At 45.8% G+C, this 142515-nt stretch overlaps 6 protein-coding genes and 4 non-coding genes across 27 annotated transcripts in view; 6 read left to right on the plus strand and 4 right to left on the minus strand.

The window, feature by feature from the left end:
* Positions 1 to 35106: 35106 nt before the first annotated feature.
* On the minus strand, positions 35107 to 57255 carry LOC106589043 (syntaxin-12). 4 transcript variants are annotated; one of them, XM_014178707.2, is made up of 10 exons: positions 57115 to 57255; positions 50966 to 51112; positions 50752 to 50821; positions 50481 to 50580; positions 50070 to 50207; positions 49912 to 49955; positions 49668 to 49773; positions 48352 to 48424; positions 47914 to 47996; positions 35107 to 35930 (listed from the first exon to the last, which is right to left on the minus strand). In XM_014178707.2, exons 2-10 carry the CDS (start codon positions 51063 to 51065, stop codon positions 35838 to 35840), a joined length of 807 nt encoding a protein of 268 aa, XP_014034182.1. In that variant the 5' UTR covers positions 51066 to 51112; positions 57115 to 57255; the 3' UTR covers positions 35107 to 35837. The 4 variants fall into 4 exon arrangements, with proteins under 4 accessions (XP_014034182.1, XP_014034181.1, XP_014034183.1 ...); XM_014178706.2 differs by lacking the exon at positions 57115 to 57255 and adding an exon at positions 56605 to 56835; XM_014178708.2 differs by lacking the exon at positions 57115 to 57255 and having other exon boundaries at positions 50752 to 50852; positions 50966 to 52526.
* Positions 57256 to 58493: 1238 nt separating this feature from the next.
* On the minus strand, positions 58494 to 66715 carry LOC106589045 (tRNA selenocysteine 1-associated protein 1). 4 transcript variants are annotated; one of them, XM_014178711.2, is made up of 9 exons: positions 66524 to 66715; positions 66144 to 66241; positions 64192 to 64294; positions 63858 to 63910; positions 63616 to 63747; positions 62599 to 62715; positions 60671 to 60866; positions 59659 to 59692; positions 58494 to 59298 (listed from the first exon to the last, which is right to left on the minus strand). In XM_014178711.2, exons 1-9 carry the CDS (start codon positions 66659 to 66661, stop codon positions 59138 to 59140), a joined length of 1032 nt encoding a protein of 343 aa, XP_014034186.1. In that variant the 5' UTR covers positions 66662 to 66715; the 3' UTR covers positions 58494 to 59137. The 4 variants fall into 4 exon arrangements, with proteins under 4 accessions (XP_014034186.1, XP_014034187.1, XP_045565696.1 ...); XM_014178712.2 differs by having other exon boundaries at positions 64192 to 64291; positions 66524 to 66678; XM_045709740.1 differs by having other exon boundaries at positions 64192 to 64291; positions 66144 to 66237; positions 66524 to 66675.
* A 1770-nt stretch (positions 66716 to 68485) lies between these two features.
* sacm1la (SAC1 like phosphatidylinositide phosphatase a) lies at positions 68486 to 98566 on the minus strand. The gene is made up of 20 exons (XM_014178710.2): positions 98332 to 98566; positions 95207 to 95304; positions 94567 to 94641; positions 93919 to 94046; positions 86649 to 86798; positions 83918 to 83977; positions 83646 to 83679; positions 82493 to 82594; positions 82169 to 82254; positions 81952 to 82038; positions 81714 to 81782; positions 81546 to 81625; positions 80784 to 80882; positions 76876 to 77014; positions 75868 to 75937; positions 73989 to 74061; positions 71468 to 71561; positions 71100 to 71192; positions 70799 to 70856; positions 68486 to 70561 (listed from the first exon to the last, which is right to left on the minus strand). The coding sequence occupies exons 1-20, from the start codon at positions 98358 to 98360 to the stop codon at positions 70425 to 70427; spliced, it is 1761 nt and encodes a 586-aa protein (XP_014034185.1). The 5' UTR covers positions 98361 to 98566; the 3' UTR covers positions 68486 to 70424.
* A 9415-nt stretch (positions 98567 to 107981) lies between these two features.
* Positions 107982 to 125024, plus strand: cssa27h6orf47 (chromosome ssa27 C6orf47 homolog). Of its 11 annotated transcripts, none has more exons than XM_045709785.1 (16): positions 107982 to 108469; positions 108690 to 108759; positions 108966 to 109004; positions 109431 to 109494; positions 109710 to 109782; positions 110049 to 110201; positions 111402 to 111465; positions 111708 to 111760; positions 112077 to 112079; positions 112125 to 112191; positions 112408 to 112469; positions 112751 to 112817; positions 114657 to 114726; positions 114902 to 119484; positions 119763 to 121458; positions 123014 to 125024. In XM_045709785.1, exon 15 carries the CDS (start codon positions 120531 to 120533, stop codon positions 121440 to 121442), a length of 912 nt encoding a protein of 303 aa, XP_045565741.1. In that variant the 5' UTR covers positions 107982 to 108469; positions 108690 to 108759; positions 108966 to 109004; positions 109431 to 109494; positions 109710 to 109782; positions 110049 to 110201; positions 111402 to 111465; positions 111708 to 111760; positions 112077 to 112079; positions 112125 to 112191; positions 112408 to 112469; positions 112751 to 112817; positions 114657 to 114726; positions 114902 to 119484; positions 119763 to 120530; the 3' UTR covers positions 121443 to 121458; positions 123014 to 125024. The 11 variants fall into 11 exon arrangements, 10 of the variants coding, with proteins under 10 accessions (XP_045565741.1, XP_045565745.1, XP_045565736.1 ...); XM_045709789.1 differs by having other exon boundaries at positions 111402 to 111456; XM_045709780.1 differs by having other exon boundaries at positions 110049 to 110102.
* Positions 109266 to 109346, plus strand: LOC123731004 (small nucleolar RNA SNORD53/SNORD92). The gene has a single exon (XR_006762509.1). It is a non-coding gene; the product is annotated as a small nucleolar RNA SNORD53/SNORD92 (small nucleolar RNA).
* LOC123731005 (small nucleolar RNA SNORD53/SNORD92) lies at positions 111199 to 111278 on the plus strand. The gene has a single exon (XR_006762510.1). It is a non-coding gene; the product is annotated as a small nucleolar RNA SNORD53/SNORD92 (small nucleolar RNA).
* Positions 111968 to 112047, plus strand: LOC123731006 (small nucleolar RNA SNORD53/SNORD92). The gene has a single exon (XR_006762511.1). It is a non-coding gene; the product is annotated as a small nucleolar RNA SNORD53/SNORD92 (small nucleolar RNA).
* Positions 112592 to 112674, plus strand: LOC123730997 (small nucleolar RNA Z195/SNORD33/SNORD32 family). The gene has a single exon (XR_006762503.1). It is a non-coding gene; the product is annotated as a small nucleolar RNA Z195/SNORD33/SNORD32 family (small nucleolar RNA).
* A 3603-nt stretch (positions 125025 to 128627) lies between the features above and the next one.
* ppp1r11 (protein phosphatase 1, regulatory (inhibitor) subunit 11) lies at positions 128628 to 130610 on the minus strand. The gene is made up of 3 exons (XM_014178724.2): positions 130307 to 130610; positions 129824 to 129932; positions 128628 to 129637 (listed from the first exon to the last, which is right to left on the minus strand). The coding sequence occupies exons 1-3, from the start codon at positions 130382 to 130384 to the stop codon at positions 129447 to 129449; spliced, it is 378 nt and encodes a 125-aa protein (XP_014034199.1). The 5' UTR covers positions 130385 to 130610; the 3' UTR covers positions 128628 to 129446.
* Positions 130611 to 130619: 9 nt separating this feature from the next.
* vars2 (valyl-tRNA synthetase 2, mitochondrial) overlaps positions 130620 to 142515 on the plus strand; it is a 45668-nt gene continuing 33772 nt past the window's right edge. Inside the window, exons 1-8 of one of the 2 annotated variants that reach the window (XM_014178716.2) lie at positions 130620 to 130867; positions 131253 to 131444; positions 131539 to 131620; positions 132420 to 132520; positions 132691 to 132812; positions 133019 to 133085; positions 133186 to 133283; positions 134415 to 134496. In XM_014178716.2, the coding sequence (XP_014034191.1) occupies positions 131256 to 131444; positions 131539 to 131620; positions 132420 to 132520; positions 132691 to 132812; positions 133019 to 133085; positions 133186 to 133283; positions 134415 to 134496 (741 nt within the window). In that variant the 5' untranslated portion in view covers positions 130620 to 130867; positions 131253 to 131255. The remainder of the gene's footprint in view (positions 130868 to 131252; positions 131445 to 131538; positions 131621 to 132419; positions 132521 to 132690; positions 132813 to 133018; positions 133086 to 133185; positions 133284 to 134414; positions 134497 to 142515) is intronic. The other variant, XM_014178715.2, reaches the window with a different exon arrangement.

The following is a 142515-nucleotide window of genomic DNA, read 5'->3' on the forward strand; positions in this document are numbered from 1 at the left end:
CCCCTGTGTACAGTTACTCACTGACCTGTATTGGCTTGTTTGCAGTTAAAACCTATATTACCGTCCAGTGAAAAATGACATTTGAAACAACGAAGGCTATCTCCACTGGCATTAAATCTATTACTTGTGATTATTGGTTTAGATCAGATATGATCAAAGATAATGCATGGGCTCTGGTCTAAAGTAGTGCACTATATATAGGGAATAGGGCTCTGGTCTAAAGTAGTGCACTATATAGAGAATAGGGCTCTGGTCTAAAATAGTACTATATAGGGAATAGGGCTCTGGTCTAAAGTAGTGCACCATATAGGGAATAGGGCTCTGGTCTAAAGTAGTGCACTATATAGGGAATAGGGCTCTGGTCTAAAGTAGTGCACTATATAGGGAATAGGGCTCTGGTCTAAAGTAGTGCACTATATAGGGAATAGGGCTCTGGTCAAAAGTAGTGCACTATATAGGGAATAGGGCTCTGGTCTAAAGTAGTGCACTATATAGGGAATAGGGCTCCGGTCAAAAGTAGTGCACTATATAGGGAATAGGGCTCTGGTCAAAAGTAGTGCACTATATAGGGAATAGGGCTCAGTGGATGATGTAGCTGCCCAGTAGAAGTGAATGTTTCACATGTAGTAGAACCATGTAGTGGTCATTCTGCAGCCGGACGGCGCTGGGAGCAGCTACTGGTCCAGCTGCTGCAAGTCAGTGAGTTGAATCACCTGAGGAGAGGAGATACATAAACTACCTTTTCACCTGTCCCGCCCTGCCCTGGTAACAAAAATACATAGGTTTTGTGAATGTATCTTACATAAGGAGACTGGTAGCCCCCAACAGACTAAAGGCCCCCCGAGACACCTGTTATATATATATGCATGTTAGGATAAACATGCTGAAATTAGTGGCGGTTGGAGGATTGGATGCGGCAACAGTCGGACCCAACTGGCCATGGGATCTGACCCGTACCGGAGGCTAGCATAACACAGCAGAGAAGCAGGATGTAGGAGGCTGGAGGCAGGAAGTAGGAAGTAGAATGTAGTAAGTAGGAGGTAGGACGTAGGACGTAGGAGACAGAATGTAGAAAGCGGGAAGTAGGAAGTAGGAGGCAGGAAGTAGGAGGCAGGAAGCGGGAAGTAGGAGGCAAGAAGTAGGACGTAGAAGGCAGGAGGCAGGAAGTAGGAGACAGGAAGCAGGAAGTGGACTAGAGGGAAGCAGGATGTAGGAGGCAGGAAGTAGGGTATTTACTTGTGATCACTAGCTGTGTTACTGGACACAGGTCTTCACTCCTTTTATTGTCTTTTTTTTTTTTCTTGTTGAGTTAAAGGAAAAGTTCAGACTTACGTTACCGGTTTACGTAATTAAAGGAGGAGAGGAGGGGCCAGGGGAGGGCACCTGATCTTCATCTACTCACTGAGCCAGAGTGGGGCTCAGTTGGTAGAGCATGATGCTTGCAAAGCCAGGGTTGTGGGTTCAATTCTCACAGGGGACCAACATGAAAATGTATCCACTCACTACTGTAAGTTGCTCTGGGTAAGAGTGTCTGCTAAATGACAGAAATGTCAGTATCTATGAGTGTGTATGGGTTAGACCCTGAGTTAGTCTTGATGACATAAACTGACCTGGAGAATCTCCTGGCCCTAGATGTATGAGCAATGTAAACAGCAGTTACCATCATTTGGCACGATTGATTTATTACTCTGTTTATATCCAGGCTTGACTGTTGAGAAGACTGACAGGACAACTGTTCCCAGTGTGGTTTAGTTAAAGGGGAAATCTGCGTTTTGCTACATATATTTTTGAGCTTTCAAATTGATAATATATACCTATTCATTGTGAACTGCAGATTCCCCTTTTTAAACCTCTGTGTTGAATGAAGGAGGATAGTAGTGACTCTGAAACTCTATATACGCTCTATGGCCAAGTGAACACATCGTCCAATTACGGACTTTCCCTGCAGTACAGGTGGTAACCATTAAGTGTAGGCTATAGCCACTAGCTGTCGCTGAATGAGAACAAGTTCAAACCACAATTCAAAGTTACGGCAGCTGGCTTAACTCTATTAGCGATTCACCTTTCATTGTTGTTTGCCTGGGTTTGTTTTTTTATTCGAGAAGCCCAGGACTTTCTAAATGTAGCTGTTGTTGGGGGCGGCTGGTTCGTTAATAACACTCACGGTTTGTTTTTTTATTCGAGAAGCCCAGGACTTTCTAAATGTAGCTGTTGTTGGGGGCGGCTGGTTCGTTAATAACACCAGTGACGGGTCTGCACGGTGACTGTCTGTCTATCTGTCTATCTATCTGTCTATCTGTCTCCAAGCAAAATCTAGGAGTAACACAGCTGTTGTGCTCTCCCTCTCTCTCTCTCTCTTTCTCTCTCTCTCTCTCTCTCTCTCTCTCTCTCTCTCTCTCTCTCTCTCTCTCTCTCTCTCTCTCTCTCTGAAAACCTGCAGCTGTATAAATGGATTACAGAGTCAGTGTGTGTGCATGTGTACGTGTGTGTGTTTGTGTTTGCAACACTATGTGTACTGTGTGTACTGTGTGTACTGTGTGTACTGTGTGTACTGTGTGTAAAGGGACAAATGAGACATGGTAACTTTGTGGTTGTACTTCCTGTATTAGCTAGCGTTGAAATTGGCTTGTGGTTCTGGGAAAAGGGCAACCAGTAAATCAGGAACAAAGCAGGGTTTAAAGGCAGGTGTATGACAAACAGCAAACGGAAAAGGAGAGCAATCAGCTCGTTGTAAGTGGCTTCCTGTTCCTGACACTATAAAGAGCTTTGTTCAGTCTGTGGTCAGTCAGTCAGTAGCCCCATTGTGAGAGAACTTGGTTAACAGTGTCTGTCTGCCTGTATGGTTGTTACATGGCACAGGTACACATAAGCAATGGAAGGTGACGCCCGTGTGTGTGTGTGTGTGTGTGTGTGTGTGTGTGTGTGTGTGTGTGTGTGTGTGTGTGTGTGTGTGTGTGTGTGTGTGTGTGTGTGTGTGTGTGTGTGTGTGTGTGTGTGTGTGTGTGTGTGGGTGGGTGGAGGGGGTTCAGTGTGTTTGTGTGTGTGTTCAGTATATGTTTGTGTGAGCGCACATGTGTGTACTGTGTGTAAAGGGACAAATGAGACATGGTAACTTTGTGGTTGTACTTCCTGTATTAGCTAGCGTTGAAATTGGCTTGTGGTTCTGGTACTATTACCAACAGTCCAACAATTCATTCTCTTATGTCTATAAATCTACAATTAGGTATAACCTCTTGTTATTATGCCAGTGAACAAACAACAGTCATTTAAAACTATATATAAAAACATGACATAAGAGGCTAATGTTTTCTTTTCATTCAAGAAAGACAAAACTGAACTAATAAAAAGAACGAAGTTAAGACGAAGAAGAAAAAAACTACAAGACTAGGAATGTTCTTGACTTGCAGCCGTGATTCTCGTTTAGGACAGGAAGTGCCAGTCAAACCGCAGGAATGCCAAGCACTACAGCAGACATGGTTTTCCACAGGCGAAACAGGGAGAGAGAGAGAGAGAATCAGAGAAAGAGAATCAGACAGAGAGACAGACGTCATGTGTGAGAAAATCACTTGATTGGAGTCCACCTGCGGTAAATTCAATTGATTGGACATGATTTGGAAAGGCACACACCTGTCTATATAAGGTCCCACAGTTGACAGTACATGTTAGAGAAAAAAAACAAGTAATGAGGTCGAAGGAATTGTCCTTAGAGCTCCGAAACAGGATTGTTTTGAGGCACAGATCTGGGGAAGGGTACCAAAAATGTCTGCAGCAATGAAGGTCCCCAAAAACACAGTGGCCTCCATCATTCTTAAATGGAAGAAGTTTGGAACCACCAAGACCCTTCCTAGAGCTGGCCGCCCTGTCAAACTGAGCAATCGGAGGAGAAGGGCCTTGGTCAGGGAGAGCTCTATAGTTTGTTAGCAGTTGATGTTACTCTTCAATAACACAGACCCCAAAGCAAATCATGGGGAGAAAAATAGGTTTATTGAAAGAGGACAAATCATAGATGTTATGCTGAGAGATAGATGTTCATTCTCCCCTGTCCTCAGTGATTCTCTCCTCAATGATTCTCTCCACAGAACAAAGGGACATGATGTAGTTTTATAACCCAACCCTAGCCTGTGGTTGACCAATTAGAATTCCTTGCAAAAAAAACTGAGCCAATGGCCAAATAACAAGTATCCTATTTCAGACTCAATGTGTAGACAAATTCCTCCCATGTCCCTGAGCCATTGATCAGTAATTCCCTATTACAGAAAAAACACTATTTCTATTGATCGTTAATTCCCTCTTGACCTTTAGTTCTCTTGACCTTTAGTCCTCTGCGTTGTGAATTTATCTTCGAAATATTCTTACAAGTTCCTCTGTGAAGACGGGAGAACCTTCCAGATGGACAACCATCTCTGTTGTGTTCCACCAATCAGGCCTTTATGGTAGTGGCTATATGGAAGCCACTCCTCACTAAAAGGCACATGACAGCCCGCTTGGAGTTTGCCAAAAGGCACCTAAAGACATTCAGACCATGAGAAACAAGATTCTCTGGTCTGATGAAACCAACATTGAACTCTTTGGCCTGAATGCCAAGCGTCACGTCTGGAGGAAACCTGGCATCATCTCTACGGTGAAGCATGGTGGTGTTAGCATCATGCTGTGGGGATGTTTTTCAGTGGCAGGGACTGTGAGTCGGGTCAGGATTGAGGGAAAAATGAACAGAGCTAAGTACAGAGAGATCCTTGATGAAAACCTGCTCCAGAGCACTCAGGACCTCAGACTGGAGTGAAGGTTCACCTTCCAACAGGACAACGACCCTAAGCACACAGCCAAGACAATGCAGGAGTGGCTTTGGGACAAGTCTCTGAATGTCCTTGAGTGGCCCAGCCAGAGCCCGGACTTGAACCTGATCGAACATCTCTGGAGAGACTTGAAAATAGCTGTGCAGCGACGCTCCCCATCCAACCTGATAGAGCTTGAGAGGATCTGCAGAGAAGAATGGGAGAAACTCCCCAAATACAGATGTGCCAAGCTTGTAGCGTCCTACCCAAGAAGAATCGATGCTGTAATTGCTGCCTACGGTGCTTCAACAAAGTACTGAGTAAAAGGTCTGAATACTTATGTAAATGTGATATTTTACTTTTGTAAGTTTTATAAATGAGCTAAAATTTCTAAAAACCTGTTTTTGCATTGTCATTATGGGGTATTGTGTGTAGATTGATGAAGATTTTTTTTGTTAATCAATTTTAGAATAAGGCTGTAACGTAACAAAATGTGGAAAATGTCAAGGGGTCTGAATACTTTCCAATTGCACTGTATAGGTGCACACACTTTGACTCAAAGGGGCTTTCCTATAGAGTGCAGACACATCATGAATGGGGCTTTCCTATAGAGTGCAGACACATCATGAATGGGGCTTTCCTATATAGTGCAGACGCATCATGAATGGGGCTTTCCTATAGAGTGCAGATACAGTGCCTTCAGAAAGCATTCAAAGCCCTTGACTTATTCCACATTTTGTTGTGTTACAACTTACAGCTTGTTACACACAATACCCCATAATGACAAAGTAAAAACAGTTACACACAATACCCCATAATGACAAAGTAAAAACAGGTTTTTAGAAAGACTTTGTAGAAGCACCTTTGGCAGCGATTACAGCTGTGAGTGTTTCTGGGTAATTCTCTAAGAGCTTTCCAAACCTGGATTCTGCAACATTTGCCCATTTATTATTTTCAAAATTCTTCCAGCTCTGTCAAATTGGTTGTTGATCATTGCTAGACAACGATTTTCAGGTCTTGCCATAGATTTTCAAGACGATTTAAGTCAAAACTGTAACTCAGCCACAAAGGAACATTCACTGTCTTCTTGGTAAGCAACTCCAGTGTATATTTGGCCTTGTGTTTTAGGTTATTGTCCTGATGAAAGGTAATTTCATCTCCCAGTGTCTGATAGAAAGCAGACTGAACCTGGTTTTCCTCTAGGATTTTGCCTGTGTATAGCTCTATGAATTATTTTTTTATCCTGAAAAACTCCCCAGTCCTTAACAATTACAAGCATACCCATAACATGATGCAGCCACCACCATGCTTGACAATATGGAGAATGGTAATGTGTTAAACTTAATACTTTGTATTCAGGACAAAAAGTCAATTGCTTTGCCATATTTTATGCAGTATTACTTTAGTGCCTTGTTGCAAACTGGATGCATGCTGAGTTAGGAAGGACGCCTGTATCTTTGTAGTGACTGGGTGTATTGATACACCATCCAAAGTGTCATTAATAACTTCACCATGTCCAAAGGGATATTCAATGTATACTCCCTGGTCTTTGTGGATGAATCTGTGTTTGAAATTCACTGTTCGACTTAGGGACCTTACAGATCATTGTATGTCTGGGTTACAGAGATAACGTAGTCATTCAAAAATCATGTTAAACACTATTATTGCCCACAGAGTGAGTCCATGCAACTTATTATGTGACTTGTTGAGCACATTTTTACTCCTGAACTTATTTAGTCTTGACATAACAAAGGGGTTGAATACTTATTGACAATTGATAAACATGCACCAATTAAGAAATGGACTGTTAGAACAGTTGAGGCTCCATGGATTGATGAGTAATTGAAAAACTGTATGGTTGAAAGAGATGGGGCAAAAGCAGTGGCTAATAAGTCTGGCTGCACATCTGACTGATCACAATTTGAGAAATAATGTGACTAAACTCAACCAAAAGAAGATGAAACTGTATTATGAAGCCAAGATCAATGATATAAATAAAAAACCTTGGAGTACTTTAAATTAAATTATGGACAGAAAGACAAATTCAACTCCATCTTTCATTGAATCAGATGGCTTATTCATCACAAAAAACTATTTGACGTTGCCAATTATTTAAATGATTACTTCATTGGCAAAAGTGGGCAAACTTAGGCAGGAAATGTCAACAACGAACAGTGAGCCATAGAGTGAAGCTGTTTCTGTTGACTCGCTTCATATTTCACCCGATCGCTTCTCAATGCACTTCTTTCAGTTTTCACACGCAACAACTGTAGTTTAGACACTGACCACAACCCCACTCCCTTTAAGAGTGTGCTCCTAATCTCAGCTCGTTACCTGTATAAAAGACACCTGGGAGCCAGAAATCTTTCTGATTGCGAGGGGGTCAAATACTTATTTCCCTCATTAAAATGCCAATCATTTTATAACATTTTTGACATGCGTTTTTCTGGATTTTTTTGTTGTTATTCTGTCTCTCACTGTTCAAATAAACCTACCATTAAAATTGTAGACTGATAATTTCTTTGTAAGTGGGCAAACGTACAAAATCAGCAGAGGATCAAATACTTTTTTCCCCCCACTGTACTTCATTGTCTATTACAACTATGTAAAATAAAATGTCAGCTTGGATATTAAATAACAATCATATGTGTTGTTTAGCATCAGAGCATTTAAAAAGGTAGTTTCAGTTGGTCAAAGGCAAAACATTCCAACTGCAGGGGGTTAATTTCACCTGTCTGGAACGCAGCACTGCTCAGCTTAAACCTTTGGTCAAATCACATTTATTTTGGACGCCGCCAATGTTACTAAATGATTTGTCAGAAATCTGTGCTGAATGTCAGACAAGTATACTCTGTAGTCTCTGGTCTAAATATAGCTCACAGAGAGAGGAAGGAAAGAGAGAAAGGAAGGACACAGAGAGAGGAAGGAAACAGAGAGATGGGAAGGAAACAGAGAGAGGAAGGAAACAGAGAGAGGAAGGAAACAGAGGGAGGAAGGAAACAGAGAGAGGAAGGAAACAGAGAGAGGAAGGAAACAGAGGGAGGAAGGAAACAGATAGAGGAAGGAAACAGAGAGATGGGAAGGAAAAAGAGAGGAAGGAAACGGAAAGAGGAAGGAAACAGAGGGTGGAAGGAAACAGATGGAGGAAGGAAACATACAGAGGAAGGAAACAGAGGGAGGAAGGAAACAGAGAGAGGAAGGAAACAGAAAGAGGAAGGAAACAGAGGGTGGAAGGAAACAGATGGAGGAAGGAAACATACAGAGGAAGGAAACAGAGGGAGGAAGGAAACAGAGAGAGGAAGGAAACAGAGAGAGGAAGGAAACAGAGAGAGGAAGGAAACATACAGAGGAAGGAAACAGAGGGAGGAAGGAAACAGAGAGAGGAAGGAAACAGAGAGAGGAAGGAAACAGAGGGAGGAAGGAAACAGACAGAGGAAGGAAACAGAGAGAGGAAGGAAACAGAGGGAGGAAGGAAACAGAGAGAGGAAGGAAACAGATAGAGGAAGGAAACAGAGAGAGGAAGGAAACAGAGGGAGGAAGGAAACAGAGAGAGGAAGGAAACAGAGGGAGGAAGGAAACAGAGAGAGGAAGGAAACAGAGGGAGGAAGGAAACAGAGAGAGGAAGGAAACAGAGAGAGGAAGGAAACAGAGAGAGGAAGGAAACAGAGGGAGGAAGGAAACAGAGAGAGGAAGGAAATAGAGGGAGGAAGGAAACAGAGAGAGGAAGGAAACAGAGGGAGGAAGGAAACAGAGAGAGGAAGGAAACAGAGGGAGGAAGGAAACAGAGAGAGGAAGGAAACAGAGAGAGGAAGGAAACAGAGAGAGGAAGGAAACAGAGGGAGGAAGGAAACAGAGAGAGGAAGGAAATAGAGGGAGGAAGGAAACAGAGAGAGGAAGGAAACAGAGAGAGGAAGGAAACAGACAGAGGAAGGAAACAGAGAGAGGAAGGAAACAGAGAGAGGAAGGAAACAGAGAGAGGAAGGAAACAGACAGAGGAAGGAAACAGAGAGAGGAAGGAAACAGAGGGAGGAAGGAAACAGAAGGAGGAAGGAAACAGAGTTGATCCCCACACAGAGGCAGAAGCAGCCGGGACAGACCAGACGTCTCACAGTCTGCCAAGAGTTAGGGACCTGCACTTAGAAAAAGGTTCCAAAAGGATTCTTCAGCTGTCCCCAAAGGAGACCCTGTTTGGTTCAAGGGAGAACCCTGTTTGGTTCCACGTAGAACCCTTTTCGGTTCCATGTAGAACCCTCTGTGGAAAGGTGGAGTTAAGGCAGATAGCGTGTGCTGCCTGCGATTTTACAGCCTTCAAGGGCGAAGAATGGAGATTTTTCAGACCAAATCCCACAGGTGCTTTGTGAAGGCTGGGGTGGCATAACACCCCCTCCCGTGCTCCCCTCTAAGCCATTTCATAGCCTTCTCTGAGTGCGTTCCCATACCCAGGTTTGTGTCCCAAATGGCACCCTATTCCCTACATAGTACACTTATTTTGACCAGAGCCCTATGAGGCCCTACTGCACACTATAAGGAATAGGGGGCCATTTGGGATGCATCCCAGACAGGAGAGGCCCTTGAAGGCCTTCCAGCTTCAACATTTGGCCCATCTGGAAGGAATTAAGAGAGGAAAAAGGTGGATGAGGTGGTTGGACCAATTTTCCCAGAGTCAAGGAGACACCCAAAATACTGCACCATGGTACCCAGAGTTCTCTCTCTTCTCTCCCTGCCGCAATCCCTTAGTGACACCGTTCCCTGTCCCCCCTCCTCTCTGCCTGTCTCCCTGAAACAACAGGCCATCTCCCCTTCTCGTCCTCACGCAGAAAAACTTAATTGATATTGGAAATGTACTGGACATGTTGTCCAATCCTCAAGAAGTAGCCCCAGATAACAACTAATCATCAGGTACAGTGAGTTGAATCAGTTGTGTTTGTCCGGTTCTGTGTGTCATTGTGGGAGGACCATAGGACTGGAGTTGGGAACCACTGCTCATGCCTGTCCCGAACCTCTTTACTCAGAACTCCTTACTCTCCACAGTCCACAGAGGCCTCTTCTCATTCAGAATGCATGGGTCTGTTGCTTGGTCAGACTCAGAGGCTTGCATTACAAATAGCACCCTATTCCCTCCATGGTGTAGTGCACTACTTTTGACCAGAGCCCATAGGGACCTGACCCAAAAGTAGTGTACTACATAGGGAATAGGGTGCCCTTTGAGACATAGTGCTGAGACCAAGTGGCTGTGGCTGCTGCTCCATTACCGTAAATCTTGCTCAGTCTCTAGGGCCGGTAGAGTAAGAATATCACAGAGAGAGAGAGAGGCCAGCTGGACCAGGATCACAGAGAGAGAGAGAGAGAGAGGCCAGCTGGACCAGGATCACAGAGAGAGAGAGAGAGAGAGAGAGAGAGAGAGAGAGAGAGAGAGAGAGAGAGGCCAGCTGGACCAGGATCACAGAGAGAGAGAGAGAGAGAGAGGCCAGCTGGACCAGGATCACAGAGAGAGAGAGAGAGAGAGAGAGAGAGGCCAGCTGGACCAGGATCACAGAGAGAGAGAGAGAGAGAGAGAGAGAGAGAGAGACCAGCTGGACCAGGATCACAGAGAGAGAGAGAGAGAGAGAGGCCAGCTGGACCAGGATCACAGAGAGAGAGAGAGGCCAACTGGACCAGGATCACAGAGGGAGAGAGAGAGAGAGAGGCCAGCTGGACCAGGATCACAGAGAGAGAGAGAGGCCAACTGGACCAGGATCACAGAGGGAGAGAGAGAGAGAGAGGCCAGCTGGACCAGGATCACAGAGAGAGAGAGAGAGAGAGAGAGAGAGAGAGAGAGAGAGAGAGAGAGAGAGAGGCCAGCTGGACCAGGATCACAGAGAGAGAGAGAGAGAGAGAGAGAGAGAGAGGCCAGCTGGACCAGGATCACAGAGAGAGAGAGAGAGAGAGAGAGAGAGAGAGGCCAGCTGGACCAGGATCACAGAGAGAGAGAGAGCGAGAGAGGCCAGCTGGACCAGGATCACAGAGAGAGAGAGAGAGAGAGAGGCCAGCTGGACCAGGATCACAAGAGAGAGAGAGAGAGAGAGAGAGAGAGAGAGAGAGAGAGAGAGAGAGAGAGAGGCCAGCTGGACCAGGATCACAGAGAGAGAGAGAGAGAGAGAGAGAGAGAGAGGCCAGCTGGACCAGGATCACAGAGAGAGAGAGAGCGAGAGAGAGAGAGAGAGGCCAGCTGGACCAGGATCACAGAGAGAGAGAGAGAGAGAGAGAGGCCAGCTAGACCAGGATCACAGAGAGAGAGAGAGGCCAGCTGGACCAGGATCACAGAGGGAGAGACAGAAAGGCCAGCTGGACCAGGATCAATCAGACACACTGCCAGATAAGATCAACAACATTTTATGTATGCATTTCAGCAAGAACTTTTACACTTATTTTTCTCTCTCTCTCTCTCTCTCTCTCTCTCTCTCTCTCTCTCTCTCTCTTACACACACCCTTTCCTCCTCTCTTCCTCTCTTTTTCCTCCACAATTAATCACCTCTTTTTTTGCAGAGCTCTTGTGCTTCTTGGCAGGGACCAGGAGAACTGGAGGCTTTGAGGAGGACTGCCGTGCCATCCTGTGGCGGTAATATCTGGGCGAGGCCACCACAATAGTTGACACCAGCTGTGAGTTGAGATGTTGAAGGGCTAGCGTTTTGGTTAGTGACTACTTACTGACATGAGCCCCGTTACCCGTTAGATGTTACCCATTACCCGTTACCCGTTTCCCGTTACATGTTACCCGTTACATGTTACCCGTTACCCGTTACCCGTTACATGTTACCCGTTACCCGTTACCCGTTACATGTTACCCGTTACCCGTTACCCGTTACATGTTACCCGTTACATGTTACCCGTTTCCCGTTACATGTTACCCGTTACCCGTTACCCGTTACATGTTACCCGTTTCCCGTTACCCGTTACCCGTTACATGTTACCCGTTACCCGTTTCCCGTTACCCGTTACCCGTTACCCGTTACCCGTTACATGTTACCCGTTACCCCGTTACCCGTTACATGTTACCCGTTACCCGTTACCTGTTACCCGTTACCCGTTACATGTTACCCGTTACCCCGTTACCCGTTACATGTTACCCGTTACATGTTACCCGTTACCCGTTACCCGTTACATGTTACCCGTTACCCCGTTACCCGTTACATTTTACCCGTTACCCGTTACCCGTTACCCGTTACCCGTTTCCCGTTTCCCGTTACATGTTACCCGTTACCCGTTACCCGTTACATGTTACCCGTTACCCGTTACATGTTACCCGTTTCCCGTTTCCCGTTACATGTTACCCGTTTCCCGTTACCCGTTACATGTTACCCGTTACCCGTTACCCGTTACATGTTACCCGTTACCCGTTACATGTTACCCGTTACCCGTTACATGTTACCCGTTACATGTTACCCGTTACCCGTTACCCGTTACCTGTTACATGTTACCCGTTACCCGTTTCCCGTTACCCGTTACATTTAACCCTTTACCCGTTACATGTTACCCGTTACCCGTTACATGTTACCCGTTTCCCGTTTTCCGTTTCCCGTTACCCGTTACCCGTTACCCGTTACATCTTACCCGTTACCCCGTTACCCGTTACCGTTACATGTTACATGTTACCCGTTACCCGTTACATGTTACCCGTTACCCGTTACCCGTTACCCGTTACATGTTACCCGTTACCCGTTACCCGTTACATGTTACATGTTACCCGTTACCCGTTACCCGTTACATGTTACCCGTTACCCGTTACCCGTTACCCGTTACATGTTACCCGTTACTTGTTACCCGTTACCCGTTACCGGTTACCGGTTACCCGTTACCCGTTACATGTTACCTGTTACCCGTTTCCCGTTTCCCGTTACCCGTTACCCGTTACCCATTACCGTACGATAAGTGAACACTGCTGTTGTTTGAAAAGAGAAAGCAATGTGTTTTTTTTTCCAGCCCTATCGATCTAAAGGCCCAGCGGGCCCACGTAACATCCCATAGTCTGATACAAGGTAAGGGGGCAGGGGGTTGCACATGGCTTAGGGGAAATAAGGAAACTTGTAACAAGGCCTTAGAATTCACAGAGTTGAGGACTGAACTGCAATATGTACAGAGAGGCTACCTACCCAAATGGCACCCTACTCCCTATGGGCCCTGGTTCAAAAGTGATCCACTATATAACAAATAGGGTGCTATTTGGGACACAGCCAAAGACAGAGAGGATTAATTTTACTGCTGACAACAGCATACTACTGCATTATAGATTCTGAGCACACTCAGGGAGAGATACTGTATACAGAGGAGAAGCACTGTAGTTAAAACTCTGCCAAAGAGCATGGCTGTGTCCCAAATAGCACCTTACTTCCTAGATACACAAGGACTAAAAGAAAGCCCTTATTGCTAGAGGGAGACGAGAGGGAGACGAGAGGGAGACCGAGAGGGAGACCGAGAGGGAGACCGAGAGGGAGACCGAGAGGGAGACGAGAGGGAGACCTTGAGGGAGACAAGAGGGAGACCTTGAGGGAGACGAGAGGGAGACCGAGAGGGAGACCGAGAGGGAGACCGAGAGGGAGACCTTGAGGGAGACGAGAGGGAGACGAGAGGGAGACCTTGAGGGAGACCTTGAGGTAGACCTTGAGGGAGACGAGAGGGAGACCTTGAGGGAGACCGAGAGGGAGACCGAGAGGGAGACCGAGAGGGAGACCTTGAGGGAGACGAGAGGGAGACCTTGAGGGAGACCTTGAGGGAGACCTTGAGGGAGACGAGAGGGAGACCTTGAGGGAGACCTTGAGGGAGACGAGAGGGAGACCGAGAGGGAGACGAGAGGGAGACCTTGAGGGAGACGAGAGGGAGACGAGAGGGAGACGAGAGGGAGAGAGGAAGAGACAGATAGGGAGAATCTTAAGCACGTCATCATGTAACAATGTACAAATGTGCATTGAAGACAACAGTATATATATCACGTTGTAGTGACAACAAGTATCACAACATGCCAAGGCAGTAGAGAGGGTATACTCTTTAGTTTTCCTCACTCATAGTAACCTCACTTCTAAACTGCTCTCCTGAACGTGATGAGTATTATACATGGAACTGGGGAATGGGAGTTTCTAGCCACCCCTCTCCTCAACATGTCTGGAGGAAAGTATGTTTCTACTGTTTTTTAGTCCTAATTTAACATGACTGTTCCCTTTTCTTTTCCCTGTAGTCCAGAGTGATGGATGAAGGCCGGTCCTGAGTTTCACGCTGACAATAGTGGGCCTGAGAGACATGGTGTGTGTCACGAATGGCACCCTATTCCCTACATAGTGCACTACTTTGGTGAAACGTAGTGCTCTGTGCATGGAATAGGGTGTCATTTGGGAGCTGAGGATCATGTTCTGTTCAAACACGGTTTATTCATGGATGCCAGGCTTCCCCAAGTATTTCACCAATAAAAAAATACAAATTCTAAAATAATTTATCTTTCGTCTCTCTCTGTGTTTTCATAATTTTCCATCAATTCGCAAGTGGCTTAATTGCACCGGAGAAATCATCCGAGCAAGGGAAACAGCTCCTCTCTGTCTCAGTATGTGTCCTATGTATCTGATGCTGTCTGGACCAAAAGAGTATGACATGATGCCGCCGTAGCATTTGATTGATTGAGGCCAGCAAGAATTTGGCCTCCTTTGACAACAAAAAGTATAAAATAATTAGCCCATCAGCGCTGATCTGAGCTCAACTGTGGTTTGTCCTGGTGCAACAAAAACGACCCCCAAGGGAGGCCAGTTTGATTTGGCTTCAGACCAATCAAATCACTTCCTAAGCAAAACGTAATTTTCAGAAAAACTTGTTTGTTTCTGGTCTGCTTGAGTTGATGGCCTGCAGTAGCTAGCTTGTTAAATCAGCCATGGATGGAGATGGGGATTTGGACTTCTCTGTACAGGCCAGTGATTACGGCGGGGATTCTGATCTAACCATGAATTCATCTTTTTTATTTTATTATTTTACCAGGTAAGTTGACTGAGAACACATTCTCATGTACAGCAACGACCTGGGGAATATTTACAGGGGAGAGGAGGGGGAACACTATAAACCCTATAAACACTATAAACCCTATAAACACTATAAACACTATAAACAATATAAACACTATAAACACTATAAACCCTATAAACACTATAAACACTATAAACAATATAAACACTATAAACAATATAAACACTATAAACACTATAAACACTATAAACCCTATAAACCCTATAAACCCTATAAACCCTATAAACCCTATAAACCCTATAACCCCTATAAACACTATAAACCTTATAAACCCTATAAACCTTATAACCCCTATAACCCCTATAACCCCTGTAAACCTTATAAACCCTATAAACCTTATAACCCCTATAAACCTTATAACCCCTATAACCCCTATAACCCCTATAAACCCTATAAACACTATAAACCCTATAAACACTATAAACACTATAAACACAATGCACCCTACTCACCCAACTCTGACTGCCCTAAGAAAAAGCTTTTCCAACATGAATAGTGTGGATGATATAGACTCACAGAGGGGACCCGGGCGTGTGTGCTGGGCCCACGAAGAACCACAGAGAAGTTATTATTACGTATGTACCAGCCGGCTGCACAAAAACAACAACTATCACTCCATCTCGTTCGGCTTGGGTGACACAAATGATTTAGCAGGTTGAGAAAACACACTGGTGTTACGGGATCCCAAAGCCTTCGTGTGCGTGTTTTCCCAGAAAACGAGTACAGTATAACAACAGAACGGGGCTGGGGGACAAGGGAATGAGGGACAGTTAAAGACACATGGGTGGGAGACGGGTCAGAGGTCACACAAAGATGTTATAAGAGATTACATAACAGAGCAATAATGCAGATCAGGAGGTGGAGGAGGAGGGGAGGAGGTGGAGGTGGAGGAGGAGTGGAGGTGGAGGAGGTGGAGGTGGAGGAGGTAGAGGTGGAGGGGGAGGTGGAGGAGGTAGAGGTGGAGGAGGAGGTGGAGAAGGAGGGGGAGGAGGAGGAGGTGGAGGTGGAGGAGAATGGGGAGGAGGAGGTGGAGGAGGTGGAGGAGGTGGGGGAGGTGGAGGAGGAGGGGGAGGAGGAGGTGGAGTAGGTGGAGGTGGAGGAGGAGGTGGAGGAGGAGGAGGAGGAGAATGGGGAGGTGGAGGAGGAGGGGGAGGTGGAGGAGGAGGTGGAGGAGGAGGTGGTGGAGGAGGTGGAGGTGGAGGAGGGGAGGAGATGGAGGAGGTGGAGGTGGAGGAGGTGGAGGAGGAGGTGGAGGGGGAGGAGGTGGAGGAGGAGGAGGTGGTGGGGAGGAGAGAGGAGGTGGAGGAGGAGGGGGAGGTGGTGGAGGAGGTGGAGGTGGAGGAGGGGAGGAGATGGAGGAGGTGGAGGTGGAGGAGGGGAGGAGGACGTGGTGGGGAGGAGAGGAGGAGGTGGAGGGGAGGAGGAGATGGAGGAGGAGGAGGAGGTGGTGGTGGAGGAGGTGGAGGTGGAGGAGGGGAGGAGATGGAGGAGGTGGAGGAGGTGGAGGAGGAGGTGGGGGGAGGTGGTGGAGGAGGTGGAGGGGAGGAGAGGAGGAGGTGGAGGAGGTGGAGGAGGAGGGAGAGAAGGAGGAGGAGGAGGAGGAGGGGGAGAAGGAGGAGGAGGAGGTGGAGGAGGTGGAGGAGGTGGAGGGGAGGAGGACGAGGAGGTGGTGGAGGAGTAGGTGGGGGGAGGAGGGGAGGAGATGGAGGAGGTGGAGGTGGAGAAGGAGGGGGGAGGAGGAGGAGAAGGTGGTGGAGGTGGAGGAGGTGGAGGTGGAGAAGGAGGGGAGGAGGAGGTGGTGGAGGTGGAGGAGGTGGAGGAGGAGGTGGGTGGAGGGGAGGAGGAGGTGGAGGAGGTGGAGGGGAGGAGGACGTGGTGGGGAGGAGAGGAGGAGGTGGAGGAGGAGGAGGTGTGGAGGAGGAGGTGGAGGAGGAGGTGGAGGGGAGGGGGAGTAGGAGGTGGAGGAGGTGGTGGTGGATGTGGAGGAGGAGGTGGGGGAGGAGAGGAGGAGGTGGAGGAGGTGGAAGAGGAGGAATGAAGAAAGGCCCTGTGATTCTCTAGCCTCAGCTTCCCACTCGTTTCCTCTCAGCTCTGGGTTCCCATCAGGCCCTGGCTGCCATGACAGAGACAGAGACAGACAGAGACAGACAGAGACAGACAAAGAGACAGAGAGAGAGAGAGAGAGAGAGAGAGAGAGAGAGAGAGAGAGAGAGAGAGATTTGCTTCCTCAAGGGAGAATCCTGGCATCTGGATCACGTTAGAAGGAATCTGTGTTGATCTGGCGTAGAGAACGAGGTGGAAAAAACAGGCCAACTGACTGAGCGCAAGGCGAGCTGGTGCTGATGGACCAGGGTCTGGGATGGGAGGCCACAGGGGTGAGGGGGTGGAGGGTTAGGAGGGATAACAGCGTCGGGGGAATCCGTCTCTTCTCCGTCTCTTCTGCCAATTGTTCATAAAAAGCTAGACATTGTTTCCAGGCTGGTGTGAGAAAGCGGGTTCAGGCAGGGCTTGCCAGCGGGTCAAAACAACGGCACCACCACTCCGTGTAGGAGGAGCTAGGGAAAATTGGGCCTAAGCCGGGTACAGTTGATCTCTCCCCAGAGTCACTGGAAACACTGACGAAGCTGCCGCCGGCTCGCTCCCAGGAACATGAGAGCGCCTGATAGTGGGAGATGGTGACAGATCACATTTATCATCCTCAATGTTTTGGTAACCTATTTCATCGGGTTAGCCAACGACAAAAGCTTTGTTATTACTGTTTCCATTGTTTATGTATATAAATACATAAATCAAGTTCATAAATTCACTGCCCACAATAGCATCTACATCAATGTAGGTTTGTCTTTTGTATAATTTAGCTAGCTAGTTGCTCAATATTAATCCCGGCTATGGAACCCAGACCTGTTCGCCGGACGTGCTACCTGTCCCAGACCTGCTGTTTTCAACTCTCTAGAGACAGCAGGAGAAGGAAATAGATACTCTCAATGATCGGCTATGAAAAGCCAACTGACATTTACTCCTGAGGTGCTGACCTGTTGCACCCTCGACAACCACTGTGGTTATTATTATTTGACCATGCTGGTCATTTATGAACATTTGAACATCTTGGCCATGTTCTGTTATAATCTCCACCCGGCACAGCCAGAATAGGACTGGCCACCCCTCATAGCCTGGTTCCTCTCTAGGTTTCTTCCTAGGTTTTGGCCTTTCTAGGGAGTTTTTCCTAGCCACCGTGCTTCTACACCTGCATTGCTTACTGTTTGGGGTTTTAGGCTAGGTTTCTGTACAGCACTTTGAGATATCAGCTGATGTAAGAAGGGCTATATAAATACATTTGATTTGATTTTGATTTGATTAACATTTGTCATGACCTGATTAGGTCAGGCTACCTGATTTGGTCGGGGTGCATTGTGGTTAAGCCTTACTCTGACTCTTTTCCTAACCTTAACCTAATTCTCCTAACCTGCCACGTGAATTCACCTGACCTGCTACGTTACTTACCTTAACCTGCCAATTTAGTCATCCTAACCTGTAATTCACCTAACCTGCGACTGGGGCAGACAGAACCGTTGCTAACAGTGGAGTCCAACCAAATCGGGTAGCTCGATCTGATTGGGTAGTCACACATTAATCCCTAATTCTTCCTGACTTGTGTGGAATTTTTCACTGACTCTCTGTCACATTATTCTCAGAGTAACTGTCAACTTATTTAAATACCTTATTTTCAAATACAGATGATAAGTGCACAGAGGTAATTTGTACATTTTGTTTTCTACAATCTACATACACTATCCCATAATAACGAAAACAGGTTTTAGAACATTTTGCAAATATATTAAAAATAAAAAACAGAAATACCTTATTTAGATACAGTTGAAGTCAGAGGTTTACATACACTTAGGTTGGAGTCATTAAAACCCTTTTTTCAACCACTCCACAAATTTCTTGTTAACAAACTATAGTTTTGGCAAGTCAGTTAGGACATCTACTTTTTGCATGACACAAGTAATTTTTCCAACAATTGTTTACAGACAGATTATTTCACTTATAATTCACTGTATCACAATTCCAGTGGGTCAGGAGTTTACATACACTAAGTTGATTGGGCCTTTAAACAGCTTGGGAAATTCCTGAAAATTATGTCATGGCTTTAGAAGCTTCTGATAGGCTAATTGACATCATTTGAGTCAATTGGAGGTGTACCTGTGGATGTATTTCAAGGCCTACCTTCAAACTCAGTGCCTCTTTGCTTGACATCATGGAAAAATCTAAAGAAATCAGTCAAGACCTCAGAAAAAGAATTGTAGACCTCCACAAGCCAGGTTCATCCTTGGGAGCAATTTACAAACGCCTGAAGGTACCACGTTCATCTGTACAAACAATAGTAAACACCATGGGACCACGCAGCCGTCATACTGCTCAGGAAGGAGACGCGTTCTGTCTCCTAGAGATTAACGTACTTTGGTGTGAAAAGTGCAAATCAATCCCAGAACAACAGCAAAGGACCTTGTGAAGATGCTGGAGGAAACAGGTACAAGGTATCCATATCCACAGTAAAACGAGTCCTATATCCACATAACCTGAAAGGCCCCTCAGCAAGGAAGAAGCCACTGATCCAAAACCTCCATAAAAAAGCCAGACTACGGTTTGCAACTGCACATGGGGACAAAGATTGTACTTTTTGAAGAAATGTCCTCTGGTCTGATGAAACAAAAATAGAACAGTTTGGCCATAATGACCATCGCTATGTTTGGAGGAAAAAGGGGGAGGCTTGCAAGCCGAAGAGCACCATCCCAACCGTGAAGCACGGGGGTGGCAGCATCATGTTGTGGAGGTGCTTTGCTGCAGGAGGACTGGTGCACTGCACAAAATATCATGAAGAAGGAAAATTGTGTGCATATATTGAAGCAACATCTCAATACATCAGTCAGGAAGTTAAAGCTTGGTCGCAAATGGGTTTTCCAAATGGACAATGACCCCAAGCATACATCCAAAATTGTGGCAAAATTGCCCCCTCCTGCTGTTCAAAGACCATTCACTGGCATTTTCTACAAGAAATCTGCCTCCAGAAATAAAATCTTCTTCCAAGTGGGTGTGACACACACCTAGTCCCATTGCTTGCTGCACTGCTGCTTGGATTCCACCTGGCAATCTGTTCACCGTCTGCCCTGGCCTGTCTCCCCCTGTCTGGTACAGGTACCTTCACCACACTCACCCCTCTCTGTTCACCGTCTGCCCTGGCCTGTCTCCCCCTGACTGGTACAGGTACCTCCACCACACTCACCCCTCTCTGTTCACCGTCTGCCCTGGCCTGTCTCCCCCTGACTGGTACAGGTACCTCCACCACACTCACCCCTCTCTGTTCACCGTCTGCCCTGGCCTGTCTCCTCCTGACTGGTACAGGTACCCCCACCACACTCACCCCTCTCTGTTCACCGTCTGCCCTGGCCTGTCTCCCCCTGTCTGGTACAGGTACCTCCACCACACTCACCCCTCTCTGTTCACCGTCTGCCCTGGCCTGTCTCCCCCTGTCTGGTACAGGTACCTCCACCACACTCACCCCTCTCTGTTCACCGTCTGCCCTGGCCTGTCTCCCCCTGACTGGTACAGGTACCTTCACCACACTCACCCCTCTCTCCCGAGCTTTCACTCGCCTCCAGCACGCACTCCATGTTGGGGCGAGTGAATCTGAACTTACAATGGCTAGGCCCTAGTCGTTTTATATATATATATATTTATTATTATTATTATTATTTTATTTTTTTTATTTTTTGCATTTTGCTATTTGTCTCATGACTCCTGCATACTTTGTTGACTACAAACGTTCTTTACCCAATCGTGGGACAGAATGTGTTTGTTCCCACACTCGGGACTCTGACTCTCTATAGTTACACAGACTCCTATTCTAACCACCTCTCGCCAGCTTTGTATTCATGTTACTTAAAACCTGGGTTTTCTGCATGTTAACACTAGAAGCTTATTATCTAAAATGGATCAATTGAAAATGTGGGTTCACAGCTCCAATCCAGATATCATGGTCATTACTGAGACGTGGTTAAGGAAGAGTGTTTTGAATACTGATGTTAACCTTTCTGGTTATAACCTTTTTCGACAAGACAGATCTTCCAAAGTTAGGGGAGTGGCAATCTTTACCAAGGATCACCTTCAGTGCTCGGTTGTCTCCACCAAGTCTGTCCCCAAACAATTTGATTTGCTGGTTTTTATTTATTTATTTATTTACCGTTATTTAACTAGGCAAGTCAGTTAAGAACAAATTCTTATTTTCAATGACGGCCTAGGAACAGTGGGTTAACTGCCTTGTTCAGGGGCAGAACGACAGATTTTTACCTTGTCAGCTCGGGGATTCGATCTTGCAACCTTTCGGTTACTAGTCCAACACTCTAACCACTAGGCTACCTGCTGCCCCAAATAGCTCTTTGTTGACTGTTGCTGGGTGTTATCGTCCTCCATCAGAACCGGCCTGTACCCTACCTGCCTTAAGCTCTCCTGGCCCCTTACACTAAGTCTGAATTTGTCCTGCTAGGTGACCTAAACCGGGACATGCTTAAACCCCCTGACCAAGTCCTAAAGCAATAGGACTCCCTAAATATTTCTCAGATTATTACCAATCCCACAAGGTATGACTTCAAACACCCAGAAAAGGCTACTCTCCTCGATGTTATCCTCACAAATAATCCTGATAGGTATCAGTCTGGTGTTTTCTGTAATGACCTTAGTGATCACTGTTTTACAGCCTGTGTTCATAATGGCTGCTCAGTGAAACGACCTGTCTTGATTTGTCATAGACGCTTGCTAAAAAACTTTAATGAGCAAGCCTTCCTTCCTGAACTGGCCTCTGTAAAATGGTATAGAATCAGCTTGATCCCCTCTGTTAAATGGTATAGAATCAGCTTGATCCCCTCTGTTAAATGGTATAGAATCAGCTTGATCCCCTCTGTAAAATGGTATAGAATCAGCTTGATCCCCTCTGTTAAATGGTATAGAATCAGCTTGATCCCCTCTGTAAAATGGTATAGAATCAGCTTGATCCCCTCTGTCGAAGACGCTTGGACCTTCTTTTTTTATATTTTCAGTGGTATTGTTATCAAACACTCCCCCATAAAGAAAATGAGAATTAAATACAGGTTCTGACCCTGGTTCGACCGTGATCTGGCAGAGTTACTCCACCTCAAGAATTGCATGTGGCGAAAGGCTCGGCACACGCATAGGCAAGCTGATTGGCTATCGTTCAGGCAAATGAGAAATAAGTGTACTCAGGCTATCCGGAAGGCCAAAGTTAGTTACTTTAAGGAGCAGTTCTCTCTCTGTGGGTCTAACCCCAAGAAGTTCTGGAAAACGGTTAAAGACCTGGAGAATAAACCCTCCTCCTCACAGCTGTCCATGTCCTTAATGTTGATGATGTGGTTGTTACTGACAAGAAGCACATGGCTGAGCTCTTTAATCACCACTTCATTAAGTCAGGATTCCTATTTGACTCAGCCATGCCTTCTTGCCCGTCCAACATTTCCTCATCTCCCACCCCTTTTAATGCGACTATCCCAAATGTTTCTCCCTGCAGGCAGTTACTGAGTCTGAGGTGCTAAAGGAGCTCCTTAAACTTTACCCCAAAAAACCATCTGGGTCAGATAGTTTAGACCCTTTCTTCTTTAAGGTTGCTGCCCCTATCATCGCCAAGCCTATCTCCAACCTTTTTAACCTGCCTCTCCTTTCTGGGGAGGTTCCCATTGCTTGGAAGGCAGCCATGGTTCATCCTTTATTTAAAGGGGGAGATCAAGCTGATCCTAACTGTTATAGGCCTATTTCTATTTTGCCCTGTTTATCAAAAGTGTTGGAAAAACTTGTCAATAATTAACTGACTGGCTTTCTTGATGTCTATAGTATTCTCTCTGGTCTGCAATCTGGTTTCCGCTCAGGTTATGGATGTGTCACCGCAACCTAAAGGTCCTCAATGATGTCACCAATGCCTTTGATTCTAAGCAATGTTGTGCTGCTATTTTTATTGACTTGGCCAAAGCTTTTGATACAATAGACCATTCCATTCTCATGGGCCGGCTAAGGAGTATTGGTGTCTCTGAGGGGTCTTTGGCCTGGTTTGCTAGCTACCTCTCTCAAAGAGTGCAGTGTATAAAGTCAGAAAATCTGCTGTCTCAGCCACTGCCTGTCACCAAGGGAGTACCCCAAGGCTCAATCCTAGGCCCAACGCTCTTCTCAATTTACATCAACAACATAGCTCAGGCAGTAGGAAGTTCTCTCATCCATTTATATGCAGATGATACGGTCTTATACTCAGCTGGCCCCTCCCCGGATTTTGTGTTGTAATTTTGTTGTCTCTCTTGTTATGATGTGTGTTTTGTCCTGTATTTATATTGTATTTATTTTATATATTTTTTTAATCCCAGGCCCATGTCCCCGCAGGAGGCCTTTTGCTTTTTGGTAGGCCGTCACTGTAAATAAGAATTTGTTCTTAACTGACTTGCCTAGTTAAATAAATAAAAATATTCAAAAATAACCAATAAGATATGAGGCTGTAATCACTGCCAAAGGTGCTTCAACAAAGTACTGAGTATAGAGTCTGAATACTTATGTAAATTTGACATTTGTCATTATGAGGTATTGTGTGTAGATTGATTAATATATTTTTTTAATCTATTTTTAAAAAATGTGGGAAAAGTCAAAGGGTCTGAATACTTTCCAAATGCGCTGTATGTCAATATATTACATTTCGGTATGGGAATAGCAACTTGTGATAAGTTATTTCACAAGGTTTACAGTTGAAACTTCATACTTCATAGTTGGAGGAGTTAAGTATTGATGTTGTAATTGTATGAGATTTACAGATCTGCTGATATCCCAGCTGAAAGATGCAGTGACCGTTTGGATGGAGCAGAAAAGCCAAAAAGCTGCATTGAGAAGTGACAAAGTGCTAGCTATTACAACAGTAAGGGAGTTGAGGGAAAAGAAGGGGACAAGTCTCACCGAGCTGGATGAATATCAACCCACTCTGGGTACGTCCCCAATGACACACTATAGCCTTATAGGCCCTGGACAAAAATAGTCCACTAAACAAGGAATAGGGTGCCATTTGGGACGAGGTTGATATTTATCCAGCTTTGTCAAATTTCTACTTAGACCCTGGGTGGAGCTGATGACAGAATTTCTAGCTGAACGTAAAATGAAAAATGTATCCCTTATTCCCACACAACTAAAAACTAAATCCATACTTATTGTCATCTAGAAAGTAGCCAGAGAGACTGGAGACCTATACAGAACTACCTAGGGATGGTGTTGACTGTATTATATCAGCAGTGAAGTAAAGAAAAGGAGGAGGATGTTGAGTTTAGAGTTGAGGGGGTTTTAAGGCTTGATCTGTGTCCCAAATGGCACCCTATTCCCTGTGTAGTGCATTACTTTTAAACAGAGCCTTATGCGCTCTGGTCAGAAGTAGTGCCCTATATAGGGAATAGGGTGCAATTTAGGACACACACTTCATCTGAGGTTCCAGGCGGGAACAAGAGATAGCAGAGCCAGAGTGCAGTTAACTAGTGGAGCCAGCTAGGGCGTTGTCCCATTCACTAGGGATGTGTCCTAAATGGCACCCTATTCCCTATGTAGTGCACAACTCTGTTAAGAGGTTTGAAGACAAGCATGTACTGAGACTCTTAGCCCTGACATTGGACACCCAGAGACTGAGCCAGGCTCTTAGCCTTGACATGGGACACCCAGAGACTGAACCAGGCTCTTAGCCTTGACATGGGGCCTTCAGAGACTGAACCAGGCTCTTAGCCTTGATATGGGGCATCCAGAGACTTAACCAGGCTCTTAGCCTTGACATGGGGCATCCAGAGACTGAACCAGGCTCTTAGCCTTGACATGGGGCCTTCAGAGACTGAGCCAGGCTCTTAGCCCTGACATGGAACACCCAGACTGAGCCAGGCCCTTAGCCTTGACATGGGGCCTTCAGAGACTGAGCCAGGCTCTTAGCCTTGACATGGGGCCTCAGAGACTGAACCAGGCTCTTAGCCTTGACATGGGGCCTCCAGAGACTGAACCAGGCTCTTAGCCTTGACTTGGGACACCCAGAGGCCCTAGCCGGTCTGTACGGGCCAATGCTCCTCTCCGCTCCATCATCACCAACCGTGACCGACATCTGCAACCCATTACACCCCTTAATTATCCTCAGGTGAACCTCATGGAAAATGTGACACAAGCCATTGGAATGTAAATACATAACCCAATGGAACGCCCATTGATGTTCATTCTTTTGTATATATGCAGTAGAGGCATTAGAAGCTGTTCTGGCTCTTGTTGGCCCAATGCCGTATTAAGACACTTTATGTTGGTGTTTCCTTTATTTTGGCAGTTACCTGTAGATCTTTTCAGTTGGCATGTCTCTCTGTTATTAAACATGTTTAAAGTTGACATTTTAGTCATTTAGTAGACGCTCTTATCCCAGAGAGACTTACAGTTAGTGCGTCCATCTAAACACATCTAGGTGGGACAACCACATACCACAGTCATAGTAAATACATTTTTCCTCAAAGTTTCTATCAGCAAGGTGGGGGGGGATCCAGTGTGAGTGTTAGTTCACAAAATTATTTTTTGGGGTGGCGCGAGGTGGTGTGCTGTGGGATTATCTACAATACTCTTTGAAGAGGTAGGGTTTCAGATGTTTTCAGAAGATGGACGGGGACTCTGCTGTTCTAGCTTCAGGGGGAGGTTGGTTGCACCATTGGGGTGCCAGGACAGAGAAGAGCTTGGACTGGGCTGAGCTGGAGCTCCACTCCCATAGGGGTGGGAGAGCCAAGACCAGAGGTGGCAGAACAGAGTACTCAGGTTGGGGTGTAGGGTTTCAGCATAGCCTGAAGGTAGGGAGGGGCAGTTCCTCTTGCTGCTCCGTAGGCAGGTACCATGGTCTCGCAGTAAATGCAATCTTCAACTGGAAGCTAGTGGAGTGTACGGAGGAGCGGTGTGAGATGGGAGAAGTTAGGAAAACACCTGGATTAGGACTTGCGCCGCTTCCTGTGTGAGGTAGGGTCGTACTCTACGAATGTTGTAGAGTATGAACAAGTCACTGCTTTGATGTTTTCCGTGAACAACAGGGTGATGTCCAGTGTCACACCATGGTTCTTGGCACTCTGGGAGGGGGAAAACGTGGAGTTTTCAACAATGCTGGAGAGGTTTTGGAGCGGTCAGGCCTTCCCGGTAGGAAGAGCAGCTCCGAATTGTTGAGCTGGTAGGCCAACATCCAAGCTGAGATATCTGCCAGGTACGCAGAGATTACATTTTAGTCATTTAGCAGACACTCTTATCCAGAGCAACTTACAGTAGTGAGTGCATACATTTTCATACTTTTTTTTTCATACTGGGCCCCAGTGGGACTACAAGTGTCGCCACCTGGGTGTCGTCCACATAGCAATGATAGGAGAGACCATGTGAGGATATCACGGGCAGAGTGACTTGGTGTATAGAGAGAAGAGGAGAGGGCCTAGAACCGAGCCCTGGGGGACATCAGTAGTGAGAGTACGTGGTGCAGACACAGATCCTCTCCACGTCACCTGGAGCAACCTGCCAGATAGGAAGAGATCCAAGAGTGTGCAGAGCCTGAGACGCCCACCCCTGAGAGGGTGGAGAGGAGAATCTAATGGTTCACAGGCAGCAGACAGATCTATGAGGATGAGAAAAGAAGAAAGAGAGTCAGCTTTGGTAGTGCGGAGAGCCTCCGTGACACAGTGAAGAGCAGTCTTGTTTGAGTGACCCGTCTTGAAGCCTGACTGGTTATGGTCCAGAAAATCGTTCTGAGAGAAATAGCGAGAGAGTCGGTCAGAGACAGAATGCTCAAGTGTTTAGGAAAGAAAAGAAAGAAGGGATACAGGTCTGTAGTTTTTGACGTCAGAGGAGTCGAGTGTTAGTTTCTTGAAGAGTGGAGTGACTCTGGCCATTTTGAAGTCAACTTGATTTTTGCAAGCGTCACATTTCGGTGTGTGGCGCTGCCTTGTCATGCAAAACAGACATAAGGAGCATATTCCACTCTGATTTTGTGGCCTGTTTGTTCATGGTACACCAACTGTAAAATAATAAGGCAACCACAAAAGCAAACACGTGCATGTGCACACATGGGCACAATAGCAAATTTCACCAAACCTGCAGTACAGCTGTACTGGTCTGTGTCCCAAATGGCACCCTATTCTCTGGTCAGAAGTAACACACTTGGTCTAAAGTAGTGCACTATATAGGGAATAGGATGCATTTGAACGTATCCCTGGTAATGTTGGAACATGGCACATGCCTTCCCCATTGCAAAAAAGCTACTGATTTCCAAACCACTGCCAGAATCTTCCTGGCAGCCAAAAACAAGCCATTCCACTGCCAGAATCTTCCCGGCATCCAAAACAAGCCATTCTAGAGGAATGTGCACAACACAACAATTCCAAATGCTGAAACAATTATGGTGAGTCATCAGAGCCTGCCTGTATACCCAGGCCAGTGATAAAACCTGTTCAAGCGTTCAGACAGACAGGGAAGAGAGTGTACAGTACAGTACAGTGGTGGGCCTCTGCTACACATACCAGGCACGCCAAACACAACATGTGCAAAGAGACTGGTTAAAGACTGAAGTACAGGAGGTGAACAAGTCCTAGTAAGGGCTTCCCATGATTATGGTGTAGGTCTAATGTGTAAGAGCAGAAATCTAACCAGGTAGGGGTCTGATGTGTAAGAGCAGAAATCTAACCAGGTAGGGGTCTGATGTGTAAGAGCAGAAATCTAACCAGGTGGGGGTCTGATGTGTAAGAGCAGAAATCTAACCAGGTAGGGGTCTGATGTGTAAGAGCAGAAACACAACCAGGTAGGGGTCTGATGTGTAAGAGCAGAAACACAACCAGGTAGGGGTCTGATGTGTAAGAGCAGAACCAGGTACTGTAGGTACCTGCACATTTATATAAACTACTGGTCAAAAGTTTTACAAGTTTGGACACACCTACTCATTCAAGGGTTTTTCTTTATTTTTACTCTTTTCTACATTATAGAATAATAATGAAGTCATTAAAACTAGGAAATAACACATACGGAATCATGTAGTAACCAAAAAAGTGTTAAACAAATCCAAATATATTTTAGATTTGAGATTCCATATGTGTGAAAGTGTAACAATTGTCGTCTGGAATGGAGGACCAAAACGCAGCAGGAATGTGGATGCTCATCTTGTAGTTTATTTTAAAATAAAGTGAACACCAAAATAACAAAATGAAGAACGAACGACCGATCAACAAAACAGTCTTGTCATGCTCACACACGCAAAACAAGAAACAATCTCCCACAAACACTAACCCAAACACATACCCATATATAGGACTCCCAATCAGAGGCAACGACAAAACACCTGCCTCCAATTGAGAGTCCAACCCCAATAAACCAGACATAGAAATACAAAAGACCAGAGACCACATAGAAATACAAACATAGAACATTACCCAAAAACCCGGAAATAATAAATCAAACGCCCTACTAAATAAACCACTACCCCGAACCACATAAAACAAATAACCCTTATACTGGTCAGGACGTGACAGAAAGCTTGCATGATTCCATATGTGTTATTTCATAGTTTTGATGTCTTCACTATTATTCTACAATGTAGAAAATAGTGAAAATAAATAAAAATCCTTGAATGAGTAGGTGTGTCCAAACTTTTGACTGGTACTGTAAATGTGCTCTGTTTTCACTGCCAATTAGTTTGTCTGCTGTTTGATTTGTTGTCCTATTTTCACACATTGAGTCTAACTTTCCTCTTCGTTTTCTTGGCTGACTCACAGAACAGCTGATGGCAGAACAGCTAATGGCAGAACCGCTAATGGCAGAACCGCTAATGGCAGAACCGCTAATAGCAGAACCGCTAATAGCAGAACCGCTAATAGCAGAACAGCTAATGGCAGCTTCTTATTGCTGCCAGCTTGAATCATCCATTTGTCTTTCTGCAGCAACGGGGTGCATGAGAAGGAAGATAAAAAGGGCTCGAGTGTCCTGCTGTATTTAGTCAGTGGACGTCTTGATGTGGATGTTTGTGTGCGTCTGTATGTTGTCGTTTGGATGTGGATGTTTTGTATTGTAAAGAAAAAAGGAAAAAAAAAGTCTACCAACAACATTTTCCGTGATATAGCAACGCCTGATAAACTTGGATAGCTGAAAGGCAGCGAGTGAGTTTCCCGTTTGGAGAAGTTAAGAATTTATCCTACCATTTCTAGCGGTGTAGCAGGTTGTGAATCATGCTTTGAAAAGTTTCCACTCGGAGAATGAGATGGTCAATGACTCTAATTAATACATGCATTAACAGAAATGAATCAAATCAAATTAAATTATATTTGTCACATGCTTACTTACTAGCCCTTAACCAACAATGCAGTTTTAAGAAAATACCCCCCCCAAAAAGTAAGAGATAAGAATAACAAATAATTAATGAGCAGCAGTAAATAACAATAGCGAGGCTATATACAGGGGGTACTGGTACAGAGTCAATGTGCGGGGCCACCGGTGTCAAGGTAATTGAGGTAATATGTACATGTAAGTAGATTTATTAAAGTGACTATGCATAGATCATAACAGAGAGTAATGCAAATTGTCTTGTCTGGGTAGCCATTTGATTAGCTGTTCAGGAGTCTTATGGCTTGGGGGTAGAAGCTGTTTAGAACCCTCTTGAACCTAGACTTGGCATTCCGGTGCAACTTGCCGTGCGGTAGAAGAGAGAACAATCTATGACTAGGGTGGCTGGAGTCTTTGACAATTTTTAGGGTCTTCCTCTGACGCCGCCTGGTATAGAGGTTTTGGACGGCAAGAAGCCTGGCCCCGGTGTTGTACTAGGCCGTACGCACTACCTTTGTAGTGCCTTGTGGTCGGAGGCCGAGCAGTTGCCATTCCAGGACGGTTGCTCTTGATGGTGCAGCTGTAGAACTGTTTTAGGATCTGAGGACCCATGCCAAATCTTTTCAGTCTCCTGAGGGGGAATAGATTTTGTTGTGCCCTCTTCACAACTGTCTTGGTGTGCTTGGACCATGTTAGTTAGTTGGTGATGTGGACACCAAGGAACTTGAAGCTCTCAACCTGTTCCACTACAGCCCCGTCGTTGAGAATGGGGGCGTGCTCGGTCCTCCTTTTCCTGTAGTCCACAATCATCTCCTTTGTCTTGATTACGTTGAGGGAGATGTTGTTGTCCTTGCACCACATGGTCTTGTCTCTGACCTCCTCCCTATAGTCCGTCTCATCGTTGTTGGTGATCAGGCCTACCACTGTTGTGTCATCAGCAAACTTAATGATGGTGTTGGAGTCGTGCTTGGCCGTGCAGTCATGAGTGAACAGGGAGTACAAGAGGGGACTGAGCACGCACCCCTGAGGGGCCCCCGTGTTGAAGATCAGCGTGGCGGATATGTTGTTACCTAACCTTACCACCTGGGGGCGGCCGTCAGGAAGTCCAGGATCCAGTTGCAGAGGGAGGTGTTTAGTCCCAGTGTCCTTAGTGTTTAACGCTGAGCTGTAGTCAATGAATAGCATTCTCACATAGGTGTTCCTTTTGTCCAGGTGTGAAAGGGCAGTGTGGAGTGCAATAGAGATTGTATCTTCTATGGATCTGTTGGTGCGGTATGCAAATTGGAGTGGGTCTAGGGTTTCTAGGATAATGGTGTTGATGTAAGCCATGACCAGCTTTTCAAAGCATTTCATGGCTACAGACGTGAGTGCTACGGGTCGATAGTCATTTAGGCAGGTTACCTTAGTGTTCTTGGGCACAAGGACTATGGTGGTCTTCTTGAATCATGTTGGTATTACAGAGTCAGAGGTTGAAAATGTCAGTGAAGACACTTGCCAGTTGATCAGCGCATGCTCGGGAGTACACGTCCTGGTAATCCGTCTGGCCCTGCGGCCTTGTGAATGTTGAAGTGTTTAAAGGTCAGCGTGGCAGAGGTGATGTTGCGTACCCTCACCATCTGGGTTCGGCCAATCAGGAAGTCCAGGATCTAGTCCTAAACTTGGTGACAAGCTTGGAGGAGACTAGGGTGTTGAACGCTGATCTGTAGTCAATTAACAGCATTCTCACACAGGTATTCTTCTTTTCTAGGTGGGTGTGGAATGCAATTGAAATTGCAGCATCTATGCATGTGTTGGGGCGGTATGCAAATTGGAGTGGCTCTAGAGACAGCAAGAATGGTAGAGATACTCTGAATGATTGACTATGAAAAGCCAACTGACATTTACTCCTGAGGTGCTGACCTGTTGCACCCTTTACAACCACTGTGATTATTATTATTTGACCCTGCTGGTCATCTATGAACATTTGAACATCTTGGCCATGTTCTGTTATAATCTCCACACGGCACAGCCAGAAGAGGACTGTTTCATTACCAGCCTTTCAACGCGCTTTTTGAAAAATGTTAACCTTTATTTAACAAGGCAAGTCAGTTAAGAACAAATTCTTATTTACAACGACAGCCTACCCGGACGCTGGGCCAATTGTGCACCGCCTTATGGGACTCCCAATTACCGCCGAATGTGATGCAGCCTGGATTCAAACCAGGGACTGCAGTGACGCCTCTTACACTGTGATGCAGTGCCTTAGACCACTGCGCCACTCAGGAGCCCTTAGTAGTCATTGTGGCATGAAGCCTTAGAGTTCTTAAGAACAGGAATGATGGTGGTCAGTTAAAGACGTGAGGATTACAGACTGGGACAAGGAGAGGTTGAAAACGACAGTGATCTGCGCATGCTCTGAGAACGCGCCCTGGAATTTAGTCCGCCTTGCGAGTGTTTACCTGTTTTAAGACCTTACTCATATCGGCCTCGGAGAGCGAGATCACCCAGTCCTCTGGTTCGATGGGGGCCCTCATGCATGGCACGGTATTGTTATTGTTGAAGCGTATATAAAATGCATTGAGTTTGTCTGGTAGAGAGGCATCGTTGGGCAGATCACGGCTGGGTCTTCCTTTGTAAGCCGTAATGGACTGTAGCCCTTTGCCACCATAAAGGGCAATGGGTTCTATAACCGATTCAAGTATTTTTTTGTTGTTGCCAGATCCTAATTGGGATGTCAAATGTTATGTTCCTTTTGATGGCGTAGAAGGCCCTTCTTGCCTTGTCTTTCAGATTGTTCACAGCTTCGTGGAAGTTACCTGTGGTGCTTAAGTCACCCTCAGAGTTTAGTTTAGGAACCCGTGACAACGGAAGGCCCTCTGAGCGAGTTGGTAGAGGCGAGGGGGGGGGGGGGGGTTTGGAATTCACCGCCTGTCTGGTGTTCTGTCTGGAGTGTTGGATGTAAAGGGTCTGAATGTATGGCAAGTGACTCAGCTGGAGGTTTCAGAGCCAGTAGAAGCAGATGTGAGAATCAATTACTTGGGCCATGTTCATCGTCTGTTTTAATGAAACACGCAAACGCCAGGGAATCATCCCACTCTGAAAGGACGGGATCTAACAGAACATACTTGTGACACTGTATAGACAGACTGTGAAGACTGCTTCTGCTGATACAAATGGGTGTCTTACCTACTTGTCAACTAAATGTGCCTGTGCATCCACGCGCAAGCTATAAACCACGGCATAAATTTCAACTTGTTTCACTGGTAATTAAATAATTAAACTCTACTCCATTCTTTTTGCCATTCAGTGTGAATCTACGTAGATGCAGTGCATCTGAACCAGATGGTTGAAATCAGCAGTTTGCAGCTCTTCCATGAACATTACATCTTTACCCTCAGCCTGTATTCAGAGCTGCACTGACACCTGCTGGCCACCATATTCTACCATATCCCACCTCCCACATATCCCACCTCCTACAGGACTAGTGTGTTTTGTATTTTACCTTCACCGTACAAAACAAACCAAAGGTGACGCACACACACACTGAAATGTTTGTGTTAATCTTTCATCCCCAGTAAAAAAAAAAAAAGAAGTAAAAGAAATCAATAAAAAAAACAGGTAGCTTTAAAACTGTGGTTGCATTTAACTGATTTTTTTTGTTTTACCTGGAAAACATTCAGAATGATTTATAGTCCAAGATTTTGTTATATATATACACACAGTTGAAGTCGGAAGTTTACATACACTTAGGTTGGAGTCATTAAAACTTTAACCACTCCACATATTTCTTGTTATCAAACTATAGTTCTGGCAAGTCAGTTAGGACATTTACTTTGTGCATGACACAAGTAATTTTTACAACAATTGTTTACAGATTATTTAACTTATAATTCACTGTATCACAATTCCAGTGGGTCAGAAGTTTACATACAATAAGTTGACCATGCCTTTAAACAGCTTGGAAAATTCCAGAAAATGTCATGGCTTTAGAAGCTTCTGATAGGCTAATTGACATCATTTGAGTCAATTGGAGGTGTACCTGTGGATGTATTTCAAGGCCTACCTTCAAACTCAGTGCCTCTTTGCATGACAGCATGGGAAAATCAAAAGAAATCAGCCAAGACCTCAGAAAAAATTGTAGACCTCCACAAGTCTGGTTCATCCTTGGGAGCAATTTACAAACACTTGAAGGTACCATGTTCATCTGTACAAACAATAGTACGCAAGTATAAACACCATGGGACCACGCAGCCATCATACCCCTCAGGAAGGAGATGCGTTCTGTCTCCTAGAGATGAACGTACTTTGGTGCGAAAAGTGCAAATCAATCCCAGAACAACATCAAACGCCCTTGTGAAAATGCTGGAGGAAACAGGTACAAAAGTATCTACATCCACAGTAAAACAAGTCTTATATCGACATAACCTGAAAGGCCCCTCAGCAATGAAGAAGCCACTGCTCCAAAACAGCCATAAAAAAGCCAGACTACAGTTTGCAACTGCACATGGGGACAAAGATCGTACTTTCTGGAGAAATGTCCTCTGGTCTGATGAAACAAAAATAGAACTGTTTGGCCATAATGACCATCGTTATGTTTGGAGGAAAAAGGGGGAGGCTTGCAAGCTGAAGAACACCATCCCAACCGTGAAGCACGGGGGTGGCAGCATCATGTTGTGGGGGTGCTTTGCTGCAGGAGGGACTGGTGCACTTCACAAAATAGATGGCATCATGAGGAAAGAAAATTATGTGGATATATTGAAGCAACATCTCAAGACATCAGTCAGAAAGTTAAAGCTTGGTCACAAATGGGTCTTCCAAATGGACTATGACCTCAAGCATACTTCCAAAGTTGTGGCAAAATGGCTTAAGGACAACAAAGTAAAGGTATTGGAGTGGCCATCACAAAGCCCTGACCTCAATCTCATAGAAAATTTGTGGGCAGAACTGAAAAAGCATGTGCGAGCAAGGAGGCCTACAAACCTGACTCAGTTACACCAGCTCTGTCAGGAGGAATGGGCCAAAATTCACCCAACTTATTGTGGGAAGCTTGTGGAAGGCTACCCGAAACGTTTGACCCAAGTTAAACAATTTAAAGGCAATGCTATCAAATACTAATTGACTGTATGTAAACTTCTGACCCACTGAGAATGTGATGAAAGAAATAAAAGCTGAAGTAAATAAATCTATTATTCTGACATTTCACATTCTTAAAATAAAGTGGTGATCCTAACTGACCTAAAACAGGGATTTTTTACTAGGATTAAATGTCAGGAATTGTGAAAAAATGAGTTTAAATGTATTTGGCTAAGGTGCATGTAAACTTCCGACTTCAACTGTATACACACACACACACAGAGTTGCATCATAATGAGAATATCAGTGATAAATACAGTTTAACAGCACATATACAACTATGATTATATCCAGCCCTCACCACTATAATGTCCCTGTTCCTCACCACTATAAAGTCCCTGTTCCTCACCACTATAATGTCCCTGTTCCTCACCACTATAAAGTCCCTGTTCCTCACCACTATAATGTCCCTGTTCCTCACCACTATAAAGTCCCTGTTCCTCACCACTATAATGTCCCTGTTCCTCACCACTATAAAGTCCCTGTTCCTCACCACTATAATGTCCCTGTTCCTCACCACTATAATGTCCCTGTTCTTCACCACTATAAAGTCCCTGTTCCTCACCACTATAATGTCCCTGTTCTTCACCACTATAAAGTCCCTGTTCCTCACCACTATAAAGTCCCTGTTCCTCACCACTATAAAGTCCCTGTTCCTCTAACATGTTCTTAAAGCAGGGAGGAACCATAAAGAATAAAAAGTTGCATTACATAATACTACTGCAAGGGCTCGTTGCCCTGACAAAGATTATACCTAGTCCTGTACAAAAAAATAAACATTCCGGCAACTGGTTTGCTCATGCAACAGTGTTATTGAATGTATTTATTACAACCATAGTTTGTTATCATCATCATGTATACAGTTGGATAAAACGGCGTTTCCATCAGAAAGTCATCTCACCTAAGCAATATAAGAACTATGGTGTGGTTTCCTCAACACAGATTAAGGCTAGTCCTGGACAACAACAACAAAACAAGCTCAATGGAGAATCTCCATGGAAAATATATATTTTAGTCGAGGACCAGGTTTAATGTGTGTTGGGGGAAAACCTCTCCTATAACTTCAATGGAGTGTGACACTAAACTGTTTACACACCGAAAAGGTGCCAGAAATGTACAGGTTACAAAAATCATTGACACCCCTACAATAATAACAATTATTCTGCTTTTGTAAATACAATGAATGTTCGTGTTAGTGCAGTAATATCACAAACAGATAAGAGTCTATTTTTATTAAATCCACGCTCCAATCTTACTCCAAGACTCTCCTTCATTTGTATAGAAATACTACTGCGTTTTCTCAGAGGTTAGCTGGAGGCCTTGAGCTCAGGGGGGGGGGAGGGTCAGGTAACAGGTAAGGTTATATCCCAGACCCAACCCTTTGCCCTGATGCCATGTCCCCTGACCCCTGCCAACAGTGAGCTAGCCGGGAATCCCTTTCTCAAACCACTCCAGGGATCCACCCGGGGCTAGTGTTTCAGGTTGGGGGTTAAAACAAATAAAGAAGTGAAAGAGGACGGTTGGGTGCGGTCTCTCTTCTCATTGGGTGGCTTGCCAGATGATGATGCCCAGTATGGTCAGTACTATGGACAGGACCACGGCCAAGATGCACATCTTCTTACGGGACTTTTGCTGAGGGGAGAGACAGAGCAGAGGGATGGGTGGGTTGGTGACAGTTGAGATGCAGAAACAGCATGGAAACAAAACTGTTGCTACCAGACTGTTATACTGCTCAGTTTATACACTTTCAACACCTTGCAGAGTCCATGCCCTGATGAATTGAGACTGTTCGGAGGGCAAAGGGATCAACTGCCAATCCAGTAGTCTGAAAGCTACAGTGACAGGCAGGGGCCCTGTCACTTGGTCAATCGCTCCATGATTTAACAGAATGTTCAGCTTTCCCCAACTTAAATGTAAATTCGGTTCACACTTTGTTCCCCTCGCTCTCACCTGGCTCAGTTCCCCTCCCTCGCTCTCACCTGGCTCAGTTTCCCTCCCTCCCTCCCACACTCTCCCCTGGCTCAGTTTCCCCTCCCACGCTCTCACCTGGCTCAGTTCCCCCTCCCTCCCTCGCTCTCACCTGGCTCAGTTCCCTCTCCCTCCCTCCCTCGCTCTCACCTGGCTCAGTTCCCTCTCCCTCCCTCCCTCCCTCCCTCGCTCGCTCTCACCTGGCTCAGTTCCCCTCCTCCCTCCCTCTCCTCCCTCGCTCTCACCTGGCTCAGTTCCCTCTCCTCCCTCCCTCCCCTCCCTCCTCCTCGCTCTCACCTGGCTCAGTTCCCCCCTCCCTCCCTCCCTCGCTCTCACCTGGCTCAGTTCCCACTCCCTCCCTCCTCCCTCCCTCGCTCGCTCTCACCTGGCTCAGTTCCCCCTCCCTCCCTCGCTCGCTCTCACCTGGCTCAGTTCCCCCTCCCTCCCTCCCTCCCTCTCACCTGGCTCAGTTCCCCCTCCCTCCCTCCCTCGCTCTCACCTGGCTCAGTTCCCCCTCCCTCCCTCCCTCCCTCCCTCTCACCTGGCTCAGTTCCCCCTCCCTCCCTCCCTCCCTCGCTCTCACCTGGCTCAGTTCCCTCTCCCTCCCTCCCCCCTCCCTCCCTCGCTCTCACCTGGCTCAGTTCCCCCTCCCTCCCTCGCTCTCACCTGCTCAGTTCCCCCTCCCTCCCTCGCTCGCTCTCACCTGGCTCAGTTCCCCCCTCCCTCCCTCGCTCGCTCTCACCTGGCTCAGTTCCCCTCCCTCCCTCGCTCGCTCTCACCTGGCTCAGTTCCCCCTCCCTCCCTCCCTCGCTCTCACCTGGCTCAGTTCCCCCTCCCTCCCTCCTCGCTCTCACCTGGCTCAGTTCCCCCTCCCCTCGCTCTCACCTGGCTCAGTTCCCCCTCCCTCGCTCGCTCTCACCTGGCTCAGTTCCCCTCCCTCGCTCTCACCTGGCTCAGTTCCCCCCTCCCTCGCTCGCTCTCACCTGGCTCAGTTCCCCCTCCCTCCCTCCCTCCCACACTCTCCCCTGGCTCAGTTTCCCCTCCCACGCTCTCACCTGGCTCAGTTCCCCCTCCCTCCCTCCCTCGCTCTCACCTGGCTCAGTTCCCTCTCCCTCCCTCCCTCCCTCACTCCCTCCCTCGCTCTCACCTGGCTCAGTTCCCTCTCCCTCCCTCCCTCCCTCGCTCGCTCTCACCTGGCTCAGTTCCCCCTCCCTCACTCTCACCTGGCTCAGTTCCCTCCCACGCTCTCACCTGGCTCAGTTCCCCTCCCACGCTCTCACCTGGCTCAGTTCCCCCTCCCTCCCTCCCTCCCTCCCTCCTCGCTCTCACCTGGCTCAGTTCCCTCTCCCTCCCTCCCTCCCTCGCTCGCTCTCACCTGGCTCAGTTCCCCCTCCCTCCCTCCCTCGCTCTCACCTGGCTCAGTTCCCCCTCCCTCCCCCTCCTCCTCGCTCTCACCTGGCTCAGTTCCCCTCCTCCCTCCCCTCGCTCTCCTCTCTCTCACCTGGCTCAGTTCCCCTCCCTCCCTCCCTCCCTCGCTCGCTCTCACCTGGCTCAGTTCCCCTCCTCTCACCTGGCTCAGTTCCCCCACCCTCGCTCGCTCTTACCTGGCTCAGTTCCCCCTCCCTCCCTCGCTCGCTCTCACCTGGCTCAGTTCCACCTCCCTCCCTCCCTCCCTCCTACCTGGCTCAGTTCCCCCTCCCTCCCTCGCTCTCACCTGGCTCAGTTCCCCCCTCCCTCCCTCCCTCCCTCCCTCTCACCTGGCTCAGTTCCCCCTCCCTCCCTCCCTCCCTCCCTCCCTCTCACCTGGCTCAGTTCCCCCTCCCTCCCTCCCTCGCTCTCACCTGGCTCAGTTACCCCTCCCTCCCTCGCTCTCACCTGGCTCAGTTCCCCTCCCTCCCTCGCTCTCACCTGGCTCAGTTCCCCCTCCCTCCCTCGCTCGCTCTCACCTGGCTCAGTTCCCCCTCCCTCCCTCCCTCGCTCTCACCTGGCTCAGTTCCCCCTCCCTCGCTCGCTCTCACCTGGCTCAGTTCCCCCTCCCTCCCTCGCTCGCTCTCACCTGGCTCAGTTCCCCCTCCCTCCCTCTCACCTGGCTCAGTTCCCCCTCCCTCCCTCGCTCGCTCTCACCTGGCTCAGTTCCCCCTCCCTCCCTCTCACCTGGCTCAGTTCCCCCTCCCTCCCTCCCATACTCTCCCCTGGCTCAGTTTCCCCTCCCACGCTCTCACCTGGCTCAGTTCCCCTCCCTCCCTCCCTCGCTCTCACCTGGCTCAGTTCCCTCTCCTCCCTCCCTCCCTCCCTCCCTCCCTCGCTCTCACCTGGCTCAGTTCCCTCTCCCTCCCTCCCTCCCTCCCTCGCTCGCTCTCACCTGGCTCAGTTCCCCCTCCCTCGCTCTCACCTGGCTCAGTTCCCTCTCCCTCCCTCCCCCTCCCTCCCTCGCTCTCACCTGGCTCAGTTCCCTCTCCCTCCCTCCTCGCTCTCACCTGGCTCAGTTCCCTCCCCCTCCCTCGCTCTCACCTGGCTCAGTTCCCTCCCTCCCTCCCTCGCTCTCACCTGGCTCAGTTTCCCCTCCCTCCCTCCCTCGCTCTCACCTGGCTCAGTTTCCCCCCCTCCCTCCCCCTCCTCGCTCTCACCTGGCTCAGTTCCCCTCCCTCTCACCTGGTGTTCCCCTCCCTCCTCGCTCGCTCTCACCTGGCTCAGTTCCCCTCCTCCCTCCCTCCCTCCCTCCCTCCCTCTCACCTGGCTCAGTTCCCCCTCCCTCCCTCCCTCCCTCGCTCTCACCTGGCTCAGTTCCCCCTCCCTCCTCCCTCGCTCTCACCTGGCTCAGTTCCCCTCCCTCCCTCGCTCTCACCTGGCTCAGTTCCCCCTCCCTCGCTCTAACCTGGCTCAGTTCCCCCTCCCTCCCTCCCTCCCTCTCACCTGGCTCAGTTCCCCCTCCCTCCCTCCCTCCCTCCCTCTCACCTGGCTCAGTTCCCCCCTCCCTCCCTCCCTCGCTCTCACCTGGCTCAGTTCCCCCTCCCTCCCTCGCTCTCCTCTTCACCTGGCTCAGTTCCCCCCTCCCTCCCTCGCTCTCACCTGGCTCAGTTCCCCCTCCCTCCCTCCCTCCTCCCTCTCACCTGGCTCAGTTCCCCCTCCCTCCCTCCCTCCCTCTCACCTGGCTCAGTTCCCCTCCCTCCCTCCCTCGCTCTCACCTGGCTCAGTTCCCCTCCTCCCTCCTCCCCTCCCTCGCTCTCACCTGGCTCAGTTCCCCCTCCCTCCCTCCCTCGCTCTCACCTGGCTCAGTTCCCCCTCCCTCCCTCGCTCTCACCTGGCTCAGTTCCCCCTCCCTCCCTCCCTCCCTCTCACCTGGCTCAGTTCCCCCTCCCTCCCTCCCTCCCTCCCTCCCTCTCACCTGGCTCAGTTCCCCCCTCCCTCCCTCCCTCCCTCTCACCTGGCTCAGTTCCCCCCCTCCCTCCCTCGCTCTCACCTGGCTCAGTTCCCCCCTCCCTCCCTCGCTCTCACCTGGCTCAGTTCCCCCTCCCTCCCTCCTCCTCGCTCTCACCTGGCTCAGTTCCCCCCCCTCCCTCCCTCCCTCCCTCTCACCTGGCTCAGTTCCCCCCCTCCCTCCCTCCCTCCCTCTCACCTGGCTCAGTTCCCCTCCCTCCCTCCCTCGCTCTCACCTGGCTCAGTTCCCCCCTCCCTCCCTCGCTCTCTCACCTGGCTCAGTTCCCCCCCTCCCTCCCTCGCTCTCACCTGGCTCAGTTCCCCCCTCCCTCCCTCGCTCTCACCTGGCTCAGTTCCCCTCCTCCCTCCCTCCCTCGCTCTCACCTGGCTCAGTTCCCCCTCCCTCCCTCCCTCCCTCCCTCTCACCTGGCTCAGTTCCCCCCTCCCTCCCTCCCTCCCTCGCTCTCACCTGGCTCAGTTCCCCCTCCCTCCCTCGCTCTCACCTGGCTCAGTTCCCCCTCCCTCCCTCGCTCTCACCTGGCTCAGTTCCCCTCCCTCCCTCCCTCCTCGCTCTCACCTGGCTCAGTTCCCCTCCCTCCCTCCCTCCCTCGCTCTCACCTGGCTCAGTTCCCCCTCCCTCCCTCCCTCTGCTCTCACCTGGCTCAGTTCCCCACCCTCCCTCGCTCTCACCTGGCTCAGTTCCCCTCCCTCCCTCGCTCTCACCTGGCTCAGTTCCCCCTCCCTCCCTCGCTCTCACCTGGCTCAGTTCCCCTCCCTCCCTCCCTCCCTCCCTCGCTCTCACCTGGCTCAGTTCCCCCTCCCTCCCTCCCTCCCTCTCACCTGGCTCAGTTCCCCCTCCCTCCCTCGCTCTCACCTGGCTCAGTTCCCCCTCCCTCCCTCGCTCTCACCTGGCTCAGTTCCCCCTCCCTCCCTCGCTCTCACCTGGCTCAGTTCCCCCCCCTCCCTCCCTCGCTCTCACCTGGCTCAGTTCCCCCTCCCTCCCTCGCTCTCACCTGGCTCAGTTCCCCCTCCCCTCCCTCCCTCCCTCTCACCTAGCTCAGTTCCCCCTCCCTCCCTCCCTCTCACCTGGCTCAGTTCCCCTCCCTCCCTCCCTCCCTCCCTCTCACCTGGCTCAGTTCCCCTCCCTCCCTCCCTCGCTCTCACCTGGCTCAGTTCCCCCCTCCCTCCCTCGCTCTCACCTGGCTCAGTTCCCCCCTCCCTCGCTCGCTCTCACCTGGCTCAGTTCCCCCTCCTCCCACCCTCCCTCGCTCTCACCTGGCTCAGTTCCCCCCTCGCTCTCACCTGGCTCAGTTCCCCCTCCCTCCCTCCCTCGCTCTCACCTGGCTCAGTTCCCCCTCCCTCCCTCCCTCTCACCTGGCTCAGTTCCCCCCTCCCTCTCACCTGGCTCAGTTCCCCCTCCCTCCCTCCCTCTCACCTGGCTCAGTTCCCCTCCCTCCCTCCCTCCCTCGCTCTCACCTGGCTCAGTTCCCCCTCCCTCCTCCTCGCTCTCACCTGGCTCAGTTCCCCCCTCCCTCGCTCTCACCTGGCTCAGTTCCCCCTCGCTCCTCCCTCCCTCCCTCCCTCGCTCTCACCTGGCTCAGTTCCCCCTCGCTCCCTCCCTCCCTCCCTCGCTCTCACCTGGCTCAGTTCCCCCTCCCTCCCTCCCTCCCTCGCTCTCACCTGGCTCAGTTCCCCCCCCCTCGCTCGCTCTTACCTGGCTCAGTTCCCCCTCCCTCCTCGCTCGCTCTCACCTGGCTCAGTTCCCCCTCCCTCCCTCCCTCCCTCCCTCTCACCTGGCTCAGTTCCCCCTCCCTCCCTCGCTCGCTCTCACCTGGCTCAGTTCCCCCTCCCTCCCTCCCTCCCTCTCACCTGGCTCAGTTCCCCCTCCCTCCCTCCTCCCTCCCTCTCACCTTGCTCAGTTCCCCCTCCCTCCCTCCCTCGCTCTCACCTGGCTCAGTTCCCCCTCCCTCCTCGCTCTCACCTGGCTCAGTTCCCCCTCCCTCCCTCGCTCTCACCTGGCTCAGTTCCCCCTCCCTCCCTCGCTCGCTCTCACCTGGCTCAGTTCCCCCCTCCCTCCCTCGCTCTCACCTGGCTCAGTTCCCCTCCCTCCCTCGCTCGCTCTCACCTGGCTCAGTTCCCCCTCCCTCCCTCCCTCGCTCTCACCTGGCTCAGTTCCCCCCTCCCTCGCTCGCTCTCACCTGGCTCAGTTCCCCTCCCTCCCTCCCTCGCTCGCTCTCACCTGGCTCAGTTCCCCCTCCCTCCCTCGCTCGCTCTCACCTGGCTCAGTTCCCCCTCCCTCCCTCCCTCGCTCTCACCTGGCTCAGTTCCCCCTCCCTCCCTCCCACACTCTCCCCTGGCTCAGTTTCCCCTCCCACGCTCTCACCTGGCTCAGTTCCCCCTCCCTCCCTCCCTCGCTCTCACCTGGCTCAGTTCCCTCTCCCTCCCTCCCTCCCTCCCTCCCTCGCTCTCACCTGGCTCAGTTCCCTCTCCCTCCCTCCCTCTCTCCCTCGCTCGCTCTCACCTGGCTCAGTTCCCCTCCCTCGCTCTCACCTGGCTCAGTTCCCTCTCCCTCCCTCCCCTCTCCCTCCCTCGCTCTCACCTGGCTCAGTTCCCTCCCTCCCTCCCCTCGCTCGCTCTCACCTGGCTCAGTTCCCCTCCCCTCGCTCTCACCTGGCTCAGTTCCCTCTCCCTCCCTCCCCCTCCCTCCCTCGCTCTCACCTGGCTCAGTTTCCCCTCCCTCCCTCCCTCGCTCTCACCTGGCTCAGTTTCCCCTCCCTCCCTCCCTCGCTCTCACCTGGCTCAGTTTCCCCCTCCCTCCCTCCCTCGCTCGCTCTCACCTGGCTCAGTTCCCCCACCCTCGCTCGCTCTCACCTGGCTCAGTTCCCCCTCCCTCCCTCGCTCTCACCTGGCTCAGTTCCCCCTCCCTCCCTCCCTCCCTCTCACCTGGCTCAGTTCCCCCTCCCTCCCCTCCCTCCCTCCCTCGCTCTCACCTGGCTCAGTTCCCCCTCCCTCCCTCCCTCGCTCTCACCTGGCTCAGTTCCCCCTCCCTCCCTCCCTCGCTCTCACCTGGCTCAGTTCCCCCTCCCTCCCTCCCTCCCTCTCACCTGGCTCAGTTCCCCCTCCCTCCCTCCCTCCCTCCCTCTCACCTGGCTCAGTTCCCCCTCCTCCCTCCCTCCCTCCCTCCACCTGGCTCAGTTCCCCCTCCCTCCCTCCCTCGCTCTCACCTGGCTCAGTTCCCCCTCCCTCCCTCGCTCTCACCTGGCTCAGTTCCCCCTCCCTCCCTCGCTCTCACCTGGCTCAGTTCCCCCCTCCCTCCCTCGCTCTCACCTGGCTCAGTTCCCCCTCCCTCCCTCGCTCTCACCTGGCTCAGTTCCCCCTCCCTCCCTCCCTCGCTCTCACCTGGCTCAGTTCCCCCTCCCTCCCTCGCTCTCACCTGGCTCAGTTCCCCCTCCCTCCCTCCCTCCCTCTCACCTGGCTCAGTTCCCCTCCCTCCCTCCCCTCCCTCTCACCTGGCTCAGTTCCCCCTCCCTCCCTCCCTCGCTCTCACCTGGCTCAGTTCCCCCCCTCCCTCCCTCGCTCTCACCTGGCTCAGTTCCCCCCTCCCTCCCTCCCTCCCTCTCACCTGGCTCAGTTCCCCCTCCCTCCCTCCTCGCTCTCACCTGGCTCAGTTCCCCCTCCCTCCTCCCTCCTCTCACCTGGCTCAGTTCCCCCCTCCCTCGCTCTCACCTGGCTCAGTTCCCCCTCCCTCCCTCCCTCCCTCTCACCTGGCTCAGTTCCCCCTCCCTCCCTCCCTCCCGCTCTCACCTGGCTCAGTTCCCCCTCCCTCCCTCGCTCTCACCTGGCTCAGTTCCCCCTCCCTCCCTCCCTCTCACCTGGCTCAGTTCCCCCTCCCTCCCTCCCGCTCTCACCTGGCTCAGTTCCCCCTCCCTCCCTCGCTCTCACCTGGCTCAGTTCCCCCTCCCTCCCTCGCTCTCACCTGGCTCAGTTCCCCCCCCTCCCTCGCTCTCACCTGGCTCAGTTCCCCCTCCCTCCCACCCTCCCTCTCGCTCTCACCTGGCTCAGTTCCCCCTCCCTCCCTCCCTCCCTCCCTCGCTCTCACCTGGCTCAGTTCCCCCCTCCCTCCCTCCCTCTCACCTGGCTCAGTTCCCCCTCCCTCCCTCCCTCTCACCTGGCTCAGTTCCCCCTCCCTCCCTCCCTCTCACCTGGCTCAGTTCCCCCTCCCTCCCTCCCCTCGCTCTCACCTGGCTCAGTTCCCCCCTCCCTCCCTCGCTCTCACCTGGCTCAGTTCCCCCACCCTCGCTCGCTCTCACCTGGCTCAGTTCCCCCTCCCTCCCACCCTCCCTCGCTCTCACCTGGCTCAGTTCCCCCTCCCTCCCTCCCTCCCTCCCTCTCACCTGGCTCAGTTCCCCCTCCCTCCCTCCCTCGCTCTCACCTGGCTCAGTTCCCCCTCCCTCCCTCGCTCTCACCTGGCTCAGTTCCCCCTCCCTCCCTCCCTCTCCACCTGGCTCAGTTCCCCCTCCCTCCCCTCGCTCTCCACCTGGCCAGTTCCCCCTCCCTCCCTCGCTCTCACCTGGCTCAGTTCCCCCTCCCTCCCTCGCTCTCCACCTGGCTCAGTTCCCCCCTCCCTCGCTCTCACCTGGCTCAGTTCCCCCTCCCTCCCTCCCTCGCTCTCACCTGGCTCAGTTCCCCCTCCCTCCCTCCCTCCCCTCGCTCTCACCTGGCTCAGTTCCCCCTCCCTCCCTCCCTCTCACCTGGCTCAGTTCCCCCTCCCTCCCTCCTCTCACCTGGCTCAGTTCCCCCTCCCTCCCTCCCTCTCACCTGGCTCAGTTCCCCCTCCCTCCCTCCCTCCCTCCCTCTCACCTGGCTCAGTTCCCCCCTCCCTCCTCACCTGGCTCAGTTCCCCCTCCCTCGCTCTCACCTGGCTCAGTTCCCCCTCCCTCCCTCCTCGCTCTCACCTGGCTCAGTTCCCCCCTCCCTCCCTCCCTCCTCGCTCTCACCTGGCTCAGTTCCCCCCTCCCTCCCCCCTCCCTCCCTCGCTCTCACCTGGCTCAGTTCCCCCTCCCTCCCTCCCTCGCTCTCACCTGGCTCAGTTCCCCCTCCTCCCTCCCTCCCTCGCTCTCACCTGGCTCAGTTCCCCCCTCCCTCCCTCCCTCCCTCCTCCCTCTCACCTGGCTCAGTTCCCCCTCCCTCCCTCCCTCCCTCGCTCTCACCTGGCTCAGTTCCCCCTCCCTCCCTCCCTCGCTCTCACCTGGCTCAGTTCCCCCTCCCTCCCTCCCTCTGCTCTCACCTGGCTCAGTTCCCCTCCCTCCCTCCCTCCGCTCTCACCTGGCTCAGTTCCCCCTCCCTCCCTCCCTCTGCTCTCACCTGGCTCAGTTCCCCCCTCCCTCCCTCCCTCGCTCCTCGCTCTCACCTGGCTCAGTTCCCCCTCCCTCCCCCCCTCCCTCGCTCTCACCTGGCTCAGTTCCCCCTCCCCTCCCTCCCTCGCTCTCACCTGGCTCAGTTCCCCTCCCTCCCTCCCTCGCTCTCACCTGGCTCAGTTCCCCCTCCCTCCCTCCTCGCTCGCTCTCACCTGGCTCAGTTCCCCCTCCCCCTCCCTCGCTCGCTCTCACCTGGCTCAGTTCCCCCTCCCTCCCTCCTCCCTCCCTCTCACCTGGCTCAGTTCCCCTCCCTCCCACCTGCTCGCTCCTCTCACCTGGCTCAGTTCCCCCTCCCTCCCACCTGGCTCAGTTCCCCCTCCCTCCCACCTGGCTCAGTTCCCCCTCCCTCCCACCTGGCTCGTCCTCGCTCTCACCTGGCTCAGTTCCCCCTCCCTCCCTCCCTCGCTCTCACCTGGCTCAGTTCCCCCCTCCCTCCCTCGCTCTCACCTGGCTCAGTTCCCCCTCCCTCCCTCCCTCTCACCTGGCTCAGTTCCCCCTCCCTCCCTCGCTCTTACCTGGCTCAGTTCCCCCTCCCTCCCTCCCTCTCACCTGGCTCAGTTCCCCCTCCCTCCCTCCCTCCCTCGCTCTCACCTGGCTCAGTTCCCCCTCCCTCCCTCCCTCGCTCGCTCTCACCTGGCTCAGTTCCTCCCTCCCTCGCTCGCTCTCACCTGGCTCAGTTCCCCCTCCCTCCCTCCCTCCCTCTCACCTGGCTCAGTTCCCCCTCCCTCCCTCCCTCCCTCTCACCTGGCTCAGTTCCCCTCCCTCCCTCCCTCCCTCGCTCTCACCTGGCTCAGTTCCCCCTCCCTCCCTCCCTCCCTCCCTCGCTCTCACCTGGCTCAGTTCCCCCTCCCTCCCTCCCTCCCTCGCTCTCACCTGGCTCAGTTCCCCCTCCCTCCCTCCCTCCCTCGCTCTCACCTGGCTCAGTTCCCCCTCCCTCCCTCCCTCCCTCGCTCTCACCTGGCTCAGTTCCCCCTCCCTCCCTCCCTCCCTCGCTCTCACCTGGCTCAGTTCCCCCCTCCCTCCCTCCCTCGCTTCGCTCTCACCTGGCTCAGTTCCCCCTCCCTCCCTCCCTCGCTCGCTCTCACCTGGCTCAGTTCCCCCTCCCTCCCTCCCTCGCTCGCTCTCACCTGGCTCAGTTCCCCCTCCCTCCCTCCCTCGCTCGCTCTCACCTGGCTCAGTTCCCCCTCCCTCCCTCCCCCTCGCTCTCACCTGGCTCAGTTCCCCCTCCCTCCCTCCCTCTCACCTGGCTCAGTTCCCACTCCCTCCCTCCCTCGCTCCCTCTCACCTGGCTCAGTTCCCACTCCCTCCCTCCCTCGCTCCCTCTCACCTGGCTCAGTTCCCACTCCCTCCCTCCCTCGCTCCCTCTCACCTGGCTCAGTTCCCCCTCCCTCCCTCGCTCGCTCTCACCTGGCTCAGTTCCCCCTCCCTCCCTCGCTCGCTCTCACCTGGCTCAGTTCCCCCTCCCTCCCTCGCTCGCTCTCACCTGGCTCAGTTCCCCCTCCCTCCTCGCTCGCTCTCACCTGGCTCAGTTCCCCCTCCCTCCCTCGCTCGCTCTCACCTGGCTCAGTTCCCCCTCCCTCCCTCGCTCGCTCTCACCTGGCTCAGTTCCCCCTCCCTCCCTCGCTCGCTCTCACCTGGCTCAGTTCCCCCTCCCTCCCTCGCTCGCTCCCACCTGGCTCAGTTCCCCCTCCCTCCCCCTGGCTCGTCCCCTCCCACCTGGCTCAGTTCCCCCTCCCTCCCACCTGGCTCAGTTCCCCCTCCCTCCCACCTGGCTCAGTTCCCCTCCTCCCTCCCACCTGGCTCAGTTCCCCCTCCCTCCCACCTGGCTCAGTTCCCCCTCCCTCCCACCTGGCTCAGTTCCCCTCCCTCCTCGCTCTCACCTGGCTCAGTTCCCCCTCCCTCCCTCCCTCGCTCTCCCACCTGGCTCAGTTCCCCCTCCCTCCCACCTGGCTCAGTTCCCCCTCCCTCCCACCTGGCTCAGTTCCCCCTCCCTCGCTCTCACCTGGCTCAGTTCCCCTCCCCTCCCACCTGGCTCAGTTCCCCCCCTCCCTCGCTCTCACCTGGCTCAGTTCCCCTCCCTCCCTCCCTCGCTCTCACCTGGCTCAGTTCCCCCTCCCTCCCTCCCTCGCTCTCACCTGGCTCAGTTCCCCCTCCCTCCCTCCCTCGCTCTCACCTGGCTCAGTTCCCCCTCCCTCCCTCGCTCGCTCTCACCTGGCTCAGTTCCCCCTCCCTCCCTCGCTCGCTCTCACCTGGCTCAGTTCCCCCTCCCTCCCTCGCTCGCTCTCACCTGGCTCAGTTCCCCCTCCCTCCCTCGCTCGCTCTCACCTGGCTCAGTTCCCTCCCTCGCTCTCACCTGGCTCAGTTCCCCCTCCCTCCCTCGCTCTCACCTGGCTCAGTTCCCCCTCCCTCCCTCGCTCTGACCTGGCTCAGTTCCCCCTCCCTCCCTCGCTCTCACCTGGCTCAGTTCGGCACGAGACAATCCTACTGAAAATGAATGGGATTCCTCATTTTAAAATCGTCAGCCATCACTAGCTAGCAGGGTCTTACTTGTTTATTTAAAAAAAATATTGAACCTTTATTTAACTAGGCAAGTCAGTTATGAACAAATTCTTATTTACAATGACGGCCTATCCCAGCCTAACCCGGACAACTGTGCGCCGCCCTATGGGACTCCCAATCACGGCCGGTGGCGATACAGCCTGGAATCGAACCAGAGTCTGTAGTGACACCTCAAGCACTGAGATGCAGTGCCTTCGACCGCTGCACCACTCGGGAGTAGAGTCTTACTCTGCAGCAGTGATATTTCCTCTTACCTGGAAGTAGGCGGCTCTCTGAAGCTGTTCTGTCCCTCGGTCTACGTGGACCTCGGCACTCTCCACGTTGGCCTCTATGCTGTCTGTCATGTAAACATACACAGAGAGAGAAGGGTCAGACAACCTGGCTCAGCTTGTCACTGCCTTATGGTGGGTGAGCTTCTCTTTAAAAACACATACACTACCGGTCAAAAGTTTTACAACACCTACTCATTCACATATAGTGTAGATGCATTTTCATTTCAAACAAGACAAATCAGCAGAGTTGTTCCAATAACACACGTGTTGTTGGGTCTGCTGTGTACCTGGAAGCATGTGAGTCGAGGGAAATCTAATCATAGAGAGAGTTAAAACCATGTTTTAGAGTGGTGGGTTTTTATGAAGGAAGTAACAGATTGGGGTTCTGTACTTCAGTACTACAACAGTGATGGGACTCACCAATCATCTCTCCCTGATCATGGATCATCACGGCTAGATCCTTGAAGATCTGGTTCACATCCAAGATGTCCGACTGAAATAACAACACAACAGAATGAGAAAGGTAACGCTGAAATAACAACACAACAGAATGAGAAAGGTAACGCTGAAATAACAACACAACAGAATGAGAAAGGTAACGCTGAAATAACAACACAACTGAATGAGAAAGGTAACGCTGAAATAACAACACAACAGAATGAGAAAGGTAACGCTGAAATAACAACACAACAGAATGAGAAAGGTAACGCTGAAATAACAACACAACTGAATGAGAAAGGTAACGCTGAAATAACAACACAACTGAATGAGAAAGGTAACGCTGAAATAACAACACAACTGAATGAGAAAGGTAACGGCTGAAATAACAACACAACTGAATGAGAAAGGTAACGCTGAAATAACAACACAACTGAATGAGAAAGGTAACGCTGAAATAACAACACAACTGAATGAGAAAGGTAACGCTGAAATAACAACACAACTGAATGAGAAAGGTAACGCTGAAATAACTCAAGTGAGAAAGATAATGCATTCCTGTTTATACCACGTGATGAACATAGGCATTGGTCTGGTCCCCAGGCACTGCCTGAATCCTAAAATCAGGATTTCTTTCTGGATCAAAATGGAGGTTAGGTGGTGGATGTGGCAGGGGCGTGGCCCCTTGCTGAACATTGTAGAGGCCCGCCCGTTGGTCTCAGGGACAGAGAGCTATACACTGAGTGTACAAAATATTAGGAACACCTGCTATTTCCATGACATATACTGACCAGGTGAAAGCTATGATCCCTTATTGATGTTACTTGTTAAATCCACTTCAAATCAGTGTAGATTAAGTGGAGGAGACAGGTTAAAGAATGATTTTTAAGCCTTGAGACATGGATTGTGTATGTGTTGTATTCAGAGGGTGAATGGGCAAGTCAAAATATCTAAGTGCCTTTGAACAGGGTATGGTAGTAGGTGCCAGGCGCACTGGTTTGTGTCAAGAACTGCAACGCTGCTGAGGTTTCACACTCAACAGTTTCCCTGTTTGTATCAAGAATGGTCCACCACCCAAAGGACATCCAGCCAACCTGACACAACTGTGGGAAGCATTGGAGTCAACATGGGCCAGCATCCCTGTAGAACGCTTTCAACACCTTGTAGAGTCCATGACCTGACGAATTGAGGCTGTTCTGAGGGTATAAGGGGGTGCAAGTCCATATGAGGAAGGTGCTCCTAATGTTTTAGAATACAGAGAGATACAGAGATGGAGGGAGTGTGTGAGAGAGTTTTACCTCTAGCTGTCTGATGTTGGTCTCTCTCTCCTTGATAAGCACCAAGTCCTCTTCTGTTATGGCCTCCTCTGTTGTCTGTGTGGTTGTCTGAGCCCAATCATCTTGGCTGGAGAAAAGAAAGGTGAGTGAGAAAACACATTTTGGAGAGAAGGAGATATTTAAGAGACCAGGAACCATATCCTGAAGTAGATGACTATCAAAATATACTCCTTTGAGCGAGAGAGAGAGAGAAGCTTGAACCTACTTATCAAAAGACACCAGCTGTTCCTCAGAGGCGCCATCTTCAGCCTGACAGAGAGGAGCCAGACATTACATAAGCAAAACATCCACTTGAAGGTTTGACAATAGAAAACCTGCCAATGGTAATGAAATTCAGCATTCTATCCATTTTCAGAGCCTTACTGAGAGACGGGAACCAGCTCGGGCTCTGGCTACAGACTGCTTCTCCTTCTGTGCTGCCTGGCGCTGTATGGCCTGGAAGTTGTTGAGGGCAGCGGAGAAATCATTCATCAGTCGGTCTTTCTGGATCTTCTGTTGCCTCTGTGGGTTGAGCAAAGAAGAAATGAGTCATTCAAAACGTATTGTCACGGTCAGTGAGTGGTGTAAGGTGAAGTTACCCCTAGACATTGATCTTGGGTCCGTTTTGCATTTCCCCCAGTAATGGTTAAAGTTAGGATTGAGGGGGAGAGGAAGCTGATGCTAGATCAGTATCTATGGGACACTTGAACCTGGAGCTATTCAAAACACAAAGGGTTACCCAATGTCATTGTTGAGGACTCAGTCACACACAAACTCATTGGAAAAGACACTGACCTGCTCTGACGGTGCTGAAGATGGTGAGACGGAGCCCAGGTCTTTCAGGTGCTTGTTGGTCTCCTTGGCCAGCTGGTTGGTAAAGTGCTGTATCTGCTGTCTGAATGAACATGAACCCATGTCCAAAGTCAATAAGGGAGATAGCAGACTCTCAGGGAGTAACAGAAAACACACACACACACACACACACACACACACACGGTCTGTTCTGTGTTCGGCGCATTAATACGGTTGTCAGTGTACGTACAAGCGAAACAACGAGAATACTTACAGACTGTCCCTCAGTTCGCTGGTGTCTTGTCCCGTCCCCAGCTGATTCACCATGCTCTTTATCTGGGCAGCTGGGAAGTGTGAAAACATACATCCTCTAATCTATAGGAAACATCTAACATAGATTATTACAAAGTCTTGACTTTTATGAATGAATCTTAAATGACTAAAATCTTCTACCCTTGGTTTGACCCACTCTCTGCAGCAATACTTACTGTTCTGTGTGATCTTCTGGATGTTGGAGCTGCATGTCTGGATGAGGGTGTTGGAGTCCCGTGGCTGGCTGAGATAGCGGTCTGCTTTACCAGAAGACATTGCTTCCTGTGCGGTTTGCTCGTAGGCAGGGTGAAGACTGTTGGGGGCTGGGTGGCAGGTATATTGGGAACGTATGTATACTACCGTTTAAAAGTTTGGGGTCACTTTAAAAAAATGTCCTTGTTTTCCATGAAAACATACATGAAATGAGTTGCAAAATTAATAGGAAATATAGTCAAGACTAGGGTTGCAAAGGGTCGGAAACTTTTCGGTAAATTTCCATGGGAAGTTCAGCCCTGGAATTCTGGGAATTTTGCTTAAATTCATATTTTTTTTTTTAAGTTAAGCTAACAGTGAACTTTTTTTGTGGAATACACATGAGGCAGTTCTAGGTCTTGTGGTATATTTTGGTTAAACTATCCCCAATTCAATGGAATTGTAACCCTCTGCATGCACAGTGCATTCTTCCATCACATGTACAGCTGATTCTCAAGATCTTTCACACTAATGAGATGCTATTGAGCCCACACTACTACACTGTCTGAGCCAAGGACTACATGCTTTCTGGTAAGTTTTGATTACAATACTGGGTGAGGTGAATATATTTGATATGACACACATGATTTTTTAGTTTACTAGTAAATAGTAGCCTACAGCAAAGTGTGGATAAATTATTTCTAACTTGTTAACAATTTCTGCTAGATAGTTTTAGGTTGCTTGAGCCTGCTAACTGAGGAGTGTAAATTCACCTGTTCCCATACATGTTTCATTTAAAACATTTATCTTACAAAGGAGTTGTTTAATCTGACTGCTTAACTATCTGTACATGGAATTGTATTCGTTTTTTTTTTTTTACAAATGTTATTCTAATCTCTATAGGAAAATGCCACGGGCACTATCTGATGTGTGGAGACATTTCACTGCAGCTAATGTAGAAGGAAACGCTGTGTACATTTATAAATACTGTGTCAAATCATATGTGAAGAATGCAACAAAGATCCAGAATCATCTGGCCAAGTGCATAAAGTTCCCTCAGCGCTCACAACAAGCAACCTCTGACAAAAGTCCCTCTACTTCTATTTGAGGTGAAATGATGAATCAGACACCTTATCGATAGCAACAGCGCATTGTCCTCCTGGAATCAGAAGTGTTTTTTACTCAATGGAAGAACGAACGTAATCACAGAGATGCTGATGAATGTCTTGCTCGAGCTGTGTATGCAACTGGTTCACCTCTGATGCTCACAGGCAATGTGTATTGGAAGAGATTTCTGAATGTTCTTCGCCCAGCATACACCCCTCCAACCAGACATGCTTCATCTACTAATTTGCTGGATGCAGAGTTCAACAGAGTTCAAGTGAAGGACAAGCAAATCATAGAGAAAGCAGACTGTATTGCAATCATATCTGATGGGTGGTCGAATGTTTGTGTGCAAGGAATAATTAACTACATCATCTCCACCCCTCAACCAGTATTCTACAAGAGCACAGACACGAGGGACAACAGACACACAGGTCTCTACATTGCAGATGAGCTGAAGGCAGTCATCAATGACCTTGGACCACAGAAGGTATTTGCACTGGTGACAGACAATGCTGCGAACATGAAGGCTGCTTGGTCTAAAGTGGAGGAGTCCTACCCACACATCACACCCATTGGCTGTGCTGCTCATGCATTGAATCTGCTCCTCAAGGACATCATGGCACTGAAAACAATGGACACACTCTACAAGAGAGCTAAGGAAATGGTTAGGCATGGGAAGGGTCATCAAGTTATAGCAGCAATCTACCACACCAAGCAAAGTGAGAAGAATAAGAGCACCACATTGAAGCTGCCCAGCAACACCCGTTGGGGTGGTGTTGTCATCATGTTTGACAGTCTCCTGGAGGGGAAGGAGTCTCTCCAAGAAATGGCCATATCACAGTCTGCCGATATGGACAGCCACATCAAGAGGATCGTCCTGGATGATGTATTTTGGGAGAGAGTGGTAAGCAGTCTGGAACTCCTGAAACCTATAGCAGTAGCCATTGCACGGATTGAGGGAGACAATGCCATCCTGTCTGATGTTCAGACTTGCAGATGTAAGAGAAGAAATCCGTACCGCCCTGCCCACACTGTTGCTCCAAGCAGAGGAAACTACAGTTCTGAAATATATCAAAAAGCGTGAAGACTTCTGCCTGAAGCCCATACATGCTGCAGCGTACATGTTGGACCCCAAGTACGCTGGCGAGAGCATCCTGTCTGGTGCAGATATCAACAAGGCCTATGGTGTCATCACTACCGTGTCTCGCCACCTTGGCCTGGATGAGGGCAAGGTTCTTGGCAGTCTGGTTAAGTACACTTCCAAGCAAGGGTTTTGGGATGGAGATGCAATATGGCAGTCCTACCAACATATCTCATCAGCCACCTGGTGGAAGGGACTTTGTGGATCTGAGGCTCTTTCCCCTGTTCTCTCCATCATCCTCCAAATCCCACCAACATCAGCCTCCTCAGAGCACAACTGGTCCTTGTTTGGGAACACACACACACACACACACACACACACACACACACACACACACACACACACACACACTCAGGCTGACCAATACAAGGGTTGAACAATTGGTGGCCATCCGGGCAAATTTGAGGCTTTTTGAGCCTGACAATGAGCCATCCTTAACAAGGTTGGAAAGTGACAGTGAAGATGAGGGCTCAGAGTCTGATGTTTAAGAGGTGGACATTGAGGAGGTCCAGGGAGAAGACATGGAAGCCTGAGAGGAAGACAACCAAAGCTTTAGTTTCTAGACTGTCATTTTACAGATGTGTTGAAAACGTTTTTGGGAGATGTGATGGATCATTCCAATATTACCTTTATGTTGTTGTTTAGTGAAATCATCCCATGTGAAGAGTCAACTCAGTTAAATTCGTAAAATAATTATTTTTATTTATTTTCTATTGGAAGGATTTAATCATTTGCAATTATGTCTACTTATGATAAAAGGTTTTATGTTTCTGTCTCCATATGATATAGTAAATATATCCAATGCAAAAAACATCTACATTTAAACAGTATTAATATTACATTTGCATATATTTCCGTTAATTCCCATATATTCCTGTTAATTCCCACAAAGTTTCCATCTCTGAATATTCCCCAAAATGTGCAACCCTAGTGAAGACGTTGACAAGGTTATAGATAATGATTTTTAAATGAAATAATAATTGTGTCCTTCAAACTTTGCTTTCGTCAAAGAATCCTCCATTTGCAGCAATTACAGCCTTGCAGACCTTCGGCATTCTAGTTGTCAATTTGTTGAGGTAATCTGAAGAGATTTCACCCCATGCTTCCTGAAGCACATCCCACAAGTTGGATTGGCTTGATGGGCACTTCTTACGTACCATACGGTCAAGCTGCTCCCACAACAGCTCCATAGGGTTGAGATCCGGTGACTGTTCTGGCCACTCCATTATAGACAGAATACCAGCTGACTGATTCTCCCCTAAATAGCTCTTGCATAGTTTGGAGCTGTGCTTTGGGTCATTGTCTTGTTGTAGGAGGAAATTGGCTCCAATTAAGCGCTGTCCACAGGGTATGGCATGGTGTTGCAAAATGGTGTGATAGCCTTCCTTCTTCAAGATCCCTTTTACCCTGTACAAATCTCCCACTTTACCACCACCAAAGCACCCCCAGACCATCACATTGCCTCCACCATGCTTGACAGATGGCGTCAAGCACTCCTCCTGCATCTTTTCATTTTTTCTGCGTCTCACGAATGTTCTTTGTGATCCGAACACCTCAAACTTATATTCGTCTGTCCATAACACTTTTTTCCAATCTTCCTCTGTCCAGTGTCTGTGTTCTTTTGCCCATCTTAATCTTTTATTTTTATTGGCCAGTCTGAGATATGGCTTTTTCTTTACAACTCTGCCTAGAAGGCCAGCATCCCGGAGTCGCCTCTTCACTGTTGACGTTGAGACTGGTGTTTTAAGGGTACTATTTAATGAAGCTGCCAGTTGAGGACCTGTGAGCCGTCTGTTTCTCAAACTAGACACTCTAATGTACTTGTCCTCTTGCTCAGTTGTGCACCGGGGCCTCCCACTCCTGTTTCTGTTCTGGTTTGAGCCAGTTTGCGCTGTTCTGTGAACGGAGTAGTACACAGCGTTGTACGAGATCTTCAGTTTCTTGGCAATTTCTCGCATGGAATAGCCTTCATTTCTCAGAACAAGAATAGACTGACGAGTTTCAGAAGAAAGTTCTTTGTTTCTGGCCATTTTGAGCCTGTAATCGAACCCACAAATGCTGATGCTCCAGATACTCAACTAGTCTAAAGAAGGCCAGTTTTATTGCTTCTTTAAAATCAGCACAACAGTTTTGAGCTGTGCTAACATAATTGCAAAAGTATTTTTTTATGATCAATTAGCCTTTTAAAATGATAAACTTGGATTAGCTAACACAACGTGCCATTGGAACACAGGAGTGATGGTTGCTGATAATGGGCCTATGTAGATATTCCATTAAAAAAATCTAAATCTGCCGTTTCCACCTACAATAGTCATTCACAACATTAACAATGTCTACACTGATCAATTTGATGTTATTTTAATGGACAAAAAAAAAAAACAAGGACGTTTCTAAGTGACCCCAAACTTTTGAAAACGGTCGTGTAGGTAGGTGGGTGAAAACTCTGGGGGAGGAGAAAGTATAAACTCGTTTTTTGTTTTGCTATCAATACATCACTGTGAGTACAGAGATAATGTTATCAAACAAGTTTATCCTAAAATAGGCCTAATACATATGTCACAAGTTACATAACAGCTAAATAAATGCATAATCCTAACTGGAGAGAAGTGCTGTCATAGATTCATAACGAAGTGTGTAGCATGATTTGACATTAAAATAGCATCTGTTAAAAGTAATGACTACACACACTTTTGCAATCCGTCTGGGTCACTTCAACAAAAGCTTTTCTTAGTAAGGGTATCTAGGATAACGTCAATTAGCTAGTGGTTATGTTCATCACAACCCATTAGACAGGAGAGGGGGGGTCCAAGAAACACAGACGGTGGCAGTGAAGAGCAGATACTCACTCCCAAAATATCAAGACTGCCACATGCCTCCTCAATCTCTGGCTAGCTTGCTCAAAGTGGGACACAAGCAAGAGTTAGTCCTAGTTCCTTCATAATGTAGCTAGTCTAACGTTAGGTAAATCAAATTATTTACAGTTAGCCTTATTAAAACGTTAGATAACTAACCAGATTGAACTAATATAGCAAGCTACCTAACTCAGGTTATCCATAAAACCAAATAACTGTTATGTTTATTAGCACGTAGCTAGCCATCTAAGGATGAGTGCTCTAATATATATAATTTAAATGACTGTGATTGACGACAGGCATCCGAGTCTGAAACTGCTGTAAATATCAGTTAGTTAGCATCGTTAGTTAGCATCGTTAGTTAGCACAGAAACATCAGGTGAGGAAGATAAACCCCCACAACGAATTGGTGAACGGTGTCAACAAAACTAGCCCTTTTTTTAAATTCACCATGAGCTAGCTATACATTAACGTAGTTGGCTTGAAACGGAAAATAATAATAATAATAATAATACAGTCATACTTGTTTAGCTGGCTGTAGCAAAGATCCGCTTTGCACCTTCGTCAACAAAAAACAAAAAAAGCCACCCTCACAACACCAATGATGTGTATAAACCCTGGATAACTGACAAGATAAATGTCTCTCCTCCCCAAAACAATGATGTGTATAAACCCTGGATAACTGACAACAAGATGTTGGATATATAAACTGACAAGATAAATGTCTCTCCTCCCCCAAAACAATGGGAGTCGCTGTCTAGCTCCCGCCTTTCCTTTCTCCGGATTGGTGGATACATCTCATACAGTTTTACATATTCGATCATCGTTAGACGTCGACAGCTTGTATTCAAATTAAGACGTCATGAATATGCATAGCCATCTTCAGACAACGCCCATGTGCTTTTTCCTCAAAGTTGCCCGGGTATTGTAACGTATCATACTTATCTGTTGACTCGTTGTAATTTACGCATTACGAAACTTATATTTGATCAAATAATACCTCACGTAGGAAATAAGCAATTGTTTTGTTTACCAAATGGCGAGAACTGGTTGGGAAAAAATGCCACCTGCTTGAGGGAGACAGATTTCCACCGAGTTGAATCCCCTCTTTTCCTCTCTGCTGACAGGGAACGCTTCGTTTAAAGCCACCGCGCAGCCATCTTTTTATTTATTTAACTAGGCAAGTCAGTTAAGAACACTTATTTACAATGACCCCGTCCATACCCGGACGACGCTGGGCCAATTATGCACCGCCCTATAGGACTCCCAATCACGGCCGGTTGTGATACAGCCAGGAATCGAACCAAAGATGCAGTGCCTTAGACCGCTGCGGCACTCGGGAGCCCTAAAATCTGTTTGGTACTCCGTTGTAAAACATTTTGTAAGCTGTAGAAATGCCTTTATTAATATCTACATTGGTTTTTGACACGTTTATTCTATTACACCATAATGCATACAAGTTATGAGATCAATGTAAAAAAGGTGTGTATATATATACACACACACATACACTTTTTCTTCATGTAACCTTTAACTAGGCAAGTCATTTTTTTAATCCTTCAAATATTTTTGTTGTTGAGAATAAATGTTACTGTCCCCACTACAAAAAAAAACTTCAAATACATGTAATTTTGTCCTTGAAACATTTAATTTAAATACAGTAGAATTCCATTAATTCCTATGGAGGACTTCTTCCACTGGGGAGTGCCAATATGGCCGACCGGTGTCTTCAACGCCTCTCAACTGCCAATACATAGCTTCAGTAATCCAGTGTGTAATGCAGCATTCAAGTGCCAGTCGGAACTAGGAAATGTACGACTTGCTATCTGGTTATAGTTCTACACATGCACCCAGTTACCAAGGCAGATATTTCATAGTTTCCTAGTTCTGACTAGCACATGAACACTGCATTATATACGTCATTGTCCAAAACTCATCTGTTATTGCATACAGGCCTTGGTTGTGAGGTAAGGCGTATGGTAATGAAGTAGATAGTCAATCGAATCAGTTTATAAAAAGGGTTTTAAAAAAAAGGTACCGTAATTTTGTTAAAAACAATATGTACATAGATAAGTCAAATAAAAAGGAGGAAGAAGTCTCTCACAACTGCAGAAGAGGTTTACAAAAAGGAATTCAAACTAAAAACACACAAACTCAGAGTAGACCTAATCATGCAAAATAATCTCAAATCCTGTCCAGCATGGGATTCATTCAATAGAGGTCCCTCTGGCTATGGTAGCCCATGCCTCCCCTTCAGTCACTGGGAAACCTTGCGACTGTCATGTGGTTTTCTGTTGATTGAACCGGCCATGCGGAGCCCTCTCACTCAAGAGGCCGGGGCACATTAAGCAGTGTACAATGTTTTGGAACATTGAGATACATTTTTTTTTTCTTCGAAGAATCACCTCAGTATTTCTACCTGACAACATGATACATATGTTTATTCTTACTTTACAAACACATATGGAAACAGACAGAAGGCAGTGTAACACTGCAGATTACTCAATCACTTACTCCTCAATTGGGAAGGGAAAATACAATAAAAAAAACATTTAAAAACACTGAAATGGCTCTCTAATTCCCTATATAGTGCACTACTTTTGACCAGTGACCTTCGGGCCCTGTCAAAAAAAAGCTATGCTGCACTTAATAGTGAATAGAGGGCCATTTGGGATACGGGCATCTTTGCGGTTTAACAAAGCATAAGACATGTGGTCCCGTGTGGCTCAGTTGGTAGAGCATGGTGTTTGCAACACCAGGGTTGTGGGTTCGATTCCCACGGGGGACCATTACGGGGAAAAAAAAAGAAATGCATGCATTCACTACTGTAAGTCGCTCTGGATAAGAGCATCTGCTAAATGACTAAAATGTAAATGTAAAAATGACATGAAAATGGGATGCTATTCTTCGGTACAGGACAGGCCAGGTGTCCACTGTTTACTTTAAAAAAAGAAATAAAATATGTTAATAGATGCGCAAATGTCAGTTATGGTCAAGGACTGGGGATATGTTTTTAGCCTACAGAATATAATATGAAATGGCAAGAGGATATTGCCTCAACAGTAGACAGGTTCTGGAAGGGTACTCGGGGTTCCAAAGGTTTGTTCCGAGGATTCCAAGGGTTGCCAGTGGCACTCGATAAGGGCGTCATACAATTCCTCACTGTGTTCCATAAACTTCCTGTTGGCTTCCACCACATCCAGCTCTGGGTTAGGATCTACAATGGAGGGAAAGGTTACCACAGTGATTATTTGATCCCTGCTGCTGTCACGGGTGGGATCTGAACCCTAGTCTCTCTAAAGGGGAAACCAATGCCTTTAACCATTAGATCTAGGAGGAAATTCCCCCTTGGGCCGAGGGAGACAAATGATTCTGAAGTTGCAGGCACGTCTACCTCATCACAAAAGCATGAGTCCGACTCACCTCCGCTAAATTACATGTACTGTTAAATCCTCTGAACATGCAGGATATCAATCTATGTCCATTATGAACCACCTAAAATTCCCCAAGAATCTTTTAGCTCATCGTCCACACTAGTCTGGTGAAAAACAAGTAGGGAAAACAAAACTCCACCAACCTTCCAGACCATCATCTTCAAAAGCTTCATTTTCCTGAAATGTTAAGAGTTTAATAAAATAATTACATGAAGAAAAACACAAGGCATGAAGGTGTTAATATTGTATGTCTAAGAACAAGTGACGTCGAGCTACGTAACACATCACCGGTAAAGGGGACGTCGAGCTACGTAACACATCACCGGTAAAGGGGACGTCGAGCTACGTAACACATCACCGGTAAAGGGGACGTCGAGCTACGTAACATCACCGGTAAAGGGGACGTCGAGCTACGTAACACATCACCGGTAAAGGGGACGTCGAGCTACGTAACACATCACCGGTAAAGGGGACGTCGAGCTACGTAACACATCACCGGTAAAGGGGACGTCGAGCTACGTAACACATCACCGGTAAAGGGGACGTCGAGCTACGTAACACATCACCGGTAAAGGGGACGTCGAGCTACGTAACACATCACCGGTAAAGGGGACGTCGAGCTACGTAACACATCACCGGTAAAGGGGACGTCGAGCTACGTAACACATCACCGGTAAAGGGGACGTCGAGCTACGTAACACATCACCGGTAAAGGGGACGTCGAGCTACGTAACACATCACCGGTAAAGGGGACGTCGAGCTACGTAACACATCACCGGTAAAGGGGACGTCGAGCTACGTAACACATCACCGGTAAAGGGGACGTCGAGCTACGTAACACATCACCGGTAAAGGGGACGTCGAGCTACGTAACACATCACCGGTAAAGGGGACGTCGAGCTACGTAACACATCACCGGTAAAGGGGACGTCGAGCTACGTAACACATCACCGGTAAAGGGGACGTCGAGCTACGTAACACATCACCGGTAAAGGGGACGTCGAGCTACGTAACACATCACCGGTAAAGGGGACGTCGAGCTACGTAACACATCACCGGTAAAGGGGACGTCGAGCTACGTAACATCACCGGTAAAGGGGACGTCGAGCTACGTTACACATCACCGGTAAAGGGGAAGCCAGGCAGAAATCTTACCTGTGCAGGATTCTGTGAGTAATCATACTGGCTGTAGTTGTAGCCACCGTAGTTGCCTCCATTTTGGTCGTAGCCCCAAGAGCCCCAGCCACTACCGTACGGCTGTTGATTGTGCTGATTGTATTGGTTCTGGTTGTGTCTGTAGCCTCCTCCGTGTGACCCCCAGCCCCTGTTGTCTGATTGATTATGTCGAGTTCTAAAAAGGAGAAGGAGAGCAGCAAGATGTGTGACCTGTTGCCACAAGAAAAGGGCAACCAGTGAAGAACAAACACCATTGTAAATACAACCTATAATTATATTTATTTGTACTATAACTGTTTGCACATCGTTACTACACTGTATGTAGACATAATATGACATTTGTAATGTCTTTATACTTTTGGAACTTTTGTGAGTGTAATGTTTACTGTTTATTATCTACTTCACTTGCTTTGGCAATGTTAACATATGTTTCCCCGTGACAATAAAGCCCTTAAATTGAAATTGAATTGAGAGAGAGAGCACATTATGGGTAACCCGAGGAATCGGACAATGATTAAACCCACATCTTTATGAGTTAAAAAAAAAGATACTCTGCTCAGGTCTTCTTGAGAGCTTTGCAAAAGACTGACGAGGGGAATAGTCAAACAATACGCTGGACATACATACAGACACAGCTAAGCATACACTATATAAACAAGTATGTGGACACCCCTTCAAATGAGTGGATAAAGCCATTTCAGCCACACCCGTTGCTGACAGGTGTATAAAATCTCCATAGACAAACATTGGCAGTAGAATGGTCTTACTGAAGAGCTCAGTGACTTTCAACGTGGCACCGTCATAGGATGCCACCTTTTCAACAAGTCAGTTGGTCAAATTTCTGCCCCGCTAGAGCTGCCCCGGTCAACTGTAAGAGCTGTTATTGTGAAGTGGAAACGTCTAGGAGCAACAACGGCTCAGCCACAAAGTGTTGCAACACTCACTCCCAAGTTCCAAACTGCCTCTGGAAGCAACGTCAGCACAAAAACTGTTCGTTGGGAGCGTCATGAAAATGGGTTTCCATGGCAGAGCAGCCATACACAAGCCTAAGATCACCATGTGCAAACGCCAAGTGTCGGCTGGAGTGGTGTAAAGCTCGCCACCATTGGACTCTGAAGCAGTGGAAACGTGTTCTCTGGAGTGATGAATCACACTTCAGCATCTGGCAGTCCTACAGACGAATCTGGGTTTGGCTGATGCCAGGAAAATGCACCTGCCCCAATGCATAGTGCCAACTGTAAAGTTCAGTAGAGGAGGAATAATGGTCTGGGGCTGTTCTTCATGGTTTGGGCACCTTAGTTTCAGTGAAGGGAAAGCTCAACGCTACAGCATACAACGACATTCTAGACAGTTCTGTGCTTCCAACTTTGTGGCAACAGTTTGAGGAAGGCCCTTTCCTGTTTCAGCATGACAATGTCCCAGTGCACAAAGCAAGGTCCATACTAAACTGGTTTGTTAAGATCAGTGTGGAAGAACTTGACAGCACAGAGCCCTGACCTCAACCCCATCAAGCACCTTTGAGATGGATTGGAACGCTGACTGTGAGCCAGGCCTAATTACGCCACATCAGTGCCCCACCTCACTAATGCTCTTGTGGCTGAATGGAAGCAAATCCCCGCAGCAATGTTCCAACATCTAGCAGAAAGCCTTCCCAGAAGAGTGGAGGCTGTTATAGCAGCAAAGGGTGGACCAACTCCATATTAATGCTCATGATTTTGGAATGAGATGTTTGACGAGAAGGTGTCTTATGGTCATGTAAATGGTGGTTTGGAAAACTAATGGGTTATGCTATACAACCCTGGTTTTACAAATGAAGAACGTGAGTTCTTACTACGCTACGGTATATAAACCATGTCTGGAGACGGCTTATAGAATTTTAACGCAGTAAGAAATGAAGTATAACTCACTTGTTAGCAGCTAGGCTCAGTCGTAAGGGCTTGCTCCCGAGTCCCACTGCTCCCTGACACTCCTCCAGCGCCAGCTTCTGAAGCCTCTGGTCTGGGAACTGGACAAACCCACAACCCCTGGAAACATTCAAACAAAGCAAGTAAATAACTAGAAAGCTTGAGCTGAAGACTTTTTTTGGTACATGTAGTGGAAGAACTTTAGACATTTAAACTGTTAGTGTAGAACAGGGGTGGGCAACTCCAGTCCTCGAGGGCCTGATTGGTGTCTCACTGTTTCTCCATCCCTAACAAAACACAGCCGATTAATCAAACTGCATTCTAAACTAAAGATCGTGATTAGGTGGATTATTGGAGTCAGGTGTGTTAGCTGGGGCAAAACTGTGACACCAATCAGGACCACCAAACAACTGGAACTGCCCAGGCCTGGTGTAGAAGTAGTGACCGTATTATAATATTCTTTAGTGTACTAGCAACAGTAGATGTTGTGGAAATAACCTTGTCATGCCATCTACTTGAGATTATGTATAGTCTTCTCTACCTTCTTGCCCTTTGTGCTGTCGTCTATGTCTGTACCCTGTGCTGTCGTCGTGTTGTGTTGCTACCGCGCTGTGTTGTCATGTGTTGCTGCTATGTTGTCTCTCTATGTAGTGTTGTCTCTCTATGTAGTGTTGTCTCTCTATGTAGTGTTGTCTCTCTATGTAGTGTTGTCTCTCTATGTAGTGTTGTCTCTCTATGTAGTGTTGTCTCTCTATGTAGTGTTGTCTCTCTATGTAGTGTTGTCTCTCTATGTAGTGTTGTCTTTTGTCCTATAGTTTTATTTGATTCATTTAAAAAAATAAAAAAATAAATTATCCCATTCGCCGCAGGAGGCTTTTTGGTAGGTCGTCACTGTAAATAAGAATTTGTTCTTAACAGACTTGACTAGTAAAATAAAAGGTTAAATTAAAAAAAAATTATCACATAAATCTGGATGTATGGAAACCCAGCATAGTGATTATAACATCCTGCTGGACTCACTTGGAGTTCCCCGTGCCATCCAGCACCACCTTCCCCCCACGACAGGAAGGGTAGCGGTTGTAGAAGAACTCGTACAGCATCCCGTCATCTACTTCAGGTGTGAGATCTCCAACAAACAGAGAATAGAGTGGACTGCAGCAGAGAGAAGGGGGGAAAAAAGGAGTTTTGCCGTTAATTTCCAATGTTTCTATACGGCATCTCATGACATACAGTTTGACTTACAATCAAGCTGGTTGATATACCCGCTTTCTCCTTGCTTCCCAAAGGTGGCCCGGTTTAACTTGAATCTTCTAGGCTGTTAAGTACAAAAAGGCGTCCTTTAAAAAAAAATTGCATTTACGATATGATGACAATATGCATTAACCTATTACAAAATCTAAAATGTGGCTAATTGCATACAGATCTTGTGTTTGACTCAAGTCACCAAAAGGGAGCATTAATAAACTGTTACAATTTAGGTCTGCCTCCCATTGGACTCTGGTCAAAAGTAGTGAACTATATAGGGGATAGGGTGCTTTTCGGGATGCTTACTAGAATCCATAACATCCGAGTAGCCTTGTTAAACGGTATATTTACCGGTGTGGCTCCTGGTAGTGCTTTTCCATTGACTTTACGAAGACACCTCTCAGCTGTGGCTTCATCTGTCAGCTCCACGAAGCAGTAGCCTGCTGCACCCCTACTGATGAGCAACACAGAGAAGGCATATCGGTCCAATGTTGCATTCAAAAGGATGGCTTCTTTTAGCGGGGTTTTGTGTGTAGCTATAGCCTGGGTACCAGTCGGTTTGTGCCATCGTGCCACTCCTTGTAGGGAGGTCAAACATTCAGCCTGCTGCACAGACCCGATGGACGCTCAAGTCTAGAGTACCTGGTTAAATTATGCTCAGGAGCATTTTTAAACTGTTAAAGTAGGAAGAATTAGATGTAATTGTTGTAAAAATGTGTGTGTTTCATTTACTATCATATATTGAATTACTTTGACATTTAAATTATGTTATAGTACGCTAATTTCCCTATGGCAGACAGAACGTCTAATTACATCACACAGACTAATGTTTTCACTACACAAGAATTACAGGAAATACAAATCCTTTTTACCTCAGATCGGTGATGTTAGCATAAAAGGTCATAGTGATCACGATCTCACAAAAATCGATTAGTATTAAAGCAAAGATATTAATCTGTTTATTTTGATCGGTGTTTGTTGTCCCCCCCCCCAAATACTCAATCCAGTCTGTAGTGGAACTTAAGCCTTATTCATATTACCCATAAACACTCAGTTACACAGAAATGTCATTAACCATCACAATAAAGTAAAACAGGAATGGTACTCACTTAAAGGAATGGGTCATTGTTTACAAGTTACTAGCAATCCCATAGTCAAAAACCACATCTTTTCATCTACTTCTGTAGTTTGGTAACTTCCTGTTCTCTGACAGACAGACCAGTCTGAAGAAGACTGAGTTTGGGAAAAAATTCAAAGTACGCCGCGCCAGTCTCGCAACGGAGCCTTCAATTGCAACGGAGTACTTATGGTAAGGGGGGGGGGCTGCTCCTATAAAAGTCTCTGGTCTCACATGAATTCATGGATTTGAGAGTTAAACTATCATTTCAAAGAAACCTAACCCCTGCCTCTATTTAGAAACTGATGTGAGGTGGTTATTCGTTTAAATTATCCAGTCAAAAAAAAAAATGTTGCTTTTCCTATTCCGTATTGTCCATCTACCAAAAATAATCTTCTCAGATATAGAACTTGATAAATGGCTATTACAGGTTGTCATCTATAAACAGATAGATGTAGTACACCCAAGTTCATTGCATTTAGGTCATTTAGCAGAAGCTGTTATCCAGAGCGTCTTACAGCCGACATACAAATCCTTGCTCAAGGGCACAGAGATTTTTAACCTAGTCGCCTCTGGGGTTTGAACCAGAGACCTTTCCGGTTACTGGCCCAATGCTCTTAACCGCTAGAAGAGCACAAAAAGGTACATGTTGCTGCTGTTATTGTCCCAGTTCTATTGACTTCAAGACAATATCGTTGTGAGTGACTCATTTGCATGCGCTATTGATTACAGTAGAACAAGCTAATCAATTCCAGTCTTGAGTGACCACTTCGTAAATAGTGATGGGTGTGCAGTTTAGAAGGTACAAATTTAGCAAAATACAAGTAATCTGAACAAAAAAGTGTGACGTGTGTAGGGAGGAATTGATGTATTGGTAACAATTTATTTCAGCATAGTGATTATGAATTTGTACAGCTAAACCGGTGTTTTGACACTCCGCCAGAAATCAAAAAAAGCCATGACAACAGGAAGCAGCTAAATGATCATTTTCAATGTATATTTAGCAATATAAACATTTTTTCAACAGGAATCTACTTTATCAGGTAAAAATGACTGAATGAGCCATAAACGTGCTCTCGACTAAATCAGTGAAATTGTTCAAATATGTTTGTCCTGGCTACGTCTTGTCACGTCAACAGATTGGTGTGGCTATTTACTGTATTTAACATTACTAGAAAATACTCACCCAGTCATCTTGTTGCGTATAATCCGTACACTCACCACCAACTCCCCCATGGTGCCGAAGGCTCGGGTAATGAACTTCTCGTCCATGTAGGGCTCTAACTACCACAACAAAACACAGTAAAACCTTATCATAACATAACTACCACACGTCACCTGCAAATATTATAAAAATACTGTGTTTAGCTACTAATTAGGTGTCAAAATGTACCATCTGCATCAAGCTTTAGCTTAGCACTAATAAACCAAGTCAGTTAGCTAACGTTAGCCACTTAACGTTATTTATGTAGCCACTAACGTTAGCTAGCTAACCAAATATCCTCAGTATGCTGGCAAATAAGCAGTATTACAAAAAATATCAACTGAAAATGGTTCGATACTCACGTTTCCCATCCATAGTGTGCTCATGTTTTGGATTTCAAATGATAAAAAGCTTTCTTTACATAGATTTACAGTTGTAAACCTTTTAAATGAAACACAAACCCGTTGTACGTGTCGTATCGGAATTACGTTTCTGCGCATGCGCAGAACAACTCCAGCCTGGTCCCAGATCTGGTACCATCTTCTTGTTATGCGCCCCCAAAATATATTTCAATAAATAGCAACTTCAGCACAAATCCATAAACCTCTTACGTGGAATCAAACAAGTGGGGAATAATGTGTTAGTTAACAGTTTAATTTAAATTTAGAGCAAGGTTATTACCTAGTCCTAGGACATTGGGGAAAAGTTAGCCCTTGATCATGATTCAGTTCAGTTACATTCCACATCAGGATCATTGGAGAAAAGGAGTCTTCCGTAGGGGGGAGTTAAGAACCGCGACGCTCGGTCTGAACATTAACGTGGATCACTTGCAATATGGTTTTGGAAGCATAAGGACCTTATCTTTCATATCAGCGAGAAATAATTGTCAAAACAACTAAAACGGTTGAATTGATAGCTTTACAGGATTAGGGTTCATACTGGCCATGTTACAGCTCACATATGGAAGACAGAGTGGACTGTGCTAATTAGCTATCTGCGTTTCCCAACACCTGTGTGTAAACGGAAGACAGACGCCACAAACTTGTCACTGAAAATTACTGTTTGCTGCAACTGTGTTAAAACCGGCTAAAAAACAATCTACAGTACGTGTTAATTTTAAATTTGTTTAAATGATTTTTGATGTGATATGAAAAAGTCGAGTGATTTGTTTCTACAACCGTACCGCAATTGTGAATCGATTCAGGTTTAGAGGGAGTATTTGGCTGTTTTGGCATCCATAGCCAATTCGACCTTTAAAACAGAACATGTTAGGTCCTTGAACTAAGCCTAAGGAGTGATGTTAAGCTCCTTTAGTCCAATATTGGGCTAGGGATAGGTAGGATGGCCTATTCATGATGAAATAGCACAACAGCCAATGACATTGCGAGTTAGATCTTACATCATTCACTATAGTGTTGTTTACTTCATTCAATCTGCTTGGATATAAGTATAATCATTTGACGTCAAGTTTCACAATCAAAATTACTGTAGCAAGCTACTGATCCTGTCATACCCCTAAACCACTCAGTAACATGTCCTTGCCAGTACTTGGATATTTTCATTCAATAGTCGTTTCTATGATCTTTCAGCGCACCTACCGGAAACATGGCCTTTCTGGTAAACCAATCAAGATCGAGAACTAGTTTCATAGTAAAACAGCCCACCACTTATAAAATGTAAAAGTCTACAACTAACCTCAGTCAGTTGATATAGTGGCCAGGGTCTTCGTAGCTATCCTGGGTTCCAGTCTCTCTGTGACATCATGCCAACTCCATGTCACTCATTGATTTGTCATGACAAGGAATGGCATGATGGTACAAACACATCTGAGACCAGGCTACATCACAACCCAGTTACATGTATTATGGTCATATGGGAATGTTCAGGGTTTTGAATACCAACAAAGGAATGGTGATATGGGAGGGGGGGAAAAAAATGGGTTTGAAAAAATTAAATCATCTACTATCAATGCATTCACAAAAACAACCATATTCCAAAATACATCTAATATTCTGAGAACAGTGGAAGCTGCTGAGGGGGAGGTAGGCTCATCATAATGGTTTGGAATGGAGCAAATGGAAAGGCATTAAAACACATGGAAATGTGTTTTGTACCATTACCCTCATAACAACAAGCCCGTCCTCCCTAATTAAGGTGCTACCAACCTCCAGTGTCTGAGATAAATATTCAAAACATAAGCCCAAGATTCTTTCCAAACCCCATATAAGCAAAACTATTCACAAGGCAAATCATACACCTTTAAATGTGGTTGTTGACTCACAAAAGATCACTAAGTTCTCAACCCGATAAAAACAACAAAAAAATCACTGCTTGATCTTTACATTTAGTATAGACTCTGCAAATAAGTGCTCAGCATACAATCTCATTGTAAAATATACAGTATATATAATTACAAGGATATGTTCATGGAAACCCATAACAGTCGACAAGCTTGAGTTGGTCCTCCCTCCTTTGTAGTTACCACTGCCCAGCTAGAAGAAATATTAGTTCTAGCATATTAACTAATACATTCTAATTTAGCTTTAAAATGTAGTAAATCACTGGCAGATTACGATACATTCTAAAAAGGAACAATGGAATTGTACTGATGTTATAAAATATTTTAACGCCGTGACCTCTTCTTCTGTATTTAGAATAAGTGCTCAACACTGCAAATGCAAGATGGAAATCCTTAGAACAGGAAAGTAGACACACAAAGGCATAGCAACAAACTGTCCACAAAACAAATCTACTGAATAGAGAAAAATCCTCAAAACCATTAAGACGAGAAATCATATTCACGATAACAAGGAATGGTTATGTTCACTCCCTCAAATCATGGAGAGGAGAGCAAGCTTGTAAGGCAGGTCTAAAGTGTGGTTTTAAATTCAAATTGTAATTAAATTCTGTGTATCTGGAGCATAACAATCCCAAAATACTGTGAGAGGTAAACTAGAAAACACTGACAAGTCAAGGTTATGACAGAACTATGGTATAGAGACTACCCTATAACCAACATCTCCCACCGCTCACAGAACTATGGTATAGAGACTACCCTATAACCAACATCTCCCACCGCTCACAGAACTATGGTATAGAGACTACCCTATAACCAACATCTCCCACCGCTCACATCACATACTATGTGCAACTTATTTCATGTTCACCCAAAATGCAAAACATAAGAGATGGTAAGCTTAAGCAAGAAACCCTTACTGAAAAATAGAATCAACATAAGAGATGGTAAGAGCTGGTAAGCAAGAAACCCTTACTGAAAAATAGAATCAAATATTTTTTCATGATTAATGTTCGTAGTAGGAATACATTCTCCGCCCCAATCCCCACGTCATTCGTCTCCAGGAGAACTAGCTAGTTTATGTATGTATGTATGTATGTATGTATGTATGTATGTATGTATGTATGTATGTATGTATGTATATATATATATATATATGTGTGTGTGTTTGTGTGTTCTTTAAACTAGTAGTATAGTAAGGCTTATTACATTCAAGAGAACAACCGAAACGTTATCTTTCTAAACAATGTACCCCAGTCATTCTAGTGCATGTTAAAGTGCCAACCATTTCTCTGTAGTTCCCTATAGTTTAAAAATACATTGCATTCGAATTACAGTAAACAGAAAAGTTAAACCAAAAAGAAACCATTCATTAATGTACAACAAGAATATTGAATATCGTCTTGTTTTAAAAAAAAGTTGCTTTCGTGAAAAATGAAGAATTACACTGCAATTCAATAAAGTGCCATCAAAATGTTTTCTGAGACCTCTGTAATAGCCATTACCGTGTGGTGCCTTTCAAAGTGGTTAAACCATCACCGAGGTTGACCGACTGTACACCAGCCTTGTCCAACACAGAGAAATTAAACACAAAAGAAAAAGGTCAGTATACACCATGATCTAAGGAATGTGGGATAGGAAGGAAGTAAGGAGGACAGAGTCTGATAGGAGACTGTAGAGTTCAGAGCGGCTTCAGTAGATATGCTGACTGATAAACAAGAGTTCTGGGTCAGAGTAGAAAACCCTATAGAAAAACCCCTGTAGAAACTATAGGGGCTACGTCCCAAATGGAACCCTATTCCAGTGCACTATATAGGGAATAATGTGCCATTTGGGACACACCCTAGGAGGACAGTGTGGAGTGCAGGTCAGTACAGTGTCCGAGCCTCAAGCAGCCGGGAGGAAGAAGAGTTGGATGAAGAGGTATAGGAGTACGCTGGGCCGAGCTGCTTTCCACACACACACGTTCAGTCCATCTTCTCTTTCTGCACCAGTTTGGGGGAGTCCACGAAGTCACGGCCGTTGAAGACGATGACGGCAGCGGTGACGGCAGCAGCAGTGCCCCAGAACAACACATAGGCCAGGGTCTCAGTCCACGTGTCACCTGAGAAAGAGAGAGGGACACCACTCGTCAGAGAACGACAAATATCAAGGATACAAAGATGGAGAGAGAGGGAAACTTGTCAGAGACCATAAATATATACATTTTTTTGTGACCAGAGATCACAACAAATTGTTTAGGACAGAAACAGAACTAGCATGCCCTTGTGTCCTGAGAGCTAAAAGTTAAAAGGCTAGAATGTTCTTTTAGACAAGTGGTCGTCAGATGGGGTTTTCTTACCAGCCATGAGGAGGCAGATGATACACATGGAGAATGCTACCACCATGATGATGGGCAGCTGCAAGACAAAAGACACCAAAAAGACATTACTCATAGTTTGGGGTGGAAAGCAGAACTCAGTATTAGATATTTATTTATTTATTAAAAATGGAGGAGAGGACCAGAGACGTAGTCATGTAAAGTGAATCACAAAACATGACGATCAGTCTGGACATCCTGACTGGTGGCAGGACATCCCAAAAAGGCCCCACTTCTGACCATGAAACATCCCCATTACTCCTGTGAGATGGAGGCAACTGACCGTGATGAACTTCCAGTCTTTCTGGATGCGGAGTGGAGGTGGTCCGTCTGTTTCATCAACAGCGTAGTTTCCAAGGAACAAATCAATGGAATCCTGGCGACAAGAAAACACACATTCCCTTTTATTGCTTAAAAAAGGACTGACAACAAAAACACAGCGAAATAACTACGTGTTTCTCTAAAACACATGGATGAAGAATTATGTTCAGTTTTTGTAAAATTATGATTTGACGAAAACAATATTGGTCTTAAGCAGGAAATTGATCCAACTACACAGCAGATCTGACAGTAATACATTATTCCTACCTTATGTAGTTCAAAATGTGTGATTTTTCTAGGTCTTTTAAAATTGAAAAAAATCAGACGTACTTGTCTGAAGCCGTCAGAGAAGTTATTCTTGTAGTAGCGGATGGCAGAGTTCACGCCGTCCATCACCAGACCCATCTGGGTCCTCTTCCCTGTCCTGATGAAGGACAGGAACACACACACACACACACACACACTGTCAACACATTCAACTCTCCCAACAAGGACGAGTGATACAGTCACCAACAAGCAAGTAGTCAGACTGTCTACCATCATGTCCACGTAACAATACTAATGACAGGTGAAGGAGAAATAACCCCCATTAACATCTCATGGCCATACAGACATTATCTACCAACCAGATAGTACCTAGACAGTTTACAAAGAAATTAAAGAAAAGGTGACCTCAAAATTGAAGCCACACAACCAACAGTTGACCTCCAACTAAACAAGCAGAGTCTCTGGAGACATGCAGGCCTGTATATATTTCAGCAGCACACCGACATGCAGGCCTGTATATATTTCAGCAGCACACCGACATGCAGGCCTGTATATATTTCAGCAGCACACCGACATGCAGGCCTGTATATATTCCAGATGTCAGCAGCACACCGACATGCAGGCCTGTATATATTCCAGATGTCAGCAGCACACCGACATGCAGGCCTGTATATATTCCAGATGTCAGCAGCACACCGACATGCAGGCCTGTATATATTCCAGATGTCAGCAGCACACCGACATGCAGGCCTGTATATATTCCAGATGTCAGCAGCACACCGACATGCAGGCCTGTATATATTCCAGATGTCAGCAGCACACCGACATGCAGGCCTGTATATATTCCAGATGTCAGCAGCACACCGACATGCAGGCCTGTATATATTCCAGATGTCAGCAGCCCACCGACATGCAGGCCTGTATATATTCCAGATGTCAGCAGCACACCGACATGCAGGCCTGTATATATTTCAGATGTCAGCAGCAGGCCTGTATATATTCCAGATGTCAGCAGCACACCGACATGCAGGCCTGTATATAGTGCCTTCAGAAAGTATTCATACTCCTTGACTTATTCCACATTTTGTTGCGTTACAGCCTGAATTCTGAAAGGATTAAATATATGTTTTTATCTCACCCATCTACACACACCAGCCCATAAGGACAAAGTGAAAACATGTATTTTTTTATTTATTTTTTATGTTTGCAAATGCATTGAAAATGAAATACAGAAATATCACATTTACATAAGCGTTCACACCCAAGTCAATACTTTGTAGAATCACCTTTGGCAGCAATTACAGCTGTGAGTGTTTCTGGGTAAGTCTAAGAGCTTTCCACACCTGGATTGTGCAACATTTTCTCATTATTTTCAAAATTCTTCAAGCTCTGTTAAATTGGTTGTTGATCATTGCTAGACAACCATTTTCAGGTCTTGCCATAGATTTAAGTCAAAACTGTAACTCGGCCACTCAGGAACATTCCCTGTCTTCTTGGTAAGCAACTCCAGTGTAGATTTGGCTTTGTGTTTTAGGTTATTGACCTGCTGAAAGGTGAATTCATCTCCCAGTGTCTGATAGAAAGCAGACAACCAGGTTTTGCCTGTGCTTAGCTCCATTCCATTTATTTATTATCCTGAAAAACTCCCCAGTCCTTAACGATTACAAGCATTCCCATAACATGATGCAGCCACCAATATGATTGAAAAGAATGGAGTGGTACTCTGTAATGCGTTTTATTAAATTTGCCCCAAACATAATACTTTGTATTCAGGACATAGATGATTTCTTTGCCATATTTTTTGCAGTATTACTTTAGTGCCTAGTTGCAAACAGGATGCATGTTTTGGAATATATTTTTTCTGTACAGGCTTCCTTTTCACTCTGTCAATTAGGTTATTATTGTGGAATAACTACAATGTTGATCCATCCTCAGTTCTCTCATATCACAACCATTCAACTTTGTAACTGTTTTAAATTCACCACTGGCCTCATGTTGAAATCCCTAAGCGGTTTCCTTCCTCTCCAGCAACTGAGTTAGGAAGGACGCCTGTATCTTTGTAGTGACTGGGTGTATTGATACACCATCCAAAGTGTAATTAATAACTTCACCATGCTCAAAGGGATATTCAATGTCTGCTTTTTTCTTTACACATCTACCAATTGGTGCCGAGGGATCTTACAGATAATTGTATGTGTGGGGTACAGAGATGAGGTAGTCATGAAAAAAATCATGTTAACCATTATTGCACACAGAGTGAGTCCATGCAACTTATTATGTGACTTGTTAAGAAAAATGTTGACTCCTGAACCTATTTAGGCTTGCCGTAAAAAAGGGGTTGAATACTTGACATTTCAGCTGTTCATTTTTTTTTTTTACAAATTTGTAAACATTTCAACAAAAAATCATCAATTTTGACATTATGGGTTACTGTGTGTAGGCTAGTAACACAAAATCTCAATTTAATCAATTTGAAATTCAGGCTGTAACAACAAAATGTGGAAAAAGTCAAAGGGGTGTATAAAATATCTGAAGGCACTGTATAGTTCAGAGGTCAGCAGCTCATCCACACCCATTTCTATACCTGGTGAAGTCAGTCTTCAGGGCTCCTGTACCAGCATACTGTTTGGCGCATGCGTTGGCATTGTCAGCCCAAGCTATCACAGAAAACAGACAAGACATTGTTAGTGAGCAGAGCAGTGTGACAGACTAGACAGATCAACCTCATATGACACTTAAAAGCTGCTTTCACACACTGACAATCCTCCTTAGCCCTGGGCTGAGTTTAACCCAGGGTTAGTGGTAGCCCTGGGCTGAGTTTAACCCAGGGTTAGTGGTAGCCCTGGGCAGTGTTTAACCCAGGGTTAGTGGTAGCCCTGGGCTGAGTTTAACCCAGGGTTAGTGGTAGCCCTGGGCTGAGTTTAACCCAGGGTTAGTGGTAGCCCTGGGCTGAGTTTAACCCAGGGTTAGTGGTAGCCCTGGGCTGAGTTTAACCCAGGGTTAGTGGTAGCCCTGGGCTGAGTTTAACCCAGGGTTAGTGGTAGCCCTGGGCTGAGTTTAACCCAGGGTTAGTGGTAGCCCTGGGCTGAGTTTAACCCAGGGTTAGTGGTAGCCCTGGGCTGAGTTTAACCCAGGGTTAGTGGTAGCCCTGGGCTGAGTTTAACCCAGGGTTAGTGGTAGCCCTGGGCTGAGTTTAACCCAGGGTTAGTGGTAGCCCTGGGCTGAGTTTAACCCAGGGTTAGTGGTAGCCCTGGGCTGAGTTTAACCCAGGGTTAGTGGTAGCCCTGGGCTGAATTTAACCCAGGGTTAGTGGTAGCCCTGGGCAGTGTTTAACCCAGGGTTAGTGGTAGCCCTGGGCAGTGTTTAACCCAGGGTTAGTGGTAGCCCTGGGCAGTGTTTAACCCAGGGTTAGTGGTAGCCCTGGGCAGTGTTTAACCCAGGGTTAGTGGTAGCCCTGGGCAGTGTTTAACCCACGGTTAGTGGTAGCCCTGGGCTGAGTTTAACCCAGGGTTAGTGGTAGCCCTGGGCAGTGTTTAACCCAGGGTTAGTGGTAGCCCTGGGCTGAGTTTAACCCAGGGTTAGTGGTAGCCCTGGGCTGAGTTTAACCCAGGGTTAGTGGTAGCCCTGGGCTGAGTTTAACCCAGGGTTAGTGGTAGCCCTGGGCTGAGTTTAACCCAGGGTTAGTGGTAGCCCTGGGCTGAGTTTAACCCAGGGTTAGTGGTAGCCCTGGGCTGAGTTTAACCCAGGGTTAGTGGTAGCCCTGGACTGAGTTTAACCCAGGGTTAGTGGTAGCCCTGGGCTGAATTTAACCCAGGGTTAGTGGTAGCCCTGGACTGAGTTTAACCCAGGGTTAGTGGTAGCCCTGGGCGTGATTTAACCCAGGGTTAGTGGTAGCCCTGGGCAGTGTTTAACCCAGGTTTAGTGGTAGCCCTGGGCAGTGTTTAACCCAGGGTTAGTGGTAGCCCTGGGCAGTGTTTAACCCACGGTTAGTGGTAGCCCTGGGCAGTGTTTAACCCAGGGTTAGTGGTAGCCCTGGGCAGTGTTTAACCCAGGGTTAGTGGTAGCCCTGGGCTGAGTTTAACCCAGGGTTAGTGGTAGCCCTGGGCAGTGTTTAACCCACGGTTAGTGGTAGCCCTGGACTGAGTTTAACCCAGGGTTAGTGGTAGCCCTGGACTGAGTTTAACCCAGGGTTAGTGGTAGCCCTGGGCAGTGTTTAACCCACGGTTAGTGGTAGCCCTGGACTGAGTTTAACCCAGGGTTAGTGGTAGCCCTGGGCAGTGTTTAACCCAGGGTTAGTGGTAGCCCTGGGCAGTGTTTAACCCAGGGTTAGTGGTAGCCCTGGGCAGTGTTTAACCCAGGGTTAGTGGTAGCCCTGGGCAGTGTTTAACCCAGGGTTAGTGGTAGTGTGAAAAGGCCTAAAGTAGCTGCCACTGATGGCCTATAGAGGGACGGGGACCACTTACCATTCTTGTAGATCTTCTCAAAATCGTCCTGTTCCTCAATCCGCTGGGCTACATGCAGGACACCCATCCTCTGTGGACAACCACCAAACAAGCATAGATAAGTCCATTTAGAAGGGGGTAGGGAACTAGGGTCAGGGCTCAGTCATTCAGCTTGTTCTCTAAAATAAAATAAAAACTGTCAATAGTCAAGTTATTCAACTGTGGGAAACAGTAGCTAGTTGTCTTTGTTCAACCCTTGGTTCAACTCTCTGCCTCCTACCTCTAACTTTCTTAAGTTGCTTCTCTTGTGTAACTGTCAGAATGATAACTCCCACAGTTTGAGGTACTCTGCCTGGTCGCTGAGTATCTGTCAAGTGATAATGAGTTGTGAATACTACTGCAGAGCGGTGGGCAGGTTTTTATTTTCTTCAAGTGATAATGAGTGCAACCCTCCTAGTTCCTACCTGTAGCTGGGACTGTATGGCGCGGCGGGCAAGCTCTGGAGGACTTCCTACCTGTAGCTGGGACTGTATGGAGCGGCTGGGCCAGCTCTGGAGGACTTCCTACCTGTAGCTGGGACTGTATGGAGCGGCTGGGCAAGCTCTGGAGGACTTCCTACCTGTAGCTGGGACTGTATGGAGCGGCGGGCCAGCTCTGGAGGACTTCCTACCTGTAGCTGGGACTGTATGGAGCGGCGGGCCAGCTCTGGAGGACTTCCTACCTGTAGCTGGGACTGTATGGAGCGGCTGGGCCAGCTCTGGAGGACTTCCTACCTGTAGCTGGGACTGTATGGAGCGGCGGGCCAGCTCAGGAAGACTTCCTACCTGTAGCTGGGACTGTATGGAGCGGCGGGCCAGCTCTGGAGGACTTCCTACCTGTAGCTGGGACTGTATGGAGCGGCGGGCCAGCTCTGGAGGACTTCCTACCTGTAGCTGGGACTGTATGGAGCGGCGGGCCAGCTCTGGAGGACTTCCTACCTGTAGCTGGGACTGTACGGAGCGGCTGGGCCAGCTCAGGAGGACTTCCTACCTGTAGCTGGGACTGTATGGAGCGGCGGGCCAGCATGCTCTGAATGACGTTGGTGCGGTCCAGACAGTCCATGCAGTTACTGCGGAACGTCCCCTTCTGCTGGGACAACACCTTCCCCTCCGTGTCTACCATGAAGTAGCTGCAGAGAGACAACACAGGAGTCAGGAGAACACATATCCACAGAGCCAGTAACAGCACTGTAATGTTGGGACACCACCTACCCCTCCGCTGCAGGGAGACAGAAGGTTTATCATCATAAGACAAGGTTAGGGGTGAATCCCAAATGCACTACACCGGCTCCGACGCTCGTCGGATGTGGCAGGGCTTGCAAACTATTACAGACTACAAAGGGAAGCACAGCCGCGAGCTGCCCAGTGACACAAGCTAAATTACTTCTGTGCTCGCTTCGAGGCAAGTAACGCTGAAACATGCAGGAGAGCATCAGCTGTTCCGGACGACTGTGTGATGCGAGTAAGACCTTGAAACAGGTCAACATTCACAAAGCCGCAGGGCCAGATGGATTACCAGGACGTGTGCTCCGGGCATGTGCAGACCAACTGGCAAGTGTCTTCACTGACATTTTCAACATGTCCCTGACCGAGTCTGTAATACCAACATGTTTCAAGCAGACCACCATAGTCCCTGTGCCCAAGAACATCAAGGTAACCTGCCTAAATGACTACCGACCCATATGCACTCACGTCTGTAGCCATGAAATGTTTTGAAAGGCTGGTCATGGCTCACAACACATACACCCACTCCAATTTGCATACCGCCCCAACAGATCCGATGCAATCTCTATTGCACTCGACACTGCCCTTTCCCACCTGGACAAAAGGAACACCTATGTGAGAATTCTATTCATTGACTACAGCTCAGCGTTCAACACCATAGTGCCCTCAAAGCTCATCACTTAGCTAAGGATCCTGGGACTAAACACCTCCCTCTGCAACTGGATCCTGGACTTCCTGACGGGCCGCCACCAGGTGGTAAGGGTAGGTAACAACATATCCGCCACGCTGATCCTCAACACGGGGGCCCCTCAGGGGTGCGTGCTCAGTCCCCTCCTGTACTCCCTGTTCACTCATGACTGCACAGCCAGGCATGACTCCAACACCACCAATAAGTTTGCTGATGACACAGTGGAGACCGGGCCGTGAGGTGCCAGGACAACAACCTCTCCTTCAACGTGATCAAGACAAAGGAGATGATTGTGGACTACAGGAAAAGGAGGACCGAGCACGTCCCCATTTTCAACGACGGGGCTGTAGTGGAACAGGTTGAGAGCTTCAAGTTCCTTGGTGTCCACATCACCAACTAACTAACATGGTCCAAGCACACCAAGACAGTCATGAAGAGGGCACGACAAAACCTACTACCCCTCAGGAGACTGAAAAGATTTGGCATGGGTCCTCAGATCCTCAAAAGGTTCTACAGCTGCACCATCGAGGGCATCCTGACTAGATGCATCACTGCCTGGTACGGCAACTGCTCGGCCTCCGACCACAAGGCACTACAAAGGGTAGCGTGTGCGGCCCAGTACATCACTGGGGCCAAGCTTCCTGCCATCCAGGACCTCTACACCAGGCGGTGTCAGAGGAAGGCCCTAAAAATTGTCAAAGACTCCAGCCACCCTAGTCATAGACTGTTCTCTCTGCAACCACACGGCAAGTGGTACCAGAGCGCCAAGTCTAGGTCCAAGAGACTTCTAAACAGCTTCTACCCCCAAGCCATAAGACTCATGAACATCTAATCAAATGGCTACCCAGAATATTTGCATTGCACCCCCCCCACCCCCCTTTACACTACTCTGTTATTATCTATGCATAGTCACTTTAATAATTAAAGTGGAAACATATTACCTGAATACCGGTGCCCCCGCACATTGACTCTGTAACAGTACCCCCTGTATATAGCCTCCACATTGACTCTGTACCGGTACCCCCTGTATATAGCCTCCACATTGACTTGGTACCAGTACCCCCTGTATAAAGCCTCCACATTGACTCGGTACCGGTACCCCCTGTATATAGCCTCCACATTGACCCTGTACCGGTACCCCCTGTATATAGCCTCCACATTGACTCTGTACCGGTACCCCCTGTATATAGCCTCCACATTGACTCTGTACCGGTACCCCCCTGTATATAGCCTCCACATTGACTCTGTACCGGTACCCCCCTGTATATAGCCTCCACATTGACTCTGTTCCGGTACCCCCCTGTATATAGCCTCCACATTGACTCTGTACCGGTACCCCCCTGTATATAGCCTCCACATTGACTCTGTACCGGTACCCCCTGTATATAGCCTCCACATTGACTCTGTACCGTAACACCCTGTATATAGCCTCCACATTGACTCTGTACCGTAACACCCTGTATATAGCCTCCACATTGACTCTGTACCGTAACACCCTGTATATAGCCTCCACATTGACTCTGTACCGTAACACCCTGTATATAGCCTCCACATTGACTCTGTACCGTAACACCCTGTATATAGCCTCCACATTGACTCTGTACCGTAACACCCTGTATATAGCCTCCACATTGACTCTGTACCGTAACACCCTGTATATAGCCTCCACATTGACTCTGTACCGTAACACCCTGTATATAGCCTCCACATTGACTCTGTACCGTAACACCCTGTATATAGCCTCCACATTGACTCTGTACCGTAACACCCTGTATATAGCCTCCACATTGACTCTGTACCGTAACACCCTGTATATAGCCTCCACATTGACTCTGTACCGTAACACCCTGTATATAGCCTCCACATTGACTCTGTACCGTAACACCCTGTATATAGCCTCCACATTGACTCTGTACCGTAACACCCTGTATATAGCCTCCACATTGACTCTGTACCGTAACACCCTGTATATAGCCTCCACATTGACTCTGTACCGTAACACCCTGTATATAGCCTCCACATTGACTCTGTACCGTAACACCCTGTATATAGTCTTGCTATTGTTATTTTACTGCTGCTCTTTAATTATTTGTTGCCTTTATTTCTTTTTGTGAAAGTCAGCATTTCACTGTAAGGTCTACTACACCTGTTGTAATCGGCGCATGTGACGAACACAATTTGATTTGAAATGGCACCCTATCCCTATATAGTGCACTGTCTACTTGGGCCCTGGTCAAAAGTAGTGCACCATTTGGGATGCAAACCTGAACACATTTGCCCAGAGGTTAATCCAGACGTCACTGACCGACTACTGTAATGTACTCACTGGTATTTTACCCTGAAGACAGACCAGAGATAAAAAGGGTAGAAAGGAAGCAAATTAGCCTCTCTATGTTCGTATGCCTATCCTCTTGCTAAGTGTTAGATTCTGGGTTAACCTTGGAACATTGTTATACTCAGAAGTATAGTATATGGGGTGAAAGAGACTGGTTTTTACATCAGAAGGTAATGGTTATCTGTAGGAGCCAGATGGCTTTGGAATGTGCTGGGTCGACGGGAGGAAGTCACAGGGTTGATATAGTGGAAACGGATGGACATCTGTGGATTAGGCGAATGAGGGGGTTGAGGTCAGGACAGATCCCCCGAAGGGAGAAATTATGGTTTATTCCTTTATTCCCGTCGAAACATAATGATGTAAGGATTGGAGAGGAGGAGGAGTGCCTAAATTGGAGTGAGACAGACAGACAGACAGACAGACAGACAGACAGACAGACAGACAGACAGACAGACAGACAGACAAAAACTTGTGGTGGAGGAAACATGTGACGTCTGAACGCAGCTGTATCGACCATTTGGGAAGAATTAAACGTGGTTAAGCTTATCTAGTGTCCGTTGAGTTATTTACTCTGAGAATTAGAACCTAACGTCTTGTATGGTTGTGGGTGTAGACTAGCAGCTATTCATAAAGGATATGGAGAGTAAAATACCTGTATTCATCTTGTGTCTCAGCCACATTGTCCACCAGGATACACAGACGATCCCATCTCATCCTGCTGCACTCCTTGTGGAAGTCAAATGCTACGTACCTGCAGCCAATAGAATAAACAGCATGGCTGTGTGAGTGGATGTGCTAGATCCATCTAAAAACAGGCCTGGGTCGTTCCAGTCCTCACCGGGCCTTTTTTTATGTCACCTTTATTTAACCAGGTGGCCAGTTGAGAACAAGTTCTCATTTACAACTGCAACCTGGCCACGATAAAGCAAAGCAGTTCGACACAAACAACACAGAGTTACACATGGAGTAAACAAACATACAGTCAATAATACAATAGAAAAATCTATATACAGTGTGTGCAAATGTAGTAAGATTAGGGAGGTAAGGCAATAAATAGGCCATAACGGCGAAATAATTAAAATTTAGCATTAACACTGGAGTGATAGATGTGCAGATGATAAGTATAGATACTGGGGTGCAAAAGAGCAATAAAATAAAATAACAATATGGGGTGTCACAATTTCCCCCCCCCCCATCCCTATCAAACACAGCTGATTTAAAACTAATTACATTCTAAACTGAAGATCGTGATTAGGTGATTATTGGAGTCAGGTGTGTTAACTGAGGCTGAGGCAAAACTGACATCAAATCAGGCCCCCCGAGGACTGGAATCGCCCAGGCCTGGTCTAAAAGGTATAAATCACTGAAATGATAAGCCAGACGGGTGTTCAGGAGAGGAGCGGTTAGTTCTCACTTGATCATGCCGTTCTCCATGTCAGTCACCATCTTGGCAAAGGCTTGTTCCAGTGGCTCCTCTGAACCCTTCTGGTTGACCTAGAAGAACAGCACCATCTTATATCCATCTCTCACAATGCTGTGATGTTGTAGCCATTGTGAGGTTTAAATAATGGAAGGGACCTACCAGGTTCAGAACGGTCTGCTTTCCATAGATGAGGACCTGGGAGTCAAAATGTCTCTGGAAGCCATCCATCTAGGAAGCAGTTGAGAGAACATTTTTTTTTGAATTTATTTTATTTAACAAGGCAATTGGTGATTTGGTAAACAAAAGATCCACAGAGTGGGTTTACCTGACCTTCGACCTGTTGTACTGACAATAGAACAGCAAGGTGGAAAGAGGCAGAATATGTAAAAGCCCTTACGTGATTGGTGTTGTGGCTGATCAGTGGTTTGGGCTTGTATTTCAGGTTGGGCCTCTGAGACCAGAAGAAGGGCATGGAGCCTCGCGTCTATGGAGGGAAACAGACATTTTCAGGAAAAATATATATTAAATAAATAAATAAAAAAGGCTTGCGCCTAATCAATAACGACTACTACCCTGTCCACCACCACCACCGTCTTCTCCTTTTTCAAACTCACCTGTACGAATGAAGCCCTCCCACCATTGTACAGGACTATTTGCTCCGTCTCCACAAAGTTAGCAGCGTGGCCCTCAGAATCGATACCTGAGGATAAACAAATAATGATGAGGACTACATATGTCCACTGGGCCATTAATGATTCAACATGCCAGTAATGCTGTACAGTACTAGGTCTGCATCCCAAATGGCACCCTATTCCCTATATAGTCCACTACATAGGGAATAGGGTGCCTATATAGTCCACTACATAGGGAATAGGGTGCCTATATAGTTGACTACATAGGGAATAGGGTGCCATTTGAGACGCCTGCCTGTGTCTTACCTCTGACGTAGTATCTGACCCCAGCCCTGAAGCAGCTCCTCCTGGATATGAGGATCCATTCAAAGATCTTCCCGTTGATTCGGCACGGCTTCATCACGACGACTGGATCCGGGACGTCAAGGACCTCACCTAATACACTGCTACAGCACAGGGCCAAGTAGTACCTAAGACTGTGTCCCAAATGGTACCCTAGTCCCTATTTAGAGCACTATATAAAGGACAGGGTGCCATTTCAGACGTACACTAAGTAGAGGATGTTGTTGTACTTGTCCTCTAAGTAGAGGATGTTGTTGTACTTGTCCTCTAAGTAGAGGATGTTGTTGTACTTGTCCTCTAAGTAGAGGATGTTGTTGTACTTGTCCTCTAAGTAGAGGATGTTGTTGTACTTGTCCTCTAAGTGGAGGATGTTGTTGTACTTGTCCTCTAAGTAGAGGATGTTGTTGTACTTGTCCTCTAAGTGGAGGATGTTGTTGTACTTGTCCTCTAAGTGGAGGATGTTGTTGTACTTGTCCTCTAAGTAGAGGATGTTGTTGTACTTGTCCTCTAAGTGGAGGATGTTGTTGTACTTGTCCTCTAAGTGGAGGATGTTGTTGTACTTGTCCTCTAAGTGGAGGATGTTGTTGTACTTGTCCTCTAAGTGGAGGATGTTGTTGTACTTGTCCTCTAAGTAGAGGATGTTGTTGTACTTGTCCTCTAAGTGGAGGATGTTGTTGTACTTGTCCTCTAAGTGGAGGATGTTGTTGTACTTGTCCTCTAAGTGGAGGATGTTGTTGTACTTGTCCTCTAAGTGGAGGATGTTGTTGTACTTGTCCTCTAAGTGGAGGATGTTGTTGTACTTGTCCTCTAAGTGGAGGATGTTGTTGTACTTGTCCTCTAAGTAGAGGATGTTGTTGTACTTGTCCTCTAAGTAGAGGATGTTGTTGTACTTGTCCTCTAAGTAGAGGATGTTGTTGTACTTGTACTCTAAGTGGAGGATGTTGTGATTTCTCTCCTGGTAATGACTTTCTAAAGTGTCCCTGAGGGAATGATTTCAGTTGAAATTGGTTCTTGAGAACACTCAGAGGCCCATTTAAACTCTTGTAGTGATGTTGGCCCACTGATTATTACTACACTCAGATCAGTGTGAGCAAAGCAAAACCATGAAAAAGGATACATCCATGGACAACAGGGATCGCAAACTTGTGGAGCTGAAAAGGAATACAATTATTACATTTAAAACGGGATACATTAGAACAAGAAAGAAAGAAAGAAATACTGTGGTCATCTAGTTACTGTTCAAACATAGTACATTTCTGAGGGGGGTAAGATTCATGTTATATTGTCCATATTCTAATACCTTTACCTCCGGTACATTAGATTAAGTAACAAAGAACGAAGACTGTGGACATGTGTAATGTGTTGTGATGTCATCTTCATATCACTCACCTCTGGCTGTGCAAGGAACTCTCTCAGAAGGCTTCCGTTCCACACAAACCTCTGATCTGCCTAGAAACAGGAGAACCAACCCATAAATCAAACCCTCAATCTACTGTGCCTTGGGAAAAAGTATTCACAACCCTTCTGTTGTGCTACAAAGTGGGATTAAAATTTCAATTTGTCAACGATCTACAAAACAAACAAAGTAAAACATTTTTTTTTTTTACAAAAAATAACATTGTGTAATTAATGGGGAAAAAAACCCCACTAATCTCTTGATTAGATAAGTATTCAACCGCTTGAGTCAATACATGTTAGAATCACCTTTGGCAGTGATTACAGCTGTGAGTCTTCCTGGGTAAGTCTCTAAGAGCTTTCCACACCTGGATTGTGCAACATTTGCCCATTATTCTTAAAAAAAAAAATAAATCTTCAAGCTCTGTCAAGTTGATTGTTGATCATTGCTAGACAGCCATTTCCAAGTCTTGCCATAGATATTCAAGTAGATTTATGTGGAAACTGTAACTAGGCCACTCAGGAACATTCAATGTCTTCTTGGTAAGTAACTCGTATATAATTGGCCTTGCGTTTTAGGTTGTTGTCCTGCTGGAAGGTGAAATTGTCTCCCAGTGTCTGATGGAAAGCAGACAACCAGGGTTTTCCTCTAGGATTTTGCCTGTGCTTAGCTCCATTCCGTTTCTTTTATCCTAAAGAACTCCCTAGTCCTTGCCGATGACAAGCATACCCATAACATGATGCAACCACCACCATGTTTAAAAATATGAAGAGTGGTACTCAGTGATGTGTTGGATTTGCCCCAAACATAAAGCTTTGTATTCAGGACATACAGTTCATTTCTTTGCCACATGTTCTGCAGTATTACTTTTGTGCCTTATTGCAAACAGAATGCTTGTTTTGGAATATTTTTTTATTTTGTGAAGGCTTCCTTCTGTCACTGTAAATAAGAATAAGTTCTTAACTGACTTGCCTAATTAAATAAATACAAAAATTCAAATAACAAATACAAAAACCAGCCTGCAGTAAATACATCTCCATCAGTTTGTGCAGTGGCACCCTGTTCCCTATACAGAACACTACTTTAGACCAGGGCCAATGGAATGACAGTATGGACACAGCACTACTTTAGACCAGGGCCAATGGAATGACAGTATGGACACAGCACTACTTTAGACCAGGGCCAATGGAATGACAGTATGGACACAGCACTACTTTAGACCAGGGCCAATGGAATGACAGTATGGACACAGCACTACTTTAGACCAGGGCCAATGTAATGACAGTATGGACACAGCACTACTTTAGACCAGGGCCAATGGAATGACAGTATGGACACAGCACTACTTTAGACCAGGGCCAATGGAATGACAGTATGGACAGACAGTTTTGAATTGGAACAGGCGTTAACATGTCACACGTTCTTCTCACCATTAAAACCAGTCAGACAAGGTTTCAGTACAGGAGAAAGTGAAGATATACTGTACATCATGGTACTACACACACTCAGCACTACAGAGTAATGCCTCAGAGGAGACAGCGGGCGAAAAGGTCCATCTGTTTGTGTATGTTTACATGAGTAAATGCATCTGTGTGCGTGCGTGCGTGCGTGCGTGCGTACGTACGAGGGCAAGGTGACTAGTGTGGTTTACATGAATGGCAGGAGCCCAAACACCACAGTGACACTCCTAATATAGATGAGGGATATCATCCTCATCTAATGGGATGATAATCTCTGAGCTCAGTCTTTATGGTCGACTAGCTCGGTGCGCAATAGGAGAGAACTCTGGCCCTGTCCAGAAACAACTGTTATGCTCCTAAAACCTTCACTTCATGTAGATTTGAAAGATTCCGGTTAGTTATAAGCAATATGGTGGTAGCTCCACCTTGTCCTCTGATAGAGGTAGACAGTTTGCCATACTGCTCAGATCTAATCTTTCCAGGTCTACACAAGAGCCTAGAGGGAGAGGTAGGGTCTAGGATTGGTCTTTATTACAGAGAACAATAGTCATCTCTCCCCTCCCCCACACCCAGTCTCTCCTCCTCTCTTACCCTCTTCCACAGCCCTCTCTCCCCTACCAACTCCCACACCCCCTCTATCCTACCCTCTTCCACACCCCTCTCCCCACTACCAACTCCCACACCCCCTCTCTCCTACCCTCTTCCAAACCCCTCTCCCCACTACCAACTCCCACACCCCCTCTCTCCTACCCTCTGCCAAACCCCTCTCCCCACTACCAACTCCCACACCCCCTCTCTCCTACCCTCTGCCAAACCCCTACCAACTCCCACACCCCCTCTATCCTACCCTCTTCCACACCCCTCTCTCCCCTACCAACTCCCACACCCCCTCTATCCTACCCTCTTCCAAACCCCCTCTCCCCACTACCAACTCCCACACCCCCTCTATCCTACCCTCTTCCAAACCCCTCTCCCCACTACCAACTCCCACACCCCCTCTCTCCTACCCTCTTCCAAACCCCTCTCCCACTACCAACTCCCACCCCCTCTCTCCTACCCTCTTCCAAACCCCCCCCACTACCAACTCCCACACCCCCTCTCTCCTACCCTCTGCCAAACCCCTCTCCCCACTACCAACTCTCCACACCCCCTCTATTACCTACCCTCTTCCACACCCTCTCTCTCAAATCCCTCTCCCCCTACCCTCTTCCAAACCCCTCTCTCCCCTACCAACTCCCACCACCCCCCCCCTCCTCCTCCTCACCCTCTCCAACAGGCTCATCTCCTGGAAGTCGTGGCTGACGTTGGCCAGTCTCTGGAGGGTGTGGGTCAGGTCATAGTCAGTGCAGAAGTAGAATCCATCTGTTGTCAGCACGTTGTTAATCATGGACAGGAATGTCTTGTTGTCTTGTGTCTGGAGAGAGGGAGGGGAGAAAATTGATTTTAGCTGGCTGGGCACCAATCATGACAGTGCAGTTTTGTAGTAGGAGGTTGTGTGTGTGAAATGTGAGAAAAGAGGCTGTTAAACCAGGGACTTTTCATATGAAATTAAACAGTGAATCTTACTAGGTGACCAATAAACACATTTTTTATTTAATCAGGCAAGTCAGTTAAGAACAAATTATTATTTACAATGACTGCCTACACCGGCCAAACCCGGACGACGCTGGGCCAATTGTGCGCCGCCCTATGGGACTCCCAATCATGGCCGGTTGCGATACAGCCTGGAATCGACCCAGGGTCTATAGTGACGCCTCTAGCGCTGAGATGCAGTGCCTTAGACCGTTGCGCCACTCAGGAGCCCAAAATTAAATACATCTGAATCAGATTGGCAGATGTTCTGAAGTGGTATTACAGCTTCAAGTGACTCCAGTGGTTTCAAAAATGGATGAAATCATCTCTTACATATTACAATAGCCCTCCGAGTCGATGTGTTTCATTCTAAACCTTGTCCACTTCACCTCCCTCCCAGAGTTTACTGCATATAGAGGTCGGGGTGCACAACCTCCAATGATCTGCGTCCCAAATGACAGCATCCCCTTATGATGCATTTTGGGTGTGTGAGAGAGCGAGAGAACGAGAGAAGCTGCATTTCAAACACTTAAAAAAGACACACCCTCATCCACTTATCACCTTATGCCCTTGGGGGAATGAATCCCTGTCGCCATCTTGGCAGGTGGTCCAAACTATTAGCCAAACAAGGGAAGTTCGAAACGTAAGCCCCTCAAGCCCTCGTTTTTGATCAAGTTTGCGAGTGTACAATTATGTTCAGTCCGAGGCCTGAAACTCGCCATAATTCAATTCGCGACGATTGTACATCTGCTAAGAAAAGACGAAAAACTTCAACATGGTGCAATCAAGTGTAATTAAAAACGAATGCAAATAAGTTAGAAATGTTGCTACTATGTAAAAAGTAAATATGTTTTTGTTTGGTTATCTTTTGGAAATTGTAGAAATAAAACATTTTCCTTCTACAGAAGTTCCAGCTAGGCAGGCTAACGTTAGTTAGCTAATACATTTTCTAGCTATCAAACAGTTGGCGTATATTAATAATTTATATATTTTATATAAGTAGACATGCAATCAGACTGTAGCGCATATAAAGTACCAACAAACTACAGGTGTCTGAAAACACAATCTTCACGGGATGAACGAGTGACGAGTTTCCGGCCAAGGATGGTCCATTTAAAATTCCTCCCTCCCTCCCTCCCTCCCTCTGCAAGTGTATACTCGTCAGAAGTGTCCACTTAATTTGAGGGCTGAGGGGATAGGGTGTGTCTTTTAAGTGTTTGGACCACAGCCAGAGAGAGACAAGACAGACATGAATGACTCTACGTCTATGTCCACAATTTCTCTTTAATCCTGAAGTGCGCACTTCTCAATGTGTCTTTCTGCTCATCTCTTTCACAACAGTATTGGAGGTTAAGGTTCAAGGTTCCTCCCCTCTTATGTCAGAATTTGCACAGTCTCTCTGCACATTCACACGGCCCTACACACTCACACAAACTCCATTTTCACTCACACAAACTCCATTTTCACTCACACATAATACGCAGATAATCAGTATAAATCTATCTTATATCCTGTTGCCGAGACAACTTACCCCTATACATACAGTGCATTCAGGAAAGTATTCAAACCCTTCGACTTTTTCCACATTTTGTTACGTTACAGCCCCATTCTAAAATGGATTCAAATAATTGTTTTCCTCATCAATCTACACACAATACCCCATAATGACAAAGTGAAAAAAGGTTACAAAATTTTCACGAAATGTATTCAAACTTAAAAACAGAAATACCTTACAGAGGTATTCAAGTGCATCCTGTTTCCATTGATCATCTTTGAGATGTTTCTACAACTTGGAGTCCACCTGTGGTAAATTCAATTGATTTGACATGATTTGGAAAGGCACACACCTGTCTATATAAGGTCCCACAGTTGACAGTGCATGTCAGAGCAAAAACCAAGCCATGAGGTCGAAGGAATTGTCTGTCGAGCTTCGAGACAGGATTGTGTCAAGGCACAGATCTGGGGAAGGGTACCAACACATTTATGTTGCATTTTTAGGTTCCCAAGAACACAGTGGCCTCCATCATTCTTAAATGGAAGAAGTTTGGAACATCCAAGACTCTTCCTAGAGCCTGCCGCCCGGCCAAACTGAGCAATCGGGGGAGAAGGGCTGTGGTCAGGGAGGTGACCAAGAATAAGATGGTCGCTCTGACAGAGCTCCAGAGTTCCTCTGTGGAGATGGGAGAACCTTCCAGAAGGACAACCATCTCTGCAGCATTCCAGCAAATAAGGCCTTTATGGTAGAGTGGCCAGACGGCAGCCCCCTCAATAAAAGGCACATGACAGCACGCTTGGCGTTTGCCAAAAGGCACCTAAAGGACTCTCAGACCATGAGAAACAAGATTCTCTCATCTGATGAAACCAACATTGAACTATTTGGCCTGAATGCCAAGCATCGCATCTGGAGGAAACCTGGCACCATCCCTATGGTGAAGCATGGTGGTGGCAGCATCATGCTGTGGAGATGTTTTTCAGCAGCAGGGACCGGGAGACTAGTCAGGACCGAGAGAAAGATGAACAGAGCAAAGTACAGATCCTTGATGAAAACCTGCCCCAGAGTGCTCAGGACCTCAGACTGTGGCGAAGGTTTACCTTCCGACAGGACAACGACCCTAAGCACACAGCCAAGACAACGCAGGAGTGGCTTCAGAAACTCCCCAAATACAGGTGTGCCAAGCTTGTAGTGTCATACCCAAGACGACTCGATGCTGTAATCGCTGTCAAAGGTGCCTCAACAAAGTACTGAGTAAAGGGTCTGAAAGTAAAATGTCATAATTCTGTAGTTTTTTTACAAATAAAAATGTTGCTTTATTATTATGGGCTATTGTGTGTACATTGAGGGGGAAAAAAACAATTTAACTAATTTTAGAATAAGGCTGTAACGTAAAATGTGGAAAAAGTCAAGGGGTCTGAATACTTTCCGAATGCACTGCATCTACCTCCATCACTCCAGTATCCCAGTTCCCTTCCCCCTATACATATCTACCTCCATCACTCCAGTATCCCTGTCCCCTTCCCCCTATACATATCTCCCTCCATCACTCCAGTATCCCTGTCTCCTTCCCCCTATACATATCTCCTCCATCACTCCAGTATCCCTGTCCCCTTCCCCCTATACATATCTACCTCCATCACTCCAGTATCCCTGTCCCCTTCCCCCTATACATATCTACCTCCATCACTCCAGTATCCCTGTCTCCTTCCCCCTATACATATCTACCTCCATCACTCCAGTATCCCTGTCCCCTTCCCCCTATACATATCTACCTCCATCACTCCAGTATGCCTGTCCCCTTCCCCCTATACATATCTACCTCCATCACTCCAGTATGCCTGTCCCCTTCCCCCTATACATATCTACCTCCATCACTCCAGTATCCCTGTCCCCTTCCCCCTATACATATCTACCTCCATCACTCCAGTATCCCTGTCCCCTTCCCCATATACATATCTACCTCCATCACTCCAGTATCCCTGTCCCCTTCCCCTATACATATCTACCTCCATCACTCCAGTATCCCTGTCCCCTTCCCCCTATACATATCTACCTCCATCACTCCAGTATCCCTTCCACGTCCTTCCCCCTATACATATCTACCTCCATCACTCCAGTATCCCTGTACATTGTTAATATGGTACTGACCCTGTATATAGTCACCTTACCCCTATACATATCTCCCTCCATCACTCCAGTATCCCTGTCCCCTTCCCCATATACATATCTACCTCCATCACTCCAGTATCCCTGTCTCCTTCCCCCTATACATATCTACCTCCATCACTCCAGTATCCCTGTCCCCTTCCCCCTATACATATCTACCTCCATCACTCCAGTTTCCCTGCACATGTAAATATGGTATTGGAACTGACTTTTTAAACATGTCCTATATATAGTATGCTTTCTTACTTAGTCGAGTTAATATTTCTTATTTCTCGTGTTATTTTTTTTCTAGTAATACATTGTTATTAATTGTTGCATTGTTGTGTTTTGAGTTTGCGATTCAGGCCCTTCACTGTACTTGTGACATTACACTTTGAAACTCATGTCTTCTCCAATGTGTTCTGAAGGCAAGGAGAGAGAGGATGCAAGGAATTAAAGGAAAAACAAATGAGATTGACTCTTTACCTCCTCCCTACGAGGCCGCAGCTGCTTCCCTGCATTATGTCAGCACTTTATTTCCCCGTTTTTGCCAATGAACGTAGTCCCTCTCTCTCTGGTTGACTGACGGCCAAATACATTCAATTCAAGCCTCGTGTCCCAAACGGTTCCCTATTTCCTTGGTAGCGCACTACCTTTGGGCTGGTCACTGTATAAGAAATAGGGAGCCATTTTTAAAATTACACATGGTTTCTAAACACCTCCAAGTGAATTTCCGCTGCACCACAGACGCGCCCGCTGCACCACAGACGCGCCCGCTGCACCACAGACGCGCCCGCTGCACCACAGACGCGCCCGCTGAACCACAATAAGTACTTGAAGCATTTAGACCAAAAACCGTCACTAATAATTCTATTAAGAAAAAGTCTTTCTTTTTACGTATCAAGTAGAGAGCGTGACAGCTTCCGTTTTCCATAATAAAAGGCAATCCACTGTGACCTTTAGTCAGCCGTGCTGCAAGCCAGCGTTGTTCTGGCTGGGTGCTGTGGTGCATCTCTAAACTCCCTGGGGTCAGTTACAATGACTTTGGCTAAGTCCCAAATGAAACCCTATTCCCTTTATAGTGCACTACTTATGCACATTTGCCAGTTACAGTAAAGCACTTAGTATCAAACATTGACTAGAGGATTTGTTTTTAAATCATTTTAACAATTGGTACATTTCCAGTTTAGCCAGGCTGTCTGAGCAGTCACATGATCAGACTGAACACCTGAAGGAATTGAATTTGGAATTTTTTGAATTGTTGAGGATAATATCGAATTGGGAATTCAATTCCTGGAATTTACCTAAGATTGGATTTGACACTACTTACTGTCTGTTAGCTGTACCATAGTTACTGTAAATAGGTCCCCTCTAGTTCAACACTACTGTCTGTTAGCTGTACCATAGTTACTGTAACTAGGTCCCCTCTAGTTCAACACTACTGTCTGTTAGCTGTACCATAGTTACTGTAACTAGGTCCCCTCTAGTTCAACACTACTGTCTGTTAGCTGTACCATAGTTACTGTAACTAGGTCCCCTCTAGTTCAACACTACTGTCTGTTAGCTGTACCATAGTTACTGTAACTAGGTCCCCTCTAGTTCAACACTACTGTCTGTTAGCTGTACCATAGTTACTGTAACTAGGTCCCCTCTAGTTCAACACTACTGTCTGTTAGCTGTACCATAGTTACTGTAACTAGGTCCCCTCTAGTTCAACACTACTGTCTGTTAGCTGTACCATAGTTACTGTAACTAGGTCCCCTCTAGTTCAACACTACTGTCTGTTAGCTGTACCATAGTTACTGTAACTAGGTCCCCTCTAGTTCAACACTACTGTCTGTTAGCTGTACCATAGTTACTGTAACTAGGTCCCCTCTAGTTCAACACTACTGTCTGTTAGCTGTACCATAGTTACTGTAACTAGGTCCCCTCTAGATCAACACTACTGTCTGTTAGCTGTACCATAGTTACTGTAACTAGGTCCCCTCTAGTTCAACACTACTGTCTGTTAGCTGTACCATAGTTACTGTAACTAGGTCCCCTCTAGTTCAACACTACTGTCTGTTAGCTGTACCATAGTTACTGTAACTAGGTCCCCTCTAGTTCAACACTACTGTCTGTTAGCTGTACCATAGTTACTGTAACTAGGTCCCCTCTAGTTCAACACTACTGTCTGTTAGCTGTACCATAGTTACTGTAACTAGGTCCCCTCTAGTTCAACACTACTGTCTGTTAGCTGTACCATAGTTACTGTAACTAGGTCCCCTCTAGTTCAACACTACTGTCTGTTAGCTGTACCATAGTTACTGTAACTAGGTCCCCTCTAGTTCAACACTACTGTCTGTTAGCTGTACCATAGTTACTGTAACTAGGTCCCCTCTAGTTCAACACTACTGTCTGTTAGCTGTACCATAGTTACTGTAACTAGGTCCCCTCTAGTTCAACACTACTGTCTGTTAGCTGTACCATAGTTACTGTAACTAGGTCCCCTCTAGTTCAACACTACTGTCTGTTAGCTGTACCATAGTTACTGTAACCAGGAAGAGGTTGAACCAGAACCAGCAGACTGGGTTGAGTATTAGAATAGGGAGTGTAAAACTTCTAAGAACACCCCCCTAGTGGAGAACCCGTTGTCGAGTGGCAACGCTCCCGGCTGGTCACATTCCCCACCAGAGACTGGGTTCAAACCCCACATCCACTCTTCCTACTGTTCTCTCATTACATTCCCCACCAGAGACTGGGTTCAAACCCCACATCCACTCTTCCTACTGTTCTCTCATTACATTCCCCACCAGAGACTGGGTTCAAACCCCACATCCACTCTTCCTACTGTTCTCTCATTACATTCCCCACCAGAGACTGGGTTCAAACCCAACATCCACTCTTCCTACTGTTCTCTCATTACATTCCCCACCAGAGACTGGGTTCAAACCCCACATCCACTCTTCCTACTGTTCTCTCATTACATTCCCCACCAGAGACTGGGTTCAAACCCAACATCCACTCTTCCTACTGTTCTCTCATTACATTCCCCACCAGAGACTGGGTTCAATCCCAACATCCACTCTTCCTACTGTTCTCTCATTACATTCCCCACCAGAGACTGGGTTCAAACCCAACATCCACTCTTCCTACTGTTCTCTCATTACATTCCCCACCAGAGACTGGGTTCAAACCCAACATCCACTCTTCCTACTGTTCTCTCATTACATTCCCCACCAGAGACTGGGTTCAATCCCCACATCCACTCTTCTCTCATTTGCCTGTCTCCACCAATGTATTTTTTATATCCCAAAAGAGTATGAGTGTGTTTGTTTGTCACCTGGTCCTCGGTGAGGTGAAGCACAGTCTTTTTGTAGGAAATGACATCAAAATCCACTGCCTTCCACACAGCGTGACCCAGGAGGCTGCCCACATTCCTCTTCTTGGTAATGACAATCAGGTACATCCCTGTGAAAAGGGGGAACCACAGTGAACATGTCAGCACAACATATAAAACAGTAACGTGTTAGTTACAGGGGTACATCCTGAAGGACAAGATAGGGGTTATGTCCAAATAATCTCTCCTTTCTCCCCAAGTGTGCACTTGTTCAATTCCCTTCACTGATCTGAATGTCACTCTGGCTCCACAACATACCTGTACTTTTGGTATCTGATGCTCCCTGACTGTCGAGCTTTCAAGTCTGTGATTATTAGCGCGAGAGAGATAATGAAGTCAACAAACTGTATGAATGTAGGTTTGTTATGATTTATACACAGTTTATTTTTTACTCAAACCTCCCTCAGACCGTATGTTTGACACCCCTGCTCTAGCCCGTACATAAACCAATCCCAATGCTTTTAGATTTGCGGGAATCAGTGAACGAGTCCACACTTCGGGAGAAAGGCGATATTGTCGGGATGCACCGAGTGGTAGGCCTACATCCTGTGATAAGGATCAGTCCGGTGTTGGGTCAGGCTGTGGACCTACCTGCCACCAAGCGGACGGTCCCCATGATGCCACAGATGGGTCTGGTGTTGGCTGACGGAGGAACATCCTTCTTCCCTAAAGAAACAAGATGGAGGACAAACACTCTATAAATCACAATGGTTAACACACAGCCAGCTCCTGTATTGACCCGCACACAGCCGGCTCCTGTATTGACCCGCACACAGCCGGCTCCTGTATTGACCCGCACACAGCCGGCTCCTGTATTGACCCGCACACAGCCGGCTCCTGTATTGACCCGCACACAGCCGGCTCCTGTATTGACCCGCACACAGCCGGCTCCTGTATTGACCCGCACACAGCCGGCTCCTGTATTGACCCGCACACAGCCGGCTCCTGTACTGATCCACATGATTAGGCCAAGCAAATTCTGTAAGTGATCTTCAGTTGTTGACCTAGATATTTTTTCTGCACTTCAGAGTAGTGGGCAAAAACATTGCCAGCATTTTATGCAGTTGTAGGTTTTAAAACCACATGAATTATTCACAACTTACACAGTTCAGTTACTCCATCAGGAAGCTATAAAGCCTCCCTGGGAACATATCTGAATTCATCCAATAACAAATGCTTGTTGTTGTTTCCCGTTACAAAACGTTTTGCTACGGTGTTCACGGAATCTTACCAGTCAGGGTCATCTCATTGGACACCCTGTCGATGGCCAGGACTGCATCGGCCCCATCATCACAGGCCTCAATGTAGAACTTCTCTGGGCTGGTGTGCCTGTGGGGGGGTAGAAAAATAATGGAGAGGTTCAGGTATGTTGTGAAGTAAGGTGAAGTTTCCCTTAGACGCTGATCTTGGGTCACCCCGGAGCATGTCACAGATAACGTCCAGTGACAAGAACAGCAATCTGGGAACACAATGTACAGAAAGGCAAATCTGCCACCTGAGATGCAGCACATTACAGCGATGAGACAATAATCCTGAGGTTTATTACAGGCAGACAATAAAATGTAGATAATGACAACTGTGCCGTTGTGGACTTGAGCAATGCACTTAACCACCCACAACGTACGATATAGCTATATCAATCGTAAAAAGAAATAGATGACAATGGTGGTCACGTCAACACGTATTTTTTCCCCAAACCGCTATGACTGATTTGTGGCGCTGTCCGCTAAAAACAGTTGCCTCATAGTTTAATGAATGCCAATTCTCATCCCACATCGTGCAGCAGCCTGGTCTCATCGACTAGACGCAACTGCCTCGCCTGGTTCACCAACTACTTCTCTGATAGAGTTCAGTGTGTCAAATCGGAGGGCCTGTTGTCCGGACCTCTGGCAGTCTCTATGGGTGTGCCACAGGGTTCAATTCTCGAACCGACTCTTTTCTCTGTATACATCAATGATATCGCTCTTGCTGCTGGTGATTCTCTGATCCACCTCTACGCAGACGACACCATTCTGTATACCTCTGGCCCTTCTTTGGACACTGTGTTAACAAACCTCCAGACGAGCTTCAATGCCATGCAACTCTCCTTCCGTGGCCTCCAACTGCTCTTAAATACAAGTAAAACTAAATGCATGCTCTTCAACCGATCGCTGCACGCACCCGCCCGGCTAGCAACAAAGCATCCTTCACTCCTGCTGCCACACATACCCTCGTAAAACTGTCTATCCTACCGATCCTTGACTTCGGCGATGTCATTTACAAAATAGCCTCCAACACTCTACTCAGCAAATTGGATGCAGTCTATCACAGTGCCATACGTCTTGTCACCAAAGCCCCATATACTACCCACCACTGCGACCTGTACGCTCTCGTTGGCTGGCCTTCGCTTCATATTTGTTGCCAAACCCACAAGCTCCAGGTCATCTACAAGTCTTTTCTAGGTAAAGCCCCGCCTTATCTCAGCTCACTGGTCACCATAGCAGCACCCACCCGTAGCACACGTTCCAGTAGGTACATTTCACTGGTCACCCCCAAAGCCAATTCTTCCTTCGGCCGCCTTTCCTTCCAGTTCTCCGCTGCCAATGACTGGAACAAAATGCTTTTTTTTTTTTTTTTTAATCACTGAAGCTTGAGACTCATGCCTACGTCACTAACTTTAAGCATCAGCTGTCAGAGCAGCTTGCCGATCATTGCACCTGTACATAGCCCATCTGTAAATATCCCACCCAACTACCTCATCCTCATATTGTTATTTATTTTTTTGCTCCTTTGCACCCCAGTATCTCTATTTGCACATCTATCGCTCCAGTGTTTAATTGCTAAATGGTAATTATTTCGCCACTATGGCCTATTTATTGCCTTACCTCCCTAATCTTACTTCATTTGCACACACTGTATATAGACTTTTCTATTGTGTTATTGACTGTACGTTTGTTTATTTCATGTGTAACTCTGTTGTTGTTTGTGTCGCACTGCTTTGCTCTATCTTGGCCATGTCGAAGTTGTAAATGAGAACTTGTTCTCAAATGGCCTACCTGGTTAAATAAAGGTGAAATAAAATACATTAAAAAAAAAATTGGTTAACATAAATCCAGGCCACTCGAATTAGTATGATGTGTTACATTGGGTATGGTTACATAAGACAGAATGTTACTTAAGGCAAAACCCGAAAGGAAGGTGGTTGGTTAGGGTGGATTGGTAGGCGTATAACACGAACATCTAGCAACCCAAAGGTTGTGTGTTCAAATCTCATCACGGACAACTTCAGTAACTTCACAACTACTTAGGATGTTAGCTAACCCTTCCAACCTAACTACTAACCTTAACCCAGCTAGCTGTTAGCAACAACAAACTGGAATTCATAACATATCATACATTTTTGTCATATAGCTGACGCTCTTATTCAGAGCAACATAAATTAGCAAATAGGGCTAAGTGCCTTGCTTTTTCACCTAGTCGGCTCAGGATTTGAACCAGTGACCTTTCGGTTACTGGTCCAACGCTCTTAACAGCTAGGCTTCCTGCCACACCTAACATATCATACACATTGTAACGTTCACAAATTAACACATACCATACAAAATGTATCATGCTGTATCAAACTAAATGAAGCGTCTGGGATTTATGTACAGAATAATATGAAATGCTTTGAGGACAGGTTGGGGGCAGATTTTTTTACCTTTATTTATAATATTCATCCTGTGCCCACACTTCTAATTCTGAAAAGTGAAAGAATACCTGTGAGAAGGGTCACCCTGATAGTGGTTATAGGTTTTTAATACAGTACCCAATAACAATCTGAGTTAATTTGACCATTGAAAAAAAAGTGCTATTGGGTAATTACTGCACTGCGGGTTGGATTGAATTGAGCCCCTTATCTTCATTTTCAAGGTGATGATTGCACTTTTCTTCCCAACAGAATTACGTAATAAATGCGAGTCCACATTTCAAAGATTTGTTTTGCGCCCAAACTTACACCCCAATGGCAATAGATGTCAAGAACTTGGTGCCTTACCAACTGTCAGCCAACTGTCCTGAGCCTGACAGTTTACTTCAGGTAGTATGCTTTAGTAAGAAAGTGTTGGGATAAGGTAGAACTACGTTTAACCACCCCAAAAATTTATATTTATGAGTAACTCTCCCACCCACAACTTCTCACTTGAATGCATTTCACATTTGAAGGGATTGTTGACTTAGCTAACATTCAGCCAGCTTGCTAATGACAACCCGACTTTTGACAATCATTGACAAGATTATGACAAATGTCCATCTCTGCAGTTGAAAACGTCGACTTGATATTCCTTATACTTGATTGGTGTCGTTTAAATACATTTAAAAGTGAAGCGCAATACTTACAAATTGAACCTCTCGTAGGCTATCGCCATCTTCACTTCTTATAGCGACCTGAGCTGCTGCTGCTGCTTCTTCCTTCTTCTTCTCTTCTTCTTCTTCTTCTTCTTCTACGACATAATGGCGGTCCGGAAACAAACGTTTAAGAAGCATGCCGCCACCTACCGTGCTGGAGTGTGTGGTCAATCATGGTTTACAACATGAGCTCCACGTTGCTAAATCCTTCTTCTTCTTGGATGAGGTTTAACAGCGGTTGGCATCCAATAAATGTTGCATTACCGCCACCTACTAGACTGGAGTATAACTCAAATCAAATCACATTTTATTTGTCACATGCGCTGAATACAACAGGAGTAATGCTTACTTACAAGCCCTTAACCAACAATGTCGTTTTTAGGGGGGGAAAGTGTTAATAAAGTATTTACTCAAATAAACTGAAGTAAAAAATAATAATACTTTGCTTGAAAAAAAAAAAAGAAATAAATGAAACAAAATACTATCTAACGCTACACTCACAAAAAAATATACATCAAATAAATAAACAGCATACTCCACTATTTAAATCTATTTAGCCCTACTTCAGGCCAACAGTCTGAAAGGATGGGACACCAACACCTAATACACCCTGTAACTCTTCTGACGTCAAATCTCGCACACCCAAATACCTCTCTGCAGCTGCCCGCACAACCTCTATTTTCTGCGACTTACGTTCCATCCCTGCAGTATTTTTTTAATTTAACTAGGCAAGTCAGTTAAGAACACATGTTTTATTTACAGTGACGGCCTAGGAACTGTGGGTTAACTGCCTTGTTCAGGGGCAGAACAACAGATTTTTATCTTGCCAGCTTAGGGATTCGATATAGCAACCTTTCAGTTACTGGCCCAACACTCTAACCACTAGGCTACCTGCCGGCCCAGTACAGTTGATAACCATTGCTATAAATGCCAAAAATCCAATCTTACTGAAACATATATCACTTGTTGGCCTGTCCCTCTGTTCTGGTACAGATCTACTAGTCACACCACTCCTCCCAGGATCCCTCCCTTTGACCCATCTTCCTCTACTTTATTCACTGCCTCAGCGTATGACAACTACTTCTACTCTAACCCTGGGAGCCTCAACCTTCCTCTCTCGCACGGGATATTTCTGATTCCCAGCCCCATGGGTACCCCTACATTTAACACACACCACTACTTTCCCCAATGCTATACATTCGTTTGTCTCATGTCCTTCTGCAGACTTCTCACACCTAGGAACCTCCCTCCAACAACACTGCCACATGCCCATAAGCTTGACACATGTAACAACAATGTATTCGGCACAAAAGCTTGTACAGGATAACTTATATATCCTAAACATCACTTTGTCGGGCAAAGACTCAACATCAAAACTAAAAAAAAACAGACAATAACTCTTGTGTTTCACCGCTCACGTCACCCTGTCTGCGTCGCACCAAACGACGAGTATCACAAACACCGGGAATCTTCCCCTTCGGTTGGTCAGCTTTCACATTTACAGTTTACAGTTACCCCAGTTATCATTCCGTTCAATGGCGCCCTTTTCTTGGGAGCAAAACAATTCACATCTCTTTCCCCCATTTGTTTAACACGGAGTGCCTGCTGTCTCTGACCAGCAGAAACACAAACAGTTATCACAAGACCACTTCTGGTTACCCTCACCGATTCCACAGCCGCCCAACTCTGTTTTCACCCACCCTGAAACCACAAATGGATCAGCCAAAAGACAACGTTTCACTTTTTTCCAAAAACTTCACTCCTACTGTCACAGAAACATCTTTACCCTGACCCTCGGAGCAAGCCTCGGGCTCTGAGAACTTCACCACAGATACTTCACCCTCATTCACTTCCATTTCTCCTCCTGTCTTCAACTCACTCTGCTTACACTTTCTACCATTCTTCTTTAACAAACCATCTCCCTTTTTATCCGCCATTTTTATCCGACTCTAGCTCACCCATTTCAAACAAGCGCGCTCTCTTTGTCCTGGATTCCTCCTGGCACACCAGCTACCAAGCTAGCATGTCTCATTTCTAAATCCTCTAACCTAACTCAGTAGAACCCTACTAACTCCTAAAGGACCCTCCGCAAAAATCACTTCCAAACCTCACTAACCCCATCCAACCTCAATGGCCCTACACTTCAATCTTTTCCTCTCTTACAACAATATAATTTCCATACTTACAACACCATAACAACACACGCTTCACCGTTTCATCGATCATACACTCCAGACATAATCCATTCACATGCTTGCAAACCAGATGTAATGACGAGTTCAATGTGCAATGTCCTAGGCACAATCGACCTAATCTGACCTTTGAATGTTGGTCCACTGACCTTTCTTTGGAGGGCATATGCCGGCCCTTGTGCCCTTCTGCTCAGAGTACCATCTCTTCTGCCACACATCTATCAAAATAGCTCTGATCTTACATTTGGCCTCATCTTTATCCAGTGGAACATGAATATCAATTAAATCTCGTTTTTTAAAGCACTTTTTGCTATCTGGTCTACAATTTAATTCCCTTCCACACCCGAATGGGTTTGGACTAGGCCTGTGGCATTCATGACATTTTGTCAGTCGGTGATTGTCAAGCAAATAACTGCCGGTCTCACGGTAATTGACTGTTAATTAACATAAAAACATAAAAACATTCAGCATCTCCTGGCTTCACCGCATAGCCTACAACACACTAATGCAGACATTTGGAACATCTACATTTTGGAACATCTACATTACACACAGGTGTAAAGAAACATGATATGAAGGAAATCTAGTGTATTTCAGAAGAACAGAATAGCATCCTCTGAGTTGTCCTTAGGTTAGTTCCTGATGTGGCTATGCCATATGGCTGTGGGCTACACTAGTTCATTTAGCAGACAAGATTTGCTTAGAATTCCGTGCCATTATTTTATATTATTTTATAGTATGAAGAATACAATTGAACAAAGCTGACTAAAATAGAAAGGATATTTGTTCCAAGTGCGCACATGCGGCTATTCTGTGTTGAGTGGTTAACAAAGAAATAGGTACTCCTATATGCTTCATTTAGAGCTTGTTTATGTAACTTTAGTTGTGACACTCATGTTGGGCTATATGTTTTGATTTTTAATACATTCTGAGGCTGCATGATGCGAAAGCCAAGCTATGAGGCCGAAGGAATTGTCCGTAGAGCTCTGAGAGAGGATTGTGTCGAGGCACAGATCTGGGGAAAGGTACCAAAAAATGTCTGCAGAATTGAAGGTCCCCTAAGAACACATTGGCCTCCATCATTCTAAGAATAAATCCACGATAATTGATAATTTCAGTAAGCATTTTTCTACGGCTGGCCATGCTTTCCACCTGGCTACCCTACCCCGGTCAACAGCCCTGTACCCCCCACCGCAACTCGCACAAGCCTCCCCCATTTCTCCTTCACCCAAATCCAGATAGCTGTGGTTCTGAAAAAGCTGCAAAATCTGGACCCCTACAGATCAGCCGGGCTAGACAATCTGGACCCTCTCTTTCTAAAATGATCTGCCGAAATTGTTGCAACCGCTATTACTAGCCTGTTCAACCTCTCTTTCGTGTCGTCTGAGATTCCCAAAGATTGGAAAGCTGCCGCGGTCATCCCCCTCTTCAAAGGGGGAGACACTCTAGACCCAAACTGCTACAGACCTATATCTATCCTACCCTGCCTTTCTAAGGTCTTCCAAAGCCAAGTCCACAAACAGACTACCGACCATTTCGAATCCCACCGTACCTTCTCCGCTATGCAATCTGGTTTCAGAGCTGGTCATGGGTGCACCTCAGCCACGCTCAAGGTCCTAAATGATATCATAACCGCTATCGATAAGAGACAATACTGTGCAGCTGTATTCATCGACCTGGCCAAGGCTTTCGACTCTGTCAATCACCATATTCTTATCGGCAGACTCAACAGCCTTGGTTTCTCTGATAGAGTTCAGTGTGTCAAATCGGAGGGCCTGTTATCCGGACTTCTGGCAGTCTCTATGGGGGTGCCACAGAGTTCAATTCTCGGGCCGACTCTCTTCTCTGTATACATTAATGATGTCGCTCTTGCTGCTGGTGATTCTCTGATCCACCTCTACACAGACGACACCATTCTGTATACTTCTGGCCCTTCTTTGGACACTGTGTTAACAACCCTCCAGACGAGCTTCAATGCCATACAACTCTCCTTCCGATGCCTCCAACTGCTCTTAAATGCAAGTAAAACTAAATGCATGCTCTTCAACCAATCGCTGCCCGCACCTGCCCGCCCATCCAGCATCACTACTCTGGACGGTTCTGACTTAGAATATGTGGACAACTACAAATACCTAGGTGTGTGGTTAGACTTGTAAACTCTCCTTCCAAACTCACATTAAGCATCTCCAATCCAAAATTAAATCTAGAATCAGCTTCCTATTTCGCAACAAAGCATCCTTCACTCATGCTGCCAAACATAGCCTTGTAAAACTGACCATCCTACCGATCCTTGACTTTGGCGATGTCATTTACAAAATAGCCTCTACTCAACAAATTGGATGCAGTCTATCACAGTGCCATCCGTTTTGTCACCAAAGCCCTATACACTACCCACCACTGCGACCTGTACGCTCTCGTTGGCTGGCCCTCGCTTCATACTCGTCGCCAAACCCACTGGCTCCAGGTCATCTACAAGTCTTTTCTAGGTAAAGTCCCGCCTTATCTCAGCTCACTGGTCACCATAGCAGCACCCACCCGTAGCACGCACTCCAGCAGGTATATTTCACTGGTCACCCCCAAAGCCAATTCATCATTTGGCCGCCTTTCCTTCCGGTTCTCTGCTGCCAGTGACTGGTACGAACTGCAAAAATCACTGAAGCTGGAGACTCATATCTCCCTCACTAACTTTAAGCACCAGCTGTCAGAGCAGCTCACAGATCACTGCACCTGTACATAGCCCAACAACTACCTCATCCCCATACTGTATTTATTTATTTATTTTGCTCCTTTGCACCCCAGTATCTCTACTTGCACATTCATCTTCTGCACGTCTATCACTCCAGTGTTTAATTGCTATATTGTAATTACTTCGTCACTATGGCCTATTTATTACCATACCTCCCTTATCTTACCTCATTTGCACACACTGCATATAGACTTTCTACTGTACTATTGACTGTATGTTTGTTTATTCCATGTGCAACTCTGTGTTGTTGTGTGTGTCGAACTGCTTTGCTTTGTCTTGGCCAGGTTGCTTTTGTAAATGAGAACTTGTTCTCAACTAGCCTACCTGGTTAAATAAAGGTGAAATAAATAAAATAAATGAAAAATAAAAATCTTAAATGGAAGAAGTTGGAAACCAGATAGACTCTTCCTAGAGCCTGCCGCCCGGCCAAACTGAGCAATCGGGGGCGAAGGGTCTTGGTCAGGGAGGTGACCAAGAACCCAATGATCACTCTGACAAAGCTCCAGAGTTCCTCTGTGGAGATGGGAGGACCTTCCAGAAGGACAACCATCTCTGCAGCACTCCACCAATCAGGTATTTATGGAAGAGTGGCCAGACGCAAGCCACTCCTCAGTAAAAGGCACACGACAGCCTGCTTGGAGTTTGCCAAAAGGCCCCTAAAGGATTCAGACCATGAGAAACAAGATTCTCTGGTCTGATGAAACCAAGATGGTCTGAATGCCAAGTGTCATGTCTGGAGGAAACCTGACAACATCTGTACGGTGAAGCATGGTGGTAGCAGCATCATGCTGTGGGGGTGTTTTACAGTGGCAGGGACTGGGAGACTAGTCAGGATCGAGGGAAAGATGAACGGAGCAAAGTACAGAGAAATAGTTGATGAAAACCTGCTCCAGAGCACTCAGGACAACGACCCTAATCACACAGCCAAGACAACACAGGAGAGGCTTCGGGACAAGTCTCTGAATGTCCTTGAGTTGCCCAACCAGAGCCCAGACTTGAACCCAATCGATCATCTCTGGAGAGACCTGAAAATAGCTGTGAGGCTATGTTGTTGCTAATGTTAGCGTCTCCCTTTTCAAGAATAACTTTCAAAAATAAGTTAAGTTTCAAATGAGCATCATCTGGTGAGTGGAACAGTGTTTTTATTGCAGCGCCTGCTGTTAGACGTCTCTTTGAAAATAAACACTGTGTGTGAAACATTTTTGGAACTGAAAGCCTTTTAGGAAAATGAAATCTCATTCAAATCTGTTCATATACACCCTCAGGAAGAATATGACACTTCAACAACAAAAACCTTTTTCTGACAAGCGACCACTTAGATATGGTAATTTTCACGTTTTCATAAATTCTTAGAATGTTTGGGAATTACATATTCTAATGCATTTGTGATAATTCTATAGTGATGTAGAGTGGGAAAGTGGCCGTGCGTGTGGACAATTAATATATACTGCAGTAAATAAAACTGAATAAAAACATCTGTCTTGTCCAGGGTTGGAGTCTACACAGACCTATAAAGGGAAAGGGGGGATACCTAGTCAGTTGTACAACTGAATGCATTCAACTGAAACGTGTCTTCCGCATTTAACCCAACCCCTCTGAATCAGAGAGGTGTGGGGGTGGCTGCCTTAATCGACATCCACGTCTTCGGCTCCCGGGGAACAGTGGGTTAACTGCCTTGTTCAGGGGCAGAACGACAGATTTTTACCTTGTCATAGCCAATCAGTAGGCCTCTATACAAACAAGCCATTTGCCAGACGAGCGTGGTGTCATTCACTTTGAACTGGACTGTGTGTTTATAGGCAGTAGCAACGGGACAACTGTAGATCAATAGAACACATTCACCTATCCAGTGGTGTAGTGGTGCCTGGAGAAGTGGGTATACTCTAACTTTGCCATAAAGTTCCCAAACGGCTCGCCCAGCGAAGGAAAGGCTGAAAAAGTATATATTTTTTTCTCTATGTTCTTTTTTTAATTGGGTGGGCCTGGCTCCCCAGTGGGTGGGCCTCTGTCCACCCAGGCCCATGCATGTCTATGCCCCTGATGCAAACTGAGCATGATGACAATTGCTGCATCACAAATAGCCTACTAATCAACACTTCGGACAAAAACGTTTTCAATACCAACTTTGCATTTACTGGTATATCATAAGTTGAAATGTCTTCCCTACCCTACAGGCTACCGATGTCATTCTTCTGTGAGCTGCTCCATGCTAAAACCAGTTGAGAGCTGCACACTCTTGCTGTCTGCAGATGATATTCCACTGAAACTAGACTATGTGTGGAGCGCGCATGTGAATAGATTTCACGTGCTTTGCGATTGTGTAGGCAACTTTGTGCATGATTTCTATACTGTACTACATCGTTGATAAGTCGTATACCTCCACTATACCACTGGCCCTTTGTGTTTTACAAAAAGTGCAAAAGTGCGCTGGTATTACGGTTGATGTCCTTCCAGAATCACGAACGTTTCACACACTGAAGGTCTATAGGTTCACCACTGAAGGTCTATAGGTTCACCACTGAAGGTCTACAGGTTCACCACTGAAGGTCTACAGGTTCACCACTGAAGGTCTATAGGTTCACCACTGAAGGTCTATAGGTTCACCACTGAAGGTCTATAGGTTCACCACTGAAGGTCTATAGGTTCACCACTGAAGGTCTACAGGTTCACCACTGAAGGTCTACAGGTTCACCACTGAAGGTCTATAGGTTCACCACTGAAGGTCTATAGGTTCACCACTGAAGGTCTATAGGTTCACCACTGAAGGTCTACAGGTTCACCACTGAAGGTCTATAGGTTCACCACTGAAGGTCTATAGGTTCACCACTGAAGGTCTATAGGTTCACCACTGAAGGTCTATATGTTCACCACTGAAGGTCTATATGTTCACCACTGAAGGTCTATAGGTTCACCACTGAAGGTCTATAGGTTCACCACTGAAGGTCTATAGGTTCACCACTGAAGGTCTATAGGTTCACCACTGAAGGTCTACAGGTTCACCACTGAAGGTCTATAGGTTCACCACTGAAGGTCTATATGTTCACCACTGAAGGTCTATATGTTCACCACTGAAGGTCTACAGGTTCACCACTGAAGGTTTATAGGTTCACCACTGAAGGTCTACAGGTTCACCACTGAAGGTCTATAGGTTCACCACTGAAGGTCTATAGGTTCACCACTGAAGGTCTATAGGTTCACCACTGAAGGTCTATATGTTCACCACTGAAGGTCTATAGGTTCACCACTGAAGGTCTACAGGTTCACCACTGAAGGTCTATAGGTTCACCACTGAAGGTCTATAGGTTCACCACTGAAGGTCTACAGGTTCACCACTGAAGGTCTATAGGTTCACCACTGAAGGTCTATATGTTCACCACTGAAGGTCTATAGGTTCACCACTGAAGGTCTATAGGTTCACCACTGAAGGTCTATAGGTTCGTCATTGAAGGCCTACAGGTTTGTCACTGCGCAAACATGTCTATAATAGATATAAAGGCTGTTGAGATATTCATGTTTCCAGAAAGGAGTGTGTATATATATATACATATATATATATGTGTGGCCTGGCGAAGTTGTTTTATGCGTTGACTGACTGGAAGCTGATAATTATGCTAAAAAAAAATTACTCTGCTGGTCTCGGGAATAAATTACGAGTCCTCACTGTCCAAGACCGAGTACAAATGTATTTGAAACTCTATACGTGGTCTCGAGACCAAGTACTACAACACTGACTGATACATAATGTATTTTGCAGCAAAATTGTATATTGCAGCAGTCATGTCTTCGGTCACATTGACGTGGGTCGAACAAAAACACTCTAATGATTGGTTGACAATAGAGCCTCCCACAATGCAGGGGATGGCTGCAGGATGAAGTTGTTGAAGAGCAACTGTAGTTGACTTCAGTCAAAACTTCATGACCTTTGATCACATTATTTTTGTAAAGTTCATGTCATCGACCTGTAGGTGCAAATTAAGACAATTTGTGTCCTCATAATAAAACACACTTTGAAAGGCGGGAATGATAGCTTGGGAAAAATACGCGACCTAATGTACGGTCCAAACACTTAAAAGACACACCCTATCACCTCAGCCCTCAAATTAAGTGGACACTTCTGACTAGTATACACTTGCAGGGTGAGGGAGGAAGGAATGGTTTTTACGTGGTCCACCCTTGGCCGGAAATTCGTCACTCGTTCATCACGTGATGATTGTGTTTTCAGACACCTGTAGCTTGTTGATGCTTTATATGCGCTACAGTCTATGATTGCATTGTTTGTTTGGCTAATAGTTTGGACCACCCGCCAAGATGGCAACAGGGATTCCCCCAAGGGCATAAGGCGATAAGTGGATGAGGGTGTGTCTTTTAAGTGTTTGGACCGAAAGTAAATATGTTTATGTTTGATTATTTTTTTTGAAATTGTAGAAATAAAACATTTTCCATCTACAGAAGTTCCAGCTAGGCAGACTAACTTTAGTTCGCTAATTAATTTACAAGCTTTCAAACAGTAAGCGTATATTAATAATTGTATATATTTTAATATAAGTAGACATGCAATCATAATTGACTGAAGCGCATGTAAAGCACCCATAAACTACCGGTGGCTGAAAACACAATCATTTCCGGCCAAGGGCGGCCCATTTAAACTCATTCCTTCCTCGGCCTGCAAGTGTATGATAGGTCATCAGAAGTGTCCACTTAATTTGAGGGCGGAGGGGATAGGGTGTGTCTTTTTTAAGTGTTTGGACCGTGAACTAGTGCCCGTAATGAGTAATTTTGTCGGATGTGTAGAAATCTCAGAAATTGTCTATATTTTCCCGTTTCTTTCTGTCACGTTGTAAATATTTTCCACCAATCCAAACCTGTAAATATAGACAATTCTATAAAGACCACAATATTATGTATATAAACATCATTACGGGATATGTATGAAGGGAAATATAAAAACAGGCATTATCTATGCTAGCCATAAAGTTGTAAGGACCCAGCAGTATAAATTGAACGCACCCTCGTTCCTGAGGTCTTTCTCCTGTCAAGACGCTAGCGTGAGCGGGTGAAGAAGATAAGCGCAAGATGAACGGCATTAAATGTTTTATGTCGGTAAAAGTACAACCCAGATGGGCTGGCAATACGTGTTGTAAAGAGCGCGAATGTGGTTGAGAGGTTGCCCAAGTCACAAGAAGTTTGTAAGGTAAGTTTAGCAACTACTTAGCTACCTAGCAGAAATACCATGTGCGCATGCGGTATATATATATAAATATATATATATATATATATTTTTTGCCTGCATAAATCATACCAGGGCAATGCAGTTTATAGATAGATGCACATTACTGCATGTATGGTGCTGGTACACATTAAACTGTTTTGGCATTACATTAATATTACCCCCCCCCACACTTCTCTTCCAGACTGATGCATCAGCCAACATTGAAATGCGTCCAGCAAGCAGTCTAGGATCGGGAATTTGGTGTAATCAAGGTGAGATTGTTAACTAGCACTGAAATAATGAAATGAGACGGGCGTGTTTATGATGATTTACTAGACTAGAGTCTCTGATTTACAGTGATGTTCTTTCACAGTGCACTGACACACACTGCCCCCAATGTTTAATTAACGTTACCTATTACTTTCATTTTATATTAAACGAAACTAATGTAACACGTTGGGGGGGTTTCTCTTTTCAGGAAAATGGAGGGCAGTTCCAAACTGGCGTCTAGCATTTGGTGAGTTCTTGTGGCATCTGGGGGGAGACAAATAATACAGTCTTGGGAATTTGGTTCCATTAATTCAGTGGATCCCAACCGGGGATACTAGACCCATCCACAGGCTGTACTGGAGGACTCATGAGACCATAGACTTACTGGTAAAATGCACATGATGGGGTACTCTGGGTAGAGCAGAGTTCAGTTGGAACAGTAACTACAAGTTTGACCCCCTGCATTAGGTGGTCATCAGTATGAGTAACGATCAACAGAGTTATGGGTTAAATATGATGATTATGAGAATGGTTTCGCAAACTACGCTGACATTTTGTGATGTCATGTTTCTCTTGGCTATCTGATTTAACCTCTGTTCACACTAGACACATTTTAAGTTTGACTGTTACATTGTTATACAAAAGGTAATGTTAACTCTATCCATGCTCACAGCATGTTCCCGAAGAGGCTTGCTTCCAACGTTCTGCCCTGTGTGAAGAAGAGATGGCAAACTCATGTAAGTATTCAGCTAATTGATGGGAGAAGAGCAATACAAAGCCGTCATGGAAGTTAGCTCCATCAGTGTGTGCATTAATGATGATTTCCTAGACTAGAGTCTCTGAATACAACATGAAGTTAACTTCACAGTGCACTGAAAATGCATGCTGGGTATCCTACCATTTAGGAAGTGGAAGTTCCTATTGAGTTCTAATGCTTTTCATTACTTTGTAGACTGAGAATGATGGATGGACGATGGGTACATTCTGTTACTAGACTCCAACTCTTCGATGTCAAATGATACTTGGTAAGCATAAATAATCTTAAAATATTTATGCCTGTATGCATCAGCGTACCTGTGGCTGTGAAGCTGCAATGTGATTAGTATCTTCAGTGTCTATGATGATTGCGATTTCGGTTCCTGAATTATACTGATGCTTTCTCGCAGCGCACTGAGACACTTGCATGAGTTGTGAAGAGTTAGCGAGTCAAGTCATTTTTTAAATGTTTTTATTCCTGTTCTCATATTGAGAACATAACTAATTAAGAAGGGTGTGTTTTTGTCTCTTTCAGGGTAATGGACAAGATGGCGTCCAAGTGGTGTGCTTCTAAAACCGTCCGTTGATGGTGAGTCCTGACATCTCTGGACGGAGAAGAGTTCCCAGCCATTTACTTCATTAGCCAGCTGGTTACTGGATTTGTACATTGTGGCATTATATCAACAAGGTGCTGAGCGATCAACTGAAATGTCAGTAGTTTTTAAACTAGTTTATCGATGTCTGTTTCATTTCACTTGTTTTTTTTCTGTGCACTCAATGCTTCCAGTACACTGCAGTTCCTCTAGAGACGTCAGCTCAATCTGTTCTGTGATGTAGCTGGCCAATGTTTTACGTAGTTTAGAGCAAGAAACATGCTAATTAACTACAATGATCATAATCCATTGCACGGTTATTTGTCTGGTCTGTTACTATTTTACACCTGTTACGTAAGATACTGAAGAATGTGATCAAAGGGGGGGGGTTACATAGCGGGAAATTGGTTTTCTGCAGTCATAAGTCTGCCTTTACTTCGAAACAACTACTAAAATAGGACTTATCTGACCGCATGGACAACAGCTCTGTAGAGATGAGATGACTTGGACTGTAAATATTTGTCATCAAAGAAAACATATGGAATATACAACAGCTGAACAATGTTATTAAAGTGAAGTTAGTAAATGATAAGCGGTCATGGTCAGTCACTACCATCATGGGACTTTGGTTTTATTCTGTTTACAACATTCAATCCACATGATGCGTCGTTTGTTTAATGATTTTTATAAGAAAGCGCTAACCGCTCAGCACTAGTAATGGATGACATTTCCATGTCCGGCTGACTCCTAGCTCAGTAACGGATGACATTTCCATGTCCGGCTGACTCCTAGCTCAGTAACGGATGACATTTCCATGTCCGGCTGACTCCTAGCTCAGTAACGGATGACATTTCCATGTCCGGCTGACTCCTAGCTCAGTAACGGATGACATTTCCGTGTCCGGCTGACTCCTAGCTCAGTAACGGATGACATTCTCATGTCCGGCTGACTCCTAGCTCAGTAACGGATGACATTCCCATGTCCGGCTGACTCCTAGCTCAGTAACGGATGACATTCCCATGTCCGGCTGACTCCTAGCTCAGATGCATTAGGTGGTCATCAGTATGACTAACGATCAACAGAGTTATGGGTTAAATATGATGATTCTGAGAATGGTTTCGCAAACTACGCTGACATTTGTGATGTCATGTTTCTCTTGGCTATCTGATTTAACCTCTGTTCACACTAGACATTCAAGTTCAACTTCACAGTGCACTGAAAATGCATGCTGGGTATCCTACCATTTAGAAAGTCGAAGTTCCTATTGAGTTCTAATGCTTTTCATTACTTTGCAGACTGAGAATGATGGATATATTCTGTCGTAAGACTCCAACCCATTGACGACCAAAGGTATACTTGGTGAGCATTAAATTATTTAGCTGTTTGTGACAATATGCTTCAGATTATAAGTGGCTGTGATGCAATAATGCCATTAGTATCTTCAGTGTCTATGATGATTGCGATTTCGGTTCCTGAATTAAACTGATGCTTTCTCGCAGCGCACTGAGACACTGACGTGAGAAATGTCGAGAGTAAAGGAATTGAGTCGTCTCTCATATTGTGAACGTCACATTCAAGATGTCAATTGGTTTGTCTTTCAGGATAATGGACAAGATGGCGTCCCAATGGTGTGCATCTCAAACTGCATCTGATGGTGAGTTCTGACATCTCTGGGTGGGAAAATAGTTCCCAGGCACTTGCTTTATGGTTGCCAGCTGGTTACTCGTGTTGAGAGATTCAGTTTGTCAAACATAGCAATTTGTCTGGATGGTATTTGATGACATTACCACGAATAGTTGACTCCTAGCACAGATGCATTAGGTGGTCATCAGTATGACTAACGATCAACAGAGTTATGGGTTAAATATGATGATTCTGAGAATGGTTTCGCAAACTACGCTGACATTTGTGATGTCATGTTTCTCTTGGCTATCTGATTAACCTCTGTTCACACTAGACATTCAAGTTAGATGGTTATACATATTGTCATGTGCTGACTCTTTCCATCTCTATCACAGCGTGCTCCGTCTCCCAGAGAGACTTTCTTCCAGCGTCCTGCCCTGAGGGATGAGATGGCAAACTCCTGTAAGTTTTCAGATAACTGATGGGAGAAGAGTAATACAAAAGCCGTCATGGAAGTTAGCTCCATCAGTGTGTGCATTAATGATGATTTCCTAGACTAGAGTCTCTGAATACAACATGAAGTTAACTTCACAGTGCACTGAAAAATGCATGCTGGGTATCCTAACATGCACGAATTCAAAGTTTCTATTTATTCTAATGATTTTCATTACTTTGTAGACAGAAAGTGGGATGGAAGATGGATACATTCTGTTGCAAGGCTCCAACCCCCTTGATATTTGGTGAGCATTAAAGTAATCGCCTTTGAGGTTTAGTGACTTCATGCCTCAGCGTACCATTAGCCGTGAAGCAATAATTCCCTAAACCGTAAATAAATGTATTTATCAAAGTACATATTTTTTTGCTTGTCAGTGATGTTTACCACAGTAACGTGTTTGAGTTTAACGACCATGAGAATACTTTACATGCACTACCATCTGAGACATAAAGCAACCTCGTTGAATCAGCTGAAACCCCGGGTTGTGGCAGTTGTTTGACTTGGATGTGTTTCTTACCTTCCCAGGTCCTGCTGGCGGATGTTAACCTACTGGGCCGTCTTGCTGCCATTGTGGCAAAGCAAGTTCTGCTGGGTGAGTGAAGGCCTATTTATTTCCAATTAATACCCATCTTTTGACTGATCAAGGAGTACATCATCACTTTTTTTTTAGGGCTGTTAGACAATTTAATTATTAATCACATGATTTTCTTCAGATTATTTTATTAAAAAGCAGTGTCTTGAGTTACAATCCATGTATAGTAAGCCTTTATGGGACAAACACAATATAATCGATCAGAAACCAAATGCTACCAATGTTTAAGTAGGCCTACTCTTATAAATGTTGAGTGTTACACTTTCTGGGCGTGTTCCCATACTCTAGTACTGTTAAAGCTTCAGGCGTTCTCAAGGAGTGTTCTCCTAATTTCTAATTGGGTGGACTACGGGGGGAATACAAAGAGCTTTTAAAACCTGTCAAACAATGCTATGAATTCCACAAGACCAGCCAGGCCAAAATAACATCAATGTTTTTCAAATTTAGGATTTAGGTTTTTGAAAAATACAAATTTCGGAATGTTTTTTTGGTGCATGAACCTAGGATGGACACTTCTAATGGGGCTTTGTCCATTCTGATTGGATTTATATGAAACGTCAAACAAAAGTTGGACTGTAGTGGGTACTTTTAAATGCAGTGTTAGAAATGATAATGAATTAAAAAGCCGGGGAGGGGTTATTGTGACAGGGTTGGTGTGGACCCTAATGTTGCATAACATTTATCCTACTCTGGCTTTGTACTGAACATATTCATGCGTCACCTATTCTTCTGATTTTAGATGATGTTACACAAACATGCTAATCTAGGCCAGGACTAGTACCAGGCTGGATTAGCTAGCTACGTTTGCTTTGACTAAACCAGCTAACCAGGGATTAGCATTAGCGGCTAACAATAGATATTTTAGCCAACTTGCTAAGAGAAGACAAACTAGATGTTTGCAAACAGATATAAACTAATAGTGTAATTGGGCTAAGTGGAGGGGGGAGGGGAAGAGGAGGAGAGTATTGGGAATAAGTGTTGCTGAGAAGCACTCTAATTAGTCTAATTTAGCCCATTGTAGGGCATGGGAATTGTTCTGACGATCAGCTATTGTGAAAGATTAAACCAATAACTAAATCTGAATACAAAATGACAGCCTAAACCTGCCCTACTTTACACAACCCAAAATATTGTGTCCCCCCAATAGAATCCATTTTACATTTGGTTTCATAATCTGTTTAATGCAGTTACCAAAATTCATGCTGTATGCTGCCTTAATATTCAATGCGTGAGAAATAATCTGGTGTGAAATGCGAGTTGGTGTCAATCAGTAGCCCAGACAGGCAGTGTTGCTGTGTGGGGTGGGCTAGTGATAATGTTAGATTCATATTTGTGCAAAACCCAGATATGAAACAAAATGGCTGAACCACTGTTACTGCTGCATCCATTTAGCTATAAATCACAACTCTATGGCCCACTTCTGACTATTTTTATGAAATGCTCTCACTGTAGCGTGCTGTGTGAACACCTGCCAACGTGGCTCGTTAAATTAGCTGTTTTTATGTTTGGTCCCTATCTGGATAGCTTTTGGTTAGCCTTTTAGCAGTCTTACGGCTTGGCGGTGGAAGCTGTTCAGAGCGTTGTCTATGACTGCTATTTCGGTTCCTTAATTATTTACTTATTTTTGTGGCGCAGACACTGACATGAGATGTTAATTAACAGTACTGGATATGCTTAACTCAAAAGATTACAGTTGTCATTGATAACCTCCCCTTAATGATTAGCAATGGAAAGACAGGACTTGGTTACGTTTTAGGCATCTGTTTCTTAAGGGAGGGGTTGATGAATTTTTCCATATGTACTTTGTAACGGTACTAATTGCTGCAATTTTACTTGCAGGTTTGCGACGTTGAGGTATTCCCCTGCGGAGACTACAGATGACACCAGGATCACTTGAGGATGTTGACAGGTCAGTCAGAACTGTCTCTTTTGTACTGTCTTGTAGCTGTGCTGTGGCTTTTGTGATGAATATACTGGAGTCCCTGATTTACTATGAAGCTCTTTCACAGTGCACTGACACATTGCAATTTGTCATAAATTATTCATATGCTATGTGATTGTAACGTTGTGAAAATGTTTCTTAGGACTTGAGGATGATGCCGACACTTGTTGAAGAGCTTCAATCATGAAAAGACCTGCTCGCCAGGAGGCATTTCGTTGTGTGGACTGTGTATCCTTGGCTGTATTTTGTGCCAATGACAAATTAACTTTGATTTGGTCGCCAAGAGTCAAGTAATGTTAGTGGTATTCTTGGTGTTGTCCCTGGACCCCCTCCTACTACAGTTCCCCAAAGTAAAGTATTTTGACAACTGCTGATGTAAAAAAATAATAAAAAAAATTGGATAATGAAGTTCAAATTGCCACCAATAAAGCAATTTGTGATTGCAGCATTTCAGTAAAGAATGAATGGTCATCCTTGTACTATTTTGTGTGGGGACATGGTTGTGGGTTGCGCTTACAAATTGTTAAGTATATTTTACCAACAAGGGGGAATCAGAGGGGTAACAGGTACAAAGGAATGCATATGAAGGTTCCCCCCTCAGTCCATGTGCCTGCATCATCCAATTTCCTTGTGGGAGCAGTTAAGTGACTGGTGAAGTTACAAAGCTTGTTTTGGCGTGCGTGAATTTACATGCTTTGCGTTTCTTAGTGATCGCTGCTTGAATCTCATAAGATTACTGCTGGAAGGCAGCAATGCTGTGATTTAATTTTTATTGTAGAAACCACCTACATTTTAAGAAGTGGCAACAGTTCCTGTTAGATGTTAACAGAATTATCGACAGCGAGAATGGATGGTAGTAGTCAAAGAACAATTGAGGCCTGGACAAATGTGCTCGACTGTCAAGAACAATCTCGGTTAAAATCCCAGACTAGTTGCTTTCAGGTCCACATGGAAGGGGTGGTCTCGAAAGTGACCTTAAGAATATGCAACCAGTTTTATATTTTAATTGAAAGGTTGCCTTCTAAGTGGTTTTTGAGGGAAACGTCTGGACGTTTCACACAGACAATACAGCTATACCGAATGTGTATTAGGTTCCTACCAGCTTTAAGGAATAGCCCTTACCACAGACTGGTTTTCACACAAGGTACAGTAGACACTATTTAAGCAGAGGATAGAATGGGCTTGGATAGCCCTTACCACAGACTGGTTTTCACACAAGGTACAGTAGACACTATTTAAGCAGAGGATAGAATGGGCTTGGATAGCCTTTACTACAGACTGGTTTTCACACAAGGTACAGTAGACACTATTTAAGCAGAGGATAGAATGGGCTTGGATAACCCTTACTACAGACTGGTTTTCACACAAGGTACAGTAGACACTATTTAAGCAGAGGATAGAATGGGCTTGGATAGCCCTTACTACAGACTGGTTTTCACACAAGGTACAGTAGACACTATTTAAGCAGAGGATAGAATGGGCTTGGATAACCCTTACTACAGACTGGTTTTCACACAAGGTACAGTAGACACTATTTAAGCAGAGGATAGAATGGGCTTGGATAGCCTTTACTACAGACTGGTTTTCACACAAGGTACAGTAGACACTATTTAAGCAGAGGATAGAATGGGCTTGGATAACCCTTACTACAGACTGGTTTTCACACAAGGTACAGTAGACACAGTTATTTAAGCAGAGGATAGAATGGGCTTGGATAGCCTTTACTACAGACTGGTTTTCACACAAGGTACAGTAGACACTATTTAAGCAGAGGATAGAATGGGCTTGGATAACCCTTACTACAGACTGGTTTTCACACAAGGTACAGTAGACACTATTTAAGCAGAGGATAGAATGGGCTTGGATAGCCTTTACTACAGACTGGTTTTCACACAAGGTACAGTAGACACAGTTATTTAAGCAGAGGATAGAATGGGCTTGGATAGCCCTTACCACAGACTGGTTTTCACACAAAGTACAGTAGACACTATTTAAGCAGAGGATAGAATGGGCTTGGATAGCCCTTACTACAGACTGGTTTTCACACAAGGTACAGTAGACACTTATTTAATCAGAGGATAGAATGGGCTTGGATAGCCCTTACTACAGACTGGTTTTCACACAAGGTACAGTAGACACAGTTATTTAAGCAGAGGATAGAATGGGCTTGGATAGCCCTTACTACAGACTGGTTTTCACACAAGGTACAGTAGACACTATTTAATCAGAGGATAGAATGGGCTTGGATAACCCTTACTACAGACTGGTTTTCACACAAGGTACAGTAGACACTATTTAAGCAGAGGATAGAATGGGCTTGGATAGCCCTTACTACAGACTGGTTTTCACACAAGGTACAGTAGACACTATTTAAGCAGAGGATAGAATGGGCTTGGATAACCCTTACTACAGACTGGTTTTCACACAAGGTACAGTAGACACTATTTAAGCAGAGGATAGAATGGGCTTGGATAACCCTTACTACAGACTGGTTTTCACACAAGGTACAGTAGACACTATTTAAGCAGAGGATAGAATGGGCTTGGATAGCCTTTACTACAGACTGGTTTTCACACAAGGTACAGTAGACACTATTTAAGCAGAGGATAGAATGGGCTTGGATAACCCTTACTACAGACTGGTTTTCACACAAGGTACAGTAGACACTATTTAAGCAGAGGATAGAATGGGCTTGGATAGCCCTTACTACAGACTGGTTTTCACACAAGGTACAGTAGACACAGTTATTTAATCAGAGGATAGAATGGGCTTGGATAGCCTTTACTACAGACTGGTTTTCACACAAGGTACAGTAGACAGTTATTTAATCAGAGGATAGAATGGGCTTGGATAGCCCTTACCACAGACTGGTTTTCACACAAGGTACAGTAGACACTATTTAAGCAGAGGATAGAATGGGCTTGGATAGCCTTTACTACAGACTGGTTTTCACACAAGGTACAGTAGACACAGTTATTTAAGCAGAGGATAGAATGGGCTTGGATAGCCCTTACTACAGACTGGTTTTCACACAAGGTACAGTAGACACAGTTATTTAAGCAGAGGATAGAATGGGCTTGGATAGCCCTTACTACAGACTGGTTTTCACACAAGGTACAGTAGACAGTTATTTAATCAGAGGATAGAATGGGCTTGGATAGCCTTTACTACAGACTGGTTTTCACACAAGGTACAGTAGACACAGTTATTTAAGCAGAGGATAGAATGGGCTTGGATAGCCCTTACTACAGACTGGTTTTCACACAAGGTACAGTAGACAGTTATTTAATCAGAGGATAGAATGGGCTTGGATAACCCTTACTACAGACTGGTTTTCACACAAGGTACAGTAGACACTATTTAATCAGAGGATAGAATGGGCTTGGATAACCCTTACTACAGACTGGTTTTCACACAAGGTACAGTAGACACAGTTATTTAAGCAGAGGATAGAATGGGCTTGGATAGCCCTTACTACAGACTGGTTTTCACACAAGGTACAGTAGACAGTTATTTAAGCAGAGGATAGAATGGGCTTGGATAGCCCTTACTACAGACTGGTTTTCACACAAGGTACAGTAGACACAGTTATTTAAGCAGAGGATAGAATGGGCTTGGATAGCCCTTACTACAGACTGGTTTTCACACAAGGTACAGTAGACAGTTATTTAAGCAGAGGATAGAATGGGCTTGGATAGCCCTTACTACAGACTGGTTTTCACACAAGGTACAGTAGACAGTTATTTAATCAGAGGATAGAATGGGCTTGGATAGCCTTTACTACAGACTGGTTTTCACACAAGGTACAGTAGACACTATTTAAGCAGAGGATAGAATGGGCTTGGATAGCCTTTACTACAGACTGGTTTTCACACAAGGTACAGTAGACAGTTATTTAAGCAGAGGATAGAATGGGCTTGGATAGCCCTTACTACAGACTGGTTTTCACACAAGGTACAGTAGACACTATTTAAGCAGAGGATAGAATGGGCTTGGATAACCCTTACTACAGACTGGTTTTCACACAAGGTACAGTAGACACTATTTAAGCAGAGGATAGAATGGGCTTGGATAACCCTTACTACAGACTGGTTTTCACACAAGGTACAGTAGACAGTTATTTAAGCAGAGGATAGAATGGGCTTGGATAGCCTTTACTACAGACTGGTTTTCACACAAGGTACAGTAGACACTATTTAAGCAGAGGATAGAATGGGCTTGGATAACCCTTACTACAGACTGGTTTTCACACAAGGTACAGTAGACACTATTTAAGCAGAGGATAGAATGGGCTTGGATAACCCTTACTACAGACTGGTTTTCACACAAGGTACAGTAGACACTATTTAAGCAGAGGATAGAATGGGTTCGGAGTAAACTACACTGAAAAAGACGAGCAGTCAACTTGGCCCTTTCTTTTGTTTCTGTCATCTCGGAAGTACGGAAGCTGTTTCCGGTTTCAGGTTCTATTGTAGCTAGCGTCATTTACCAGCTAGCTATGCACATAACCAGTATGCGACTTGGCCGGTTTGACGTAAAAGGTTTGTTAGGTACTTAGCTAATGTCGTATGGACACCTGTAAACTATCCCAGTGGATTCTTTGGATGACTCCACAACGTTAAGATACTTATTTGATTTGTCATGTTCTTTCGATAGCTAACGTTTACGTGGTGGAGGTCTTTGCTAGCTAACTAGGCTAGCCTCAAACTGTCTAAAGAGACCAAGGTGAGTGCCGCTTTTTCCAACTCACGACTTGATTTAACTGACAACTGAATAATTTAATTTAAGAAGACTAGTTGTCAAACTTTTGCCAGATGTTTCTTTTTATGTGTGCAAAGATTTTCTAGCTCCTATACCAGGCTAATGTCAGGAAAAAGTACCAAGTTATAGTACCTAGCTGGTTAGCGGTGGATTTGTGAATTAACTTAGCTATCTAATTATCTTAGGAAGAGCTATAACTTTTATAATTTATCGACTCATATTGTAATGTTTCCCCTCCCCAGACCAAGAACTGGAAAAGAGACTACACGCAGTTAAATTTGAAGATAAATATGTTCTGCTTTTCGTTAGATTGAGGAACTCCAGAAAAACATTCATTGTCAAGAGTTGGAAGATTTGCTTGTTGCGTTCCTCGACTAAACAATAGTCTTGACCCTGTAATGTTAGCTGGCCATGTACTTTATAAAGAACCTTAACATATTATACATAAATGGCTAAGTATATTTATGTGTAGACTAGGCCTACTAAACTAGCCATTAGCTACATGTCCGGGTATTAGGGATTCTAAACTATTTCTATCACTCCTAAACCAAAGGTAATCATTTGGTATGGTTTATTTGTTTGACGTTAGCATTAAGCCCTCACTGTTATAAGAGCAACATTAGGTAAAGCAAGGTGAAAGTCTTGGGGACGACATGTAGCTAGTGAGTATCCTCATTGGAATTTTCCGTTGGGCGTTAGTGTTGTGCTTTGTAGGAACAGTGGTTGGTTTCAATTTAACACCAACAGGTGTGACTTGTCCTGTGGTTCACACTTTGCCACTTATCATTCCCAGTGATCTCACGGCAAGGAGAGTTAATTTGACTCATTCATCTAATGTACAATAGCTAGGCTATAGTCTAACAAAACCTCCAACAAAATCCTAAAACGGAAAGAAATTATATATCAAGTTTAACCCATTATTGCGTTCTCAATAACTCGTCATTGCAGTCTCTAAGTCCTTTAGTCTAAAATCCAGACATAATTAAGGGCGCCGAACTAAGGGAGCTGACATGACAGCTGTAGTAGGAAGAGTTTGGGGGTGGGTGCGTCCAGCTATCTCCTACCGGCCCTGGGGCAGCAAAGAAGGACCTGACAAAACCATGAGGGACAAGCCAGTGACGGACGAGCAGCAGGCGAGAGGCAGCTGGGGCTTGGGGGGGTTAACAACCTGGGTTTGGGGAGCCGGACAGAAAAGACAAACCAGTGAACAAACATTGATTGACGAGTACTTGGAAGCAAGTGAGGAGAAAATCCAGTCCAGGGAAATTGAAGCGCTGGGTGCGAGAAAGCAGGAGGCTGAGGGGAAAGCAGAACATGGTGACTCCAGATGGTGGAATAAGGTTCTGTCATCCTCACACTTATTCTGGCCTAGAACAGCTGATCCTGGTGGCCTAAGTCAGAAGAAATGTGTCGGTGGAGGATGGGACTCGGACAACGATGGGGACTATTCTGACTATGGAACCCCTCCACCATCTCCCACACCGAGCTCCTCATCAGCCTTCCGGTTCTTTGCACTCGCCTGGAATGGGGAGATAGTTCCGGAACACTATGAGATCTGCTTCAACCTCCTTCGCCACCTGTTTGACCTGTTGGTGGTGGGCTTCCTGTGGACTGTGTCCCCCCCTGCCAAGTTGGTCCTTGAGGTTCTAGGGGTCCAAGGAGGACTGAAGTTGTGGCTTCATGGAATGGCCATGTTTTCTGTCTCTACTGTTGGAATGGCGGGACTGCTTTGGTTGGTCCAAGAGTATCTTCTACAATTTGCTCTGTTGTATGGCATCGTGCAAGCACTGGTCATCTCTGTCAGCATCCAGCAGAGTGTGATCCTAGGAGAGGGTGATGAGGAGGTGGAGGACGTGGAAGTGAGAGACGATGGGGAAGTTACAGAGATGTACCTGACTACAAAAAGGAAAGATGATCCTTGAGTGAAAGTTTGTTTTGGTAAGTTCTGTCAATCTCTTCTCCCTCTCTCTCTCCGTTGGATTTTCTGGTCTCTCACTGTCCTGATGTGCACAGTTTTCCTGACTGTACTACAGCCTAAATGTACCTAGCATGTACAAGGACTCCACTCCTAACCTCATGATTGTATTTGTATTTTTTTGTTCACCACTCATTATGTACCTGTTTGTTGTAGTTCATATTAAGAAAGGGAGAAAAAAAGCTTATGCTTATACACTGAACTAAAATATTAACACAACATGTAAAGTGTTGGTCCCATGTTTCATGAGCTGAAATAAAAGATCCCAGAAATGTTGCATATGCACAAAACTCTTTTATTTCTCTCATATTTTGTGTACAGATTTGTTTACATCCCTGTTAGTGAGCATTTCTTCTTTGTCAAGATAATCCATCCACCTGCCAGGTGTGGCATATCAAGAAGCTGATTAAACAGCATGATCATTACACAGGTCCACCTTGTGCTGGGGACGATAAAAGGCCACTCTAAAATGTGCAGTTTTGTAGCACAACACAATGCCACGGATGTCTCTTTCGGGGAGCGTGCAATTGGCATGTTGACTGTAGGAATGTCCACCAGAGCTGTTGCCAGAGAATGTAATGTTAATTTCTCTACCATAAGCTGCCTCCAACGTGGTTTTAGAGAATTTGGTAGTATGTCCAACCCGGCCTCACAACCGCAGACCAGGACCTCCACATCTGGCTTCTTCACCTGCAGGATTGTCAGAGAGGGGAGGGGGATTTCTGTCTTTATTCAAGCCCTTTTGTGGGGAAAAACTCATTGTGATTGGCTGGCCACGCCCCTTCCCAGTCATGTGAAATCCATAGATTTGGGCTTCATACATTTATTTCAATTGACTGGTTTCCTTATATGAGCTGTAATTCAGCAAAATCTTTGAAATTGTTTGCGTTTTTATATTTTTGTTCAGTATAGAACTGACGTAGTTTCATGAGGTTATATTATTGTGGTTTCCATGGTTATTCAACTGTACAGACTATGCAGACTGTTCTTGTCTAGGTTGGCAATGTTCCCACTGCCACAAACACCTCTGCTTGAAGATATTTTAATCTACAGCCAACCACAAACACCTCTGCTTGAAGATATTTTAATCTACAGCCAACCACATGCTCCGCTTATCTACAGCCAACCCCTGCTTGAAATATTTTAATCTACAGCCAACCCAACACCTCTCTGAAATATTTTAATCTACACAACTGCTCCGCTTGGAGCTATTTTTAATCTTGAAACCAGCTTGAACTAATGAAATATCAAAAGGCTTTTTTTGGAATGCATATCATTACAGTTTACATAGAGAGAGCAGTGCTGTATGAAGGAAGGATGGGGTTTTATTTGCCTGAAGGGGTGCTGCAATAACAACCACAAGCAACAGCAGGCCAAAATTACAGGCCCACTGTTTTTTGTCCTGCTGTTGTCATCCTAATCACTTTCCCATGTGATTTGTCATGTTTAACTTGAGGCTATTTAAAGCATTTGAACCACAAACTGTTTACTGATCATTAGCTTTTTTTCCCCCCACAGACAATCATCTGACATGGAGGGAAGTTGGAGGGAAGAGGGATATTTTGAAAGCCTGACATGCAGGGATTGAGGGAAGTTGTTTCCAGAGCCTACCAATGCAAAGACAGACGCATGAAGAGAGCTGAGCCCAGCTGACACTGCAATGAGGAACGGCAGAGGCTGGAGGACTTTAGGCTTATACTTCACCTCACTACTGTGATATTCAGTGGCGCTGAAGCAAAGCACATCCACTACAATCTTGGTCATGTAGGTCCAGTGATACCACTGTTGTCGCCTGGGGCCCAGTGATACCACTGTCGTCGCCTGGGGCCCAGTGATACCACTGTCGTCGCCTGGGGCCCAGTGATACCACTGTCGTCGCCTGGGGCCCAGTGATACCACTGTCGTCGCCTGGGGCCCAGTGATACCACTGTCGTCGCCTGGGGCCCAGTGATACCACTGTCGTCGCCTGGGGCCCAGTGATACCACTGTCGTCGCCTGGGGCCCAGTGATACCACTGTCGTCGCCTGGGGCCCAGTGATACCACTGTCGTCGCCTGGGGCCCAGTGATACCACTGTCGTCGCCTGGGGCCCAGTGATACCACTGTCGTCGCCTGGGGCCCAGTTCTATTGTTACAGAATCCGGTTTCCCTCTAGTTAGGCTCTTTTATATTCATTTTGTTTTGTTCAGATGAACTTCTGAATATCTACTTGACAGATACCAGCACCTTTTTTTCCCCCCAGGTTTCTTTCAAAGCTTATTCCAAGCAGATTGTTGTGTTGCTGTTAGTTTTGGGACATAAGGTTTATTTGCCTTGTATTTCATTTCCTGTGCCTTTAATAATTTCATGTGTAGTAGTATGCCTTAGTATATTATCCCTGTCTTTCTCCATCATAATCATAGTGTTATTTTCATTGTAAGTAAACTACACATTAAACATGTATTTATCTGTCTTATCACACGTATGTTCCTGTTTTGAAAGGTACGCTACAGCCTTAAAACACAACTGTTTAAAAAAAAATATATATATATATATGTAAGATATATATATATATCTTACAATTGTCCAGTAGCAAGTTTTTGCACAATCACATACAACCAACAGTGATGCTCAGGAACACTAATTCTACCTGCAAGATTTTGTCTCTCAGCATGTCACAATCTACAGTATGCATGTGTAAGAAGAGGGTTCTCACCAGTGGAGGCTGGTGGGAGGAGCTGTAGGAGGACAGGCTCATTCAAATGGAACATATAGAAACCACGTTTGACTCCATTCCACAATTCCATTTCAGCCATTACAATGAGCCCGTCCTCCTAGAGCTCCTCCCACCAGCCTCCACTGGTTCTCACCCACAATGCCCCTGTATTATATAAGCTTTGAAGAACATTTCTAGTTTCTACAATGGCCTTTTCCAGATATTTTTGTATTTGTAGCAAAACATACAGCTATCACAACTTCACAGGGATGCAGAAAGTTCTGATATACTCATTGTGTACTGATAATGGGACCTTTAAACAGTGATGCCACATCGGTGATTCCTCTCTGCCTTTTATCTCGTGTGTTTTAGTGTCACGTTTTGACTTGTTACTCCACGTGTTGTTTATAAAGAAAGATGTCTTGTAATGAGAGTGTGCAAATGCCCCCCCCCCAAGACAAGTGGATCACTGTCGAAACAGTGATAAGGCAGCAACACTACAACATTCAGTTGATCAAACGTTGCAGATAGAAATGTGACAAATAGAACTGCCATGACTCCTTGTTCTACGTTTCAGAGAGGCATGTTTGTTCTACATGTATTTCTATCGTAAAGTTCCACAACGGGGTCATTCTGAATCCATGTCGTGTTTTGTAAGGGAATGGATGTGTAATGTATACAAGGTGTTGAGAAAATAAACTTCGGACCTGATACTGTCCTTCTAGATGTCTATACCCATTGCTGTACTGTACACTGACTCAGCCTGAAATATTTCCACTGGGTAAATAAATAAAGATGTGGCATTTTTTTTAAAATGTTGCATCGCTGAATCTGAGAATTTATTTAATTGGCCATGCCATGTGTGTGCTAATTTAGCTTTTAATACGCATGGTACTCATTACATAACACATTCGTAACCATTGAGATCTATCTAATAACAAGGTGTACGTCCCAAAAGACACCTATATAGTGCACCAGAGACCTGCTCAAAAGTAGTGCACAATAGGGAATATGGTGCTATTTGTGATACACTATAGGGAATATGGTGCTATTTGGTATAAACTATAGGGAATAGGGTGCTATTTGGGATACACTATAGGGAATATGGTGCTATTTGGGATACACTATAGGGAATATGGTGCTATTTGGGATACAATATAGGGAATAGGGTGCTATTTGGGATACACTATAGGAAATAGGGTGCTATTTGGGATGCAGTATAGGGAATAGGGTGCTATTTGGGATACAGTATAGGGAATAGGGTGCTATTTGGGATACAGTATAGGGAATAGGGTGCTATTTGGGATGGATCCAAGGCCATGTGTCAATAGGATTCATGCTTTTCGCAGCAGGACAGAGAAACACCGGAATAACCTCACTGATGCCATCAGAGCAGGTCCCTGAATTTGACCTGATTATTTTAGTTATTTTTATTACTGTCTCCATGGCCACCAACCACTAAATCAGTCTTCCTCTGTGTTGACCTACTTTGTGAACTACAGTGAGATGAAGTAACTAAGGTACAGTACTGGAAACCTGACCTATCTTGTAGGTGGGGTTTATGGGAGATTTATTCATTAGTGCGCATTATAGCAAAACATTTTGCAATGAAAATTAGCATTTCTTATTGAACATGTTCTGGTAGTCTCTCCCCCATTCAGACTGTTTGCTCCTATTTGGTTCCTAGTGAATATACCCCTGGCCTGAAATATCCCAGTACTGTAGGTGGGGTTGTTGGGAAAAGGTCCACAACTAATAGAATAATAAACCCAATGTTGACATTTCCATGCAGCCTTGAAGAATCTATAACATGCACATACATCTCGTGTTCATCTCACGTAAGACACTTGGACAAAGCGATTTCAACACAGTTCAAACCTTTTTTTATTCACATTAAATCTGCTCATATGATACAGATTTTATGTACAGAAAGGTGTTTCACCAATACAGTAACATTGTACGTGTGTATCTGTTATAGAAAATGGTGGCTGTGGTGGGATAGTGTGTAATGCTTTATACATAGGTTATGTTGTCACAGATCAAGCACAGTAGTAGTAGTAGTAGTAGTATCGTGTTTAGAACAACGGAGGATGAAGCCCTACACAGTGAAATGTTGTCAGTTGAGACACTCATGAACACAGCCTGAGCGAGCAATTCATCATGCACCTTCTACCTATTCAATAAAATACTATCTCTGCCATGCCTTTAGTTGAACTGTCTGATCCGGACTACTGTATACAGGGTTCTCCAATATGTTATCATTTAAGGGCATGTTTTGTTCTTGATTGCAGGAAATGGCAGTTACAGGTGTTCAACAAAAAAACAAACGTACTCAGCAGCACCACTTTGTTAAAAGAATCCTGGGGAGAACCTTGACTGTATACCATGTGTTGTCTGACTTAATATATGTTCAGTGTACAACGGAATGTATGCCGCAGCACCAAATAAATTCAATTTATCTCATCTCATGGAAAAAAAAGAATTTTCTTCTGCTGATCACAGCAGATAAAGCGCAATAGGTATGATGCAAAGCCTATAATTTCCAAAGGCAACTTTCTTTCCATAACTAATCAGCATGCAGCTTTATTTAGTGCCAACGTTGCCCTAGTGCATTCCTTCTCAGAGGGGGGATAATTCATTAAATGACCAAAAAGGATGTGTGATTTGTGAGCTTTTTCTGATTCTTAGAAGTTGACATATCTCATCTCAACCTCATAAATACAAAATAAAATGTTATCCTTTCAACATCTTCTCTGAACCATTTTTAGAATATTTGACATCTCAGAATATAAGGCAATTTGTCACCAATTCTATTTTTATTTGAAGTGCTGAGACGTGCTCAACACTCCTGAGGATTGTCTGTAAAGGATGGACAGTGTATTCTGCTTCAACACATTTCCACTGCACTCAACTAAAAGGTGATATGTAATGACTACAGCAATTTAAACGTGAAAATAAGAAAAACAAGACCAGCTTATCTCAAAACTTCTCCTTAAAACAGTGTCCCACAAAAAACATATACAAAAATAAAAACTGTCCTAAATACTCCCTTAAACATCTTTAATGTTTACCGATAGACTACTGTTTATGTAAAACAACGTGTCCATAAAACAAGAAGTGTTTGCTGTTTAAGTATTAATGGAGGTTTTTAAAATCATTACTTTGAAACAGAGAAAAAAACAACAACGGAAGCTTAAGACCCAAACGGCAGTCTATTCCCTATAAAGTGCACTACTTTTGACCAGGGCCTTATACAGTGGCTGGCGAAAGTATTCCTCCCCTTGGCATTTTTCCTATTTTGTTGCCTTACAACCTGGAATTAAAATAGATTGAGGGGTTTGTATCATTTGATTTACACAACATGCACCCCTTTGAAGATGCAAAATATTTTTTGGGGGGTGAAACAAACAAGAAATATGACAAAAAAAAAACAGAAAACTTGAGCGTGCAAAACTATTCACCCCCCAAAGTCAATACTTTTAGAGCCACCTTTTGCAGCAATTACAGCTGCAAGTCTCTTGGAGTATGTTTCTATAAGCTTGGCACATCTAGCCACTGGGATTTTTGCCCATTCTTCCAAGGCAAAACTGCTCCAGCTCCTTCAAGTTGGATGGGTTCCGCTGGTGTACAGCAATCTTTCAGTCATACCACAGATTCTCAATTGGATTGAGGTCTGGGCTTTGACAAGACATTTAAATGTTTCCCCTTAAACCACTCGAGTGTTGCTTTAGCAGTATGCTTAGGGTCATTGTCCTCCTGGATGGTGAACCTCCGTCCCAGTCTCAAACCTCTGGAAGACAAACAGATTTCCCTCAAGAATTTCCCTGTATTTAGCGCCATCCATCATTCCTTCAATTCTGGCCAGTTTCCCAGTCCCTGCCGATGAAAATCATCCCCACAGCAGGATGCTGCCACCACCATGCTTCACTGGGATGTTGTTCTCGGGGTGATGAGAGGTGTTGGGTTTGCGCAAGACATAGCGTTTTCTTTGATGGCCAGAGTACCTTCTTCCATATGTTTGGGGAGTCTCCCACATGACTTTTGGTGAACACCAAACTTGTTTGCTTATTTTTTTCTTTAAGCAATGGCTTTTTTCTGGCCACTCTTCCGTAAAGCCCAACTCTGTGGAGTGTATGGCTTAAAGTGGTCCTATGGACAGATACTCCAAACTCCACTGTGGAGCTTTGCAGCTCCTTCAGGGTTATCTTTGGTCTCTTTGTTGCCTCTGATTAATGCCCTCCTTGCCTGGTCTGTGAGTGTTGGCGGGCAGCCCTCTCTTGACAGGTTTGTTGTGGTGCCATATTCTTGCCATTTTTTTATAATGATTTTAATGGTGCTCCGTGGGATGTTCAACGTTTCTGATATTTTTTTTGTTAACCCAAACCAGATCTGTACTTCTCCACAACTTTGTCCCTGACCTGTTTGGAGAGCTCCTTAGTCTTCATGGTGCCCCTTGCTTAGTGGTGTTGCAGACTCTGGGGCCTTCAGAACAGGTGTATGATCTCAGCAGATCATGTGACAGATCATGTGACACTTAGATTGCACACAGGTGGACTTTATTTAACAAATGATGTGACTTCTGAAGGTAATTGGTTGCACCAGATCTTATTCAGAGGCTTCATAGCAAAGGGGGTGAATACATATGAACGCACCACTTTTTACGTTTTCTTTTTGTTGAAACAAGTAATTTTTTTCATTTCACTTCATCAATTTGGACTATTTTGTGTATGTCTATTACATGAAATCCAAATAAAAATCCATTTAAATGACAGGTTGTAATGGAACAAAATAGGAAAAAATGACAAGAAGGGTGAATACTTTTGACCAGGGACTTATATAGGTAACAGGGTGTCATTTGGGACACAGACCTAGTGGTAGCCTGGGTACTAGACTATTTATGCGCTCTACAACGTTACATAATCATCTTTCCAAATCCTTGTTTGACAAGAAGGAACACTGTCTGGCACTCAGGCTAAAATACTGCCACATAATTAAGTAAAATCAAGTATTACGACAAATCAATAAATAAGGAAAAGTATTATTTATAAAAATAAGGAAAATGATTGTACCCCTTTTTCTTATCATACTGACAGAAATATAGGCTCTCTCCCCCCCTCATTTTTATGTCTCGTCCTTTTCCTCTCAGTACTGCAGTGACTGAACTAAATGAGAGCGTGTGTGTAGCAGTATAATGTGTCATTGTCATCGACTGAAGAACCCCTACACTCCATTCCTCCCTCAGCACCATACCTAATCATTAGTGGGCATGTGATCCCCCAGAGCTCGGAGGCACCGTACTCCCCCCACCCCCTCCTCTGTGTCCATGCCTGCCGTCTTTCCCATGTCCTAGAATACAGTGTGCACTTCCACAGCCCTCGTCGCCATCATCTCCCTCGCTTTCAGAGGAGGACTCCCCAAACTGTTTGGGCTTCTCGTAGACGCAGCAACCTGGGGGGGGGGTGTCAAGAATACTCAGTCATCAGCCACCAATAATATCTAGAACTGCAACATGCACAGGTTTATGTGTAGATAACATCACCCCCTGGTATCTATCGCAGAGAGCCAGCTGGGACGAATACAGAACAGATGACTGCATCTAAACCGTCGGGAAACAGGTGGGAAATGGACACTCACACTTGGAGGACCTCCTTCCCAGATGCTCGTTGTCCACTGTGTCGCTGGACCACTCCACCTTCTTGTCAGTCTTTCTCTTCCTCAGCTTGATGGTCAGGCTACGTCCCTCCTGAGAGACACGCAGAGAGGAGCCTGTGTTTGTGATTCACCTTCATACACATAACAGGCATTGGGTGTTTCTCTTATCAACAGGGTCATGTAACCAGTCAACATCACATTTGCGTGTACTACTGGCAATGTACTAAACTTGACAGCTAGGCTAGATCAAGTGAAGTAAGATCAAATCATTTCGCCATGATTCTAGCTAGCTAACGGTTATTATGTCTGTGGTGCTAATGGTAACTAGCTAACTGTAGTTAGTTAAAATACCTAGCTAACGTTAGCTCCAATCTTTGGTGCGGCCACATGATGCATATCAACCTAGTTGTTATCTTTCTTCATCATATCATTCGCTAATTATAGCCGTTTCTCTAGCTAGCTTACCTGCTGGGGCGGGGGCGGTGTGTCAACTTGAACGGTCTCCGTTATCGTCTCGCTAGAAGTACCTGGCGCCTCCGCCATCCTGATATTAACCTGTCGGTTTTGAGCTCGCACCAGCTGTCAACAAGCGAAATGTCAACTGACGTTATTTTATCAACAACAATCACTCTGTTTCTTTAATCCGACACGATGAGTCGAATTAAACGTGATCAACCCTGTCGAGATACTCTGACTGCTCGTTGGATGTTCGACGAGAAGATTTTTGGGGAAGGAATTCCCAGACGGACCACTTCCGGTTGTTCTCCGCACAAACGAGTCCGGTGGGAAACATAGAGCTTGTTGCACTTTTGCTATGGTTGTGACACGAAAGACATAGATAGTCAATGAGAAACTGTAAAATCTGTTTAGGTTATCAGTTCAACATAATTCATAAAGTTTTTGATAAAGTGTCAAAAAATTACAATTAAGATATAGTGAACAAATGAGTTCATTCTCCGTTAGGTCGTAGTTGAAAGGTCGCAGCTAGTTAAACATGTCGGCGCCCAAGAGCACATCATCTTGAAGGTAGAGCACATTTTATTTATCATTCACTGGAATAATGTAGTCAACAGCGCTCAATCACCATATATTATTATGGCTATAAAACAGCAACGTAGCAAAGTGACAGAAGTCTCTGAAGAGGTGCATTTAAAATATTCTCTTGAGTCTATTTTACCCCAATGTATCACCTAGCTACAATTTTCATTCATGCACTTATCCAGGCAGCGTAATTAGCAAACAGAAAGCAAATGCCTAGACCCATGGAATGTTTGAAATGGATGATTGGAATGGATTTCAAAATGTCGTTCAAAATTTTCCAATGAAGGGGCTCATAGACTCATGTGGTCTATGGGAAATCAGTGGCTGCCTTATTTGCTTTACTTTCATTTTCTCTTGATTTGTTTTGCAGGAGATGTGGAGGTCCGCTTGTGGCCTCTCTGTGAGGGCAGCAGAGAGGGCAATACACAGAAAATGTTTACGTAGGCTCTATTCTCACAATGCAGCAAAACCTCCAAAATCAACTCCTGCTCTCCGGACCCAGGCTGAGAAAGAGAGACGGAGGAGAGATAAGGAGAAGGCCATACTGAGCAGTCAACACAATGTAGGTGACCTCACTCCTAGTTAGTGAACTCTTACGCATAACAAACCAAGACATGGACTTGTTTGTTTTACATGACAGTTAAATCCATTTTCAGAATGTTGAAGATCAAGGAATGAAATGGAGTGAGAAAGAGAGGATAGTGTACAGTGTTTCAACACCTCCTGGGGAGAAGAAAGGTAATGAATGTCCTTAAGATTTTATTGATGGAGGGAAACAATTGATACAGTTACATATCGGGATATTATTTTTGAAAATATATATTGTATCGTTTTGACAATATCGCAATAATATTTTTGCGCTAGTTGGCAAAACTCCAGTATTTTTCCTTCATAGCTTGTTCTCCATCTTCTTTTTAAATCGGGAGCCAATGTGTTTTCAGCACTTTTATTTCCGTGACTGATCAAAACTCGTTCTCATGTCTCTGTCTTGTCCAAACACAGCAGACATATGGTGAGAAATATGTTTGTAACATCAAATCTCAATAAAAATCACAGTTTCGAATTGCAATACATATAGAATCAGGAGAATCGCAATACATATCGTATCGGCACCAAGGTATCATGATAATATCGTATCGGCACCAAGGTATCATGATAATATCGTTTCGGCACCAAAGTATCATGATAATATCATATCGGCACCAAGGTATCGTGATAATATTGTATCGGCACCAAGGTATCGTGATAATATTGTATCGGCACCAAGGTATCATGATAATATCGTTTCGGCACCAAGGTATTGTGATAATATCGTTTCGGCACCAAGGTATCGTGATAATATTGTATCGTGAGGTCCCTGGCAATTCCTATTCATAAAATACTTACACCCTAGTCCTGTCATGAACGCAGAGATCAGGCTGGTTTCACTGGAATAATACAGCAAGTAGTCTTTTAAAGCACTCGCTTGCTCCCGTTGCACACTCTCTCGCTAAATAAATTCCTCTCTCCTTATTCACCCTGACCATCCCTTGTTTAGACACCACCGTGCCTTTCCCTTCGTCCTACAGTCCTGAGTATGTGGAGACCAGTTGGTACCAGTGGTGGGAGAAAGAAGGCTTCTTCACCCCAGAGATCAATGTAAGAGAATAGAGCATTATAATAAGCCATATTTAAAACTGCCTGTTGATGCTCCCATGTAAGGAACAATACATCCAGATAACCCAGATCTAATAACAATGTATGTGATAGCGCTTTAATAGTTAGATTTAGTCTAATGCCCATGTTTTTTTTGTTGAATCAACGTTTAGGACAGACTGCCACATGCTGTGAATCACTCCTTCTCCATGTGTATCCCTCCGCCTAATGTGACAGGCACGCTGCACCTCGGCCATGCACTCACAGTGGCCATAGAGGATGCTTTGGTCCGCTGGTAACTATTTCTCACCGACAGTAATACAATCAGTCGGATAGAGATGTTTCTTTTTTTGGCTGAAATGAAATGGCATCACATCAAATTCCTATCCGTCGTATGAGAACTCTCAGAGCTGAAATGTGTTGCTTTTTGAATGTATTTGACATGTTTTAGGAGATCTGATGAAATGTATTGTTGTACTGGTTGAATGTGTGTTGTATCAGGAGGAGGATGAAGGGCTACAAAGTTCTCTGGGTACCAGGCTGTGACCATGCAGGCATCGCTACACAGGTATGTCTCCCTGACCTGGCTATCCATGTTATCTTTCACATTCGCTTCTCTTTCAAGCTAAATATAAAAGCTGTGTCCAACCTTCTGGTCTTAATCTCAGACGGTGGTGGAGAGGAGGTTGTTTAGGGAACGAGGGAAGCGAAGACAGGACCTCAGCAGGGAGGACTTTCTAAAGGAGGTGTGGACGTGGAAGAAAGAGTGAGTATGAGATCCCTTTCTGTCCTCCCTTTTTCTCTCTCTCTCCTCTGCCTGCTGTTCTGTCTGACACTGCTTTCCACTGTCATTAGTAGAATCCTACAACTATCCATCTTCTTAATGAGATAAAGCAAGATGATTCTATTTTCATATTGGGTTCTGTCTGTGTGTTCCAGTAAGGATTCTGTCTGTTCTAGTAAGGGTTCTGTCTCTGTGTTCCAGTATGGGTTCTGTCTCTGTGTTCTAGTATGGGTTCTGTCTCTGTGTTCTAGTATGGGTTCTGTCTCTGTGTTCTAGTATGGGTTCTGTCTCTGTGTTCTAGTATGGGTTCTGTCTCTGTGTTCTAGTATGGGTTCTGTCTCTGTGTTCTAGTATGGGTTCTGTCTCTGTGTTCTAGTATGGGTTCTGTCTCTGTGTTCTAGTATGGGTTCTGTCTCTGTGTTCTAGTATGGGTTCTGTCTCTGTGTTCTAGTATGGGTTCTGTCTCTGTGTTCTAGTATGGGTTCTGTCTCTGTGTTCTAGTATGGGTTCTGTCTCTGTGTTCCAGTAAGGGTTCTGTCTGTGTGTTCTAGTAAGGGTTCTGTCTGTGTGTTCTAGTAAGGATTCTGTAAGGGTTCTGTTTGTGTGTTCTAGTACGGGTTCTGTCTCTGTGTTCCAGTAAGGATTCTGTAAGGGTTCTGTTTGTGTGTTCCAGTAAGCGTTCTGTTTGTGTGTTCCAGTAAGCGTTCTGTTTGTGTGTTCCAGTAAGGGTTCTGTCTGTCTGTGTATTCCGGTACGGGTTCTGTCTGTCTGTGTGTTCCGGTACGGGTTCTGTCTGTCTGTGTGTTCCAGTAAGGGTTCTGTCTGTCTGTGTGTTCCGGTACGGGTTCTGTCTGTCTGTGTGTTCCAGTAAGGGTTCTGTCTGTCTGTGTGTTCCAGTAAGGGTTCTGTCTGTCTGTGTGTTCCAGTATGGGTTCTGTCTGTCTGTGTGTTCCAGTATGGGTTCTGTCTGTCTGTGTGTTCCAGTACGGGTTCTGTCTGTCTGTGTGTTCTAGTACGGGTTCTGTCTGTCTGTGTGTTCCAGTAAGGGTTCTGTCTGTGTTCCAGTATGGGCTCTGTCTGTGTGTTCCAGTAAGGGTTCTGTCTGTGTTCCAGGAAGGGAGAGGAGATCTATCACCAGCTGAGGGAACTTGGTGCGTCTCTGGACTGGAGCAGAGCCTGCTTCACCATGGATCCAGTAAGACAGTACTATTACACTACATCATCACACACTCACTGGCCTTGTGGTTACAATGTCCGCCCTGAGATTGGATGGTTGGGAGTTCGATCCCCGGCCAAGTCTTACCAGAGACTGTAAACATGGCACCCTATGAGTCTCTGCTCAGCATTAAGGAAATAGATTGTAGATACGGCCCTGCGATGCACTAGTGTTCTGTCCAGGGGGTGTACTGTACATACAGAAACAGGAGATAGACTAGTGTTCTGTCCAGGGGGTGTACATGTTACAGAAACAGGACATAGACTAGTGTTCTGTCCAGGGGGTGTACATGTCATACAGAAACAGGAGATAGACTAGTGTTCTGTCCAGGGGGTGTACATGTTACAGAAACAGGACATAGACTAGTGTTCTGTCCAGGGGGTGTACATGTATACAGAAACAGGAGATAGACTAGTGTTCTGTCCAGGGGGTGTACATGTCATACAGAAACAGGAGATAGACTAGTGTTCTGTCCAGGGGGGTGTACTGTCATACAGAAACAGGAGATAGACTAGTGTTCTGTCCAGGGGGTGTACTGTACATACAGAAACAGGAGATAGACTAGTGTTCTGTCCAGGGGGTGTACATGTATACAGAAACAGGACATAGACTAGTGTTCTGTCCAGGGGGTGTACATGTTACAGAAACAGGACATAGACTAGTGTTCTGTCCAGGGGGTGTACATGTTACAGAAACAGGACATAGACTAGTGTTCTGTCCAGGGGGTGTACTGTACATACAGAAACAGGAGATAGACTAGTGTTCTGTCCAGGGGGTGTACTGTACATACAGAAACAGGACATAGACTAGTGTTCTGTCCAGGGGGTGTACATGTTACAGAAACAGGACATAGACTAGTGTTCTGTCCAGGGGGTGTACTGTACATACAGAAACAGGAGATAGACTAGTGTTCTGTCCAGGGGGTGTACTGTACATACAGAAACAGGAGATAGACTAGTGTTCTGTCCAGGGGGTGTACATGTTACAGAAACAGGACATAGACTAGTGTTCTGTCCAGGGGGTGTACTGTACATACAGAAACAGGACATAGACTAGTGTTCTGTCCAGGGGGTGTACATGTTACAGAAACAGGACATAGACTAGTGTTCTGTCCAGGGGGTGTACATGTTACAGAAACAGGACATAGACTAGTGTTCTGTCCAGGGGGTGTACATGTATACAGAAACAGGAGATAGACTAGTGTTCTGTCCAGGGGTGTACATGTACATACAGAAACAGGACATAGACTAGTGTTCTGTCCAGGGGTGTACCATGTTACAGAAACAGGACATAGACTAGTGTTCTGTCCAGGGGGTGTACTGTACATACAGAAACAGGAGATAGACTAGTGTTCTGTCCAGGGGGTGTACATGTTACAGAAACAGGACATAGACTAGTGTTCTGTCCAGGGGGTGTACTGTACATACAGAAACAGGAGATAGACTAGTGTTCTGTCCAGGGGGTGTACATGTTACAGAAACAGGACATAGACTAGTGTTCTGTCCAGGGGGTGTACTGTACATACAGAAACAGGAGATGGACAGAACACTAGTCTAGGGGGTGTACATGTTACAGAAACAGGACATAGACTAGTGTTCTGTCCAGGGGGTGTACATGTTACAGAAACAGGACATAGACTAGTGTTCTGTCCAGGGGGTGTACTGTACATACAGAAACAGGAGATAGACTAGTGTTCTGTCCAGGGGGTGTACTGTACATACAGAAACAGGAGATAGACTAGTGTTCTGTCCAGGGGGTGTACTGTACATACAGAAACAGGACATAGACTAGTGTTCTGTCCAGGGGGTGTACTGTACATACAGAAACAGGACATAGACTAGTGTTCTGTCCAGGGGGTGTACATGTTACAGAAACAGGACATAGACTAGTGTTCTGTCCAGGGGGTGTACATGTTACAGAAACAGGACATAGACTAGTGTTCTGTCCAGGGGGTGTACATGTTACAGAAACAGGACATAGACTAGTGTTCTGTCCAGGGGGTGTACTGTACATACAGAAACAGGACATAGACTAGTGTTCTGTCCAGGGGGTGTACATGTTACAGAAACAGGAGATAGACTAGTGTTCTGTCCAGGGGGTGTACTGTACATACAGAAACAGGACATAGACTAGTGTTCTGTCCAGGGGGTGTACTGTACATACAGAAACAGGAGATAGACTAGTGTTCTGTCCAGGGGGTGTACTGTACATACAGAAACAGGACATAGACTAGTGTTCTGTCCAGGGGGTGTACATGTTACAGAAACAGGACATAGACTAGTGTTCTGTCCAGGGGGTGTACATGTTACAGAAACATGAGATAGACTAGTGTTCTGTCCAGGGGTGTACATGTTACAGAAACAGGACATAGACTAGTGTTCTGTCCAGGGGGTGTACATGTTACAGAAACAGGACATAGACTAGTGTTCTGTCCAGGGGGTGTACATGTTACAGAAACAGGACATAGACTAGTGTTCTGTCCAGGGGGTGTACATGTTACAGAAACAGGACATAGACTAGTGTTCTGTCCAGGGGGTGTACTGTACATACAGAAACAGGACATAGACTAGTGTTCTGTCCAGGGGGTGTACTGTACATACAGAAACAGGAGATAGACTAGTGTTCTGTCCAGGGGGTGTACATGTTACAGAAACAGGACATAGACTAGTGTTCTGTCCAGGGGGTGTACTGTACATACAGAAACAGGAGATAGACTAGTGTTCTGTCCAGGGGGTGTACATGTTACAGAAACAGGACATAGACTAGTGTTCTGTCCAGGGGGTGTACTGTACATACAGAAACAGGAGATAGACTAGTGTTCTGTCCAGGGGTGTACTGTACATACAGAAACAGGACATAGACTAGTGTTCTGTCCAGGGGGTGTACATGTTACAGAAACAGGACATAGACTAGTGTTCTGTCCAGGGGGTGTACATGTTACAGAAACAGGACATAGACTAGTGTTCTGTCCAGGGGGTGTACTGTACATACAGAAACAGGACATAGACTAGTGTTCTGTCCAGGGGGTGTACATGTTACAGAAACAGGAGATAGACTAGTGTTCTGTCCAGGGGGTGTACATGTTACAGAAACAGGAGATAGACTAGTGTTCTGTCCAGGGGGTGTACATGTTACAGAAACAGGACATAGACTAGTGTTCTGTCCAGGGGGTGTACTGTACATACAGAAACAGGACATAGACTAGTGTTCTGTCCAGGGGTGTACATGTTACAGAAACAGGACATAGACTAGTGTTCTGTCCAGGGGGTGTACTGTACATACAGAAACAGGAGATAGACTAGTGTTCTGTCCAGGGGGTGTACTGTACATACAGAAACAGGACATAGACTAGTGTTCTGTCCAGGGGGTGTACATGTTACAGAAACAGGACATAGACTAGTGTTCTGTCCAGGGGGTGTACATGTTACAGAAACAGGACATAGACTAGTGTTCTGTCCAGGGGGTGTACTGTACATACAGAAACAGGACATAGACTAGTGTTCTGTCCAGGGGGTGTACATGTTACAGAAACAGGACATAGACTAGTGTTCTGTCCAGGGGGTGTACTGTACATACAGAAACAGGACATAGACTAGTGTTCTGTCCAGGGGGTGTACTGTATATACAGAAACAGGACATAGACTAGTGTTCTGTCCAGGGGTGTACATGTTACAGAAACAGGACATAGACTAGTGTTCTGTCCAGGGGGTGTACATGTTACAGAAACAGGACATAGACTAGTGTTCTGTCCAGGGGGTGTACTGTACATACAGAAACAGGAGATAGACTAGTGTTCTGTCCAGGGGGTGTACATGTTACAGAAACAGGACATAGACTAGTGTTCTGTCCAGGGGGTGTACATGTTACAGAAACAGGACATAGACTAGTGTTCTGTCCAGGGGGTGTACATGTTACAGAAACAGGACATAGACTAGTGTTCTGTCCAGGGGTGTACTGTACATACAGAAACAGGACATAGACTAGTGTTCTGTCCAGGGGGTGTACATGTTACAGAAACAGGAGATAGACTAGTGTTCTGTCCAGGGGGTGTACTGTACATACAGAAACAGGACATAGACTAGTGTTCTGTCCAGGGGGTGTACATGTTACAGAAACAGGACATAGACTAGTGTTCTGTCCAGGGGTGTACATGTTACAGAAACAGGAGATAGACTAGTGTTCTGTCCAGGGGTGTACATGTTACAGAAACAGGACATAGACTAGTGTTCTGTCCAGGGGGTGTACATGTTACAGAAACAGGACATAGACTAGTGTTCTGTCCAGGGGGTGTACTGTACATACAGAAACAGGACATAGACTAGTGTTCTGTCCAGGGGGTGTACTGTACATACAGAAACAGGAGATAGACTAGTGTTCTGTCCAGGGGGTGTACATGTTACAGAAACAGGACATAGACTAGTGTTCTGTCCAGGGGGTGTACTGTACATACAGAAACAGGACATAGACTAGTGTTCTGTCCAGGGGGTGTACATGTTACAGAAACAGGAGATAGACTAGTGTTCTGTCCAGGGGGTGTACATGTTACAGAAACAGGACATAGACTAGTGTTCTGTCCAGGGGTGTACTGTACATACAGAAACAGGAGATAGACTAGTGTTCTGTCCAGGGGGTGTACTGTACATACAGAAACAGGACATAGACTAGTGTTCTGTCCAGGGGGTGTACATGTTACAGAAACAGGACATAGACTAGTGTTCTGTCCAGGGGGTGTACATGTTACAGAAACAGGACATAGACTAGTGTTCTGTCCAGGGGGTGTACTGTACATACAGAAACAGGACATAGACTAGTGTTCTGTCCAGGGGGTGTACATGTATACAGAAACAGGAGATAGACTAGTGTTCTGTCCAGGGGGTGTACATGTTACAGAAACAGGACATAGACTAGTGTTCTGTCCAGGGGGGTGTACATGTTACAGAAACAGGAGATAGACTAGTGTTCTGTCCAGGGGGTGTACTGTCATACAGAAACAGGACATAGACTAGTGTTCTGTCCAGGGGGTGTACTGTACATACAGAAACAGGACATAGACTAGTGTTCTGTCCAGGGGGTGTACATGTTACAGAAACAGGACATAGACTAGTGTTCTGTCCAGGGGGTGTACTGTACATACAGAAACAGGACATAGACTAGTGTTCTGTCCAGGGGGTGTACTGTACATACAGAAACAGGACATAGACTAGTGTTCTGTCCAGGGGGTGTACATGTTACAGAAACAGGAGATAGACTAGTGTTCTGTCCAGCGGGTGTACTGTACATACAGAAACAGGACATAGACTAGTGTTCTGTCCAGGGGGTGTACTGTACATACAGAAACAGGACATAGACTAGTGTTCTGTCCAGGGGGTGTACATGTTACAGAAACAGGACATAGACTAGTGTTCTGTCCAGGGGGTGTACTGTACATACAGAAACAGGACATAGACTAGTGTTCTGTCCAGGGGGTGTACTGTACATACAGAAACAGGACATAGACTAGTGTTCTGTCCAGGGGGTGTACTGTACATACAGAAACAGGACATAGACTAGTGTTCTGTCCAGGGGGTGTACATGTTACAGAAACAGGAGATAGACTAGTGTTCTGTCCAGGGGGTGTACTGTACATACAGAAACAGGACATAGACTAGTGTTCTGTCCAGGGGGTGTACTGTACATACAGAAACAGGAGATAGACTAGTGTTCTGTCCAGGGGGTGTACTGTACATACAGAAACAGGACATAGACTAGTGTTCTGTCCAGGGGGTGTACATGTTACAGAAACAGGACATAGACTAGTGTTCTGTCCAGGGGGTGTACTGTACATACAGAAACAGGACATAGACTAGTGTTCTGTCCAGGGGGTGTACATGTTACAGAAACAGGACATAGACTAGTGTTCTGTCCAGGGGGTGTACTGTACATACAGAAACAGGACATAGACTAGTGTTCTGTCCAGGGGTGTACTGTACATACAGAAACAGGACATAGACTAGTGTTCTGTCCAGGGGGTGTACATGTTACAGAAACAGGACATAGACTAGTGTTCTGTCCAGGGGGTGTACTGTACATACAGAAACAGGACATAGACTAGTGTTCTGTCCAGGGGGTGTACTGTACATACAGAAACAGGACATAGACTAGTGTTCTGTCCAGGGGGTGTACATGTTACAGAAACAGGACATAGACTAGTGTTCTGTCCAGGGGGTGTACTGTACATACAGAAACAGGACATAGACTAGTGTTCTGTCCAGGGGGTGTACATGTTACAGAAACATGAGATAGACTAGTGTTCTGTCCAGGGGTGTACATGTTACAGAAACAGGACATAGACTAGTGTTCTGTCCAGGGGGTGTACATGTTACAGAAACAGGACATAGACTAGTGTTCTGTCCAGGGGGTGTACTGTACATACAGAAACAGGACATAGACTAGTGTTCTGTCCAGGGGGTGTACTGTACATACAGAAACAGGAGATAGACTAGTGTTCTGTCCAGGGGGTGTACTGTACATACAGAAACAGGACATAGACTAGTGTTCTGTCCAGGGGGTGTACATGTTACAGAAACAGGAGATAGACTAGTGTTCTGTCCAGGGGGTGTACATGTTACAGAAACAGGAGATAGACTAGTGTTCTGTCCAGGGGGTGTACATGTTACAGAAACAGGACATAGACTAGTGTTCTGTCCAGGGGGTGTACTGTACATGTTACAGAAACAGGACATAGACTAGTGTTCTGTCCAGGGGGTGTACTGTACATACAGAAACAGGAGATAGACTAGTGTTCTGTCCAGGGGGTGTACTGTACATACAGAAACAGGACATAGACTAGTGTTCTGTCCAGGGGGTGTACTGTACATACAGAAACAGGACATAGACTAGTGTTCTGTCCAGGGGGTGTACATGTTACAGAAACAGGACATAGACTAGTGTTCTGTCCAGGGGGTGTACTGTACATACAGAAACAGGAGATAGACTAGTGTTCTGTCCAGGGGGTGTACATGTTACAGAAACAGGACATAGACTAGTGTTCTGTCCAGGGGGTGTACTGTTACAGAAACAGGACATAGACTAGTGTTCTGTCCAGGGGTGTACATGTCATACAGAAACAGGACATAGACTAGTGTTCTGTCCAGGGGGTGTACATGTTACAGAAACAGGACATAGACTAGTGTTCTGTCCAGGGGGTGTACATGTCATACAGAAACAGGACATAGACTAGTGTTCTGTCCAGGGGTGTACATGTACATACAGAAACAGGACATAGACTAGTGTTCTGTCCAGGGGGTGTACATGTTACAGAAACAGGAGATAGACTAGTGTTCTGTCCAGGGGGTGTACATGTTACAGAAACAGGACATAGACTAGTGTTCTGTCCAGGGGGTGTACATGTTACAGAAACAGGACATAGACTAGTGTTCTGTCCAGGGGGTGTACTGTACATACAGAAACAGGACATAGACTAGTGTTCTGTCCAGGGGGTGTACTGTACATACAGAAACAGGAGATAGACTAGTGTTCTGTCCAGGGGGTGTACATGTTACAGAAACAGGACATAGACTAGTGTTCTGTCCAGGGGGTGTACTGTACATACAGAAACAGGAGATAGACTAGTGTTCTGTCCAGGGGGTGTACATGTTACAGAAACAGGACATAGACTAGTGTTCTGTCCAGGGGGTGTACTGTACATACAGAAACAGGAGATAGACTAGTGTTCTGTCCAGGGGGTGTACTGTACATACAGAAACAGGAGATAGACTAGTGTTCTGTCCAGGGGGTGTACATGTTACAGAAACAGGACATAGACTAGTGTTCTGTCCAGGGGGTGTACTGTACATACAGAAACAGGACATAGACTAGTGTTCTGTCCAGGGGGTGTACTGTACATACAGAAACAGGACATAGACTAGTGTTCTGTCCAGGGGGTGTACATGTTACAGAAACAGGAGATAGACTAGTGTTCTGTCCAGGGGGTGTACTGTACATACAGAAACAGGACAT

This window comes from Salmo salar, chromosome ssa27 (assembly GCF_905237065.1).
Source record: "Salmo salar chromosome ssa27, Ssal_v3.1, whole genome shotgun sequence".
NCBI lineage: Eukaryota > Metazoa > Chordata > Actinopteri > Salmoniformes > Salmonidae > Salmo > Salmo salar.

Coding starts and splice junctions, on each gene's coding strand:
- LOC106589043 (XM_014178707.2), bottom strand. CDS start 51,065: ATGTCTTCTGGTAAAGCAGACCGCTATCTCAGCCAGCCACGGGACTCC. Junction 50,208..50,480: donor CTTCAGCACCGTCAGAGCAG/GTCAGTGTCTTT, acceptor CTCAACCCACAG/AGGCAACAGAAGATCCAGAA. Junction 49,956..50,069: donor GAGCTGGTTCCCGTCTCTCA/GTAAGGCTCTGA, acceptor CCTCTCTGTCAG/GCTGAAGATGGCGCCTCTGA.
- LOC106589045 (XM_014178711.2), bottom strand. CDS start 66,661: ATGCGCAGAAACGTAATTCCGATACGACACGTACAACGGGTTTGTGTT. Junction 66,242..66,523: donor GCACACTATGGATGGGAAAC/GTGAGTATCGAA, acceptor TTGTTGTGGTAG/TTAGAGCCCTACATGGACGA. Junction 60,867..62,598: donor CTGAGCCTAGCTGCTAACAA/GTGAGTTATACT, acceptor TCTCCTTTTTAG/AACTCGACATAATCAATCAG.
- sacm1la (XM_014178710.2), bottom strand. CDS start 98,360: ATGGCGATAGCCTACGAGAGGTTCAATTT. Junction 94,642..95,206: donor CAATGAGATGACCCTGACTG/GTAAGATTCCGT, acceptor TTGTTTCTTTAG/GGAAGAAGGATGTTCCTCCG. Junction 82,039..82,168: donor GGAGGGCTTCATTCGTACAG/GTGAGTTTGAAA, acceptor TTCCCTCCATAG/ACGCGAGGCTCCATGCCCTT.
- cssa27h6orf47 (XM_045709788.1), top strand. CDS start 120,531: ATGACAGCTGTAGTAGGAAGAGTTTGGGGGTGGGTGCGTCCAGCTATC.
- ppp1r11 (XM_014178724.2), bottom strand. CDS start 130,384: ATGGCGGAGGCGCCAGGTACTTCTAGCGAGACGATAACGGAGACCGTT. Junction 129,933..130,306: donor CACCGCCCCCGCCCCAGCAG/GTAAGCTAGCTA, acceptor CGTGTCTCTCAG/GAGGGACGTAGCCTGACCAT. Junction 129,638..129,823: donor GGGAAGGAGGTCCTCCAAGT/GTGAGTGTCCAT, acceptor CCCCCCCCCCAG/GTTGCTGCGTCTACGAGAAG.